General features: G+C 53.6%; 4 protein-coding genes across 13 annotated transcripts; 3 read left to right on the forward strand and 1 right to left on the reverse strand.

The window, feature by feature from the left end:
• Nucleotides 1–306: 306 nt before the first annotated feature.
• On the forward strand, nucleotides 307–38651 carry EPHA10 (EPH receptor A10). Its single transcript, XM_045782546.1, has 17 exons — nucleotides 307–412; nucleotides 2329–2393; nucleotides 3112–3790; nucleotides 10066–10221; nucleotides 10750–11100; nucleotides 23117–23250; nucleotides 25715–25886; nucleotides 29575–29683; nucleotides 33009–33070; nucleotides 33187–33312; nucleotides 33978–34163; nucleotides 34625–34686; nucleotides 34895–35098; nucleotides 35482–35631; nucleotides 35821–36014; nucleotides 38254–38409; nucleotides 38537–38651. Exons 1-17 carry the CDS (start codon nucleotides 307–309, stop codon nucleotides 38649–38651), a joined length of 3027 nt encoding a protein of 1008 aa, XP_045638502.1.
• A 7142-nt stretch (nucleotides 38652–45793) lies between these two features.
• Nucleotides 45794–60374, reverse strand: CDCA8 (cell division cycle associated 8). The gene is made up of 11 exons (XM_045782547.2): nucleotides 60247–60374; nucleotides 59963–60075; nucleotides 59714–59842; nucleotides 57880–57920; nucleotides 54470–54542; nucleotides 52596–52678; nucleotides 51330–51394; nucleotides 50345–50440; nucleotides 49099–49225; nucleotides 48235–48321; nucleotides 45794–47158 (listed from the first exon to the last, which is right to left on the reverse strand). The coding sequence occupies exons 2-11, from the start codon at nucleotides 60057–60059 to the stop codon at nucleotides 47114–47116; spliced, it is 843 nt and encodes a 280-aa protein (XP_045638503.1). The 5' UTR covers nucleotides 60060–60075; nucleotides 60247–60374; the 3' UTR covers nucleotides 45794–47113.
• A 125-nt stretch (nucleotides 60375–60499) lies between these two features.
• Nucleotides 60500–69013, forward strand: AIRIM (AFG2 interacting ribosome maturation factor). 3 transcript variants are annotated; one of them, XM_045782481.2, is made up of 5 exons: nucleotides 60501–60808; nucleotides 60993–61270; nucleotides 63247–63426; nucleotides 64978–65096; nucleotides 68564–69013. In XM_045782481.2, exons 2-5 carry the CDS (start codon nucleotides 60996–60998, stop codon nucleotides 68623–68625), a joined length of 636 nt encoding a protein of 211 aa, XP_045638437.1. In that variant the 5' UTR covers nucleotides 60501–60808; nucleotides 60993–60995; the 3' UTR covers nucleotides 68626–69013. The 3 variants fall into 3 exon arrangements, with proteins under 3 accessions (XP_087714866.1, XP_045638437.1, XP_045638438.1); XM_045782482.2 differs by lacking the exon at nucleotides 68564–69013 and adding an exon at nucleotides 65264–65748 and having other exon boundaries at nucleotides 60503–60808; XM_087858740.1 differs by lacking the exon at nucleotides 68564–69013 and having other exon boundaries at nucleotides 60500–60808; nucleotides 64974–65096.
• Nucleotides 69014–106566: 37553 nt separating this feature from the next.
• On the forward strand, nucleotides 106567–125690 carry RSPO1 (R-spondin 1). Of its 8 annotated transcripts, none has more exons than XM_045782335.2 (11): nucleotides 106567–106861; nucleotides 109356–109521; nucleotides 109621–109920; nucleotides 110101–110206; nucleotides 110371–110429; nucleotides 111152–111239; nucleotides 111378–111759; nucleotides 119965–120156; nucleotides 122218–122367; nucleotides 122631–122819; nucleotides 123596–125690. In XM_045782335.2, exons 7-11 carry the CDS (start codon nucleotides 111666–111668, stop codon nucleotides 123760–123762), a joined length of 792 nt encoding a protein of 263 aa, XP_045638291.1. In that variant the 5' UTR covers nucleotides 106567–106861; nucleotides 109356–109521; nucleotides 109621–109920; nucleotides 110101–110206; nucleotides 110371–110429; nucleotides 111152–111239; nucleotides 111378–111665; the 3' UTR covers nucleotides 123763–125690. The 8 variants fall into 8 exon arrangements, with proteins under 8 accessions (XP_045638291.1, XP_087714434.1, XP_087714435.1 ...); XM_087858308.1 differs by having other exon boundaries at nucleotides 109726–109920; XM_087858309.1 differs by lacking the exon at nucleotides 111152–111239 and having other exon boundaries at nucleotides 109356–109920.
• Nucleotides 125691–138948: the final 13258 nt, after the last annotated feature.

Consider the following 138948-nt stretch of genomic DNA (forward strand, 5'->3'; position numbering starts at 1 on the left):
CCTCCCCAGGAGCCAGGCCAGCGCTCAGCGCTGCCCCACCCCCACGTTTGGAGATTGGCGGGACCCCTTCCTTTCCCCCTCCATTTGGCGGTTCCGCCCCTGGCCTATGAAACTCCACCCCTCCACCTTCTGCTGGTGAGGATTGGTGGAGCTCCCGCGGCGGTGCCTACTGATTGGTCCCCATGGATGATGGTAACCAGCGAGATCCCGCCCCCAGCAGGCGCTGGGGTCTGGGGGCACTGCTCAGCGGTGCTGGGGCTGGCGCGGCTTGAGCCGCCGCCGCACTGACAGCTCGGTCTGTGGACCATGGAGACCGGCGCCGGCCCACATCCGCTGCGCCTGTTCGTCTGCCTGATGCCGCTCTGTCTGGCGTTGCTTTTGGGACCAGGGAGGCCCGGGACCGCCGAGGAAGGTGAGGAAACTGGTGACTGTTCTTGAGCTTGGGATGCCAGAAGATAAGGGGCTGGAGAACTAGGGGTTCTGAGGGAAGGAGTCGTATAGAGAGACTGGAGTCTGTATTGGGGTTTGAAGCAAGAGGGCAGCGGAAAGCAAAGAACTAAAGAGACAGAGAAAAAGGTAGCTAAGCAATGGAAAAGAGAGGGGCATTGAGGAGATCGGGCTGGAGACCTGGGAGGATGGGGAAGAAAGAGCCCAGGAACCGTGGGAGCCAGAGGCGGCGGTTCAGGGGCCGGTGAGACGGACAGGCTGAGCGATTGGAGGTGGGAGGTGTGGGGGCGGGGTAATGAAGAGAGCAGAAGAGACAGGGAGATGTGGAGGTGAGATCGAAGTATGGGACAGCAGGATGGAGCCCGAACAGCGAGGCAGGAGGTGGAGCGCTGGTCGGGAAGGGGTGTCTGGGGCCGAGAGCAGCCGGATGTGCTGGTGAGGGAGCTGTCCGCAGTGCTGAATTTGGAGCGTAGACTACCCGACGCTGTCCGCGTTGCTCGGCTTGGGGCTGCCTGCGGTACCAAGCCCGCGTCTTGCCTCTGAATCTGGATTTGGGGGAGCTGCACAGTCAACTGAATCCAGAGGCGTCATATCCAGGTGCAGAATCCTGAGGAGCTGGATTCTGAAGCGCTGACCGGGGGGTTGGGGCGCCGGATCTCTGACGCTTTCCAGTATGCAATTCCGATGTGCTGTCAGTTGTACCCAAATCAGGAAGCTGTCGGCGGTCCTGCTTACTGTCGCCAGTGCCTCTGGAGCCAACCCTCTTAGAGACCCTCACCTTGGAGCCCCGCCCCTTTGGTTAAGCTCCAGCTTTGTAATCTTCCAAGACTTCGGTGTAGCCTGGGCTCCTGTCTCTGAGCTGCTGCTGTGCCGTCCAGACCAGTCTTTCTTTGGGTTTGATAATGATAGAGGAGAGAAGAGATTTTTATTTCTCCTGCTGCTGGCAGAGTCTCTCCAGTCATTTCCTCCAGAGCCCCTGGGAGTCAAACTGAAAAGGTTCAAGTCTCTTCCATCCCTGGTGACTTCAGACCTCAGAAGAGCCCCTGAGTATGAGTGATTTCAGGATGTATGCAGAAATCCTCTAATACGCTCATGTTCTCCCTCTTTTTGACACTCCCTTATAATTTAGAGAGCCTAGGGAGGCAGGAGGGGGGCTCACTGACACCCCCCCTCTTAGAGCCAATCTTTGAGTACTTCCATGAAGTCTGTGGCAGGCTGAATAATGACTCCCCAAATATGTCCGCATCCTAATCCCTAGAACCTGTGAATGTTATTCTAAATGGCAAAAGACTTTGCAGATGTGGGTAGGGATCCTGAGATGGAGAGATTATCCTGGATTATTTGGATAGCCCCGATGTAATCACAATGGTCCTTATAAGAGGGATTCAGGAGTCAGAGCCAGAGGAGAAGGCAACTTGATCACAGAAGGAAATCGGAGAGGAGCACTTTGAAGATGGAGGAGGCAGCCACAAGCCAAGGAATCTAGGAGGCCACTAGAAGCTGAAAAATTCTAGTGGAAATGGATTCTCCCCTCTGAACCTACAGATGGAGCCAGTCCTGCTGACACCACGACTTTAGACCAATGAAGCTGATTTCCAACTTCTGACCTCCAGAACTGTAAGAGAATGAGTACTGGTATTTGAAGGAACCAAGTTTATGATCATTTATTACAGCAGCTGCAGGAACCGAATACAGGCTCCTTCCCTAATCATTGTAGCTACCTCTTTCTGGACTCAGGCTACTCACACCCCACCCCCTCATGGGAAGGTATGGTGTGGGAAAAATTTATCTCTGTCCCCTCAGCCAATTTACAGTGAACTCACAAAAGGGTCTCTCCCACCTTCCTGGCTTTCTGACATCTCTGTTCTTCCTTCTCCCTAGTCATCCTCCTGGATTCCAAAGCCTCCCAGGCTGAGCTGGGCTGGACCGCCCTGCCAAGTAATGGGGTAAGTGTAACCTTTCCCTCCCTGTCCCAGGAATCTTCTGGTGGTCTGGGACTCAAATCCTTTAGTTCCTTGTGGTTACAGCAGCACAAAATGCTCCTCAGAGCATGTGGTCTCCAGCAGCACTGGCTTCAAGCCAGTGGCCTATTAGAAAACGGTGAGTCTTCAGTCAGTCCAAGAAGCAAAGAAAAGAAAAAAGAAACAAAAAGATAGGGGACACTGGCTGTGTCTAGTAACATAAATGTGTCATCTAGGTAATCCAGTGGTGGACAATGCCTTGCACATAGTACATCCTCCAAGCAGTGTTGTTGATTGATGGATGGACAGAACAACAAGATTTAAAATCCTAAAAGAGGCTTGGAAACTAGGGGTGGGGATGGGGAAATGTGGCTGTGTGGAGCCTGGTCGCTGAGTGGGCACCTGATGGAGAGCCAGGAGACTTCAGGCACCATTCCCAGCTCTGCTGCTAACTCGACGTTCATATCCAGACAAATCCCTCTCTCTGGAGCCTCAGTTTCCCCATCTATAAAATTAAGGATTGGCTCCGTTGTCTCCAACGTCTCTCCCAGCTCTGCATCTTAAAATTTTGGGGGCCGGAGGTAGGGGGAGGGAGAATGCGAGATGATGGGGAAGGGGGTTTTCAGCTTTCGTCACCGCCAGGGCTCGACCTCCTGGGGGCGCCTTGTCTCTGAGCTTCCCACATCTTTGTTCTCCTCCCCAGTGGGAGGAGATCAGCGGCGTGGACGAGCATGACCGTCCCATCCGCACATATCAGGTGTGCAACGTGCTGGAGCCCAACCAGGACAACTGGTTGCAAACTGGCTGGATCAGCCGTGGCCGCGGGCAGCGCATCTTCGTGGAGCTGCAGTTCACGCTGCGGGACTGCAGCAGCATCCCGGGCGCCGCCGGCACCTGCAAGGAGACTTTCAACGTCTACTACCTGGAAACAGAGGCTGACCTGGGCCGCGGGCGTCCCCGCCCAGGTGGCAGCCGGCCCCGCAAAATCGATACAATCGCGGCGGATGAGAGCTTCACGCAGGGCGACTTGGGCGAGCGCAAGATGAAGCTGAACACAGAGGTGCGCGAGATCGGTCCGCTCAGCCGGCGGGGTTTCCACCTGGCCTTTCAGGATGTGGGCGCATGCGTGGCGCTGGTCTCCGTGCGCGTCTACTACAAGCAGTGCCGCGCCACGGTGCGGGGCCTGGCGGCGTTCCCAGCCACCGCAGCCGAGAGCGCCTTCTCCACGCTGGTGGAGGTGACGGGAACGTGCGTGGCGCACTCAGAAGGGGAGCCCGGCAGCCCCCCGCGCATGCACTGTGGCGCCGATGGCGAGTGGCTGGTGCCCGTGGGCCGCTGCAGCTGCAGTGCGGGATTCCAGGAACGTGGTGACATCTGTGAAGGTATTCCGCGGACGAGGGGGTGGGGCGTGAGGGGTGCAGCGCGCAGGTGGCAATGGGGAGAGAGTGTGCTGTAGATGAGAGGCAAGAGGGGGAGTGGAGAAGCTGTGGGCTGTGGAGCCCAGAGTCCTGACCTTCTGTGGAGCTTTCCAGTGGGTCCAGCCAGGACCGTTGAGGGAAGTTACTAGGAGGTGAATTTGACTTCATATACGGGGGCATTAGGGGCTTGTATTTCGGGCACTATGATCAGCACCTCACAAAGGACGTCCCATTTATTCTCGGCAATAAAACAAGTCGCCAGTATCCCTATTTCGCAGATGAGGAAACGGAGGCTCAGAGAGATTAACACCTCACTTGCAAAGTTAGTAAACGGGGAATCAGGCTTCGAATCCAGATTTGCCCGACTGTCGAATTCTTTCTGTTACACCATGCTGCCTCCCTTAGGCATAAGGAAGAGTGAGACAGCAACCCACCTCTACTAGCTAATGGATTGCTTACATTATAAAGAGTGAGCTCCCTTTCACTGACGATATGCAAATCAGAGGCTGGCATGGGGATTCTTGAGCTGGCGAGAGAAAGAGAGATCGGGAGGTGTTACTAGATGACAACTAAGATCCCACCAACTCTCTGAACTCTGAGTCACTGTGGACCCCCGAGGGAGACCCCTCATGTGCGGGTTCTGTTGGGTTCTCAGATCTGTGTGGGCACCAGAATCAGACCTCTCCTTTTCTCCCCCAGTCTCTGGCTCTGAGGACTGAGGGTAAGGATGGGGTATGGACGTGCACCCTTAGTGTGAAAAGATCAAGTGATGCTTCTTCTTAGCTCCATCCTTTTGTGGATGCCAGGACAAGAGAAGTGAGTCAGGCAGAGTCTCAACTCTTCAGAAAATCTACAGATGAAAAATGTACAAATTTAAAAATCACAACAAGGTGATATATGATCTAACAAAGGGATCGATTTAGTGGTGGGAAAACAGAGGAAGAAATGACTAAACTTACTCTCTTCCCTTTGTTCAATTGTCCATTCAATATGAACTGAGAACTTACCAAATGCATTTAGGAAGTTTCATTATATGTATTCAGATGATGTCACCATCTCTTTCCTCAAGGGAACTTGTGGATTAGTAAGGGACTTGGAGGTATGAACCTTCCTGAACTCTCCAAGTAGGGTTAGGATCCACTTCTGCTCTCCAGCACCTATTGCAACCCCTACTTCTTGCTTTTTTTTTTTTTTCTTAATTGAAGTGTAGTTGACTACAACCTCTATTTCGGCACTCACCCCATGGTATGCAGTGACCTACTTATGTGTGTTTCCACCACTGGACTAGAAACTGACCTCAGGCAATGGTTATATCAGTCTCAGCAGCCTCAGTGTCCATAACAGGATATGGTAGGTGCCCAGTGGAAATGAACTGGGTGAAGGAGTGGTTACCATAGGGTATGATACATCAACAGAGAGTTGAGGAAGCCTGGAGAAGGGAGAAGCCAATTCTAAGGGTGGAGAGAGATGGTGAGAAGACCTTTCTTCTAGGCAGCGAAAAGCGTTCTCAGTTAAGAGATTATCTGCAGAAACATGGAGGCAAGAGATAATGTAGCATGATTGGGGCTAGGAGCAGAGGGCATTTGGGGATGTGACAGGTGATGGGGCTGGAGAGGGGCGGGAATAAATCAGGAAGGGTCTTGAACACTAGAATAAAGAGCTTAGACTTTATGCTGTAGACCGATGTGGAGGATTTGAAGCAGGGATCTGATATGTTCAGATTTATATTTTCAGAAGATCACTTGAGCTGTAATTACAAAGAAATGATTGGGGGAGGGGAGGATTAAAGGCCAGAAAAAGATGGTACAGTAGTCCAGGAGAAAGAGCACAAGGTCTGAACTAGGGAGTAGTAGCAGAGATCGTTGAGACATGAGGATGGAAGGGGTAATGAGACACATCCGCAGCCCTTGGTGGCCATGTGACACGGGAAGAGAGAAGAGCCCTAGAGGATTGAATGGACAGAGGATCATTCACTGAGGTAGAGAACATGGGACACTGATGGACATCGAATTTATGGTGTCCATGGTGCATTTAAGTGGAGGTAGCTAGAAAGTGAGTCGGGAGCTCAGCAACAGAGACATAGGTACCACTTGAAGCCGTGGGTACGGTTGGACAGATCAAGGTGAGGCAAGAAGCAAGAGGGCCAGTGATGGAGTCTCATGCAACAGCAGTATTTAAGGCGGCATACGGAGAAGAATTGAAGGCCATAAAAAAGGACTTTGAGGGAGAATCAGAGGTTAGAGGGGATCGAGGAGAGTGTGATTTCATGGCAGCCCAGGGAGATGGAGGGGTCCAGGAAGGAACAGCTTACAGTGTTGGTGAGCACTCGGGGAAGGCAAGGTTCTGACAGTGTCTGCTTGGTGGCCCAGGCAAGAGCAGTGGAGAGAGAGAGTACTGGAGGGAGAGAGAGAGAGAGAGACACAGGCTGCAATAGGCTGGTGGGTGGAGGAAGATGCGGAACTAGAGTCAGGGCATGCACACAATTCCTGGAACGCTGGATTTGAAAGGGGAGGAGAGGGGGTGGTATCTTAAAGAGGAGCTGGGTTGAGAGAAGATGTTGACTGTAGATAGGAGCCTTGTTTATCTGCAGAGGAAGGAGCCAGTGGGGTACCAAGTGGGGTGTGGTGGGAGCAGTCTGCCCAGGGGGATGTATTTTACTACTGACATGGTTTAGAATTGCTGATGCTTGTTACTAATAAAGATCAGAGCAGGTTTTAGTCAGTTTCATTGTTTTTTAAAAATATATATTTCTTTGTATTTGTTTATTTATTATTTATTTGAGAGAGAGAGTGAGCTAGAGAGAGAGAGAGAGAGAGCGTTCACAAGCAGGGGGAGGGGCAGAAGGAGAGGGACAAGCAGACTCCCCGCTGAGCAGGGAGCCCAACACCGGCTTGATCCCAGGACCCTGGGATCATGACCTGAGCCGAAGGCAGATGCTTAACCGACCGAACCACCAGGCACCCCAGTTTTATTGTTTTTTAATACTCTATAGATAGTGCCTTTACTGTCTGCACCCTAAATGGACCACTTTTACTGCTCCACTCCCTTGTTCTGTCACTGGGAAGAACTGGTAGAGAAGGACTATGTAAGAATTAGGAGCCATATGACTAATGGGGAATATCATCTGGGAGGAAGAGAAGAGGCAGGACCCGGAGTGGAGGAGGAGGGGCTGGAGGTCTTCAACAAGAGGTGGCCCCTCCCCTTGTCTCCCCGGGAAGAAAGAAGAGGGAAGGTGGGTGCAGATGGAGGTCTGTGGGTTTGATGGCCAGACCTTGCAGGGATTACCAACTGACAGCCTCTCTTCTCCCTGCGAGGTGGGAGGCAGGCATCTGGGCCGGTGGGCTCCTGTCTGTTTTATGCGCTTTACCTCCAGACCCTCACTCCTGAGAACCTGGCTCAGCGTAGGTGCTAAGAACAAATCATCCAATGAATAGATCAGGGTCTGGACGAGGGGGTTTCAATACACATTGTGGGCAGTCACGCAATCACACACACACACACTCTCAGGAACCCAGTCCCACTTCCGACTTAAGCTGAGACTAGACAAAAGCTACTTGTCATGGCGTCGGCTCTGCCTTGAGGAGTCGGGAGCTGGGAGAACGCCAGGGACAGCTTCACGAGCGAGGTATTATTTTGAACTGGGGTCTGGAGAAACATAGGAGTTTGCCAGGAGAGAAGGGGCGTAAAATGTTGCACGACAGAGGTGTGAAAGGAAGAGTATAGTGTGGCATGGGGGGGGGGGTTGGTACTGGGGAGCTGGTGGAGGGTTTTAAGAAGGGAAGTGAAATGGTCAGATTTGTGTTCAGACCTTCCAGGGCCTTCTGCAGCTGGGTACAGAGCCCTCTCTAAAGTAGATGGATGTGGAGGGGATAGAACAAAGGTGTTCTCCTTTTTGTTTCTCTCTTTTACCCTCTCCCAGCCACTAGAGGAATTGGGAGTTTCCCCGGGGAGGTGGGGTGGGGAATCAGGGTGTATGACGTGTGTCTTCAAACCTCCGTAGGACTGCCCTGGAGCAGAGTGACCCAAGGAGATACGCCAAGTCTCCATGGGCACATGAGGGCCCTGTGATGGGGTGGCATGGGAGATAACAGACAGGGGGCTAATTTGGACTCCACATGAGGAAGCCCTCCCTCCCGGCTAGGGCCGTTCAGCAGAGGCACAGGTGAGGGTGGGCTCCTCATTTCTGAGCAAAGATTGTGGCTCCTGCTGGGGAAGCTGCCGGAGGCCAGTGGAATTGAACTAGGTGGTCTCTGACACTCGACTCTGACCTTGAGGAAGAGAGGGAGGGGCTGGGAGTCAGGAGGCTTCAGGAGTCTTCCCCCTCAACACAAACCTCTTCTTCTTCTTCTTCTTCTTTTTTTTTTTAAGATTTTATTTATTTATTTGACAGAGAGAGAGACAGCCAGCGAGAGAGGGAACACAAGCAGGGGGAGTGGGAGAGGCAGAAGCAGGCTCACAGCAGAGGAGCCTGATGTGGGGCTTGATCCCATAACGCCGGGATCACTCCCTGAGCCGAAGGCAGACGCTTAACGACTGCGCCACCCAGGCGCCCCAACACAAACCTCTTCTAAACAGAGATAACCACTGCTGTCTCTGCTGGGACACACGTCTCTGGGACCACAGATGTCCACAAACTCACAGAAAAAGGGACCCTCTGGTTCTTTGGTCCTACTGCTGTGAGACCCTGCAAACAGATCTCCTCTCTGACTTTACAACGGACGTTGGCAGGCCATGGGTGTTATCCCCACCTGACCGATGAGTTCTTGAGGCCAGAGAGGCATAGGGAGTGGCAGAGTTAACACTGGAACCCAGGCCACCTGAGTCCCAGCCAGCCGCTGCTGCCCACCAGACCACGATGTTAGTGAGTCCTGTGTTCTGTTCTGAAGGCAGGTAGTTGCAAAGCCCCTGGGGCTTGAGAGGCCCTGGCCAAAGCTGTGCTGCGCAAGGACTCAGCAAGATGGACCCTCCCAAGCCTGAAGGCTTCCAGATCATGCAAACCCTCAGCCCACTCCCCTCTTCTCACCCCAACATTCTTCCCGCGGGCTCGTCTGCATCCCCCTCTGTTGTACACTGTGTTCTTGGGGCTGGAGAGCGGCCAGCCTTCCAGAACCAGCTAAACTAGAAAGAAGGCCAGGTGGGTGGGGGCAGGGAACAAGGTGAGAACCACCCAAACTCCCAGAGGCGGGCCCGGAGCCACAGCCTCCCTCCCACCTGGCCCAGCTGGTGAGAGAATTTTTCAAGTGGGTGTTTAGCAGTTTCCACTTCAGGCCCGTGATGGAGGAACAGTAATTACTACCCCTGGTGTGTACATGTTGTCTGTGCTGGGCTAAGCGGCTTAGCTTCATCTCAGCTAATCCCCCACCAACATTTTTGAGGTGGGTATTCTCCGCAAGGCTCAGAGAGGTCAAGCAATCTGCCCAAGCCAACAGCAATGAAGGGGTACAACTCAGCTGCAAACTGAGGTTGTCGAGATACAAAAGCCTGTGCTGTTAACCACCTGTGTTCTGGGTGAGGTGAGAGAAGCAGAGAAGTGAGAGAAGCAAGTCATTGAGGAAGGTGTCAAGACTAGAACCGGGGAAACGTCACCCTCCTTCTCTCTACTCCCCACCACCTGGCTGGCTCCACATCCAAACTGTAACAGGTGTGTCAGCTGAGGATCTGTGATGATGAACCCTAAATGGTAGTGGTGGGAGGATGGGCTCCGACCCCAGTGTGAGTGTGTGTGTATGTGTGTGTGTAACTAGGAGTGTGTGGGCGTCTGTCCCTGGGGAGCTGTGACACACCCCTTGGAGGCACCTCTCTTCTGGCCTCACATCTAGACTGGAGAGTTTGGCTTATTTTCTTCCAATGGGCATTAGGGTAGCATGGTGTCTGCTTGGGTTGGAATACCGCCATTTACTAGCTGTGGGACATTGGGCAAGTTACTGAACCTCTCTGAGCCTTAATTTACTCATTTTAAAAGTGAGGATAAAGTACGTACCTCACAGGCTGTTGTGAGGATTAAATGAATTCCTAAAAGTAAAATACTCTGTGTTGGGCACACAGTAAGCCCTTACTAACGGTTAGGTTGCGGTGGGCTCTTGGGTCAGGAGCCGCCACCCTATGGGGCAGTGCTGGAGTAGCTGAGACGCACTTTCCCGGCACAATTCCAGGCCTTAAACGCACCGTAATGGGGCAGGCAGGAAAGGGGGGGGGGAAGCTGTGGAGGAGACCCCTCCTCACGCGGCTTGGCCCCGCAGCCTGTCCCCCAGGGTTTTACAAGTTGTCCTCTCGCCGGCTGCTCTGCTCCCCGTGCCCAGAGCACAGCTGGGCCCTGGAAAACGCCTCCACGTTCTGCGTGTGCCAGGACAGCTATGCGCGCTCGCCCACCGACCCGCCCTCGGCCTCCTGCACCCGTGAGTGCCCCTCCGGAAAGCGTCTGCGGGGGGGGGGGGCGGGGAGTCAGGCAAGGCCCGGTGGAGGGGTTGCCGAGGCAGGGGGCTCTGCCCTGGGGAGCGTGGGGCATGTGGGGACCAGACACCCAGACGGCGGGGTGGAGGGAGGGGAGCCGGGTGTGGGATGGGGGCGGGGGCCTGGGGTTGGAAGAACCGGGACGAGAGTCCCAAGACGGAGGGGTGACGTCAGGCTTCGTGCCTGGTCGCGGAGCGGACTGTCCCCCTTGCCCTACCTCACCCTGCGCCCCAGCCAGGACGGGGGGACTCCTGCCCTTCACACTCTGTGCTCCGTCCCGCATCCTCCTCCTCTCACCACCCCCTCCCCCCCTCCCTTGCCCCTCCCCCCTCACTGGTCCCCACGCCCCCTCCCCTGTCCCTTCCCGCTCACTGGCCCCACACCGCCCCGTCCCTCCCCGCCACTGCCCCCAAGACCCCTTCTGCCCCGCCCCCCCCGCGCTCGCCCCTCTGACGGCGCCCCTCGCCCCCCAGGGCCGCCGTCGGCGCCGCGGGACCTGCAGTACAGCCTGAGCCGCTCGCCGCTGGCGCTGAGGCTGCGCTGGCTGCCGCCGGCCGACTCGGGCGGCCGCTCGGACGTCACGTACTCGCTGCTGTGCCTGCGCTGCGGCCGCGAGGGCCCGGGGGGCGCGTGCGAGCCGTGCGGGCCGCGTGTGGCCTTCGTGCCGCGCCAGGCCGGGCTGCGGGAGCGCGCCGCCACGCTGCTCCACCTGCGGCCCGGGGCGCGCTACACCGTGCGCGTGGCGGCGCTCAACGGCGTGTCGGGCCCGGCTGCCGCCGCGGGAGCCACCTACGCGCAGGTCACCGTGTCCACGGGGCCCGGGGGTAAGGCCGCCCGCCAGTCCCCGGCCCGCCTCGCCGCCGCCCCGCGCCGGCCGCCCTCGCCCTCCGGGCTTAGAACGCGCGCCCCGCGTCTCTCCGGGCGGCGAGCCCCCCTCTCGCCCCCCCCCAGCAAACATCCCTGAGAGCGGGGACCCCCGCCGACGGCCGGCCCTTCCCGGAGGCCCCGGGGGAGGGACTGAGGACGCGGGTGACTCGGTGCCGCTGGGGCCTCTCGGGGGAGCGTCTGCGGGAGCCCGCGGGCGCCCCAGCTCCCGACCTGGCGGAGAGCCCGGCACCACCCCGGCTCGCAGCCGCCCTGCGTCTCCAGTCGCGGGGGAGAGGCGGACAGCCCCGCAATCTTTTGCCCGCCCTTTTCAAACATTCAGCAGAGAGAGCAGAATCGTCCCTCCTCCTCTCCTGCCTCGGAAAGAGGGGTTCTGTCTTGTGTCCCCCAGCCTCCAGCCCTGCCGCATCGGTCGCCCTGTTCCCTGGTCTTGGAAAAGAACAAGGAGGCACAGCAGGGTCCGACTGTAGGGACGGTAGAAGTCACTGGTCAGCCCGTAGCAGTCACGGTTCTCAGTCTGGAATAGAGATGAGGAAATAAAGACCTACGGTCCTTTCGTGCCCCACCTTCCCCATTCCCGAAGCGGACTTTTCATTTGTCTTTCACCCAGCTGGGGGACACCTGCAAGTAATCCTTCAAGTATCCTTTGCAAGAAAGATAAGTGAGTGGTAGGGTTTCGGGGTCTTTTCCTATGTGAGATGGGATGGGTTTGTGACTCTCCTTCCCTGTATTCGGGCAGCTGGGTTGCGGAGAGGTCTGAGGCCAGGGTAACTTTTCTTCTCACTAAGTACCTTGGGCGTGTGTATTTGTGTAATTCTTTCACGTACTAGTGAAAATAAAACTTAACCCATATCGATCTCTTTGCATTGAGTTTGGCTGGTACCTAGTAAAACTTTTGATCTGCACACAGTTTTTATTCCTGGAAAAGAACTTTTTTTCTGTTATTGCTTTGACTTGAATTTCTGATAGTTCTAGCGTCTCTCTAAGAATCTCTCTAAGCCTTAGATTGCACATCCATTTTCTGATTCTCAAATCTCGTCACAGCCTTTATCATTTTTAGCTCTTAATCCATTTTTCTCTGCCTTTTGGGAGAGATTTCCAATTTGTCTGGTTTTCTGGAATGACAGTTTTGTTCTATTTTTTTTTTGTTTTGTTTTGTTTTACTATCTCTACTGTGACTTAACATTTGCTATTGCATTTACATTGAACAAAATTCAATTTGGAAAAAGAAAAAAGCACCCATAATCTTGTTACCCAGAGCTATACACCTATTAAGGTCTTGGAGTATATCCTTCCACATTTTTTCCTATCTCTATATCCATATCTAGAACCATCTACTATAAAATCCCTTTTGTATAATATATGTGACATGGGATTTTTATCTGGTATTTCATATTAACAATCCTGTTTTGATATAGATGGATTTAAAAATCTTGTTGAGGAGATGCTGTTTCCATTTTACTAATAAAAATGCTAAGCTTCCACTGATTGAGCGCTGCTCTGTGTTTGGCACTGGCCCTGTGCAGTATGACTTTCTACGTTTATTCATTTAAATGGAATGATAATCATCTTTCAAATAATGAAACTGAGGCCTGAGAGCACAAGTGAATTGTCCAAAGTCACCCAGCTAGTAAGTGGACACCCTGTGCTTTTAAGCCGTTTGGCCAAATAATGCTTTCACTTTTTACTGAACTTTAAAAAAAAAAATTAGGAATGGATGTTAATTTTGTAAAATGCTTGTTAAGCATCTTTCAAGATGACCGCATGTTTTTTCTCCTCTGACCTATTGGCACGGTGAATTCTATTCATGGATTTTTCAGTGTGAGCTCTTTTTGCATTCCCAGATTATACCTTACTGGATAGGAGTGTATTATTCTTTTAATATTTTGCTGAATTAATTTGCTTATATTTTACTATTTTTCCATGTACATTTACAAGAGAGATTAATGCTTTATTATTATTATTATTATTATTATTATTATTATTATTATTATTGTGCTCTTTGTCAAGTTTTAGCATTTGTCAAGTTTTTCTGGCTTTGGAAAAGGCATCCGGAAAAATCTCTTCTTTTTCTCTGCTCTGCAACCGTTTAAATACCATAATTATCATTCTTTAAAGGTGTGCAAAACCTCTTTTGGGGGCCTGCACCTTCTTTGGGGGTAAAGTTTGGTGATATTCTCAACCTTTTCCATACTTTCTGAATCCGTTTTGTTAATTTGTGTTTTCACAGCAAGTATTCGGTGATATTTTTCTTATTCAGTAGCCTAGACATGTGCATTTTAAAGCTTTCCTCAGTATCTGTCGTTAACTCTGCCTTTTCATTCTTCATGTTATATGCTTGAGATTTCTTTTTAGTTAATTATCCTTGCCAGAAGTTTATTTTACTGGTTATGATAAAGAATCAGTTCTTGTATTTGTCAATTCCAGTGTTCTGTACTTTTGTCACATATTTTATAGTTTTACCTTTATTAAAAACATCCTCTTGCTTTCCTGAAGTCTTTTTCTAGGTGAGTTCAGTGCTTAGTTTTGTTTTCATATTTTAAGCCTATGAATTTTCCTCTGAGTGTAACTTTGGTCACATCCAGTATGTTTTTATACCTACTATATCACATCCTTAGTATGGTCACTTTTTGGGGGAGATAGTCACATACCCTAAAATTTCACATACCTTTTAAAGTGTACAATTATGTGCTTTTTCGTATATTCATAGTTGTGCAACCCACACTATCTAATTCCAGAACATTCTCATCACCCCCTAAAGAAACCCATTAATAGTTACTCCCCATTCCTCCCACCCCCTCTAGCACGCAGTAACTGCTAATCTACTTCCTGTCTCTATAGAGTCGCCTATTCTGGGCATCTCATATACTAGACTTTTACAACATGTGGACTTTTGTGTCTGCCTTTTTTTTTGTTGCTTAGCCTAATGTTTTCAAGGTTTGTCCATGTTGTAACATGTATTGGTACATCATTCCCTTATGTGGCTGAGTAATAGTCCATTGTATACCGCAGTTTTCTTTATCCATTCATCAGTTTATGGGCAGTTTTTCTACTTTTTGGCTATTACGAATAATGCCGCGATGAATAGTCATGTACGCGGTTTTGTAGAAACATGTTTTCAGTTCTCTTGAGTGCGTACACAGGAGTGGAATTGCTCGGTCCTATGATGTTATAGACTGAATGGTGTCTCCCCCAAATTCATAGGTTGAAGCCCTAACCCCCAGTGTGACTGTATTTGGAAACAGGGCCTTTAGGGAAGTAAGGTTAATGAGCTCGTAAGGGTGGGGCCCTAATCCCATAGGACTGGCGTCCTTACAGAAGGGGAAGAGACACCAGCTCCCTCCTCTGTCTGTGCATACACAAAAGCAAGGCCAAGACAGGACACAGCAAGAAACCATCGTCTGCAAGTCGGGAAGAGAACCCTTCCCAGGATACTCTGGATACGAATCTGTAAACCTCTTGATCTCGGTCTAGGGCTAGAGCTGTGAAAAAAATTCATTTGTGTTGTTTATGCCTCGGAGCGGGTAGTGTTTTGTTACGGCAGCGTGAGCTGGCTAAAACCCACAACTCTTTATCGTTTTGAGGAAACGATGAACTTCCTGCCGAACTGCCAAGATGTCTTCCAAAGCAGCTGCACCGTTTGACGTCCCCGCGGGCAGCCTGCAAGGTGCCAGTCTCTCCACCTGTCACTGAAAGGGGTTTTTGTCTTTGCTGGTTACATACAGGCCATCCTAGGGGGTGTGAAGGGGGACCTCACTGTGGTTTGGTCTCCTTAACGACTGGTGGCCCGGAACATCTTTTCATGGGCTGGGTTTTCTTTTTGTCATTGAGTGATGAGCTCTTTTTTTTTTTTAATATATATATATTCTGGATATTAGGCCCTTGTATTTTTCTAAGTTTTCTAAGGCCTTTCTAGTTTTCTAAGACTGCTGTAACGAAGTACCAAACGTTAGATGGCTTAAAACCAAAGCAGTGTATTGTCTCACACTTGGGGAGGCTGGAAGTCTGGAATCGAGGTGGCAGCAGAGCGGCTCTCTGCCTGCTGGGGGTGGGGGTGGGGGTGCTTCCTTGCTTCCTGCCTCCTGTGTGCGCTGGCAGGCCCTGCTCCTTGGCGTGCAGATGCGTGTTCCAGCCACACGGCCTCTTCTCCTGCGCGTCTTTATATTGTGTCCGCTCTGTGAGCGTCTGTCTCTGTGTCCAGCTTTCCCCTTTTCAGAAGGACATCACTCATGTCGGATGAGGGCCCGCTCGAGTGACCTCAGTGGAACTTGATTATGGTTGTGAAGACCCTATTTCCAAAGGAAGTCACATTGTGAGGAGCTGGGGTGTCAACATTCTTTTGGGGGGACACAAGTCAACACATAACCACCCTAACCTGATATAGGATTTACCAAATTTTTCTCCTACTCTGTGGATTACCAGTCACTTTTTTAAAAAATTGAGATAGAATTGACATATAATATTCATTTGGGGTGCGGCATCACGATGTGATACTTGTATATATTGCACAACGGTCACCACAGGACGTCTAGTTAACGTCCATCACCGCACATAGTCAGACATTTTTTCCTTGTGATGAGAACTTTTAGGGTCGACTCTCTTAGCAACTTGCAAAAATACAACATGGTATTTTTTTTAAAGGTTTTATGTAGGGGACGCCTGGGTGGCTCAGTCAGTGAAGCGTCTGCCTCGGCTCAGGTCATGATCCCAGGGTCCTGGGATCGAGCCCTCCATGGTGGGGGGGCCAGCTCAGCGGGGAGCCTGCTTTTCCCTCTCTTCTCAGCTGTGCTTTCTCTCCCTATCACTGTCTCTCTCTCAAATAAATAAATAAAATCTTTAAAACAAAGACTTTATTTATTTGAGAGGGGGAGAGAAAGACAGCACAAGCTGGAAGGAGAGGGAGAAGCAGGCTCCCCACTGAGCTGGGAGCCCGACCCCGGGGGTGGGGGGCTCGACCCTGGGATCATGACCTGAGCCAAAGGCAGACGCTTCACGGTCAGAGTCACCCAGGCGCCCCCACAACATGGTATTGTTAACTAGAGTCGCCACGTCATACATTGCACTCCAGAACTTATTTTATAACCGGAAGTTTGTACCTTTTGCCCGCCTTCCCCCGTTTTGCTCAGCCCCTAGTCATACTGCCAGCAGACACCTGTCTCTCACTGAGTAGTGGCTTTTGAAGCTCCGAGGTTTACATTTTGGTGAAATCTTGGGTTGCCTGTGCCTTTGGTTTCCTATCTAAGAAACCACTACCTGGTTCAAGGTCATGAAGATTTAGACCTATGGTTTTCTTCTCGTATTGCTGTTTTGCTTGAATTTATTTTAGAGAATGCGTTTCCATTTCTGGGTGATTCGCTTTTATTTTTGTTTCTGATTTTACTGCTCCATGCTTAGAGAAAGAGGTTTGTACAACTTTTCCCTTTTAAAGTCACCGCTGAGGTTTGCTTTGTTGTGAAAGGTACGGTCAACATTTCAATGACTTCACGGCTGCTTGAAAGCAAGGTGTGTTATTTTCGCGCTGCGGTTTTGCTCTCGCGTTCTGTATGTATAAAGCAAACATACTCTTCATTTCTATCGCCTTCTTCTTGTCTGCTTGATGTTCCCATCCTGTGTGTGATTCTGTCAAAATTCCTTATGTTTGCAATGCCTTTTCTTTTAAATGCTCCGGTGCTGCTTAATGCACCTGTGGGTTCCCCCCAGGCCTCGCTCACCCTCTCCACTTGTACCTCCCCCCATCTTCTTTCTCTTCTCCACTTGTTGTCCCTTCATGGCCTTCTGCGCCCGTTTTGGGGAGGCTGTGTTTTCTCTCATTTTCTTGCAGATGCCAGACAATTGCCTCACTTGTCTCTCCGTCACACTGAATCCCTTGGAGGAAGCTGCTTCTCCTGGATCTTCAGAATAATTTTACTGTTCATTTATTCTGGAAGGTTTTTTCCATGAGCCCAATTTCTTGGTGTTTTCTGTCTCCTTGTTCTTGAGCAAGGAGATAGCTAGTGTCTGCCAAAACACCCAATGTGTGAATCGTCCCCTTAGGTTGGTTTGTAAGGCTTTCAGCTGCAAATAACAATAAATCTCCATCCAGCTGGTGTTTAACTAAAAAGGATTTTTAAAAAGATTTTATTTATTTATTGAGAGAGAAAGAACAGGGGGAGAGGCAGCGGGAGAGGGAGAGAATCCCAGGCAGATTCCGTGCTGAGCACGGAGCTCCACACGGGGCTTGATCTCATGACCTGAGCCAAAATCGAGAGTTAGACACTTAACTGACTGAGCCACCCAGGCGCCCCCTAAAAATGCTTTCTTAGCTTACCTAGTGGTGGAGGTAGAGCTCCCTTCAGCAGCTCCTCAGGGTCCTCAAGGACCCAGGTTCTTTCTCTCTTTCTGCTGTGCCATCCTTATCACATTCGAGGGCTGGCTCCCTGGGTGGCCAAGTTGGATGCAACAGCTCCAGACATCACATCCTTACCATCCAGAGCAGAAAAGCACCTCTTTCTTCCTTGTAGGTACCATTTTAAGAGCAAGGAACCTTTCCCAGAATCCATCCTCCCCTTCGCTGATTGCTCCTTATGTTGGCCAGAACTGGCTTACGAGCCCGGCCCCATCATTGGCACAGGAAATGAGCGCGCACCCATATCTCAGAACAATCAGAACAAACGTGAGTCACGTGGCGGGGAGACAGTACACCCTGAATCAAAAGCTGGGCTCCGTAGGCAAGGAAGGGGGACGTGGCCGTTGAACGGTTTTCCAGTAGCGCCTGCTGTGCTCTTGGTCCCGCTTGGGCGCTGGCCGAACTTCATCACTGATCTGCTGTGGGAGAGCAGGTGGGCTCGGTGTCCAGCTCCATTCTCAGGATTTATCAGGCTTTCATCTAACGTATCTCTGTGGGGTTGAAGCTTCTCCTACCTCTGTATCCTGGCCACCTGATGCTTTCAGCAAATGTAGTCCCAAAAATTGACATTCCTAGCCTCTTCCTATCTGTGCTATCTGTATCTGCAAGGGGCTTCTTCTCGGATGCTTCCTCACCCTTCTTCCCCCTGAACCCATGTCTTTTCTGTGAGCTACCATCTCCAAGTGGACGCCCCCCCCCCCTCCCAGGGGATAGGGAAGAACACTTTCCCTCCAGGGCAACAGGCAGGAGACTGATGGCTAAGCACCGTCCACTTGACAAAGACCCTGCCTTTTTTAAGGGTCAGACAGTGGGAGGAGGGATCAAAGATCTTTCAAGTTATTTTTAGGATGGGAGGCAGGGTCACTCTGTGGGCAGCGTAGCCTGGGGGTTCACTACAATTGCACTTTTCAGTCTAGTTCCACCGGTGTTCTCCTAGGTGGAGATATGCCACGGTCCTCCTCCCGCATTCTGGCAATCGGCTGTCAAGACTAGGGCATGGCGATGTTCTGGGTTTTCAACTCTTTCTGTACCTTTATGTTTTAATTAGAATTTGGGAGAGACTGGAGGTGGGGGCTGCTCAATGGTGACCATTTAAAACTAGAAGCCGTATTCATGTGCCATCCACCCTGTCTCCACCTCTTGGCCCGTTGCCACCTGGTATCTGCTTCCCCCAAACCCCTGAAGCCACCAGGACCCTCCACATTGTTAAAGCCAGAGGGCACTGTGAATCGTGGTCTTACCCTGTCTCTTCTCAGCGTGTGACACTGCCAACCATGGGCACCTCTTGTTGGTACGCCTGTGTGGCATGCTTGCTCCTTGTCGGGTAGTGCGCTGAGCTCTTCATATACACGACATCATAGAATTCTCACAGCCAGCTAATGAGGTCATCATTCTTCCCCTTCTACACGCGAGGAAACAGAGGCCATGGACCAAGAGCTCATAACCGAAAGAGTCAAGAAGGAACCCTTAAATGCTCTCTCCCCTGGGCTTCTGTGATCTCATTTGCTCCTGGTTTTCCCACTCCCTCTCTGGCTCCTCATTTTTGAGCTCCTCATCCTTTACCTGCCTCTTAAATGCTGGTTTCCTAAAAGCTTTTCTTTCTCTTTCTCCGCATCCTCTGGGGCAGCTTCATCCCGTCACCCTCCGCTGGCTCTTGGATCTCCAGCTCATTCCCAGATCCTTTTGTGAGCCCCGAAACCAGCTGCCTGTCCGGTGTCTTCTCTTGGAAACCCCTCAGCTCAACACACCTAAAGTGAGGCCTCCCAGTAACTTGGTGGTCCCTGCCTCAGATCAGGCATTGTTACCTTTTTTTAAATTCAGTACTGTTCAGTCAACGTTATCTAGACTAGTGATTCTCAAAGTTGTCTGCACATTGGAATCACCGAGAAGATTAAAAAAAGAAAAAGATACTAATCCCTGAGTCTCTCTCTACAAAGATGATTTAATTGTTTTGGGTTGTGTGACCTGGGCATGCATCTATCTATCTATCTATCTATCTATCTATCTATCTATCTATCTATCATCTATATATATTTTTGGTGCGGAAAGAAATATATAAAATTTACCAACTTAACCATTTTTAAGTGTATAGTATGCAGTGGTGTTAACTATATGCACATCCTTGTACAACAGACCTCTGAACTCTTTCAGAACTCATGCTGTGTGCCCTCTGAACAAAAACTGCTCTTCGCCCTCTTCTCTCCCCCATTCTACCTTCCGTTTCTAAGCTTGATTACTTTAGGTGCCTCATGTAAGTGCATCATGCAGTTTTTGTCTTTTGGTGACTGCCTTATTTCACTTGGCATCACGTCCTCCAAGTTCATTCATGTCATACCTGTGATAGGATTCCCCCCCCTTTTTTTTTCCTGAATGATATTCCATTGTATGTCTATATCACATTTTCTTTTTTTCTCGTTTTATTGAGATATAATTGACACGACGCTTGTGTAAGTTTAAGGCGTACAATGTGATGATTTGTTATATGTATGTATTGTAGAACGATTACCACGATACGGTGAGTTAACACATCCGTCACCTCCGGAGTTACCTTTTGTGTGTGTGTGCGTGCGTGTGTGATGGGAACACTTAAGATCTCCCTTCGCAATTTTCAAGTGTACAAGACAGTGCTGTGGACTAGAGTCACCTGCTCTGCATTAGATCCCTAGAACTTGTTCATCTTCTGACTGGAAGTTTGTGCCCTTTTGACCAACATCTCCCATTTCCCCAGCTCCTAACCCTTGGCAACCAGGATCTGTTCTCTGTTTCTATGAGTTTGGTTTTTTTAGATTCCACATAGAAGTGAAATCATGCACTATTTGTCTTTGTCTTTCTTATCTCACTTAACATCATGCCCTCGAGGTTCACCCACGTTCTTGATGACGGCAGGATTCTTTGCTTTTTATGGCTGAATAGCATTCCTTTGTATATGTATCACTTTCTTTTCTTTATTCATCCGTCAACAGGTACTAAGTAATTTCCACATCTTGGCTATTGTGAATCATGCTGCAATGAACACGAGAGTGCAAATATCTCTTCAAGATAGTGACTTCATTTTCTTGGGATATATACTCAGCAGTGAGGGAGAAGCAGACTCCCACTGAGCAGGGAGCCAGACACAGGGCTCCATCCCAGGACCCTGGGATCATGACCTGAGCCGAAGGCAGACGCTTAATAGACTGAGCCACCCAGGCGCCCCTGTCTCTACCTGTTTTTAAATTGGGTTGTTTGTGGGGTTTTTTTTGTTGAGTTGTAGGAATTCTTTATATATTCTGGATATTAATCCCTTATCAGATAGGTGTTTAGCAAATATTTTCTCCCATTTCATAGGTTGCCTTTCATTTTGTTGATGGTTTCTTTTACTGTGAAGACGTTTTTAAGTTTGATGCGGTCCCATTTGTCTATTTTTGCTTTGTTTCCTGCGCTTTTGGTTTCATATCCAAGAAATCATTGCCAAATCAAGTGTCAGGAAGCTTTCCTCTATACTTTCTTTTCTTTTTTTAAATATATTTTTAGAATTTATTGCTTGAGAGGGGCGAGGGGCAAAGGGTGAGGGAGGGAGAGAGAGAATCTCAAGCAGACCCTATGGAGTGCAGAGCCTGTTGTGGGACTCGATCTCACGACCCCGAGATCAAGACCTGAGCTGAGATCGAAGAGTTGGACACAAGGGCACCTGGGTGGCTCAGTCAGTTGAGTGTCTGACTCTCGATTTCGCCTCAGGTCATGATCTCAGGCTCAGGCTCTGTGCTCAGCAAGGAGTCTGCTTGGGATTCTCTCTCTCTCCCTCCCTCCCCTCTCCCCCTCCCCCTGTGCTCTCTCTCTCACTCTCCCTCTAAAATAAATAAATAAACCTTAAAAAAAAGAGTCAGACATTTAACCGACTGACCCACCTAGGCACCCTCCTCTATATTTTCTTCCAGGAGTTTTATAGTTTCAGGTCTTACGTTTAGGTCTGTAATTTATTTTGTGTTAGACTTTGTATGTGGTAGAAGGTAAGGGTCCAGCTTCATTCTTTTGCACGTGGATAATCAGTTTTCCCAGCACTGTGTGTTGCAAAGTCTGTCCTTTCCCCATTGTGTTGGCTTGGCACCCTTGTCAAAAATCATTCGATGGGGCGCCTGGGTGGCATAGCGGTTAAGCGTCTGCCTTCGGCTCAGAGCGTGATCCCTGCGTTATGGGATCGAGCCCCACATCAGGCTCCTCCGCTATGAGCCTGCTTCTTCCTCTCCCACTCCCCCTGCTTGTGTTCCCTCTCTCGCTGGCTGTCTCTATCTCTGTAGAATAAATAATAAAATAAAATCGTAAAAAAAAAAATCATTCGAATGTATATGTGAGGGTTTATTTCTGGGCTCTCTGTTCTGCTCAGTTGGTCTGTATTTCGGTCTTTATACCAGTACCAGACTGTTCTGACCATGTGGCTTTGTAATGTTTTTCAAGTCAAAAGTTGTGAGGTCTCTATCCTTGTTTTTCTTTTTCAAAATCGTATAGCTGTTCATGGTCCTTTGATTTTCCATATGCATTTTAGAATTTCTTTTCTATTTCTGTAAAAAGTATCTTTGGGATTTTGATGGGACTCGAGTTGAATTCGTAGGTCACTTTGGATAGCATGGACATTGTAACAATATTAAGTGTTCCGCTCCATAAACATGATGTCTTTCCATTTATTCGTGTCGTTTTCAATTTCTTTCAACAGCGTTTTCTCGTTTCTCGTTGACTTTATTGCTAAGTGTTTTGTTCTTTTTGCTGCAGTTGTAAATGGGACTGTTTTCTTCATTTCCTGTTCGGATTGTCCATTGTTAGTGTGTGGAAACACGACTGATTTTTGCATGTTGACTTTGTATCCTGCAACCTTGCTGTTTTCATTTACTAGTTCTAAGGCTGTTTTGTGGAATTTTTAGGATTTTCTACGTATAAGATTATGTCACCTGTGGACTGAAAAAATTTTACTTCTTTCTTTCCAATCTCAATGCCTTGTATTTCTTTCTCTTGCCTAGGCTCTCTGGCTAGGACTTCGGTACTATGTTAGATAGAAGGGGCAAGCGTGGACATCCTTGCTTTGGTCCTGATCTTCAAGGGAAGGCTTTCAGTTTCCCACCTTTGAGCATGTTTGCTGCGGATTTTCATATATGGTCTTTATTATGATGAGGTAGTTTCCTGCGGTCCCTAGTGCGTCCAGCGTATTGCCTCTTGACCAGACCGATAGAATAGCTAAATAGGTTGTTTTCCTGCCTCCTATGCTTTTTAATGTTTCCAAACCACAGAAAGTGTAGGAAGAACCTGGGGAATTAGAACCAGCCACCGCTAAGGCAGCTGGAGTGCAGGGGGTGGGCAAGCAGCAGGTGGTTGGCCCTGCCCCCCCCGCAGAGACGGGGGAAGCTGAGAGCTGTGGGGTGAGAGCGGCATCCCTTCCCGCTGGTCCCTGGACTCCACCTCAGGCCCCGCCCCTCAGGAGGCTCTGCCTCGCCCCCACCTGGCCCCGCCCCCACTCCCTGCATGGCCCGCCCTGCCAGTCCCAACGCCGGCCCTGCCCCACGATGGGATCCGGTGGAGAACCCCGCGTTATTTACTTTCAGCGCCCTGGGAGGAGGATGAGATCCGCAGGGACCGAGTGGAGCCCCAGAGTGTGTCCCTGTCGTGGCGGGAGCCCATCCCCGTCGGAGCTCCGGGGGCTAACGGCACCGAGTATGAGATCCGATACTACGAGAAGGTGAGGGGGCGGGGGTCTCGGCAGGACCTCGGGTGGCGCTGGGGAGCTGTGGTCTGTCTCCACGCAGCTGCTTCCTTTTCTACCTTCTGGCGGCGAAAGTCCTCCTTACTTTCTTTGTGAGCAAATCCACCGGCCTCCTAAGGCCTGAGTTTCTTGCTGTCCCCATCACTCCATGCATGGACCCCACCTCTGTCCCCCGCCCTCGGCTCCTCACCAGTCATCAGCTCCTTTGTCACCATTTCTGCCTGGTGTTTACAGTTGACTAAGGGCTGATCCAGATCTTCCTGGCTAGATCCCGTACATACAATCTGCAACCCTTTTTAAGAAAAAGAATGCAGAAATACCCTATTGTTTCAAAATTTGCAAAACTGTCTGACCCAGGTCAGCTGGTCCCCTGGCACTTGGCCAGGCGCTGGTGAATGTTTAACACCCTGCTCTCCCTACAGCCGGTGAATGGACGTATGAATTATTATTACAGCTCTACTGATAGACACATGTGTAATTCATCATTGACAAGCAAGAAGAAAAGACACAGTCTTTATCGTAAACACCGTCGAGCCGATTGATCCTTACAGGATGCTTTTGCCAACTTTTGCTGACTTCTTGTATCTGTCGTCAATCTATGGTTGCAGCTCAACCTCGACTTGACAGATGGAGATGTATCCCAACCCGCTATCTCTTTTCCCCGTAAATTCATCGTCTTTAAATGTGATACATGATCTACTGTTAAAGTGTTTCTCACCTTGGTGCAAATTTTACTCATTCAAGCGAAACCTTGCTTTCATCTTCAGCACATAATGTGTCCGAACTTCACTCACCCCTTAGTGACTCGAGGGACTTCCTGGCTGAATCAGACACTAGTTTTCGAATACTGGAAGTCTCCTGAGAGCTGTGAGTCAGGGGAATAGGGAGTGAACACCAAGGAGGAGGGACTCCTGAGTCACTGCTGGGCGATCTAGGGGATGGGATGCCACCCACAGGGGATAAGCGATGTTCAGGTCCCTGGTACATCCAGGTGGGCTTGGGGGTCTGCAGCTCAAGGGAGAGGCCTGTTCTGGAAAAAGAGAGGTGGGGCCTTTCAGCATAGGGCTGGGAAGCTGAATGAAGCCAGGGGCCGGAAGAGAAGGCCAAGAAGGACAGTGAGCGTGAGAAGAGCGGCTGAGACAGAGCTCTGAGGAGCTCTGAGGTTTAGGCGACAGCAGAGGAGGACACTGGGAAGGAGCTGGGCATGTCGTCACTGCTCACGGAGGGCTCACTGAACTGACGTCGGGGAATCAGGGCAGAGTAGACAGAGTCCTGAAGAAGTGGAGCTGGGTGGGGGCTCCAGGCCGTAAGGGGTATGAATTTGCAGGGAACCGAAACCCTTGAAAGGAGGAGCCTGTACAAAACGGGCTCCGTTCGTAAGGTTTCAGGGGCATCAGGGAAGCCAGGGGCCACGAGTCCTGGAGGCACGGTGCTCCTCGCCGGCTTCCTCAGGGCACCTGACGGCTGGCCAGGTTGGCAGCCTTGCCTCTTCACCCCACCCCGCCCCTACCCTGCCGGTCTCAGAGGTTCCACCCGGCAGCCGCTGTCCTCAGGGTCTTTCCCTGCGTATCAGATACCTGGAAGGGAGATTCTGATTGGCCAGTTCAGGTCAGAGTCTGCTCCCTTCCTGAATACTGTGAGGAAGACCTGGGCCGCATGATAATGAGGGGCTGTGGGCGTGCAGGGGCTCTAATAAGGTGGAGGGGGTGGGCAGAGACAAACGATGGCCGCATCCCCAGGATACACCATTAACAGACGTGCTGGGGGCAGTATGATACAGAGAAGAAGTGCGGGCCCCGAAGGAATCAAGCTGGTGTCGTTCTGACCCTTCCTTGATGTGACTGTCACCTATGAAAGAAGAGAGAAGTGCTAGCGAGCACTGTAGGCAGCCAGGCCTCCGAAGAGTCCAGCATAGCACCTCACTCCATGACAGCTGCCCCTGTCCCCACCATCCAGTGGGGGCCTCGGGCGAGTCTCTCCACCCCTCTGTGCCCGATTCCTTGGCTGTGATTTCGTGCCTTGCAGGACATTGTGAAAACCAGATGACAAAGAGAAGGAAAAGCTTTGAGAGCCGACAGGGACTGGGTGGGTGTCCGGGCTGTCTCTCATTCCTCTGAGGCATTCCCAGCTCACCCTCTGGACCGCTGCGCCCTGATGTCCATCCCTAAGAAGGGGATCTAGCGTCTTCTCTAACGTTTCTCTTACTGTTCTCAGCCACAAGTTCCGCTGAGTGTAGGTGGGAACTTGGGTGCAGAGAGGGGTTGGAGAGCCTGTGGAAGAAGCCTGCGGAGCCCTCCCTAGACTGTCAGAGTCAGGTTCTCCCACGCGGTCCATGCTCGCCTCAGGACACTTCTCCACCCCCCTACTCCTTGCCCCCGTCATTCTCCAAGGAGCGCGGGTCTGGCCCTGGCTCTGTCCTCACTCCTTGGTCCTTCCTCAGGGTCAGAGTGAGGAGACTTACTCCACGGTGAAGACAGGGGCACCTGCGGTCACTGTCACCAACCTGAAGCCGGCTACCCGCTACGTCTTTCAGATCCGGGCGGCTTCCCCGGGACCCTCCTGGGAGACCCAGAGCTTCAATCCCTCCATTGAAGTACAGACCCCAGGGGAGGGTAAGTGATGCGTGTGTGGGGGGGGGGGGGCTAGGGTGGGGAGACCAACTGGGAAGGGGGTGTTATCCGTGCAATTAAGGGAGCCTGCAGAACAGTTTAATTACAACCTAAATAATTCATGAATTTGGAATCCACCGACGAGGACCTATTCAGTGACATGAATTAAATGGGGGGCCTTGTCCTGGGGGAGCTCACAGGGGAGGGGCTCACGAACAGCTATAAGCCATGTCTCAGCTGGCGTCTCCCAGCCTCCCAGGACCTCCTGTGTCTTGTAGAAACATCCTGTGCCCTCTCCAAGATTCTTGCTATTTTTCTTGGGAAGAGTTTTAATCTCATGGTCACTTCTTGCTCCGGCGGCTAGATTCTTTCCCATTCTGCTTCTTTCTCTCTGCCGTGATACGGACTCAAACGTGGGATGCCGTCCCTTTCCCCACTCGGTCTTAGAATGAGAAGCACACTTCACTGAAGGCTGGGGACACAAAAGGGTCTCACTGCAGCAATAAACTAAACAAAACATAGCGAGAGTTGTGCCCGTTCAGTGGGGGGATTGTATGGTCTGGGAACCATTTCTCCAATATAGCTGTTATCAAGACAGAACAACACAACAAAACAAAAGCCCAACGTCAGATACCTTGATTCTGAACCGGCTCTGGCTTCTCCCCCGTGGTATTATGCTACCCGCTTCCTCCCTTCACCTCCCTCCCCTGGTTCCTCTTCTCCGCACCCACCCCCAAATTCCCTTTCATGATGAGAGATGAGGAGCTTAGCTGTGGCTTTGGTGGTTTTGCCTGCTGCTAACCCTGCCCTCAGGGTCTCACGTCTATCTACCCCGAGCAGTTCACGAAAGTATTTTCCTGGACAAAGGCAATTCCCCCTAAGAGGCATTCTGACACCAGCTGTCAAGATAATAATTCTTTCCAACCTGCTACATGAGTCTAATCCAAGATAGGAAAAGCTCTGAGCCCAAAGGGAGGTGGAGATAAAATGTTGAGGGAGTTTGGGTTCTGGGGAGAGAGACAGCACTTCTTGCTCGAACGCCTGTCTGTGCCAGACCTCGGCCAGGTACTGGCAGGAGGAGATTAGAGCTCTGTCTTGAAAGCTGGGGAGCGTGTGAATGTGTGGAGATGGGCAGGGAAGGCTTTGGGGCTGGACGAATCCATCCGCACAAAGGCTCACAGGTTTGGCCGGAGTGAGTGTGGTGGGGGCGGGAGCTGGGGGCTGTTAGCTGAAATGGGCTGATGATTTCCATTCAGTTGGTGCTCCTCGGTGAGTAGACCCTGCTCGGACCCCCGGCCTCCTTTGCCGTGGCCCAGGCTCTGGGAGAATAGGTCTCCCAGTCTGCAGAGCACTTCTTCCAGTGAGCTGTGACCTTAACTCGGGAGCACGATGAAGGACGCCCCTTTAGCCCCGTATCAGCTACCCACTGCTGTGTAACAAACTACCCCAACGCGAGTAGCTGCAAACAGCCAGCATTTGTTCTCTCATGATTTTTGTGGGTCAGGCATCTGGGTGCAGCTTAACTCGGTGCTGCGGGCTCGGGGTCCCTCACGGCTGTGGTCGTCTCAAGGCTCAGGTTCTCACTGGCTCTTTGTGGAGACATGCAGTTCTCTGCCCCTTGGGCTTCTCCCTAGAGCTCCTCATCACACGGCAACCTGATTCTTGCAGGGACTGCGAGTGAGATAGAGAGAGTGCCAAAGACAAGCCACGGTCCCTTGTCACCTCATCTTGGAGGTGACATCCCATCCCTTTGGCTGTATTATCTTCATTAGAAACAAGTCACTGTGTCAAACCCACTCTCAAGGGGACTGAATACCAGGAGGTGGGGAATCCAGGGGGCACATCTTGGAGGCCACCTGCCACAACCGTCCTATTTCTGTGTCCACACGGACACCTCATTTCAGACAGTTCTTGGCAACTCCACCCACCTCTGCCCCAGCCAGACCCTGGATCCTGTCCCCACCTCTAGAACCATGGGCTCTAAAATCCCCTCATTGACCTTGGCCTTCTTGGCCTCTAACTCTCTCTTCCTCCTCTGTCCCTTGTCACTTGACTGTGACATTCTCCTAACAGCCCTGGGGATCCGACCTCCTCTCACAGGCTGTGAGCCCCTCCTGGGCCCATAGCACCTCAGCCAGGAGAAATGCTCTCAGCCGTGTTGGCCCTCACTTCCTGGACACTGCGCTGCACCTGCCCTGCTTGTCCCAGAGCCTGGAGCCCGGAGCTGGCCTGAGTCATGTGTCCCAACTGAGTCTCCAGGGCTGTGCGGCATCTCCCCCATTCTTTTTTTTTTTTTTTTAAAGATTTTATTTATTTGACAGAGATAGAAACAGCCAGCGAGAGAGGGAACACAAGCAGGGGGAGTGGGAGAGGAAGAAGCAGGCTCATAGCGGAGGAGCCTGATGTGGGGCTTGATCCCATAACGCCGGGATCACGCCCTGAGCCAAAGGCAGACGCTTAATGACTGAGCCACCCAGGCGCCCCATTCTTGATAGTTTTCCCAAACATCTTCCCCTCTCCCAGGCACCTCCTGTCCATCCCCGCTTCCGACCCAGCAGATACCTTCGTCCCTTTCCCCTGAGGCAGGAACTCCGTCCATTGTTGTCTGGCTCCCTGTCACCCTCAGGATGAAGTCCCTCCTCCTTGGCCTGGCTTGCCAGGCCCTTTAGGTGCTGTCTCCTCCCCCCCACCCCCGTTCCCTTTTTCCTCCCACCGTCCAGCTTCACATCTGGCCCCTCTCGGCGCCCACGCGGTCTGTTTCCCCAGCCCCACCAGATGGCTTGCCATTTTCCAGACCCAGCCTGTGTGCCCAAGCACCACCAAAATCTTTCCGATCTCCCAGGCCTGGTGCAGATGCCGCCCCACTCCTGCGAAGCCTTCCTCACTGGCTTTAGGAAGGAATGAGCGTGTCTCTGCTCAGCTCTCTGTTTCTGTTTTCATTCTACACTTGGGAATTTGGTTTCTGTCTCTGCGGCTGGTCGGTACACTCCTCCAGGGCATGGGATTCTGGCTCATTCATCACTGTCTTCTAAGTGCTGGTGCCAGCCGGTCACGAATGTTGGATGGAGGGATGGATGGAGGGATGGATGGAGGGATGGAGGGATGGCTAGATGGGGTTGGGAGCCTGGCGTCCTCTAGACCCCTCTCTTGGGGAAATCGTTCACAGTAGAGACTTTTGGAATCAGGTTCAAATCTTAGGTTCACCATTTATGAGTTGTGGGACCGTGGACAAATTGCACAACTTTTCTCAATGTCAGTCTCCTCGGCTATGAAGTGGAGACACCACCACCTTACTGGCTGGTTGTGACAATGACACAGGGTCATTTAGTGAAGGCACGTGGTACAGGATCTTGAATGGAGTAAGTGTGCATGAAATGTTACCTTCCTGTAATTGCCGGCGGACGGTCTGGACGGGGCCGGGGAGCTCAGGAGAGAGGCCATTCCCCCTGCAGAGCTATGTTAAGTTAGGGCCCATCCGAAAGGTGGAAAGGGAGGCCCAGGCCTGCCTGTCTGGACCCCGGGGGCCTCTCCTGCAGAGGTGGACTGCAGTGGCGGTGCCGGCCCGGGAGAGGAGGGGAAGCTCCGGGCGCCACTGTGGTCCCTCTGCTGTGGGGGCGGGGCAGGAGTCTCCACTGGGGCTGCCCCAGGAGCCTGGCCTTCTGCCTGCCTCAACCTCCTGGTTTACCCCCAGCTGCCTCAGGGTCCAGGGACCACAACCCTGCGGTCGTCGTCACCGTGGTGACCGTCTCAGCCCTCCTCGTCCTGGGCTCTGTGATGAGCGTGCTGGCCATGTGGAGGAGGTAGGTGGCTGGTCCCCGCCTGGCTGACTCCTGGTGGGTCGCGTCCCTGTGCACACTCACGTGTGCTCACGGCCCCTCTCTCTGTACCTGCACGGGCACACATGCGGATTTGCGCAGGCAAGCCCAGTGCTGTGTAGATGCCGGCAGGGCCGGCGCGGCCCCTCCCCCCGCCTGCTGCTCCTGCAGCAGCCAGCCCTGCCGCTTGCTCTGCCGCTCCGGGATGAAGGGGATTTAGCTCCTTAACTCATTAAATGTCAGAAGGCATCACTGAGGATGGAATCAAGCTCCGGCTGCTCCAGTGTGATTAGGATTCTCTGGAGGCGCTCCGAGGCCCCCAGCCCCTTCCCGCAAGGGATCTTGAGGCCCTTGAACACAGGCAAAGGGAAGAAAGGCAGAAATTGTGTGTGGGAAGGGGGAGGACAGGGAGGGGAACTCATTCACCAGAACTCCCCTCCCCTTCTCCCAGCAGGAGGAAGCTTGCGGGAGAGTGGGCAGAGAAAGGGGATGGGAGGAGGAGGAAGGGTGTGGAGCTTGAGTTTGGTTCAGAGAAGATCCCAGTCCTTTTGCACGCAGCAGAAACCTCCCACCATGTGTTTTCGCCTTCTCCCCAGGGCCGCCCTCTGCTGCACGCGGAGGTACCGGTCTGGGGCTGAGGTCAGCAGACTTGAAGGGTGGAAAGTCTGCATGTGATGGGCTGGGGCGGGGGGAGCAGAGGAGAGCGATGGCTGCTGGGGGTGGGGGGCGCATCCCAGCACATCTCCGCATCCTTGAACTGCCTGTCGGCAGGAGGGACCATGAGCATTCGCAGGGCACTGTTTGCTTGGCCTTGAATGAAGCCCTGAAAGTGACTGAGGAGGGGAGAGCCTTGACCTGGGGGTCTGGGAGCCCCTGTGCCTGAGCCAGGACAGTCAGGAGGCAGGACAGGAGTAGTGAGCTCCTTTCTGGGGCTTAGACACCCATGTTGGTCCTGTTGGGAAAGCAGGAATGGACAGAAGCTGAGAGCCTCTTGTCCTGGCTGGGGCTCAGAGAGGCAGGCAGAGGAACCGGGAGAGAGGGGTATGAAGAGCGCCCCTCTGAGCAGGGGCTGTGCAGGACAGGAGTAGCTACCCAGGAGCACCTCGGAGACAGAGGCACTAGGGCAGGCAGAGTAAGTGGGGAGTCGGTCTCAAAACCTGCTCAAAATCCAATGGCATGGAAACGGGGAGAATCTGCCGGTCAGGTGCCGATGGCATGTCCAGCCAGCCTCACAGGCTGGCGTCTCTCTGCGTCTCTGCAGTACTACTGACCTCTGCAGGGTCTCCTCCCCTCCGCTTCCCCTCCCCACCCCATCCTGGCTCATCCCACTTCTCACCAGAGGGTGTTGTCCTGTGGAAGCTTCTCGGTTTCTCTGCCACTCCTCCATCCACTTGGCCTTGTCCTCTTCCTCTCCAGCCACCTTTCCTGGATGTTCCCCTCGTCGATGGAAGTCCTGTCGCCACTCTGGCTGACCTCAGGGGCCCTTGGATAACCTGTCGCACCCCTTGGCTCCTCGGTTCTTTGACTTCCTCATTCCCAAGGACCTTCTCTTCCGTTTCACCTCTGCCTCCCTCTCCCATATCCTGCCATGGACCTGGCCATCACCGCAGACACTCTGTCCAGCTCTTCCACTTACGCCCCACAGGAGCCCTGTCCTTACAGCTTGCCCCCTCGGCCACATCTGTTGCACCTGCTCCTTCACGGCATCATTGCCCCCCCCATGGGTCCTCATCCCCAAGTCTGCACACCTGCCTGTCTCTGCACCCATCCTCTCCCTCCCTCTGCTCTAGATGAGGTGCCTTCCTCCTAGTCCTTCCTGCTGTGTTCCGAACCCCGCCCCTTCTCACCATCTCAGGAACCCTACTAGTTCTAATGTCCCCCTCGGCCCCAGGTAACCGCTGACCTTTAGTGAGTGCGTAGTAAGCTCTGTGCAACCACGCTGTATCGGGCAGGGCTGTCTTTATCCCGATTTCATTAAAGAGAAATCTGAGCCCACCCAGTCCTGCAGCTATGAAGCCAGTCCCTGCGTGAGGTTCCAGAGCCCGTGCTGCTCACCACCATCATGACCACTTCACCCCCTTTCCCATCCGTGGGGAACGTCCCCTTCACTGCTTCCACGCCATCTCTCTCCCCTGCCCCACTCTTTCTTTCCTGCCTTCCTGTGATACGGCCACCCCCGATTTCCCTTCTGTTTCCCTTTGACTTGGCTGGAGGTTCTTTCGTGACCTCCTCCCTGGCCTCTTTCTCCTCTACCCGGTCTCTAAATGTCGGGGTCCTCAGACTTGTCCACAGCCCCACTTCCCAGGCTCTGGCCTCTTCCCCGGACCATGCTCACAGCTCCCGCACTTGTATTTCCAGCGCAGACCTCTCCTCCACCCCCCACCCCCATTCATTTCTAACTCCCCACTCCGCGCCCCTCCCTGCTTACCCCGTGGGCTCTGCAGACTTCCACCGGCTCAGCGCCAGCTTTTCCTCTCCCCGGGCTGCTAAATGGCATCGCCATCAACGGCTGGGCAATGCAGAACCCCGGAAGTTGTTCCCACCTTGTCCCCGCTCCTTCATGCCCTAGCAGTCTCAGAGCCCTGTGGCCCCGTCACCAAAATGTCCCTTGAGTCCTCTCGCTTTTCTCCAGGTCCATGCTCCCCCTGTAGCCCGAGCGGCCACGGAGCCACCGCGCGCTCCCGCGGGGGCAACAACCGGGTTGAGTCCTGACGCTCACCTGCTCAGCAGCCCCGGGGCTCTCCTCTGGGCCAGCAGGGCCCTGCCTCGGGCCCCTAATGCCAGTCGGGGGCTCTGTTGGTAGTGACGCAGTCCTTCGGCCCAGGGCCACCTCTGCCTCAGGAAACGACCCTTGCTGGCCTGGGAAGGCTCAGGCCCATCTGCTATGTGTGCCCTTCTCCTCTGCTTGGACCTGTGAGTGGGCTTGCAATGCACGCTCCGTGCTTGTTTTCCTGGCCAGACCGAGGCTGCCCCTGACAGCAGGGGCCTCCTGATTTGCTCACCTGTAAGGCAGGCGGGCAGCTTGGGTTCGAAGTCAGGGGTATGGATCTGGGTGCCTCTGGAGTTGCAAGAATGTGCATTGTGGCTCAGAGTGAAAATAATTAGTAATGTGGGTGGGGATGAGGGGTTAGGTCTGGGGCTAGGGTTATGTGTCGGCTGTGGGGAGGGGCTTTCAAAGCAGCGCAAGAAGGTCCCTCCCCTAGGGCACAGGTCTTAGTGGTTTTGAAGGGATAAGGAGCTCCGGCGCTGGGTCTAGTGGGAGGGGAGGCCGTGGCTGCCTAGCTCAAAGAATGACTCCACACCTCCCCAGGCCCTGCCCCTATGGCAAAGGAGGTCAGGACGCCCACGACGAGGAGGAGCTGTATTTCCACTGTGAGTTGTCGCCGGGCCCCTCCTTAACCCTCTTCCACGCTGCCCTTCATAACTCCCCCAACCCGGGCCCCGGAACCCCTTCCTCTGGCCCATCTCTGTCTCTCCCTGCATTCCAGTCAAAGTCCCGACACGCCGCACATTCTTAGACCCCCAGAGCTGCGGGGACCCGCTGCAGGCTGTTCATCTGTTTGCCAAGGAGCTGGATGCGAAAACCGTCACACTGGAGAAAAGCCTTGGAGCAGGCAAGCTGGGCACCCAGGAAGCCTTGTCCGTCCCGAGAGCCCCCTACTTCCCCCACCCACCTCTGCCCCCCAGGCCTTCCCCCATTTCTGGAAGCCCTGCCTTCACCCCAGTCCCGGCCTGCCCGGGAGGCCCCAGCTCCACACCAAACGGGACCTCTACCCACCAGGTTCCAGGGAGGGGGATGGCAGAGGGGTCTGTGGTCCTGCCTTCGTACCCTCTCCCCGTCCCCATGGTCACTGAGACCGCCCCACACCAGCCCTTTGCTGGCTGGCCTCTGCAGACTGCCCCTGGCGGCAGTGTCGTCCCAGGCCTTCATGGGGGGTGGGGAGGAGCATTCATAAACTTGGGGACCAGACACACCAGAGTTCTAGTCCTGCCTCTACCGCTGAGCAGCTGTGTACGCAAGGGCATGTGCCTCTTGCTCTGAACTCGTTCCTTGTCTGTAAAATGGGCACGATCGCTGCCTCATGGGGAGTGAGGTGGGGACTGCGAAGCCCACGTCACACTGAGGGTTCTCAGTTTACCGTGATTTGAACTCAGGAGCCCTGAGCCCTAGGCCAGGAACAGCCTGTGACCCAGAAGCTGCTTTCTCCACTGCTCACCCTGCCTGGGTTGGCCAGGGGGTGACCTCCAGGGGACTGTCTGAGGTGCCCTCTCCTCACAGGGCGGTTCGGGGAGCTGTCCTTCGGCTGCCTGCAGCTCCCGGGCCGCCAGGAGCTCCCCGTGGCCGTGCACACACTGAGGGATGGCTGCTCCGACTCTCAGAGGCTCAGCTTCCTGGCTGAGGCCCTCACGCTGGGCCAGTTCGACCACAGCCACGTCGTGAGGCTAGAAGGTGTCGTCACCCGAGGTAGCGCTGCATGCTCCGCAAGTATGGGGGTGGAAACAGGGTGGGAGGTGGGGAGCTCTTAGGCCTCCAGCCCCTTCCTCCAGCCGTGGGAGGGAGCCCCTGAGTGGCCCAGTATGGGGAGAAGGCCTCAGCTTTTCCTTCACTGACTCAGGGAGGCCCTTCCGACCTTGAATGACCTTTTTGACCCGTAGTGACACTGTCAGGGGTGGGTCGCTGGGACCTTGGGTGATCTTTCTTAGCAGACTTATTGCAGCTCCTAGACCTTGGCCTTTGTCCTCCTCCAGATGCCCCCTCTTTTGTTCTTTGGCATGGAGGGTCCTGGGCCTTGCAGGAGGGTGGCTGGGCTGGAAAGTTGTTTCTGGCCGTCCTGGCCCAGGCTGGGGTCCGGGGGGGGGGGGGCATGTGTTCATGCAGAGGGGAGCAAGCAACTTAGCGTGTGTGTCCCCCATCCCCGGGCACAGGCAGCACCTTGATGATTGTCACTGAGTACATGAGCCACGGGGCCCTGGACGGCTTCCTGCGGGTGAGTGGCCTGCGTCCCAGGGGTACCGCTGACCCTGTTAGTCTTTGTCCCTCACTCTTCTCTTTGGTGGGACTTGCACTTGCCATCATTCCCTAAAAAGGAGCCCACTGGCCAGGCCCACCTGGTGGGTCCCGGGGCAAACCCAGAGAGGGCCAGGTGACTTCCCTGGGGTCCCACAGCCCCAGGGAACCGCATGTTCTTCCCACAGCGGCATGAAGGCCAGCTGGCGGCCGGGCAGCTGTTGGGGCTGCTGCCCGGGCTGGCGTCAGCCATGAAGTATCTATCGGAAATGGGCTACGTTCACCGGGGCCTGGCAGCCCGCCGCGTGCTGGTCAGCAGTGGCCTTATCTGCAAGATCTCTGGCTTTGGGCGGGGCCCCCGGGACCGAGCAGAGGCTGTCTACACCACCATGGTGAGGATTCCCTTCTCCCAGGCACGCCGGCCCATCAGACCGCACTTGTCCGTCCCAAGAGCCCCCTACTTCCCCCACCCACCTCTGCCCCCCAGGCCTTCCCCCATTTCTGGAAGCCATGCCTTCACCCCAGTCCCGGGGGTCCCCATCCCCCACTTTCGCCCACTTCCCTGCCGTGTCAGGGCCACACTCCCTACAGCCCCGCCCCTACCCCCCCACTTGGCCCCAAATAAATGCCGGTGTGGGCGTCATTATGTGCCTTCCCCAGACGTGCAGCTGGGAGGATGGCAGGTGGGGCTGGATCTGGGGCTCTGCGGGGTGGGGAACCCTGGGTATACTTGGACCGGTCCCTTCCTGCCCCTGACCTGCTTCCCTGCCCGCAGAGCGGCCGCAGCCCCGCACTGTGGGCCGCGCCTGAGACGCTTCAGTTCGGACACTTCAGCTCGGCCAGTGATGTGTGGAGCTTTGGTGTCGTCATGTGGGAGGTGATGGCCTTTGGGGAGCGGCCCTACTGGGACATGTCTGGCCAAGACGTGAGTGACCCCGAGCCCCGACTCCCTGACCTCTGCCCATTGACCCTTGACCTCTTAGCCCTAGGCCCCTCTTCACTGTCTACTTGCTTCCGGTCCTGCCTGGCCACCCTGAGTCTTCCTGGGCTGGGATGTGTGCATGTGTTGGAGTGACTTAAAGCTTCCCGTCTGCCCCTCACCTCCATGGCCCAGGTAATCAAGGCAGTGGAGGATGGCTTCCGGCTGCCGCCCCCCAGGAACTGCCCCTTCCCCCTACACCGGCTGATGCTTGACTGCTGGCAGAAGGACCCAAGTGAGCGGCCCAGGTTCTCCCAGATTCACAGCATCCTGAGCAAGATGGTGCAGGACCCAGAACCCCCAAAGTGTGCCACGACCACCTCTCCCAGGTACAACTGACGCCTCATTTGTCCCAGGTACACTCCCGTCTATCCCCAACCACCAGATACAGCTGATCTCTCACCTCACCGAGTGGCCTCCCCACATGGCAGAGCCCCACATGGCTGAGCCCCACCTGTCCCACCCCACCTGTCCCATCCCACCTGTCCTACTCCACCTGTCCTATCCCACCTGTCCCATCCTACCTGTCCACCCCACCTGTCCTACTCCACCTGTCCCATCCCACCTGTCCCATCCTACCTGTCCACCCCACCTGTCCCATCCCACCTGTCCTACTCCACCTGTCCCATCCCACCTGTCCCATCCTACCTGTCCACCCCACCTGTCCTACTCCACCTGTCCCATCCCACCTGTCCCATCCTACCTGTCCACCCCACCTGTCCTACTCCACCTGTCCCATCCCACCTGTCCCATCCTACCTGTCCACCCCACCTGTCCTACCCCACCTGTCCCATCCCACCTGTCCCATCCTACCTGTCCACCCCACCTGTCCTACCCACCTGTCCCATCCCACCTGTCCACCCCACCTGTCCTACCCCACCTGTCCCATCCCACCTGTCCCATCCTACCTGTCCACCCCACCTGTCCTCCACCTGTCCCATCCCACCTGTCCCATCCTACCTGTCCACCCCACCTGTCCTACCCCACCTGTCCCATCCCACCTGTCCCATCCTACCTGTCCACCCCACCTGTCCTACCCACCTGTCCCATCCCACCTGTCCACCCCACCTGTCCTACCCCACCTGTCCCATCCCACCTGTCCCATCCTACCTGTCCACCCCACCTGTCCTACTCCACCTGTCCCATCCCACCTGTCCCATCCTACCTGTCCACCCCACCTGTCCTACTCCACCTGTCCCATCCCACCTGTCCCATCCTACCTGTCCACCCCACCTGTCCTACCCCACCTGTCCCATCCCACCTGTCCCATCCTACCTGTCCACCCCACCTGTCCTACCCACCTGTCCCATCCCACCTGTCCACCCCACCTGTCCTACCCCACCTGTCCCATCCCACCTGTCCCATCCTACCTGTCCACCCCACCTGTCCTACTCCACCTGTCCCATCCCACCTGTCCCATCCCACCTGTCCCATCCTACCTGTCCACCCCACCTGTCCCACCCTACCTGTCCCACCCCACCTGTCCCATCCTACCTGTCCCACCCCACCTGTCCCACTCCACCTGTCTACTCCACCTGTCCCATCCTACCTGTCCACCCCACCTGTCCTACCCCACCTGTCCCATCCCACCTGTCCCATCCTACCTGTCCACCCCACCTGTCCTACCCACCTGTCCCATCCCACCTGTCCACCCCACCTGTCCTACCCCACCTGTCCCATCCCACCTGTCCCATCCTACCTGTCCACCCCACCTGTCCTACTCCACCTGTCCCATCCCACCTGTCCCATCCCACCTGTCCCATCCCACCTGTCCCATCCTACCTGTCCACCCCACCTGTCCCACCCTACCTGTCCCACCCCACCTGTCCACCCCACCTGTCCCATCCTACCTGTTCCACCCCACCTGTCCCACCCCACCTGTCCACCCCACCTGTCCCATCCTACCTATCCCACCCCACCTGTCCCACCCCACCTGTCCACCCCACCTGTCCCATCCTACCTATCCCACCCCACCTGTCCACCCCACCTGTCCCACCCCTCCTGTCCCACCCCACCTGTCCCATCCTACCTGTCTACGCTACCAGTCCAGGTAGGACTGCTCACCTGGTTGCTGTAGATAGATCTGGTACTCCGCCTGCCTCAGACACAGGGACATTGTCAGCCATCTTAGTCACTCTCCTTGTCCTGGGTTTTGCCTCACGTGTCCCAGTACAATGACCACTGACTGGGTGAATACATGTGGAAATAGTTCCAACAGCTTTGTAGTTGCAATAATTAAAATAAATGAAATGAGTATGAGTTGTCCCGAATATAACATGGGTCACCTCCCAAACCGTGCTAGGTATGTCCAACCCACAGACTGTTCCAGATACTCCCAGTAGCTGTAGCTGGCTCGGGTGCACCCCACTCTCCACCTACCTGCCTGGGTATCTCAAAACCCACACCCGCTCTGATGATGCCTCGCACGCCGTGGAGCCAGGTCTGCTCTGGGGCTCGGTCGCCGTCCCCTTCTCCTGTCCTTTCTCCGCTGGCCTCTCCTCAGGAGACTGACCGGGTCTGGGCACCAGAACCCTGCTGTCGACTGACCACAGCTCCTTTGCTCCCCAGGCCTCCCACCCCCCTGGCGGACCGTGCCTTCTCCACCTTTCCGTCCTTCGGCTCCGTGGGCGCGTGGCTGGAGGCCCTGGACCTGGGCCGCTACAAGGACAGCTTCACCGCCGGTGGTTACGGGAGCCTGGAGGCCGTGGCCGCCATGGCCGCCCAGTGAGTCAGAGACACCTGTGTGGGAGGCCTGGGCCGGTCCTAGTTCTGGGCCCTCCCCTGTCCCGACGGAGGGAGGGAAAGCAGAAGAGGGTTCGAGCCAGCTGGGTGTGACCAGCCCTTCTTTCAGGGACCTGGTGAGCCTGGGCATCTCGTCGGCGGAACATCGAGAGGCCCTCCTCAGTGGGATCGGCGCCCTGCGGGCACGCGTGCTCCAGCTCCAAGGCCAGGGGGTGCAGGTGTGAGCCGCGCCGTCTTTCCAGGCCAGGACCGCAGGCCTCACAGGGACCCTGGCACGCGGCACCCCTGCGGGGTAGAAGGGAGCGCCCTCTCCCTGTGCTCGGGCCCAGGGCTTGTTTGGGACCACAGTTCCCCTCATCTCACTGCCTACTCCTCCCATTTTTCCCAGTCTGAACACCTTGGCTGACTCAGTCCCCTTGGCCAGAGGGTTTAAATCCCTGGGGAGAACCCCTGCGATAAGAGCAGGAGGCAATGCAGGGTTCCAGAGACCACGGTGGGCAGGACCGAGAGGGAAGACGTAGCTTTAAATCGCCTGGTTCATGTTTTTCTGTCTTCCGCACCCACTGGGGCCTGGGGCCTACCCCAGTGGGTGCCCCCCTTTCCCACAGGCCTATTGGCCAGTTGGCAGCATGGGTCCCTAATAAGCTCCCATGAGACCCGGCAGGGGCCACAGCTGCTTGGCAGCCCACCCTGAAGGGCCTGGAGAGGCAAGGGCCTCAGCTCCCTGCACTTGGGCTCGGCCCCGTCTGCACACTGGTCCTGAGGCCCAGGCAGCGAAGGTGGTGCTGAGCTCCGGTGCTGGACCCCAAGGGCCCCAGACTCAGGAGCCGATTTCAGCTTCCCCTGCCCTTGGGCTGAGAGTTCAGGGTGAGGGTGAGGGCCCTGGCTAGGCCATCAAGGTCCTGGTGCTCCCCTGAGGCCCAGCTAGGCCTCCCCTTTGCATTCCTTTTCTAAGTTCGCTGGCCAGGACGTCTAGAAGAGCATGAGATGAGATGTTTTCTCCCCGGAGGACCCGTGAGCTTTGCTCTCCTGCCTCAGGGGATGGTGAAGAGATCCTCGGGTGTGGACCTTCTCTCTCTGACAGGCTCTGAGCCACACTGTGCAGAGAGGAAAGTCGGAGGCTGGTGGAGGAGTCAGGGCCAGGGCTGGGGTTGGAACCCATGCCCTCAACTCCCAGTCCGAGGAGAGAGAGTCCCTGGTCCTACCTTGTGATACCAACACTCTTCCCCGAGGAAGCCCGAGGGTACTCTGAGGTGACCGCCTCTTGCGAGTGCTGTCTCCTGGGCACCCTTCAGCCTCCTGGGGAGCACCTTCTCCCTCTGGCTTCTGTGGGGCTCTGGCAAGAGTGGCCACACTGAGCTAACTTGAGTCCCTTATCCAGAAGGGCTTCCCAGAGGCGGTGGTGATCGAGAGGCCACGGCAGGAAGGCAGCTGGGTCTGGACAGGATTCCTGGGGCTGCATTCGTCTAGGTCACCCCTGACATAGGCCCACTCTGGGCTTGGCTGTGTGGGGGTGGGGTGGGGTGGGTGGGAAGGAGGAGCCAAGGGGAGAAGAAAGGGGTGAATGGAACATGGAGCTGGCCCGTGGAGGGCTCAGCCTAGGTGGGGAGACAAGCTCAGGCACTGAGAAGTACAACAGAGGTGCCTTCCAAAGGTGCCCTGGGCCCCACAGGAGACCTCGGGGTCTGTGGGCCGGTGGGCCTGAGGGCAGATGGACACTTGTGATTTGCGTCTATGGAGGTGTGTCTGGAAAGGCTTCTTGGCTGAGAGGCTGATGCATAAGTTGAACAAGGCTTTGCAGGTGGGGGTGGGGGGCGTCTGCCCTGGGGGGGATGGAATTTTGCATAGGCCAAGATGGATGGCCTAGGGTAAGAGGCATCCAAGCTGAGGGGCTGTCACAAGAAGGAGCCTGGAGGCTGGAAATGCAGCGCAGTTTTGGGGAGCGCCCATGGTGGGGGACAGTGCCTCACATCAGTGCCTTTGCCTCACCCTGCCAGCAGCAGCTCTTCTCTCCTTGGAGCCCCTAGCTCTGCTCCCCACCTCCTAGGCAGCTGCCCCAGTCAGGGACTTGGAGTGTATGGGGCAGCTTGAGCTACTGCTTCCACCTTGGACAGGCCTGGAGGGTCCCTTGGCAGCCGCCCTACAGACTCGCCCCTCCCCCATCCAAGCTCGGAAAGGACGTGAGGACCCGTGTCCAGTCTTGGGTGGAGGGAGCCTCGTCCCTATCTCCAGCTACATCAGTTATGCTCTAAAGGCCAAACCCCCTCCCCCTCCCCCGGCTGTTCTGCAGAGGGGCCCCCTGGCTGTGTTGGCAGGACTTCGGTGTCCAGGGTAGACCTCCCCTCCACGGAGGAGTGAGGTCCCATAATCCTGAGGGGTCCCAGACCTCTGCCCTGCACGGATGCGGGCTGATGGCTCTCTGGGAGCCCTCTACAGATCTATTTTTATATGGAACTTGTTCACTGGACAGAGGGATGTGGCCTGCAACCCTCCGGCTCCCCCATCTGAGCGCATCCAGGGAGGGAAGGGGCTGGTGGCGGGGGGTGGTTCCTTTGGCTAATTCTGGAGATGTTTTTATATTTCATGGGTTCTATATGCAGGACAAAGTAATAAACACTTGTCTGTGATATGGTATCTCTTTCAGTGACAATTGCTTACCCATCAAGATCGTATGTGGGAGGTTTCCACCATCCCCCACATGCCCTGGGGTGTCTCCCGAGTGTGTGTCTGAGGTCTCTCTGTGTAGACATGAACTGAACAGCCCGTGCCATGAAAGATCTCCCAGTCTAGGGAGGGTGGCCTGGGAGCGGAGAGAAGGAGGTCACCTTCTTAGAAGGTGGTAAACCTTCTACAGAGCAGATGGGTGGGTGCTGGGTCTGGAACGTGGCACAGACACCAGCTAGAGACGCAGCTCTGAGGGCCCTGGCTCTTGGGGCAGGGGGGTACTGAAGCGACAGTGAGAAGGAGGTCGCCCTGGGCTAGCCCGGGGAGCAGAGGGAGCTCTGGGGCAGTCTGCCACTGGGAGACAGAGGGTGAGGAAGAGCAGGAGACAGAGCCCGAGGGGAGCAGTGGAGAGAAGCCAGGAAGCAGTCAGCCATCCAGGCGAAGGAGCAATGAGTGTGGATGTGAAATGCGGAGAAGCCGCGTGAGCAGAGGGGGTGCGAGCGGCTGTCAGGCGCTGTTATCTGCGGCTGTGCTGCTTCCTGGGGCTCGCACCACAGAGCTCTCCATCCCACAGTCCCCGGGGCTAGAAGTCAGAGAGCCAGGTGTTGGGGACTCCCGAGGGCTTAGAGAAGGATCGGGCCCAGGCCTCTCTGCTGGGCTTTCGGCCAGCTTCTCCCTGTGTCTTCGCCCCGTCTTCCACGTCCAGACTTCCCCTTTCAGAAGCACACCAGACTGGCCCACCCGAGGGACCTCCCTTGAACTTGATGACCCCTGTAAAGACCCCTTCCCCAAATAGTCACTTTCTGAGGTACCGGGGTTAGGACTTCTGCACATGAATTTTGAGGGGACGTCATTCAACCCCTAACAGTGGCCTCAATCCAGGGGTGGGGGTTGGAAGCTGGGGGAGAGGAACAAGGGTTGGAGGGTGGGAATCTTTTGGGGTGAGTGGCAAGGGAAGGAGGGTGGGATACGTCAGTGATCAGGGCAGAGCGGGAAGGTGGGCTGAATGCCGGCGCGCCCCCTGACTGCTCACACGTGGGCCTGCACGCGCACATACGCACACACACACACACACACGCACCACAGGAGCCCTCGCCTTTTCCGGCTTGCAGGTGCTTCCGCTCTCCCTGGACCGGGCTGTTCGTGTTCACAGCTTGGAGAAGGTGTCTTCTTTATTTGCTTAGGCCAGGGGGAGTGCTTGGGACTGGGGTGGCGGGGTGGCGACAAATAACACCCCTTTCTTCTGTTCCTGGGCTCAGAACCAACTGAGCACCGTTTCCGGGGACAGACAGGGCACAAGGTACCGGCTCCTTGATGAGGCTGGCTGGAGAACGTTGCTTACCATGTTCCTTGGAGTCTAAGATGCCGTTGAGCGCGAGACGTACTACTGAGAAAACATCACAGCCGATTCAACTGCGTCATGCCATCTGGTTGGAAGACGCGTCCCAACCTCAGAGACGTTCACGTGTGTGAAACGTACAGCTTCGATAAATGAATTGTGCTGTATCAGGACACCGTGGCTTTCCCTGCATTAGACCCTCCCAGTCCCAGGCGGAGCCAGGAGGTGGCATGCCGCCTGTGCACGGGCTGCTTTGCAGATCAATGTCCTGCAGGGTGGGGGAGCAGACCCGTGTGCACCCTGCTTTCCAGCAGGCAGACAACCAGGTGGCGCCTATTCAAGCAGGTTATTCCATTTCAGTAAGTTGCTTCTTCCCCCGGGGCGGGGAGTGAGTAAGTAGGTTGGCGCTGTCAGCAGTGTTGCTCTGCTGAGGTCTGCCTCAGTGGGGGCATGGAGCCGAGGAACGGGGGACCCACACCAACACTTCCCACTGCCCACACACAGTAAGTGCTCCCTGAATGTTAGGATTAGCAACGTGTAAGGCGGCGGGCAGACGCGCCGTCTACGGAGGGGGTTGAAATGAACATCTCCGGGCAGCAGGGCTGCTGAAGGGGTGTGATGCGCTGTTCGGTCGTTCGGTGCCCCCAGCTCCTGCTCTGTAGCAGACACTAGCAAGTTGAGACCTCCCTGCCTGCTGGGGGCGTCCGTGAAGTAAAAAGCATGAAAGGCACAGCCATAGGGATCAATCCTAGGTGTTGGGGGGGTCCGGTGACCTTCGGCCTGCCCTAGTCCCTGGGGAGATGCAGGAGGGCCCTGGCGGGAACCGTGTAGGGCCTTCACTGCCCTTCCTGAGCAGGACTGGCTTCCAGACTCAGCTTCTCCCATCGCCCCCTTCACACCGCTCGGGACTCGAGTGAAACTCCTCACTGTATGGAGCCCTCTCTTTCCATGTCTTGGTGCCCTTTGCCACCTAGGCTCACGCTTCTGGCAGCATCTTGAAAGAACCCAGCTAGTCCCCTCGGGGTTCCTCCCGGACGCCTACCAGCATCTCGTGGGCAGATGATCGTTACCTTAAGCCTCGCTCCAAGCAAGATGCGTTGACTAAGGCTGCTCGTGGAAGTTGAGAAAAACTAGAAAACCAAAACGCAATGTTTCCCTGCGGCCAGCACCTTACACTCCCTCCCAGAGGGGCTGCCTCTTGCCCCTTCTCGTCCCTTGCCCACCGCACTCATCCTCGACTGTCCGCTGGGGCGCGGTGAAGAAAGTTGACACACAGGACCTTCGTGTCTGATTTGAAGGGGTGTAGCCTTGGACAGTGTCCTCTGCCTGCGCCCTGATGGCTCTTGGCACACTGTGGCACATGGCCCTGACAGTCTGCAGATGGGGAGCTGGGCCTTTCCCAGTCTCGGTGCCAAGGGCGTGGTATGGCCTCTACCATAGGCATCGTCTGAGGATCGGAAGATGCCAACTACATAGACCCTAAGATCAACTAAGGGAAAGGTGATGGCGGAGTGTAGAAGGCAAGTGCAGATTGCAGTTGCGGGGGGGGGGTTGTTTAACCGGGGAGGTGATGCAGGTGGGGAGGGGCTGGGGAAATGCCTCATCCTGTGATGGGAGGAGGCGCCAAAGCAAATTGGAGTGCAGAGCCCAACGGGGACCCCAGTTTGGACCGTGAGCTCTCCTAGCATCTCCAGTGCCTCCCACTTCTGAAGCCTCAGGAGTTATCTACTAGCAAAACCTTCGGCACATGTGTCACGTTGTATTTTAGGTGTGGGTCAACAGCTGTCAACGTGTGAAATTAGAAAGGAAAACCCTTCCCAGAAAGTATGCACGTGTGGGCACGGAGACAGTTTTCCATCCCATGTAAACTCATGGGTGGGATTGGGGATCGCAGTTCCTTGGAGCCGCAAAGTGCGTCTGACACTGCAAATGAGCGACGCTTAGGTGAGGTCCTACCATTCACACCCCAAGAACTAGCTCTTCATACAAATAACTGAACCTAACTCTTCGTAAGGCTGTATGTTTGGAATTCTTTCAACAGGAAGCCCCAGGTAGGGCTTCTGGAAAGATCAGGAAGCCTGCAGGGCAAAGAATGCACCTGGTGTTTATTGGAACTCTAGGGCTCTTGGCGACTGCCTCAGGTGCCCTGGTGAAGGGGAGGACTCGGGGCCCCGTGCTCCCTTCAACCCAGAGCAACTCTGCTTTTATTCCCTTCATCCACACAGCAGAGGGTACAAAGTAAATTGTCTACCGGGGCGAGGCGCGTCACGAAGGGAAGTGATCAAGCAGGGGTTGTTCTGAATGCGGGAGGATTCTCTAAGGAAAGCGGCTCTCAGCTCCACCTGAGATCTCATTACCAGATCTTATTTTTTGGAGGCTAGCAATCGTTTTTGTGAAATCTCACAATTTTTAAATTGTAACTAATTTGAAAAAACAAAATCCAGCGAAAGTATGTCTGTTTGGTTTGTGGGCTGGCAGTAATATTTAAATTTTCTTTGCAGCATCCCAACCCTGTGATAGTTCAGCCCATGCTTTAAATCCTGGGATGGGGAACTCACTACCCGCCAAGTCCGCCCCTTGTATGGAATGAAAGTCTGCTCTAATTTCATCACATGACTGGCATCTATTAGGCACCTGTTACGCACTACACATTTCCTAACCTGGGTGCATTTAGGCCGTGGTGCAAGTGGAATGAAATAGGGTGAGGACGGCGCTGGGTCCAGCAGGTTGGGTCCTAAGTGTTTCCTTAATGCCAGGCTCTTCTTGACCCCGCACCAGATGATAAAGGAAGGTATAATAAGCTTCAGGTGTGGTGACTAAATCACTTGAAATGAGTCACCTTTATTCCAAAGCTGTCACTGACCACAAGATCCTTCCCCATCCATCACTGTCAGTGCCAGATGACCGGGCTAGATAATGACCCATTTCTCTCTTCTGCCATTAGGTCCATGTGGATCCTTTTCAGTGCAGGAAGAATTTTAGGCAGGCAGATCTGCAGAGCCCTGGAACTCTCGGACGTGAGAAGCATAACCACGGCATTACCTGTGCCCCTGCTTTGTCCCTGGCTGACAAGGCTTGACTCTACAGGTAAACTGTAGCTAGCCTAGATTTTGTCCTCCCACGTGTCGGTTTCTTGCTCATGAACACAGGTGTTGGGGGAACCGACTTGGGGTGGGTTACTTATGGCCTTCATGGTGGGGCGAGGGCCCCTTCTTCAGATATCACAGAGATTCTGTCTACGGGAGAGGTTTCCATATCTTCTAAGGAAAGCAGCTGCTCAGAGCCCCCCGCCTGGAGAGATTCAGCTCCCGGACGGCCTCTAGTCCAGGTAGCACAGCTTGGAGAGAACAGGCAGGCTGAATATCGATTAAAAACAAACCAACCCACAATTTATTGAAAACAGGTATCTTTCAGTAGCCCTAATTACAACAGCTTCAAAGATGCCATTAATCAGGAACACAATATGCACGAAAGTCTCAGGAAAGGGAGAATAAAACAACTTGAAAAGGAATACAGCTGCAATAGGACTGAACTGCTAGAAGGGTCACAGAGCAAAGTGACATGGAGTAGAACACAGAGCCACACAGGAGAACACGGGGCCCTGGAGCCTGAGCCGGGAACTCCCAGTTCCTGTATTTTTGGACCACATCTCATGATTCATCGGGGCGGAGGCGTGGACTCTGAGTAACTAGCCGATGCCTGGAGCACAGGCCAAACACGTGGAATGAGGCCACGAGGCAATGTACACCTGCCCCCCAATGACCCCATAAGTGGAAGTGCTCTCTGCAGTCTGTGGACCTGGCAGGGACCACTGACCACGGAGAACTCAGAGACAGTTTCCCTGCAGCTGGTCACATAAAACCCTAGACTAAGCTAAACCCTAGAATTCTCTTATCCAAATTCCTACCAACTAGAGAGGTAGAGGTGCCAGACATGGAAGCTGCCTCCAAACCAGTTTTTGGTCTTCGGTAAAGGGATCAATACAAACTGCGGATCCCCACGTCAGCTTGGAAAAAACTACTGGGCACAGCGGGTACAGGATCCCGAAGCCCCATTTAGTATGCACCACAGCGGAAAGCAGGGATGGGGGCTGGGCGGAGATGGCCTCTGCTGCGGCCACAGCTGGGACGCGTCCAGTTCTGCTGTCCTGCCCCCATTTGTATGGTTCCTTCCAGCTTTCTGGTTCTGCCCTCCCATGGCCCAGAGCTCTCCCTTCTCTGAGCCTAAAACTCCCAGCCTCAAGCGACACAGAGCAGAAATGCCAGACGCAGAGGGCTCTCTGATGAGGGGGAGCAGGCAGTCTTCCTGGGAACATGAGGGTCTCTCTCGTCACCTCCACTGGAGTTAAGGGCAGGACAGAGAGGATGCGGGGTTACAGGAGGCAGAAGGCGGCAGCTCTGAGAGCAGGAAGGAGAATTCTGCCAGGAGAACGACAGGAAATTTCGACTGCGTGGATGCAGCAGGCGGTTGGGCTGGGAGGTGTGAACAGCAAAGCTGTATCTAACCGATGGGGGAGCAGTGTGTCTCCCCGCTTTCCAAATTCTCCCAGAGGAACACCACTCCCTGCTCTGGAACTTCACACTCAGACAAACAACAAGCCTGTAGGGAAGAGGTCTCCTCAGGGTCCCGGAAGCGCCCGTTGAAGGTCCATCCTGTCAAGCTTGGCTTCTTGGAACAGCAGCCTCATTTGTGAGTCCGTATGCTGCTGCAGATCTGGGCAAGGCGGCTCTGCAAGGGAAAGAGGCAGGTCCCTGAGAGACGAGGGCGCTGGCCATGCTTGCCCGGTAGCCACTGACGAGTCTCCCCGGCTGACACTGGATTTGGGGTCGGCAGGTCAGAGGGAATCTCAGCCCTCTGTTCTCTGTTTCACAAACTAATGAACTGTTCTGAATCTCCACTTCTCATCTGAGCAAAGGAGTCAGATCAGAGCTCAGATGAGCCAGCAGGGCTATGGGTGCAGCCAGGAGGAAGAACGGCACTGGGTCTGGGTGGCTGGGTGTGTGTGGTCCTCGGCAGTGCGCCGTGTTCCCTGGATGTACCCGACACAGCCCCCCCAGAAGGGGGCGCCCGGGGCAGCCATGTGTGCACAGAGGGCTCCCACCCACCCCTCGAGAGGGTGCTGCTGACAGGACCACAGAGGCCCATCTGACCAAAGCTGAACCAATTTAATTTCCCTCCTGAGAATTTAAGGGGCAACAAGAAGCTGGACAGTCAGTGCTGGGCATGAGAGCAGCGAAGTCAGAGCTGGGACTGTGGCTGCCGGACGCTGTATGCAAGCCGGTATTGAAGGAGAACGAGCCGGACCCAGAGCCCCGTGGAGGAGGTTCTCTGCCGAGAGGGAGGGATGAAGGAGTGGCAGAGAAGTCATGCGTGGGCCTCAAAGCCAGATGCTACAGGAGCCCGCGCACCAGAACGGAGCCCTGTCAACTCCTCTCACGGACGCTCCAGAGGCCTGGCTGTTCCGCGCCTTGGTTCTGTGGGACTCCCCGGAACAAGCCCCGTGCCCCCGGAAGCTGCCCTTCCTGGCAGTCATCACGCCCTCGCACGCTGGCGCCAGGTGCCCAAATGAAGCAGAGTTTTGATTCTGCTGTGGAACTTTTGTGGCAGGCACCCCGGGACAGACTGAAAGGCAACATCAGTTCAGGGACAGAGGGCTGCTAGGGAAGTAGGACAGCTCGAATCCCTTGGGGGAAAGACGACACCACAGTGCTGAGGATGAAGCCCAGGCCGAAAAGACAATCCTAAGTACAGCTGAACTAAGCCAGCTGCGGACGCATCCTGTGGGGGAGGGTTACAAGACTCACGGAGAGTTTCCTGATATTTCCCAAGGCCTCTGGGTCCAGCTGCGCGATGTCCATCCTCTGCAAGTCACTAGCCAGTAATCGCATGCTCTGTGTGGAGAGCACAGTGCGTTCAGCTGCCAAGCCCCCTGGGGCAGGACCCTGCACCCAGGGCCCCAGGGGGCCCCTTGATATCCTGCACTTCGGGCAGAGAGGGGGCGTGAGGGGAGGGTAAGGCAGTTAGGAGAGGTGTTTGCCCGGAGGAGATAACAACATGAGTGGTTCTCACTGGCCCGTGGCTGGCTCACCGGGGGACTAAGGGTGTGGCTGTTAGCTTAGAAATGCCTTGCAGACACATCGGAGATACACCTTCCTTCCCTCCCGGGAGGTGAGGTCCACAACCTGTTCTATCCAGCTCAGGGCAACTGGGCTCAGCTCGCGTCAGAACCCCTCCAAGTTATCCACAGTGGGAGACAGCTCATGCTCCCCTTCCTAGAGCACACACCGTGATGTTGCCTTCCTCCGCGCTCCCTTTAGTGTCTCCCTTACTGCACGTGTCCCGTGACACCAGACTTGACTGTGAACCTATCTCGACTACTGAATGGCTGTCGTCTACACCTGGGGAATCCTGTCGTCTACACCTGGGGCCCGCCACACGGCAGGTGGGCAAATGTCAGCTGATGAACAAACAGAACACAGAGCTGGGCAAGGATCCCAGCCTGGGCCTCCAGCCTGGGCGAGAAAACTGGTTCTGAGTCCTGCAGAAATGTGCACATCAGGATCCATGCAACGCAGAGGACTGTGGGGGTGAGACGTGGGTGGTGGGCCAAGGAAAGACACGCCCAGGGAGCCGTGCATGGTGGCCCGGCCTCCCTGTGAGACGCTCACCTCTCCACCGCCCACGGGCACGGTGAGGAAGATCTCTCTGCTGTCGGCGAGAGGGCTGCCGTTCACGGAGATGTTGTAGATCCGCTCTCTGGCTGCTGGAGTGCGCAGGCCCGGGGTCTTGAAGACCCTGCGAAGTGGGAAGATCTCTGTCAAGAAGGCTTGGCAGAGTGAGTGACGTAAGGCGCCATGAGCTCCTCCAGCCCCCATCTGGCCTCAAGCTGTAGTTTTCAAATCCTGCATTTCTAAGAAGGCGAGTTCTAAATTTAGGGCAAAACGTCTTTTCAAACAGTAATGACTACACACAGCTGGCGAAGGGAGCTTGTAATGATCAAACACGCATCTAGCCAAAGTCAGTTCTTATCCATGGAAATCTTAGGTCCCAGGCTCTGCGTGGACACCAGTCATCCATCCACGGAGCGAGAAAGAAACTATGGTTAATGCACTTCCAAGAGTGGCTGAGTGCTTCCAGCAAGAGGAATTTTCCAGGGTCAAAAAAGGAGGATTCAGAGATTACATCATTATATTAATTCCCAAATGAACTTTCTCAAGACGGTTAAAATCCTGCTACCTGCTTTTCTCTAAATGCCCTTTGCTTTATGCGCATGTGAAAAACCAGTTCAGGAGTGGGAAGAAGTCCTCCTCCCTCTCCTCACCCCAGAGACCCCGACTTTCAATTCCTTATGCCTTCTAGAAACATTCTCTGTACATAAACACAAACAGGATCATTTAGGACACGCTGTTCGGCAGCGTGCTCGGAGACGCCCGCGGTCACGCCGCTCCTCCCCCAGCACATACAGAACCGCTTCTTTATGGCCCCAGAGCATTTCCTACCCAGTTGACCAGCCCGGTGGAAGAGATCAGCTTCCAGCCTGGTCACATTAGTCTTCCCGGTGCAACATGGTGCCTGTTCTCACTCTTACCAAGGGTACAGGACTGTACCTACCCATTTTTAAAAAATATTTTTATTGGTCAGAAACAGAAAAGGCCAAGGAAGAGTCACTAGAGGCCTACTAGTCCTCAGAGGCAGAATGGTCTCCTCTCATCAAATAAAGACTCATTTCGTCTCTGAAAACAGGTGAGCCCGCTCTCAGGGGAGAGGCAGACACTCGGAAGCCCGGACAGTTACCCTCTCCTCAGAGGGCTTCCCGGGCCAAGAAGTCGAGTGTTTTCCCACACGCCCTTCTTTGCTGACTGAGGTGAACTGGGGGGCTCCCACCCAGAGGCAGGCGCTGCCCCCTTTACTCACCTCGAGTCAAACCTGGGGGTCAGGCCTGGAGTTGGTTTCACCATAGACAACTCCAGCCGGCCCACAGCTGGGGTGACAGTGTTACAATGGCTTGACCTGCAGGTGAGAAGTGGCCATTAGGTCACACGTGGAGGGCAGGTGAGAAGTGGCCATTGGGTCACACGTGGAGGGCACTGACCATGTGGGTATGGCCCGAGCGCCTCACGTACACGAGTCATGCAGCCCTCCCAACAACCCGGACGCATGGCTGTGATACTCATTGACGGCTGCGGAGACTCGAGTAGACGGAGCATACCGAGTCACACAGCTTGGCCCAGGTCACACGGCCAGTCAGGGTGGAGCCAGAACGCTACCGGTAGGCAGTCAGCCTCCAGGGTCCGGCCTCTCGGTCAGGCTAACGGAACAGGAGGAAGGAGACAGCCTCTCCACCGCCTGCAGGGCCCTCAGCCGGAGCTCCTGTCCTCTTGCTAGACACCCGCCACTGCTCAAGGACAGTCTCCTTCACAGACACACATCCCGGCCACTACGTTCTCAGCTTCTTGAGATGCGGCCCCCATGCCCCATCCCAAATGGTTTAGCAGGGCCCAGCATAATTAGTTCAAGTCCATGGTGATTCTTTACTGACTAGGACCAGGAGGAACACTTCCAGAAACAACTACGGGTAGGTGACAGCCACTTTGTGACTGGCCATGGGGGAGCGCTGCACGTGGGCTGTCGGGCGAATGAACAAAATCTGCAGTACTTATGATAGGTGTCTGGTCCTCACTCTCCCTGGTGGCATTAAAACAAACAAAAGTGGGGGAGGACAGAGGACGTGGGCAGAACTGGAGCACGTTGTTGGGTCGGATCATTTCCAGAGGCCCCTCCAGCTTGGAGACTCCAGTTTTACTCGAGCACAAGCCACAAGAGCCCTTTCACCCGTCTCTGCCATGATGGACGGGGCTCTTCAATAACAAACACGCACGGATGCTGGGAAACCCGTCACCTTTTGCTTTTGCCTTTTCCTTGTATGGACTGGGTTCTCTTCTTGGATGGAGGACACCTTTTGACCTGGATTCACAATCAAATGACACTGTGGTTATAAAAAGCCCCAAAAATAAGGAAGTGAGGGAGGGTAAAGGGTAAGGAAAGGAGGGGAGGGGGATTAACTCCGGAAATACGAGTGGACGAATATGAGCTCTATCCCCCAGAAGAGGTGGCTTTTAAGTAATACGGAACGTGACCGACTGATCAAGGACGGACTTCCACCGCCTGGGTCCTCAAAGTAGAGGGTTTTGGCCAAGATTAAAGATAAATCTCTTTTAAACTGACTGCAGCCTGGCTGCCCCCCCCATTGCTCCCCCATGAAATGCTGCTGTGAAGGTCACTCAGGCTGTCCCTGCACAGGCTGCCCCATGAACTCCTCTTTCTAGCTTCCCTCCAGGCGCCTGTCCTCAGCCTTCCCCTGCACGCCCTCCCTGCACAACCTCATCGATGCCCACGCTGGGTCAGTGTGCCTCTCGATCTCCTACTCCTCCCCGAGCTCCAGGCTGAAATTTCAGAAAAGGATGGATCCCTCGACGCGTCAATTGGCACCCCGGCTGCTCGCCTTCACCCGAACCCAGCACCGCTCTCCCTCCTGTGGGCCGCCTTCCACGGATGAGGGCCGCCTAAGCTAGACAGCGTTCAGTCATCCTTGCTTCCTCCTCTTCTCTACCGGTCCTGCTCACATTTGTCAAAACCATCCCTCCTCTGTGTATAGGGTCAGGGCCTCAGTTTAAGAATTACAACAGCCTCCCAACTGATTTCTTTGTCTTCCCCTCTGCCATGTGTCATCACCATGCCCAACTTGATGAAATGGAAACTTCGGAGCTCGGCACACAAGGCCATTCATCGTCGGGCCCTCCTGTACGCAGATCGCCCACAGCTTACAGCCCTGTCATCCGCAACTGCTTCCTCTTCCTTAAATGGAACTTGAAGAACTTTCCTATCTCCTCCTGGGCTTCCCTTCCCTTTCTTCTCTAGCTAGTGAAATCTCCCTTGCTTTTAAAGGCCTGGGTGTACCCTAAGTGGGGGGGTAAAATTTGATAGCTTCTTCTTCTGCATTCTATGTGCTTTATACACACTTCCATGATAGCTTTTGTTACCAACCATTTAAGTGGGATCTTCTCTACTAAACAGTGCATTCCGGCGGGGGCGGGGGGCAAGAGGAGGTTAGGTATTTTTGTATTTCCCTGTCAGCCCCCAGCCCCAAACCTGAGTGCCTGCTTACTCTTGCAGTTTGAAGATTCTTGTTCTTATTTTCTTCTTCTTCTTCTTCCACTATCATTTCATCCACTTTCATTATCTTTCGTGCTGTAAGAAACAGTTTTAACAAAGCAATCTTTCTCGTAGAAATAAACTTTCATGCATTTCCGTTTCTTAGAGGAAAGAAAACGTATGCAATCTTAGGCTGTAATCAAGAAACAGACTCTGAATATAAACAAGAGGACTTTTTTTTTTTTTTTTTAAAGAGGGTTTAGGCAGAGAAAACTAACCAGACTGGTTAACAAAACCCACGTGATGCCCAGAGTTCTGGTGAGAGCGCGGACACTGGACTCAGCTAGACTTGAGCGTGAGGCCCGGTCCTGGCACTGCCCAGGTCATGGGGCTTTCATTGTGTTGCCTCAGTTTCCTCATCTGTAAGAGGGAGCAGTCACTTCATAGGGGTATTACGACACCTGGGATGTGTTCCACAAGAGCAGGGGCTTTGTTACTTTTGTTCCTGTTCCCAGACCCTAGAATTGTGCCCGTGTTTATTAAGTGTCTGTGGGATGAATGAACATAAAGCCCTTTGGACAGTACCGGACACATGTCATAAGATGTATTCTCTATTACAATAAAATATTATTTACATAGATTAGAACAAACTTGCTAAGCACTGCAGCTTTTAGTGATGAAACTTAGTGCCTCACTGCTAAAAATGTACAACCACGAGCCAGACCATCTTGAGCAGGGATTCCAGAGAAAATTCAGGCCTCTGATCACGGGGCAGGGGATCAGACCAGACAGCTTTTTACCTTCTGACAACTTAGTAAGTATATTTATCTTTTTTCTTTTTTTTTTGAAGTAGCTTACAATGTAGTGAAGGCCAGTGGTCAGGGGGGCACAAAAACAATCTTTACTATTGGTTGACCTGGGTCCTGGTATGTCCGTTCCCAAGGGTGAAATCAGAAGACCCCTCCCCCACCACCTAAGCAAAACTTGTGGAACCCAGAAGAGAAACCAGTCTTACCTAAATGTGTAGCTAACTCAAAGTGAACTAACAGACTATAAATATGCAGCGGGGATCCCAGGAACACCTGAGTCCAATTATGTCATAATCTCCCCAAGGCGGCACTGGAACATGACCCCGGCAAAGGGCAAACCTCACGCTGTCCTCATGCCACAGGGCCATTCCGATGGGAAGCAAGATGGAATAAGAACTGGATAGTGTTTCTGGCCTTACCCAGTGGAGAAAGTGCCCTGGTTTGACCAGGGCAGCCCCAAAATCCAGGCCCTGGGTCAGCCTGTCCTCACAAGATGCGGGCACACTGAGCTATGAAAGCTTAATGACAGTGACATAAGAGTCTGTAACAGAGCTCGCCCTGTCCTGATTCCACGCTCATTGGTGACAGCCGGGCTTCCCAAACATGTGCCCTCTAGGACAGCAATTCTCCAAGGGTGGGGCGTGCGTGAGGATTTTTCGCAGCAGGTCACTGAATCCAGGAACGTGGGATGGTGTTATGAAGATACCAGCCCTTTCACAATTCTCTCTCAACCCTTCTGATCACATGGGGGTGCCTCGCGGGTCTTACCAGGTCCCATAATGCCTCTCGGTCCTGTCAACCTCTTTCACTGGGGGAGCCAGCGGCAGTCATGGTTCCCACACAGCTTTCCCTCTCCTTCCACTCTCACTCTTGCTCCCACATTGGCCAGGAGTTTGCTCACTATTAGTCCCCCATACAATGAACTCAATGCAATGGCCAAAATCACATTATTGGGTTTGCAAGACCAAGGACCAGGCGTGAGAGGGAAGAGGCTCCACCACGGAGGCCTCTCTGAGCACCCAGCCAACCACCCGGCCTCCACTCTCCCAGTTTCAGAAGGGGTTTGGAAAGTACTCACTTTTGGCAGATTTCAAGGGTGTCTGAATAGCTTCTGCTGTTAGTCTGTTTATTTCTGTGATATCCAGGTCAGCCTGTGACAAACACAGCCAGAAAACACCAGGCACATCCCATCAAATATGGGGAATACATTAAGACTCAAAACAATTAATTTCAAAAACATTATTTAGTACAAAAGACTGTTACGTGATAGTTGTAACATGATATAGTGAACGCCTATAAATGCACCATACAACCCAAGAGCTAAAACATTGCTGATTACTTGCTTCTAGCTCTGTATTCCTCCCTGTTCTACTTCCTGTCATCCCCCAGAGGTGACCACTGTCATTCCATTTGCTTAAAAAAAAGCGTGCACGCACTCGCGTTTGTTTTGACAAATGTGTCTGTGCTTAGATACTATTTTCTTTGGTTTCGTTTCTGACCACTGTCTGTCGCTGTCCGTCTGTTCTCACTGCTGTGTAGCATCCCGCTGTGTGACTCTATCATGAGGAATTTCTCCAATCTCCTGTCAACAGTCTTGTGCTACTCTAACCATCTACATGTGTCTGATGCGCGGAGCCAAGCTCTCTCTTGGCTGCGTACTCAGGGACGGAGCACTGGGGCGTTGTTCCGCCTTGCTATTATGCCAAATCATTTTCCAAAGTGGTTGCACTTGATTATGTCCCATTGGCAAACAATACAAATTGCTAATGACTCACGTTCTCTACACTTGGGCTGTACTAGATTTTTCTCTCTCTTTTTTCAAGTCTAGAGAGTCAATAAGGTTTTCTGTGGCACTCAGCAGGCCCTTCAAAAAGGCTTCTAGTCACCGCCATTCTAATCGAATGTGTTCCCAGTGGTGACTACCTATGTGAATGAGAATAGCCATGAGCAGGTAGGATTCTATGCCCTTCCTTGCAGGGCATGTGTAGATACCAGAAGAGTTGTTACAGACTAGGGATGACAGCTTTCATCTCCAGACTGGTACGGACTCCGTGGAGTGCTCAGAGGAGCATTCTGAGGCTGTCCAATCTCAGCAAGAAACAGCACTGTAGGAGATTAGTGAGGTCTGAAATGGTGGATGGAATAGTGGCCAACACTCTCTAGAAACAACTGGCATGTTGTGAAGGTATCTGTGCTGGCAGGCCACTGATTACCTCCATCCAGAAGAGTTAACAGGCCTAAGACTGATGTCCATAGAAGGGCCTGTTTGCAAGGCTGGGCTGGTGGCTTGCATGAGAACTTGGATTGCAGGGTTCCCACCATTCCCTGGTTAGAATGGCGCTCCGGGCCTAAGCTTTGTACAAACAACACGGCTTATGCTGCATACCTGCTTTCCTCCTGCAAGTCTGGCATTTCAGTAATGCTAGGCAGAAGATGCCTATGTGACCAGCCCGCAATAAAAGTCCTGGACATTGAGTCTCTAACAAGGTTTTCTGATAGACAACATTTCACATGTTTTGAATTAAGGTGTCCCATGTGACTTCGCTGGGAGAGGACTCTTGGGAGCTTGCGCCTGGTTTCCTCGGAACTTTGGCCCAAGCACCTTTTCCCTTTGTTTACTTTGCTTTATATCCTTCCACCCTAATAAATCATAGCCATGAATATGACTATATGCTAAACCCTGTGAGTCTTCCTGGAAGTAGTCTCGGGAGACCCCCACATACCTAATCATTATGAACTTTTGTACCAAAGTATCATTCCTTTCCTGAGTTCTAAATCATATTAGTTAAGGCTACAATTCTCTTGACTTCGTGGGATGACACTGGCTATTTCATATTACATTAGAAGCTCTGATTTGTAGTTCTGTATGTCTGATTAATTAAAAAGAGGGTGACTCATTAGCTAATAAGTATAATTCATCTCAGAGGTAAGTCTTTTGTTTTTTTTTGTTTTCAAAGATTATATTTATTTATTTGAGAGAGAGAGAAGACAGAAGTAGTGAGAGAGAGCATGAGCAGGGAGGAGAAGGAGAAGTAGGCTCCCTGCTGAGCTGGGAGCCCGACATGGAGTTCCATCCCAAGACCCCGGGATCATGACCTGAGCCGAAGGCAGACACTTAACCAACTGAGGCACCCAGGCGCCCCTAGGTAAGTCTTTTGAAACATTAGATCTGGGTGTGTGGAGGCAGGAACATATTACAAAGAAAGAGAAAGCCAGAACTAAGAATGTTTTACTAGCTCTTGATTTTATTTTTCAGTGATCCCCACTTCTCTCCTACAATATTCACCCCCAAACTCTCTCTTTTTCCTGATTGAACAACTGGCTCTGAAACACCTTTAACTTCTGAGGCCGGTGGAGATCTGCTATACAATGCTACTATGAACCCTTTGTAGTCAGGTCCCTTCAAACCCTGAGATTCCAAGAGATCCTAATGGCGCATAGAAAGATGTCGATTTTTGGGTTCACTCTGTAAATCTGATGAAGGTTATAATAAACATTCTCCCCAGAAAGATAACAAATGCACGCATGTACACACGTTGTTTATGTATGATTTTAGTGCCTAGGGTCTCTGTGAAGACCATTTCAGGACTAATTCCCAACACTGAACAACAGAACTTTCTGCAAGGTTAGAAATGCTCTAGTTCTGAGCTACCAATACGTAGCCACTAGTCACGTGTGGCTACTGACCATTTGAAATGTGGCTAGTGTCCCGGAGGGACGGAAGTTTCAATTTTATTAATCTTAATTGATTAAAATAGCTACATGTGGCTGGTGGCTATTGTACTGGACGGCACAGATCTAAGATCCAAACTCTTTATTTTGCTTCCCCATCTTACTATCTTCAGTCCTGATACTGATGCTGGGATGAAGGCGATGACAGAGGGTGAGGAATCCTCAGAGTCCCAAATAAGAGTGTAGCTTCTACAGGGTGACATAATAAAACAACAGTCTCGGGGCACCTGGGTGGTGCTGTCGGGTGAGCGTCCAACTCTGATTTTGTCTCAGGTGGTGATCTTGGAGTTGTGAGTTTGAGCCCCGTGTCAGGCCCTGTGCTCAGTGTGGAGTCTGCTGGAGTTTTTCTTTCCCTCTGCCCCTCCATCCTTCTCTGTCTCTCTCACTCAAATAAATAAATCTTTATAATAAAATAAAATAGAAATAAAACAACAGTCTCTGACACCTAGCAGGCCAGGCCATTAGGTAATGACCCGGGGGTTTAGAGGGACTTGGGCTTGAGGCTTCTGCTTTGCTGGAGACGTCAGGGCAGAGAGCTACAAGGAACCTGCCAAAAATAGAACGGCCTCCCTCTGTAGAACCTGACAATATTTGGGCTTCACGGACTCAGCGCTGACAACCATAATTTTTCAGTTGGCGCAAACAGGGTATGTCCCCTACGAAACCTCTTCCATAGTAAGCACCTACTGGTTGGATTTTGTGACAGGACTGAACTTAAAAACTAACCACAGTTCCAAAGTAGGACAGGTCACTTACTGTTGCTGCCTCTTCCAGCGCCTGTTTGTTTCCTCCAAGGGCTTTAAAAAGAACATTTTATTTAGTTACTATCAGATCTTCATGTTAAACCATCTTCCCTGATATAACCCGTTATCTGCCTAAAACTGGACCAGATTAAGCCCTGGCTTCAACCTTCAATGACCTTTACAACCTCGTTTAATTTTTCTCCACCCCTGACTGGCCGCCTTATCACACATTCTAGGGCCCACCACACCCAAGTCATTCCCCAAATGTGCCGCCGTCTCTCGTGACCCCGAGCCTCGGCACCTATTATTTCCTCTACCGGAAACGCCCCTCTGCGCCCCACAAATTTCTAATTCATCTTTCAAAACTCAGTTCAGATCCAAAAGTCTTTTTCTATCACAGCAGATTGTGGCGAAGTGCTGCTCTGGCTGCCCACCCCCACCCTACCCGACAACTACTCAGAGCTGCCGAAGTGTCCGTGTCACCCCCCCGCCTTGAACTGAATTCCTCGAAGACAGTTCCGGGCCAAAACATGGCAGAGGGTAGCGTGTAGCCAATGTGTGTTGAACGAAGAGGTCTGTGCAAGTTGTAGATGCAGAATAAAGTTAGGTTAAGCCTCCTTCAGAAACTCCCATAACGTCCCGTAGAACTGTTAAGGATTCACGCTTTGCACCAGAATGCCTGGGTTTACATACGCTCTGTTACTAACTAGCTTATGAGACCTGGAGCAAAGTAACCAACCTTAATTGGTGCCTTAATTCTGTCATCTATAAAAAGGGGAGCAACGTTAACAATGAATACATTTGTTATGAAGATAAAAGTAGTTAACATATGAAATACGCGAAGCACAATACTTGTCTGGCTCAGGAACCGCTATATAAATGTACCTACTGACTACTACTCTTTCCCTTCTCTGGGACTTATGATTTTGACTATATAATAACGTGTGTATTTTTAAAACGACCCTCCTCTACTAACTTGTAAGCTCCCGAGGGTAGGCAACGTCTGTGTCATTTCCCAAAGTATTTTCAGCCCCGAGCATTTAGACTGAGATATGCTCAATGAATATTTGTAGAAACGTGCCAATAAAAGGGCAAGTCAAAGAATCGTTAAATATCTACTATTTGAAGAGAATGTGCATTTCTATTTGGGAAGGAGCCTACGTAATGTGTAACAATAAGGAAAACAGGAAAAGTAAGCATAACCCAGCAGAAAGGAAAGCCTCTTGCATGTCCTTGGACATTTAACAAGGGAGTGGAGAATAGGCTGCAATTTTTCTCTGGCCAGAAAAACTCTAGTCCTTGCACCTCACGGTTTCATTTTCTCATTTTTTAAATAGCCAGTTTCCATAAGATACCAAAAGCACTGCTTGGGGGTTATCCTCCCATCTGAGCTCTGGTAACAAACCAAGGTATTCATTTATTTGTTTTTAAATGACTGGGTAAAATATTAAAAGAGAGAGGAGAGAGGTTTTGTGACACATGAAATACACATGAAATTCACACAAAATTCACATTTCAGTGTGTCCATAAGTACATTTTAGGGGAACACAAACATGCCGGTTCATTACAGTTGTTTTGGACCTGTAACAGCTTGAGTTGAGTAGCTGCACCAGAGAACCCTCTGGCCCAGAAAGCCTAAAGTATTTACTATCTGCTCCTTTAGAGAAGACCTTCGCCTACCTGCGGACGTGGATGGTGTTAAGTACTATGCAGAGAGGTAAATCTGGGAAGTGAGATGAGGAGCGAGGGAAGCCGGAAGGCTGCAATTTCCTAAAGTGATCATGCATACCTCACTCAGGTGACCACAGAGGCGCCCCAGAGCCTGGGGAAACGGGAGCAGCTCTTACCAAAGTAGTCAAGCCAGTTCATCTCACGCAGTGCCTTGGGGAGCCGCAAGATCTCGATGTTGTACAGATTATCCATCTCCTTGAGGAGGTTCTGCCTGTCCGACTGAATTTGCTTGGATCGTATTTGCACTGCGAGAGGGCAGAGCCGACAGAACACGGGTCACCGGCGGGTGAATGGGGCCTGGAACCCGCGCTGCCCGCATCCCAACCCGCCGGCACCCCGCGATCGCGCCGGGCTCCGCCCCCTACCTTCACGGTCGAAGTCCCGAAGAAAGGAAGCGAGCTTCCGGCTCCGTAACGAGTTGGTCTTGGCCACCCGACTGCCGCCCTTCCTAGCCGGAGCCATGGCGCTTGGGTGGAGGCTGCGGGGAGCGGGGGATGCGGCTACTGGGGGCGGGGTCAGCAGCCGAGGTCGCGGAGGGAGAGTAAGGGGGCCGCGGAGGAGAGGGAGAGGGCGGACGGGCGCCCCACGGGGCTAGTGGGGGGGCCGTGCCCTTGGAGACCCGACCATAAAGGAGGTGCGAGGCACGTACCTGCGGGTCACGCGACGAGTTGAGAAAACCCTCGCCGCTCCAGCTGAGGGGAGGGAGCAGCTCCGTGCCTAACCGGACGTGCGACCGCCGCCACCAAATTCAAACTGCCACAGGCTGACGAATGAGAAGTCGCCGTCTTAGGAGGGTCCCACAACATCCAATCACAAGGAAGCTCCGCGGCCAGGCCGCCCGTGCACACGTAGGACTACAGCACCCAGAAGGCACTGCGGTGGACGACATAGGTTCGCGATTCGGTAGCCGCGCCGGGGCATGCGCAGAGAGACCGCGGGCGCTTGCTGGCGGCCCTGGGTGGTCCTCAGAGTTTGATGGCGTTAGCTTCAGGTTTTCCGGCTGGTTTAGGGAAAGCGACCGGCAGTTTCCAGGACAGGAGACAAGATTCCGGCTCTGGAAGCACGGGTTCGGAGACAGCGCTTCGGCCCGGGGAATCCGCAGTCTGAAACCGGAGACTGCCCGAGCTGCGGGCGAACCTCCTCCAAGTGCTGGTCAGGAAACCCTTCCCGAGGTGGGAGACCAGGGCCCTGCCTCCGGAGCCCCTCTGAAGGTAAGATAACGCCTCGCGCCAGGACGTCTTGTCGGAAGGGATACACAGTGAGGAGACCCTGGTTTAGCGGGACTCACCTGCGCACGGAAATCACTGGGACCCGCTACTTCCCCTGCCGACTTGAGACCCTAATGCTTTTTTTTTTTTTTTTTCTCCTCCTTTCTGTTTTTGTTCATCTCGGCAGAAGATGACTCAAGACCAACCTTTGCTTGCTGTGCAGGAGGCCCTGAGGAAGTGCTTTCCCGTGGTGGAGGAGCAGCAGGGCCTGTGGCAGAGCAGTCTGAGGGACTGCCAGCCCCTCCTGGCCTCCCTCAGCAACCTGGCAGAGCAGCTGCAGGCGGCGCAGAATCTGCGGTTTGAGGATGTGCCTCCACTTCGGGCCTTCCCCGACTTGAAGGAGAGACTGAGGCGCAAGCAGCTGGCGGCTGGCGACACTGTCTTGGACAAGTTAGGGGAGAGGCTGTAAGAGTTCAGTGCCGTTCCTTCTTGGCAGAAAGATTGAAAAACTTGGTGTTTCATAAGTAGCTAGGATCGGTCAGAAGAGTGTTTTACCCTTTACTCGACAACATGGTATTTGGAGGTGTCTCAACCTTGCCTCCTTTCCATTTGTTGCAATGGGACCTCTCTTGTCAAGAAGTCATTTTATGGGGTACCTGGGTGGTGCAGTCAGTTGGGCTTCCGGTTCTTGGTTTTGGCTCAAGTCGTGATCTCAGGTTGTGAGATCAAGCCCCGTGTTGGGCTCTGCACTCAGTGCGGAGTCTGCTTGAGACTCTCCCTCTCTCAAATAAATAAATAAATAAATAAATCTTTTTTTTTTTTTTTTTAAGTCATTTTATGGCATTTCCCTTGTCGATTAAGGCATGGCAGTGTGGTCTCGGTAGAAGTTACAAAAGTGGAAAAGAAAAGCAATCAAAGTTTATTAGCCCTTCTCTATAGTCTTCTTTTGTCAAAAGCAGTGAGGAATTGTACTTTAAACTCAACAGGTGCTAGAGCTAAGGGTTTTACATACATTCTCACATAAAATGTTTTCAATATCTCCGACTTAACCTCACTTAGTCCCACTTTGCTGGTGAGAAAAACAGAGGCTCAGATGGCCTGTGGTCGCACAGCTAGTAAATGGTAAAGCGGGGATTCTAACTCAAGTTTGCCTGACACCAAGGCCAGAGTCTTCATCCACCACTCTGTTCTGTACATTGGTGTTTCTGTGCCAGGCATAGTACATCTCTAAATCTTAGTGTGCCTATCATGAGACCTTCTATCTTAGAGTTGTAAGTATTGAGGATAGACAAGAGACACATAGACTCGTCTGTCTGTCTTTCTTTCTTTCTCTCTGACTTCTTTCTTTATTTATTTTAGAGAAAGAACACAAGTGGAGAAAGGGGCAGAGGGAGAGGGAGAGAGAATCTCAAGCAGACTCCTTGCTGAGCACAGAGCCCCATATGGGGCTCCATCTCATGACCCATGAGATCATGACCTGAGCCAAAATCGCGGGTCGAATGCTTAACCAACTGAGCCACCCAGGCGCCCCTCACATAGGCCTTTTCTTGACTAGAACAAAAGAAGTTTCTGGTGTATACAGTCTGTGCTGTAGACGAATGGGAAATGGTCAAATATGGGGATCTTCTGTGTAGTCATTTGTACAAAATAACTAACCACCTATGGGATGCCAAGTGCAAGGTGCTGGGAATATAAAAATGAACCAAACTTAGTGTTTTAGTTGATTAGAAGAGAGACAGTCGATTAAATTATGTTGCGGTGTGGTCTGACGTAGTGAACTTTTATTTCAGTTGATGACATACTTGTGTGTGAGTATTGGGCTGTTATTTTAAGTCTATTTTTTAATTGTAAATCAAAGCCGCACATTTTCAAAGCCACAGTTCTAGGTTAGGGAATGCTTTGCCCTTTGGAAGGTTGTGGCCTTCTCGGTGGCCGGTTCCCTTGGAGTCACCGGTGGAATAATACCATCTTGACCGTGAGCTAGGCACTTCCTAAGCACCTTATAAGCATTATTGCATTTAATCTTCACAAGAACCCTTTCACTCATTCGTTCATCGGATGGGTGTTTGTCGTTCTATGTGCCAGTCTGAGTGTTCTCTGTTCTTAGGGTGTGCAGTGAGCATAACAGACCATTTTTATACACAATTGAGAGTAAGTAACTTTCCTAAGATCCGCAGGTAGTCTGTGTGCACCCAGAGCGGTTTTTCCCATTGGGGCATTTGGCAATATCCGGAGACATTACTGATCGTCACACCCTGGGGAGGATGGGGGCGTGGCTTGCTTCTGTCATCTAGTGCGTAGAGGCCAAGGACGCTGCTCCGCGCCCTAAAATGCGCAGGGCAACCCCCCACCACAGAGAACCATCCAGAGTGTGTGAGGTTAAGGAACCCTGCCTCAGGCCTTTCTCATGATGTTGTCTAAGAGGAGCCGTTTTCCCGCAGAGCCGCCCTCCTCCAGGTGCGCGACACCGTCAGCAGGCACGTGGAGCAGGTGCTTGAGGTCTACGACCAGCGTGCGGGCTCGATTGGCGTCGATGCTGTCCTGCAGGCTTCAGCGGTGAGCCCCTCTGTGGCTGACATGTTGGAATGGTTGCAGGATATTGAGAGACATTATCGAGATTCGTATCCTTTGCGTACGTTTCAGACAAGCGTCCAGAGCTGCTTTGGGAAGTCTTTTTAGTTTCAGTTTTCACGAGATTACACGACTGTATAGTACGGGTCAGTCTCTGAACTTAGAGAAAAATAAAGGCGGGCAAGTGAGGGGTGAGGGTGGAGTTGTGATTTTAAATAGGGTGGTCGGGAGAGGCCTCCAGATAGTGACGTTTAAGAAAAGACCTGAAGGCGAGGGAGAGAACTAGGTGTTATGTGGGGGAAGCGTGTCCCAGGTAGAAGAAACATCATGTGTAAAGGCCCTGAGGTGAGAGCATGCCTGATGTGTTCCGAAAATCGTGTGGATGCCAATGGGGCTAGACTAGAGTGAGGGGGGGGAGCCTAAAAGGAGACATGGTCAGAGAGACAGGGCCAGACCTTGTAGGGCCTTGGAGGTCTTTGAAAGGATTTTGACTTTCGCTCTGAGTGAGATGGAAAGCTATTCAGAGGTTTTGAGAAGAGGAGTAACAGAATCAGCCTGTGTTTTTCACAGAGCTGTGGCCAACAGTACTGAGCGCTGATTACGTGCCAGGTACTGTTCTAGAATGTCCACGCGGCCACTTGTCAGGTGCTTTGATTCTGTTTCCTGAGCACTTCTTGGAGTTTCTTTCTCTGTCCGCGCTGCCTCTTCCGTAGTTTCTTGCCTCTCACGTGGGCCCTTGGTCTGGCAGCCTCTTGACAGGTTTCTCTGTCTCCGGCCTCTTTGCATCTAAGCCATCTCCAGCTGGCGACCTCACTGCATCCTGAAGGCGTCTTCGTTCTGCCCATTGCGTACATCAGAGTTGCCAGCAGCTTCCATGGCTCACAGGCCAGAATCCCTACGTTGGTCTTCAGTGCTCTTTCTGTTCTGGTTCAACCTACCTTCTCAGCCACCTTTCCTACTGCTCTGCACGTGTTTCTTGGCGGCCAGATTGGAGGATTTACTTGGCCCTGAAACCAATCCATGCTTCCCCACTTCTGTGCCTTTGCCTGTGCTCTTCCAGCCGGCCGGAATCCCTCCTGCCCGCTCAGTGGGAGGTGTGCATCCTCTGAACCGCCCTGCAGTGTCCTCTTTGATGTCACTGAAACTCTCTTTTCAGTCCCTGGTTCTTTCCTCACCATGGTGAGATCCTAGGTTGTTGGGGCGGTGTTTCATCCTCCCACCCCGTAGCGCTGTGAGTGAAGAGGTGCTTGGTAAAGATGGGTGGCGCAGGTGAGTCCTGCCACCGGTAAATGGAATGATAGCCCCCCTTTCCCTCTTTGAGCTTCCCATAGCTCTCTCCAGGGCATTTTCCCCCTTCAGCGTATTTCATTTGCCTTTTTTTTTTTTCTTTCAAGATTTTATTTATTTATCTGAGAGAGCTCAATCACGAGCAGGCGGGAGGGGTAGCGGGAGAGGCAGACTTCCTACTGAGCAGAGAGCCTGATGCGGGACTGGATCCCAGAACCCCGGGATCATGACCTGAGCCGAAGGCAGACGCTTGGCCCACTCAGCCAGCCGGGCGCCCTCATCGGCTTTTTGAGCAGTCCTTAACTTCCAGGAAGTTACCTGAAGAGAAAGTACCTCCTGTCTTCCATCCAGTGGGGAGACTTGGCAAACATCCAAGCTTTGCCCAAGGCCTGGGACCAAATTTCAGAAGATGAACACCAAAGCCTCGTACAAGGTACTGGTTTTCATTTATTCCTTCATGTCTGCGTTCTCTCTGTGTGTCTCACTTTTTTGGAAGGATTACAGAGATGCCCTTGCAGTGCCCTGTATTTTTTATAAATCGGATATTTTGTGTTCTCTGGAGAGGTGATACGCCACAGTTTTTCTCTCTTCCTATTCCAGATACCTTGTTGAATGTTTCCTTCTTCCTGGAAGAGTAAGGAAGCCATGTGTTTACCAGCAAACTAGGGGGACACGGTTGAAGACTGACATTGGTGCTTTCTGGTGTCGTACCCTGCCACACTTGAAAAATCAGTGCTTAGAGCCTGAGGAGTGGCTTCTGATGCTGGTGCCTCTCCCTGTGACGTCACAGCTGAGGGCACAGGGGCCACCCCTTGCCCTTTCCTAAGCTCGGGAGTGGATGGAGGCGGAAAGAATGCAGGAAAGGCAGTGCAGGAGAACACTGGGGCAGGAGCCACCGCCACAGAAGTGGTAGGGAAGGAGAGGGCAGGGGAGGGAGTGTGGCACCAACCTCGGCATCATCCAATGCCCAGAACTTGTTTGACACCCAGCCCTGTTCTGTGTATTTGTGTCAGTACCTGATTCCTTGATGGAAGATGATTTTTCTTGATGATTTAAAGAAATAAAGGTGATGATAGAAAACAGTACAGATCTTCTTCAGCTTATAGTGGGGTTACATCCCGATAATCCCATCATAAATTGAAAATATCGTAAGTCAAAAAGGCATTAATACACCTGACCTACCAAACATTAGTCTAGCCTACCTTAGTGTGCCCAGAACACTCACATTAGCCTGCAGTCGGGCAAAATCATCTAGCACAAGGCGTGTTTTACAGTGAAGTGTTGACTATCTCATGGCATTGATTGCTTGAAACACAGAAGGGCTGTGTGAGTTGTTCACCCTCGTGATCTGGGGGCTGACTGAGCCATGGTGCCTTTGCTGCCGCCGCCCAGCATCTCCGCGTGTTGCCAGCCCAGGGAGAGACCCACGTTCCAAATGTGAAGTACGGTTTCTGGTGGACACGTATTGCTTTTTGCACCGTGGGAAGAGCTGAGAAATCCCAAGTGGAACCATCAGAGGTGAGGGCCTGCGTCACTGTCTTCCAACTGCGGTGGCGCCAAACCGTCAAGAACGTCCGTTTCCAGAGCCCACCACGAGGGGGCGGTGATGCAGCATGTATACGCGCGAGCTTTGTCTCGGGGGAGTGTTCCCTCTTCCCCCTCCGTCTGGGAGTAAGTGCCTGGAGATAGCGAGAAGGCGGAAATGACAGCGGTTTTGACCAAAGCTGGTGCCTGGTTTGCCACGTTCCTCTGATCTGGGAGTAGCTGCCGGGTGGGGGAAGACCGCCCCGAATCAGGCCTTCATCTGTGAAATGGTCGGGCGCTTCCAGACTTGTCAGCTTTGGGGACCGTGGAAAAAACTGGGTCACTGGATGTAAAGAGGCTTAATACAACGTACAGGTATTTTTAAAATGAAGATGACTTTTTTCTTACTATAAAAGTGATATATATGCTTTTTAAAAAGTCCTAGGAAATTTGTAGACAAAAATGTAGGTGTGGAAGAGCGTGAAGCAAGCTCTGTCAGATCCTTTGGTATCTGCCCTCTCAGTGTCCACAGTCACAAATTAAACCCAACTATATAGTATCATCGGTACATACTGTTAATCTTTTCAAGAATACATAGTTTGGCCATCTTTTCATATCTGTAAACATAGCTTAATGCAATTATAGTAGATACCGTTACACACATATCCCATTTTATGAATGTATTAGAGCTTTTATTTTTCTAGACTTTCATGTGTTTCTACCTATAAAGATCATACATGGTGATTGTGAGAAACCGACGTATTACGAAAAGTGAGAATGCACAGTGTCTACTGTCTTTAACAGTATGGTAGATATTCTTCCGGGAATTTAAAAAAATGTATCACATACATAATAATTGTAAATGAAACTTAAAAACGTTTGGGTATCAGGCCTTATGATGTGCTCTGGGGCAGAGGAAGGAGATCCCTAGAAAGGTTTATGGCTCAACCAGGGAAAGATTTAAGTCAGTATCTCTTAAGTTTTAATGTGTATAGAAATCACTGGGCTCTTGTTAAATTTTAGATTCTGACTCTATAGGCCTGGGGTGGCAGCGCCCTAGATTCCGGATTTCTCACAAGGTCTCAGGTACTCTTGATGCTGATGATCCAGGGACCAGACTGAATTGAAGAGACTTAAATTGTAAAACAATAATAAAAGTGTTTTGGGTTGGAGGATGGACAAAATAGGTGAAAGGGAGTTAAGGGTACAAACCTCCAGTTACAAAATAAGTTATGGGGAGGTAAAAAAATAAAGTGTTATATTTGACATTAAACAGAAGAGGGGCACCTGGGTGGCTCAGTTGGTTAAGCAACTGCCTTCGGCTCAGGTCATGATCCTGTGGTCATGGGATCGAGTCCTGCATCCAGCTCTTTGCTTAGCAGGGAGCCTTCTTCTCCCTCTCCCTCTGTTGCGCCCCCTGCTTGTGCTCTCTCACTCTCTGACAAATAAATAAATAAAATCTTTTTTAAAAAAAGAAAGAGGCGATAATTAACTGCTTGTCGGAATACTTCATAGTGATTGACATGTGAATTAGGACTTGGGAATGGAGAGGAGCACAGGGCGTTCCGTGCCGAGGGGACTAATAAGCAAAGGCAGTGTTTGAGAAAGATTGGAATCCAGCATGGATCAAAAGTTTGCTGTGTACCAGGCATTGTGCTTGTTGCTTTTATCTCCTGGAACTGGCAAATAGTAGTAGTTCCACTGAGCAAGTCACTAGGGGGATGGAGGAACGGCTCCATAGGGTGCACTGGAGCCCAATTGTGAAGAGCCCGGAATGCCTGGCTTGAGAGTCTGCAAGTGGGAGTCGCTTCTGTGTGTGTGTGTGTGTGTGTGTGTGTGTGTATGGTACAGAGGTCTTTAAATCCTGACCATAGATACAAGTATTTTACAGTGCTTCATAATAACTATGTATTACTTAAGTATCACTGTTTTTATTTTGTTCCTTATCTTTTTTACTATTAAAATGCTATCTTTTTCATTGTCCTTTATAAATTTAAAATAAATTTATCTTTTGAATAAGTCACACATTCACATTGTGCAAAATTCAAAGAGTACAAGAGCATTCAGTGAAAAGTTCTCCTCTCCCAGTTACTCACTTCCTTCCCTGGAGGCAACCAGCGTGAAATGTCTGATGCATTCTTCCAAAAATATTCTTTGCCCATATCCGCACAGTGGTTGGTAGCCTCTGAAATAGCCCCCAAGGGGTCCACCTCTGGTATTCATGTCCTTATGTACTCTCCTCCCCTTCAGTGTGGGCTGGGCTTACAGATTTGCTTCTATGAACAGAACACTGCAGAAGTAGTGGGGTGCTACTTCTGAAACTAACTGATAAAAAAACCCTGCAGCTTCCAACTTGGGTCCATCGTTCACTCTCAGGTCTCTCGCCCTCGGAGAGGTCAGCTGGTGCTTCAAGGCAGCCCCATGGTGTGCTCATGTGAAAGACAGAAGCCAGCCGGCAACCACGTGACTGAGCTTGGAAGAAGATCCCCAACGGCCCCCCTCCTGCCCAGTTGAGCCTTCAGTTGAGACCACAGCCCCAGCTAACGGCTCAACTACAACTTCATGTGGACCTCAGACAAAGGCAACCAGCTAAGCTGTGTGCGGATTCCTGACCCATGGAAACATTAATATTGGTTTTAAATCATTAAGTTTTGGGGTAATTTGTCCCACAGCAATAGATAACTAATACAACAAGCAAACGGGTTTTTGTGTTTTCTCCCTAATTTTGTACAAATAGCATGCTACAGACTCAGCTTTGCACCTTTTTTTCTTATTACTGTATCTTAGAGATCATTCTACGTGAATACGTAAAGAGCTTCCTTAACTTTTTCTAAAACAGTTGCATATTTTTCTGTTGTTTGGGTATACCATGGTTTATTTAATGAGCCCCTTACTGATGGACGTTAGGTTTCCAAAGGCTTAGTGTCTTACAGGTTTCCACAACCTTCCTGTACTCCCACCGCCATTCATTATACCTGTTTTCCCTGGAATTTTTCAGTTAGCTAATCATCCCCTACCTGTTCACCCATTGAAGAAAGAACTCTTGGTATTTTTACTGGATTCATGTTTATAAAGTAAGGAGAATCCTCATAGTGGGAATAATTCCAGTGCTCCTTTTTCGTTAAAGATTTTATGTATTTATTAGAGAGCAAGCGAGCTCACAACCCTGAGGTCATGACGTGAACCGAAATCAAGAGTCAGACGCTCAGCCAGCTGAGCCGCCCAGGCGCCCCCACCAAGCTCCTTCATAAGCATATCGTAGCTTATGGGCTGAGATGTTAGATATGAGCTCTTTTCTGTTCTCCTCAGTTGGGTAAATAGACTCTTGGTTGTCAGAACCCCTTTCCTGCCAATGAGACAATCTGTTGGGATGAAATGAAGAATTTAGGTTTCTTTTGTTCCTGTTTCTACCCCAACCACGTTTACAAATTGACCTCAAAATTCTCTTGGCAGAGTAGTGGTTTTTCAAAGCTGGTGGGATCCTAGGCTCCGAAGAGGAGGACTTCTGCCTGCCCACGGAGAGTCCAGATTGTGTGGTGACTGTATTATGTCTGACTTCAATCTGGATGACGGGGGCCAGGTACCTTCTCCAACTGTTCGAGTGCTCCGTTGTTTACAATGCCTCCTCTCTGCACATTTGCGTGGGAGGGTGTGCATTTGGAGGAGGTTCAGGGAGGAGGGGAAGGAGCTCGTGCATGATCAACTTGGGAAAGCTTGCTGAGTTGCAAGTGACCCAGACCCGGGCTCAAGTCTCAGCTCAGCCTCCTACCAGCTAAGTGACCTTGGGTAAGCCATCTTCCCTCTCCATTTCGATTTCTTCTTCTGTGTCGATGGAGAGGATGATCTAGCCTTACAGGATTGTAAGGTTTAAGTGAGAAGAGGTATGTGAAGGGTTTTGGTAAGTTGAGCAACATGGAAGGGGTTGACATTCACGCCAGACTTACTAGTCACCTACTAAGTGGGCAGCGCTGCGGCACTTTTGAGCATCCTCAACACCTAGCAAGCAGTGTAGCAAGTGCGCTCCGAGAGACAGAGGGTTTCCTAAGCGCCCACAGCTCATCAGCGACAACGCCACACTTTGCCGCAGGGCTTGCTTGGTTCTGGTGGAAGGAGTCTTTCCCTTTCGCTGATTCCCTCTCTGCATCCCTGACGCCCACTCACCCAGCCCCGCACAGGACAGGGCTCCTCCAAACGAGGCGAGTGCAGCATGGCCCCATCTGGCTGGGCAGTGGCACATGCAGGGCTCTCTCAGGGCAGCTGCAGCCTTGCCAACCAGCCTCCCCTCGGGTCCCAGAGCCTCGAGGGCTGGAGTGAGTCCTGAGGCTGTCTGCCAGAGTCTCTCACTTTTGCCCTTAATGCCTGGGCTGGGAGGAGATAGCTGGTCGTTCTTAAGGAATGACAGGGGTGCCCCTTCCAGGCACTCTCCCTCCCCATCATTCCTAGAACGCTCCTCGGTTTCTATAAAATGCAACGGAAAGTCATTTTTTTGAGACTGGGACCTGGTACGGCATTTCAGGGACCCAGCCCGAGATTCTGATCGGGCATGTGCAAGGAGGGGCAGGATAGCTGCGTTCTTATCAAGGACCCTCATTCTGTTGCAGGGTCATTCTTTCAGAAAGAGCCTTAATCCTAAGAAAAAGCAGCAGAGAGGGAGCTGAGTAGATGAGCCTCAAAGCTCGCCCTTCTCCGGGGAAGAACCTCGCCACAATCGCTTCCTGACTGCACCGCTCCTTCCCTCATTCTTTCACAGCACCTGTTCTGTCCTCAATCCCGAGGGCACCTCAGGCCTCTTCCCCCAACACCTTCCTACTGTTTGGAGAGGGGTCGTAGTAACTTCTGTATAGGGCACCTTACAGTCTGCCACATCCATATTCATTCGTTCAGAGGCCTCCCTGCGTGCCCCACACAGAACTGATTACTGAGGATCCAAAGATACCTAAGGAAAGTACGCGGTCTAGCAGGCCAGACAGACACGAAAGCCCAGGTTAGAACTGCTGGCATAGAGGACGTGTGGGGAAGGCAGTGGATGGAGAGGGAGGGATTCCTTCTGTGGGTTTTTGTGGGAGGCAAGGAAGCGGAATGTAAGAGGAGATCCCCAGCAACTGAATTTCAGGGAGAATCTTCCCTCTGGTCTCTCCTGGGGAAAGGAACAGGGAAGGGTGAGCGTGGCTCACTTGCCATCCTGTGAGCAGGGAGCAGCCCTGGGTACTTGCTCGGGCCCTTCCCTCCGCGAGTCAGATGTGCACACTTGTTCTTAATTTGCACAAAGAGCCCAGACTAATAAATCCACCACTCAATTGCAATCCCCGCAGCGCGTTTATAGGCTGCAGCTGACTTTTATCAGCTAGTTTGTTCTTTCCTATAAGCAGAGTTTTACGAGGGTCTCCTGAGCCGGCTCATAACGTGGTGAAACGTCTACAAAACTCGGCCGTAAATTCCCAGCACCTGCCGTGCTGAGGACGCTATTCTCCAGACACAGTTTGTCCAGCTGAGGGCTCTGTCCCCTTGCCCGGTTTGCATTTTTGCACTTGTCTCTTTAAACTTGGATTTGTTTTTCAGCTCTCTGCGGCCTCTTTAAAGGCAACTGAAAAATGAGGGGTAGGGAAAAGGAACTAGAAAGTTACGTCTGTGCTAAAAATTACCCCTGGCTTACGTTGCTCTGAAAGCTGGTTCTGAGCCCACTGCTGAAACAGAGACATCAGGCTTCCCGGCCACACGAAGCCCGGGGCGGGGGACGGGAGGCCAGCGCCGACCAAGCCCGTTATTAATACTTCGCCTCTTTTCTGGGCCGTCACCCTTTGTCCTTGCCATTCTCGGGTGTCCGTTCCGTAAACTAACGGGACAGCTCCAGATGCCTTTTTCCCAGACGGGCTCCAAGCATGACATCTTTTCCCAGCACTTCGAACTCCCCCAAGACAGGGATGAAAGTTGAATGCCCTCCCTCCTCCAAATAAGGCAGGAGCTGGACTCTGCGGGTGCTGGTTGGCTGAGGTGGACTGGGTACTTGGGGGGGCTACAGATGGAACACGCTGTCCGTCTAGGGACTGTTGAATGCGGCCCCCAAATTGTTCACCTCTTCGTTTTGGTCAAGAGATCACGAGGGCCAGGAGAAGACCCCGTGGCTGCCCTTCACGGGGCCTCATCCTTCTCCTACTTTCCCTAGATCCCACTGGAGGGCGGCTTCTCGCGCCTGCGACCTGTGCTTAGAAGAGCGGCCCAGCTTCACTTAATGCTCTGCGGTCGCCCTCTTGACATTCTTGATAGTTTGGGAACAAGAGGGAGGATTTTCATTTTACACGGGGCCCTGCAACATGTGTCACAGGCCCTGCCCCGCTTCCTTCTGGACCTACTGCAAACGTCTACCCCAGAGCTGGGGACAGACGCCCTCTCCTCCCAGGTCCGAGCCTGCACAGAGCCGATGTCGGGCCTGTCGGTGACGAACCTGGCCTCGCTCCCCTCCCAAAGGCTCCTGTTACCCAGTCTTCAGGTCACAGGCAATCCCCATCATGCAACCATGTCTCCGAAAGCCCCAAAGAGGTGCTTCCCAGTCCTGACCCAGTAAGTGTTGTCAGCCGCTCCTGACCCATTATCACCTTCCAGGAAAGACTTCTGGTTCATGCACACCACCAGGAGGAGGCTGGGGTCCAGGAGCTGGGCTGGGTGGTGGAAGCCAGGCACGGCAAGAGCGGACCCCCACCCCAACAAAGAGCCTCAGACCAGGCCAGGCAAAGCATCCTCCCTTCCCCAGCCCCGCCTGGCGTGGGTTTCCAGATCCACCCGGCATTGCCACACCAGCGGAAATGGCGGTTACTGTCCCAGCCAAACCCTAGGACTGTGGCGACAACCCCGAATGGGCCCAGCCACCACATCAAGGACACAGCTCCACCCTCCTCTCTGCACCCCCTCCCACCTCGGGCTTCCCCGCCTCTCTCCTTCCCAAGAACCCAGGGCGTAACCTCTGCTCGGGGCCAGGGTCGGTCATGGGCCTTTGCAGCTGCTGCTGTGTTGGGGGAGAAGGTTCTGGACTGGGAGTCAGGATGTCCGCCACCCCCCCTGCGGGACCTGAGCGGGTGACTTGACCTCTCCGGACCCCACTGTCTTCATCAAGAAAGCAGAAATAAAGTGCGGCGGACAAAAGTTTCAAGTTCGTAGGGCCACTGCCACAAGTAAATGTGTTGATAACATGCGCCTGGGAAGCGCCAGGGCGTGATGGAAAGACGGATTTGGGAGCCACCAAGAGTAATAATCTAATGACTATTTATTGAGCAACTTCTCTGCTTCGTGATTATATCTAGAGCTTTTCTATCCATTACAGCCACCCTGTGAGGTGCCCGTAGTTCCCTGGTTTTGCCGATGAGGAGCCGGAGTTAGGAGGGTCACGTGACTTCGCCAAGGTCACACAGCTGATCCTCGATTTTAATCCGCCACGAGCTCCACATCCCAATCTACACACAGTCGTCTGGGACAGACCTGGCGATGTGTCCCCAGTCAAGTCCTCGAGGGGCGCCTGGGTGGCTCAGTCGTTAAGCGTCTGCCTTCGGCCCAGGGCGTGATCCCGGTGTCTGGGATCGAGCCCCACATCAGGCTCCTCCACTATGAGCCTGCTTCTTCCTCTCCCACTCCCCCTGCTTATGTTCCCTCTCTCGCGGGCTGTCTCTTTCTGTCAAATAAATAAATAAATCTTTAAAAAAAAAAAAGTCCTCGAAACGTCTCTGTGCCTCGTTTCCTCCCCAGTGCAATGGAGACCACGATCTCCCTTTGACGACCCCGAGCTGAAACCAGCCCATGTGTGGAGCATATCCCATGCGGTGCCGGGTGCATTTTCCCTCACTAGCAGCTCTAGCCTCGAGGGCTGCTTTGGGCCGGATGGTGGCGGACTCCATCCCTGAGCAGAGGTCCCAGCCCAGGCCCGAGAGCCCCCGAAGCAGGCCGGGGCTCTGGTGACAGCGCAGGGATGGAAGCATCGCTCACGAAGGAGGTAGGGGCGTAAGGTGTGGCATTTCCTGGCTGTACTTGGCCGCACTTCAGAGGCAAGGGCGGTGGCTGTGAGACGTCCCCGGGCCCCAGGCAATCTGGGAAACTGCCCCGTTTCTATGTCTACCCACTGAAGTCACCATCATTCTCCAGGAGTCACCAAAGCACCAAAATCCCACGCCGCTGCACGGGGGCAAACACCCCCGGGCCGGGAGCCCTGCAGACATTGGGGAGAGTAAGCAGCACCCCGGGGGGCAAGCTGCGGACCCCGTCACTTTGATCCAAGACCCCGGATGCGAGGAGGGCTCTCCTCCCCCACGGAGGACTCTGGCCTAAGAGCTCCCTCCAACCCATCGCCCCTACGCCCGGCGGCCGGGTCATCACCTCTACCCTGTGTAACTGACCGAGTGAAGAAGAAACAGTGTCTCCGAGGATTTCAGAATTCAGACCAGTGGTTCTTATTCGTGGCCGCATGTAGGAGTCACTGGGGGAGCCTTATGAAGCACCAATGTCTGCATCTACCCCACGATGCTGATCTAAGTGTTGGGATGCAGGTGTTTTAAGAGCACCCCCCCCCCTCCGCCACCGTGACTTCAGAATGCAGCAAAGTCTTAGAAACAGCTCATTCTTTTAAAAATCTTTTTTTTTTTTTTTTTTTTGAGTGTCTACTGTGTGTCGGCACTGTGCTGGGCTCTGAGCTGAACAAGAGTCTGGACCTCGACCTGCATGGGGCTTGCGTTCTAGTGGGGAGCATCGAGGGAAGCAAGAAAATGGGTAACAATGGTCACAGGACCGGGATAGACTGACCTGGGGAGGGAATAAAAGGGGCAGAGAAGGCTTTCAGAGGAGGTGACGTGTGCACTAAGACCTAAATGAAGTGAAAGGGACAGATGTGTATTATCTGGTGCAGAAGCTCTCGGAGTGTTGTCTGGGGACCGAGACCCTCTCGGGGGATCTGCGGGTGGAAACATTGCATCACAGGAAGACACTATGTGTTACTTCTACTGCTGTTCTCTCATGAGTGTACGAGGGTTTCTGCCCCGCCCTGCGCTAGGTGATGACGTCATTGCTCTGACAGCTGGTAGGACAGGTGCTTGTGTCCGCTAATGTTTCAAAACATTCTTAGATTTCATTTCCCTATTGGCAAATATTGATAGATACAACCCTCGTAAACACAAACAGAAGCTCTTTTGAGTCCTCAATTTTAAGAATGTAACAGGGTCATGAGACCAAAGAGTTTGAGAACTGCTGATCTGGTGGAAAAGCCTTCCAGAGGTTCCCGAGGTGAGAACAGGAGCAGGAAGGCGGGGGGACCAGAATGAGGAGAGAAAGGTGTCAGTGGCTGATGAGGCGGCGGGGGGGGGGGGGAGTTCAATGCTAGGCAAACAGGGACCTGAAGAGAGGACTACCCCAGGCAGAGGAGGACAGAGAGGCTGTCGCGTGTGAGATAAAAGACCAAACCAGGGCTCCAACTGGGGAGATGGAGAGAAACGCATTCCAGAAGGATTTGGAAGGTGGGGTCAACAAAACCTGGTAATAAATGTAGGGAGTAAGGGAGAGAATGGCCTCAAGTTGCTAGCCATACACCAAGTAGGGGCCGCAGGAGCTGGAAGAATTTTGGGGTGGGTGACGGGAGACAGAATATGAGTAGTGTCGGGGTGGGGGGCATCCGGCCAGATGGGTTTGGATGTCACCACAGGGGGATAAAGATTTGGGAGAATGGGTGCAGAGGGAAGAAGAGGCATCTGAGGGGTGCCGCTAGAGCTTCTCATCCCGCATGACACAGCCCAAGCTGACGTCAGAGAGGGTCCGAGCAGATCCAGAGGGTCCTGGGGGCCAGGAGCCAAGGAAGGAGAGTTCCAAGAAGAGGGGCGGGTCTGGGCTGGCGAGGGTGCAGCGGGGTGCTGTAGGGTGAGGACAGGACCATGCCAGCTGTGACCTCTGTAAGAGCTTCCTGGGTTGTGGGCTTGCACGGGCTGAGGGGTGACAAGGGACAAGGGCGTGGAGTGATGAGTACAGGCTTTCAGGAGGGGAAGGAAGAAAAGAGCTTGAAGGAGATGAAGAGGGTCTTTTAGCATGGGGGACAAAGGAACCATTTGTGTAGGCGGAGAGGGGAGCCCCAGAGCACAGGTGGAGAGGTTGGCTCAGGACCGGGGTTTGGGGGGAGCATGGGAAGTGGAAGGAGCGTCATTTGGGTGGCAGGTAGGAGGCAAGACGGTTTGCTGTGGGGGATCAGCCAGTCAGGGCTTGAAGAGAGAGGAAAGGTGTGGACGGCCACCAACAAGGCTGGGTGAGGAAGCTGCGGGGCTCGCGGGGCTCACGGGGCTCACGGGGCTCACGGCAAGTCTGGCTCAGGACTTCTCTCCCTCCCCCCACCCCTGCACCCAGAGTGGCCCGGGAGGCTCAGAAAACACCACAGACTGGCTTGAAGAAGTGCTTTCCTTCAAAGAGGTTCTGGTATCTTTCCTGAATGTTTCCCAGTTATCTTCTCCATATTGGGAGGAAACGGATGGGATAGGGAATTGGAGTGAGAATTAACATCTCACTCGATGTGGGGAAACGGATGCTGAGTGAGGGAAGTCCTCACAGAACTTCTGAAAGCAGCCAGAACTGTAGAGCCGCCGTCCAGGTTCCCCGAGTGGGGATCACTTGTGGGGGTGCCTTCAGCAGAATCCTCCTCCTTCCCCCAGGGCCCCCTCCTGGGCTCCTCCTCTTTCCTGCCTCCTCATTCCCCACCCCCATCCCCCTCCAGCACTTGGTCCCAGGGTGGTGGCACTGTCCACCCCGTTCACAAATCTGTCCTTTCCTTTCCTGCTTCCTTTGTCCCCACCCGTCTCCCTCCTTCCAGTCCACCCTCTGCCGAGAGGGTCGCCCTAAAATAGATCTCTAACCACGTGGTCCTCTTGCCCCTGAAGTCTTTCAAAGATTCCCAGAGTGTGAGGTAGAGACTCAAACTCTTCCTGAAACCAGCATGATGTTCACGACCCCTCATTAGCCTGCCGACCCCTGTTCATCTCCCAGCACACTCCTCAGGTCTCCCCTGCCCCCAGGCCCCTGTTCACAGGAGGTCTGCTGGGAAGTCTTTCTCCCTGTTCCCCCCCCCCCCCGGGGGGGGGAGGTTCTATTCGATTTCATGGCTCAGTTGAAACATCACCTCCTCCTTGAAGTCTGCCTTGACCACCCAGGCCACGTCACCTCCCTCATCTGAGTCCTAGTACCACGCACTCTGGGAGAACAGCCCATCCCACCCCGTGGTAACTGGCAATTTATATCCATCTCCTCTCCTTGGACTGTGAACTCCTCCAGAACAGGGGCCGGGTGTGATCCTCTGTTACGTCCCAGCAAGAGGAACCGAGTCGGGAGCCTCCTGGGTGCTGAAACGAACGAATGAATGAACGGTTCAGTGTTCTCATAGATCTTGTGTCATCAGTGTGGGAAGCACGGCTATAGCTTGTCTTTATATTAAAAGAACCCAACATGTTATCTGGTTTTCTACAATCCAAAAATGCCTAGGGATCCAAAGACCCAGGGAAGGGGCTCTGCAGGACGCGCGGAGGAGGCCTCGGACCAGGGGGAGCGGGAGCATGTACAGAGGACCGTGGCCCCCTGCCCCCAGGTGCCCCCGCGGAAACCCTCCATGAGGCCATTAGCCAGCACCACTGACGAGTCACACCCTGCCGGTCGGGCCTCTGGACAGCACGGGCCCAAGGAGCGCCGATGGCCAGGGGGCCCTAAAGAGCTAGCAGTCACTTCTCAGCGCCGACTGGCACAACTCTGCCCGGCCCAGAGGCGGGGGGGCTGCTCGGAAGGAACCCTGCCCCGAGAGGCCCTGGCTCCCCAGCCTGCGTGACAGCCCAGACAGTTCAAATGGTTGTACGTAGTCACATCTGCAGGTAATTTCTCCATCCATCTGCATTGGAATGGATTGCAGTCAATTAATTAGAACAACACCCTCTGTCCCAGCGCCATCTCTCGGGAGGGGGGGCCCCGTGTCCCCCGGAGAGCACATTGCTCAGGCTCTGCGTCGGAACCCCCTGTCTCCTAGTGGGCTCTGATTGCGTTAGGAGGAACCGTGAGGTCAGCGGGCAAGCTCGTTCCGGGAGGCCTGGCCTCCAGCCGCCCGGGTGCGTGCGCAAGGAGCTCCCCGGCCGTGCTGCCTGACATTTGCAATCGTTTAATCAGAACAAGTTCCATCTTTGAGCTCTGCTCAGTCTTTCATACAGCAGCCAAACTGTCCGCCCTGGACGGGACATAAATCCTGCTGGCGAGTCCCTGGGCCAGTTCCCCTCCTGGAGCTGCTTCATTCCCAGGGCTCGCCAGGGGCAGCTATTTGCACCCCAGTTTGGGAAAGGCCCCAGGCAACAGATGGGGTGCAGAGGAGAGAGCACTGTATTGCGAGCCAAGGAGCAGCACGCCGGGCTGGGGAAGCTGCTTCTCTCTCGAGCTTTGGTTTTCTCAGGTGTAAAAGGGGATGATAACCTGCTTCTCTTCATTGTTGTAAGAACGAGAGGCCCCCACTCCGCCTGCCGCCCTGCAGAACACAGAAAGGACTTCTTTCCGTACGTGCTAGCTGTGTGACCTTGGCTGAGACACGTCACCGCCCTGCCCTTCAAGTACGTCATTTGCAAGATGAGGCCACGCTGGGGTCCAGCTCATAGGGCGGTTGCGAGGCTATAGCTGCGGAGGGCAAACGGGGTGTGATTCGAACGGTGCCTGGCGCGTGGCGCTCAGAACACGTCACTGTAACGCTTGGCACCGCTGTCGCTGTCTTTGCTCCTTTGTAGCCCACAGGGCCAGGAGAAAGACCTGGTAAACACATTTCTGGGGATGCCTTAGAGGTTAATCCTCTCCTGGTGGGGTTCTGAGCTGAGACAAGTTGCAGTTTTGGAGGAGAAAGTGGGAGGGCTGAGTTCCAGACTGACCAAATGTCTTATTCGTTTAACAGATGTTGATTGAGGTCCTACTGTGTGTGAAGCACTTGGCTAAGAATGTACAGTGGAGAGGGATGTCTATCCAGGTTACTGCCGCTCAGGTGATCCGGTGATTTTATTTTTCACTTCACTGGGCTATCCATTTTTTAAAAAATCACCCATGAAAGGGAAAGTTTCCCTGACACCAGCCCAGCTGAGATTCTGGGTATATCTCTGTGGGTAACAGGCCCCAGGCCACAGCATTCTAGGATCTTCCTCTGTTTGGGGCCTTCCCTCTTTTTTCTACTCTCCCTTCCTCCAGGAAGTCCACCCAGTTCTCCTCTCAACTGGCTCAGGTGTCCTGTCATTAGCTACTGATTCTCTTTCACTTATGCCGTACGTCTTGAAGTTGCCCCCTTCCTTGTCCATGACGTGGGGTGGGTCGGCTCCATGTCTCTCGTTCTCCGCTCTTCTGCAGAACCTGGTAGACACCCAGCGCAGAGTGGGTGCTCCACAAATATATCAAAGGGGTGAAACGCAGCCTTTGGGCCCATGGCCAGGGGTAGGACTGGGGCCCCCGAGAAGTAACCTACCTCCACCGTGGACAGCCCCTCAGCCTCCCCCACACCCAGCCCGCACGGAATGTCTCCAGGGCCAATGATTTCACCATCTTCCCTTGGCTCCCGTTCCAGCTTTGAAGCCCGGGTTGGTCAGGAAGTTCTTCCCGATGTCTGCCTAAATCTCCAGGAATAACTTCAGCCTGTTGTCCCAGAGCCAGGCAGCATGGAGGCAGATGGGTGTCCCCCCCCAAACACCTCTCCTTGCTCCCCCAAGGAAAAGACTGCACCAGAGACCAGAACAGGAAAACCAGTGGGGTGGGGGGGGTGGGTTGGAAATGGAATTGATGAATGTCAAGCACATGTTTCCGAGGAAATAGAATGTAGTTGTGGTAAGTGGGGCTTGGCAAAGCAGGGCTGCGTCTGACCAGAATCTTAAGAGCTTCCCTGGTGGAGAGGCATTGGCAGCGGAGCTGGGCGAGCTCTTGAGCCAGGGGCAGCCAGGCCTCCCTGAGCATGGCAGGTGCTTGCTGGGGGCACCGTGTGAGGCAGCGGGGATCGGGACCGCCTGCTGGGGCGGGGTGAGGGAAACGGCGGGGTAAGAGTTTCCAGAACCTTAGCCTTCCCAGGCTGGCGCTGAAATGAGAAATGCAGGCTGGCCGGGACAGAAGACCCCAGAACCTGGGCCAGGACTACTCACCACCTGGCAGGCCAGCACAAAGGGGCCTCAGGCAGGAGCGGCCCCATCTCCAGCCGGGTGCAGACGGGCCACGGCTATGCTCCCCGCCCTCGCCCCAGTGCCCACTCTCACCTCTTCTGGGCAGGCCTTGTGCCGGCCCAGAGAGAAGAAACAGCTTCACAGGGGCCGGGGTGGGGTTGGCGGGGGGACTGCAACCCACACTCGCCTTCCCACCTCCTCACTTCTGAACAAAAGGTTTGTGGCTTCTCTGGTTTTCCTGAAGTCATGGCGGTTACTCCTGCAGAGGGTGGGGGGACAGCTCTGGACCAGAAGGTAAGTCACTTGCAGTCAGCTTCCGGTCTGTGTGACCTTGGGCAAGTCTCTTCTCTCCGGGCCCTGGGTTGTTTCGGCTGCATGGAGTGGGTGAGGACCTGGAAGTGCTTTTTGGGTCTTACGGTAGTGGACACTTGAGTATTTGGAAGGACATCCGAGGCACAATGTCCACAAGCAAAACCAATACAAGCGGAGCGGCTCTGGTGGGGTTGGGGGGAGGGCCTGGGGTCCCACCGTGTCCCTGCGCGTCTTCCCCAAATCCGTGGCTGGAAGCCACAGGACTGCGTGGTCTCTAAGGCACTTGTTCTCAAGGTCAATGGGGCTTCTGAGCAGCTTAGGACGGGAGGCCCAAGGGCAATGCTATGGGCTGGTTCAGGAGTGGGGACGGAGGCTGCCAGGCCCCTTGTGGCATGCTCAGGAAGAGGACATTCTCACACAGAACCAGGTCCCCGGGGTGGGTCCTGGCTCCGGCGAAGGAGCAATACGATCGGCCTCGCTCCTGAAGCTGTGCGTGGAGGGAGACCGACTCTCCTTAGGAGGCTACTTGGGGCGGGCAGGACACACTGCCTAGGGCAGGAGGCCGATCCGATGACCCCTGGGGGCCTGCACCTGGAAACGGGTGTGGAGGAAAGCTTGGAGTGTGAACCCCCCCCCCCATCTAGAAGTGCCTTGAGTCCTTGTGTCCAGCCTTGCTCTCTCCTGGGGGAGCCAACTTTGAGAGCACCAGGCCAGCCCCTGCCTCCAGCCTCTGCCCCGGAAACCCCCTCATTCCGCGCTATCTGCTTAATCCCTGTTAACAGCAGGCTGACCTCCCAGCTCAATGTGGCCTCACAATGAGCCTGCCCCACTCTTCACAGGCCTCCTTCGAAAAATAAATAAATACTTTCTCCATTATCCCATTAGCAGCTTCACAGGTTTTTCTGCTATTTGTTCCCAACTCCAGTGAAAGTGGAAACACGTGTCCTGAAGAGCCTCTGCTCGCCCACCAGCCTCCGTGAGGCAGGCGCTAAACTCCAGGTGGGAGCTGTGCCTGTCCACCTGCAGCTGCCCCCTTGGGAGAGAGGGGTTCCCAACCAGCTCGGCTCCCCACAAGTTCTGCTGACGCCGGTATACACACGGGGGCCACCACACCCCAGACAAGGAGCTGGGAGACGCTCCTTCTGCACTCGGCTCCTTAGTGGCTGTGTGCCTTCAGGCAAAGCTCTTTCCCTCTCTGGGCCTGAGGCTCTTTCTTCAAGTGGAGATTGTAATTTCTATCGGGAAGGATTGGAGGACCAAAACAATCTGAGAGAACAAGGAAGGGGCTTAAAAGGCACAAAGTGCTTTGCCAGTGGGGGCGGGGTATTTGGGAAATAGTTTACTTTTCTGGCTTTGGCTCCTGCAGATTTTTAAAAAGATTTTATTTGTGTGAGAGAGAGCACGAGCAGGGTGGGGGCAGAGGGAGAGGGACACGCACCCTCCGTGCTGAGCACAGAGCCCCTCGATCCCAGGACCCCGAGATCATGACCTGAGCCAAAGTCTGACGCTTAAACAACTGAACCACCAAGGCGCCCCTGCTCCTACAGATTTAGAAAAGGAATCAGCCAGGCCTTCCCTCACCATGCTGACAGCCCAAGAGAGGGGCCTGTGGAAGCTCACGTACTCTGTGAGGTGGCCTGTCTGCCTTCCACTCAGTGCCTACCTCCACTTATCATGGCCACAGCTCTCTGAGAAGGTTCTAGAATGCCAGACTGTTGGCTCCTCAAGGTGGAGCAGGGGGCTGCCTGCGGCCTCACTGATACCCATCGCAGGCTCTGGCATAGAGCAGAATCAGGCTGGGAGCCGGGGGTGTGTTTGTCTCTCCATCTCTTCCATCTCTTGGCTGTTTCTCCCTTCCTCTGCCCATGGCCGCAGGCGAGGGGCCCAGGGAAAGCCAAGGCCAGTCCTTTGGCCCAGGTGTGCGGCCCGTGGGCTGTTTCCGGCTGCCCGCTGGGCACCAGGGATGAGAGCAGGCAGGCAGGCGGGCGGGCAGCCGGGCAGGCAGCTCTATTAGTCTGAGCAGAGCCTGTCAGCAGCTGGGATCTGTCGACAGTGTCGGTGAGGTCACCGCCCTGCCTTTCTGGTCCTCACGAAGCAGGACTGAGTTCCAGCAGAAGCCGTTTCTGAAACCCTCTTGTACTATCTTGGCTCCCACCCTTGTGCCCCTCCCAGCCTCTCCCAGAAGCCAGTCCTACCTCGCTTCTTCTCTGGCCTGTGAGCTCCTTGAGGCAGCACGGGTGTCCCCGGGCAAGCAGCGTGCCCGCCCTTGGAGTCAGCCATGCTCCCATCAATGCCAAGTTTGAATTGTGACTCTTCTTTTTTTTTTTTTTTAAGATTTTACTTATTTGAGAGAGAGAGTGTGTGTGTGAGTGAGAGGAAAAGAGAATCTGAAGCCGACTCTGCCCTGAGCACAGAGCCCAATGTGGGGCTCGACCCCACAACTGCGAGACCATGACCTGAGCCGAAACCAAGAGTCGGTCCATCACTGACTGTGCCACCCAGGTGCCCCGAGCTGTGACTCTTCTTGATTGGCTGTGTGACCTTAGACAAGCGACCTACTGTCTCTGTACCTCTGATTGCCTCATCTTTGAAGTGCTGACAGCATGTCGCATTGCTGCGAGCATCTAGTGAGACCGGGCTTAAGTGCCTGCCACTTCGCAAGCCCTCCAGAGCAGAAGCCGTCGTTAGGATTCTCCCTCCATCCCTGGGGCTCGGCAGCAGGAATGGTAGAGTGAGCCAATGAGTGAGTGAATGCATGCTCAGTCCTGGGCCCCAGGCCCCAGCCCCCAGCCCCTCTTTCCAGTTCCTGGCCAGGTGGGAGACACTGTCAGCTTTGTCAAAATGTGGTTTCCTGCTGGACGGAAGGCTCTCCAGACACCTGGGAGCGGCAGGATGACTGCGCCCGGGTAGCCTCAGGGTCCTCAGCCTCCCTGGGCAGGCAGGACCCCGGAGCGCACTCCTGGCTGGCCAGCTGGATTTGCCCACCTGTACCATTGCGCTTGGCCTCGGTGCTCTGTCTGCTGAGCTGGCCTCATCTTACTAACCCCACGGCTCCTTGCTGGGGGTCCGTGTGAGGGGCATGGCAGCACCTGGCCTTCCTTTCCCTGACATTGAACCAGGCTGTTCTTCCACCTCTGACCTGCTAAGCCCCTTTCCCAATCACCCTTGGAGGGTGAGATGAGGCTAGGGGAGGCCTCTACCCTATCTTGGCCCATGCTGGTCCTCAAGGGGGCAGAGGGGAGGGCTGAGGCTTCTCCCTCCCAGGATCCTGGGCTCTCTCCTGTGGGGGCTGGGGCATTTGGGGAGGGTCTTGGAGTCAGCTGAGTGCTTGGGCATCGGTTCCTCACAGGCTGGGGTGGGGGTGGGCTGGCCCAACCCCTCTTGCCAGACACTGGTGGGGGGCTGGGCACAGCCTTGTGGGGAGCTGGCCTGGACACGGCAGGGGGCTGGACTGCCTGACCTCCTGTGAGTCCAGAGGCTACAATTCATGAGTGACTCTCCCCTCTGAGCGGCTCTCCTGGGAAAGCAGGCAGGTCTGGGTCAAGGGGAGGGAGTCTGGTATGGACCATATTCAGGGGAGGATTAGCTGGGGGAACTGCTCCCACCAGCAGGGAGGGGAGAGATAAAGCCTGTGAGCTGGAGAAGGGGGCCCAGCACGGAGACATTCCCTCCCCTGACCCCAGGCCCGTGCAGAGCCGGTGTCTGTGGTGGGGGAGGGGGCCGCCCCCTTTCCCAGGGTACTGGCCGGGGGAGCCCAGCACTTTCTCAGGCCCTTTATTAAATTTCTCAGGAGCAAGAGGGGAGGTTATCCCTCCCCCTCTTCCCTGAACTCCCCTCCTTTTGTCTCCCTCCCCAGGAGGGTCGGAAAGGAGCTTTTCTCATTATTGTGGTTATTAAAAAATAAATGAGCCAGAGACACACACACAGAGACAGAGACAGAGACAGAGGCAAGCAAAGAGAGACAAAGAAAGGCAGATAGAAGAGGGAGCTGGGAAGACAGAGACCAAAGGAGGTAGACGTAAAGACTTGGAGAGACAGCGAGAAATAGCTGGTGAGCCATTGGAGGCAGCTTGGCAAACTGGGAAGAACGGAGGAAGCTTTGGACTTTCACCTGCTTCTAAAGGCCCACCTGGTGCTCAGGTGTGTGGCCTCGGCCAAGCTCCTTCATCCACCTGAGTCTCTGTTTCCTCATCTGCGAACTGGAAATAATAATTCGTACTTTGTAGTATCACTGTGAAATGCGGAAATACGTCCGTGTGACGCTGTGTGCAAAGCCTGGAATTTAATAGGCGCTCAGAACACAGCTTTAAATGGACAGTATATTGGGTGAAAAATAAATAAATGGATGTCTATGCTACCTGTGGGGGGGGGCAGCAGCGGGCGTGGGCGGTGCCCGGGGACACCTCCACTGCGCCCCCCCCCCCCAGGCAGCAGCCCTTCGCTGGGGAAGAACAGTTTCTGGGGCCCGTTCCCCCCTCCTTGTTCCTCACCTCACTTCTGTGAGACAGTTCTTGGTACGGAGTGGAGAGCCAACTGGACTCAGAACGTCCACCTCAGGTGGTCTGTCTGTTTTTTATCTCCCAAACGAAAGGACTTGAGTACTAGGCTTTGGAAGCAAACAGACCTGGCATTGAATTCCAGAAATTTCCTGTGACTGGTTTTGAGCACAAAAGGGATAATAATGTTCATCTTATAGGTTGTTTTTTAAATAGCTTTTTTGAGGCATAAAACTCACTCGTAAAACCCACTGGCTTTAAGGATACAATCCAATGATCCTTACCGCATGTAGGGAGCGGTGCGACCAGCCCCACAGTCCAATTTCAGAACGCTTCCATCAGCCCCAAAATATCCCTTGTGCCCATTTGTCGTCCCTCCCTGTCCCCACCCTGAACCCCTGAACTACTCGGCTATGTTCGGTCTCTATAGATTTGCCTTTTCGGGACATCTCCTGTAAGTGGAATCCTATGATGTGTGGTTTTGTGTCTGACTTCCATCAGCGGGCGTTGTGCGTGGGGGTCCGTGCACATCCCCCCCCCCCCAGTTTTCTAGAGCTCAGGACCACTCCGCTACAGGGCGCAGCATGTCTGTCCGTTCACCAGCTCACGGACATTTGGCTTGTTCCTCTGGCGTTTTAAGGGTTAAATACCATACCGCATATAAAGTGATTCGATCAGGGGCACTTGGGTGGCTCAGTTAGTTAAGCGGCTGCCTTCAGCTCAGGTCATGATCCCAGGGTCCTGGGATGGAGCCCCTGCTTAGCGGTGAGTCTGCCCCTCCCTTCCCGCTCATTCTCTCTCCCTCAAAAAAAAAAAAAAGTGATCAGTAACTATAAGATGGTTTTGAATAGCTTGAGAGAGAGAGAGAGAGAGAGAGAGAGTAATTTCTTTGCGGGCTCACCCAACACCAGGCACCTTCGGGAGCCCTTTATGGTACTTTTACTTCTGAGGTCAGTACCCTGGGGTATGTAGGACTGGCGTCCTCTGCTTTACAGAGGAGGAACTCCTGGTGTGGACGGGGTCACACCTGGGTGACCACGGGCAGGGACGGAGCCTGGCAGTTTCTCCTCCACGCTCCACGGTGGAGGAGCCAGGACCTGCCCATCGCCCTGAAGGAGCCCGGGTCGGGGGCAGCTGGATGGCCCACAGGCCTCCTTGTCTGAACACCCAGCACTGGCCTCTACCCAAGGGCCTGTAGCCTCCTGAGCAACCCCCCTACACGCCGCACAGCATCCTTCCCCTCCTCTGCAGCCCCAGGAGTCTCCTAGCAGGAAGCACCTACTGCCTCAGGCACTGCTTCGTAGGGTTGAGTTAATGATCTACTTTAATCCTTGGGCAACCCCTGGGCATGGCGGTGTTGGCACAAAGGCTCAGAGAGGTGCGGAAACGCGCCCAGGATCGCACAGCTTATGTGCAAGTGGTGGAGCCCGGATTCCAGCGTATCCAACTGTTTGATTCCAAAGGCCATTCTGGGTCTCTCTCCCTCGGCTCCCCCACCCCCAGAGGCTGGAGCTCCACATCTGGCTCCCAAATGACCCCCCAGGAGGGAAGGCGAAGGCCTGGGGACCCAGTTGGGGGGGGAGGAAAGGGGGCTGGAGGGGATGGGCAGAGGGACTGGCTGGCTTCCTTCCCTCGGGCTTGCAGGCCCTCCCCAGGGCGCCAGGGTGCTGAGCTGCCCTCTCCTCTCCTAGCTTCTTCTGGGAGAGAATGTGCTTCTCATTAGGCTGGCGTTGGGTTTTGCAAACCGCACGTCTAATTGTGAAGGTTTGGGGGTGTGAGTAACTGTGCCTCTCGTGTGAGGGGAGAGCCGGCAGGCCTCTCCCATTTCCCAGAGTGAGTCTGAGCTGTGCCCCCAGCCCTTGCCGCCCTTGCCTGCCCAGAGGGACAGGGAACACACGGGTTTTAGAGGGGAGTCCTTTAAAGCCTGGGGCTGGAGGGAGCTGAGACCAGTCCACACCACCTTCATCCTCGTCCTTTAGGGGAATGGAAAAAATATCCAGCCATAGGCCTCTCTAGTACCCTCCCTCTGATTAGGGCTCCCTGAAGCCTGGGGCCCCTCATTCCTTTCCAGGGCTCCCTTCCTCGGCCTTTCCCCACAGCCTGAAGGAGGACATGGCAGGGGGGGCAGGGACAGTGGCGGCCGAGCTGGTAGGGGTGGGGGCCACAGGGCATCCTGCCCACCCCCACAGTGTTGGGTTCACAGTGGAGAAGCTGCGTAATGAGCGTGTAACTGAGTTAGGCCCACGGGAGCCTCCAAAGGCTCGGGTTTCTTCCCCACCCAGCGGGTCTGTTTGGGTGACTACAAGGGGCCGGGATGCCGCCTTCTCAAAGGTCCAAAATCCTCTGAGTCCAAGCCAAGCTTCCAGCAAGGCAGAGGCCACCACAACGGGGCAGGGTGTGAGTGTCACGCGGCTGGAGCTTCTATCCCTTCCCACTGGACACCATCCCGCCCTATCACAGCCGCGTGGGCGCACGGAGACCCACGTGAGACCCTCACTCCTGCTTACAAACACGTGCGTGCAGACGCACATACACGTGCACTCACAGATGGCCGTACGTCCTGCCACACACACACGCAACGCCGTGTACTCACACACATGGACACACACAGCCAGCCACCCTACGGAGACAGAGTCACTTACACACGCACGCTCTTGGAGTCACATGCTCAGGCGTGCAGAAATAGGCACACTCAAAGACGCACGCGCTGACGCCCGTTGCAGACACACTCAGACGTGTCCTCATTCTTAGGCAGGGCTACATGCAAGGAACCCTAGGTCCCAGCGCTGGAAAGGACCTTGCAAGTGTATCACCCAGCCCCTGCCTGGCTCTCCCCAGCCCTCCCCAGCTGCTGCCGCACCACCCAGGGAGAGACCAGGTCTTGGTCCTGGCTCCAGGGTCAAGGAGTTCTCATGACATGAGAACTTTGGTCAGATGGGTCTTATTGCTCTGGTCCTTTGGGAACCACCTCCAGTGACTCAGAACCTCAGGTGCTAGAGCCTGGGGGGGCTTTCAAAGAGATGGGGGTCTGGGGAGGGGTGGGCGGGCAGGAGGATTTGCAGGGAGCCCTTGCCAAAGGGAAGCATTGGTTTGGATTAGGGAGGACACCTTGTCCGGTCCAAGCTGAGAACATTCGGCTTATTTGTTTGCTTAAACAAAGGAGGAGGAGACAGAGGCTCAGGCCTTTGTCCCTAGGATGACCGTGGCCAACAGCAGAGGCCCTCCGAAGACAGGGAAGATGTGGGGGTGGGACCAAGGCAGGGTGGGTCAGGAAAGCCGAGCAGGATAGCTGATGTGGCCCCCCAAGTCTGGGTAGGGACTTAGCAGGGAGGGGTGGGGGCCTGGGCCTTGAGGTAGGAGAGAGGCAAGGGACGAGGGCCATGTGAAGGAAGAGGCACCTCACCCCATCTGGGGCCGAAGGAACCAGAATGAACACTTTGAGAGAGAGCTATAACAAGACTGGCCTCTCCTGGGCCTGAAGCCTGAGCTCCAGGTCACCCCGGCTCTGTTAATATATTCCCCTCATGTATTCCTGGGTTAGGGCCTTCCTCCCAGGGTGGGAGCGTGCGGGGCACGGCTTCTGGCGGTCCTTCATTTATTGACTCGTCATTCTTACTAGCTGCCTAAACTGGGGCCATTAATTATCTTCTCTAAAAGATAGTAAGAGTCCCCTCCTCAAGGATTAAGATTGAATGAGTTATTGCATGTAAACTCCCAGCACACCAAAGGGCATACAGCCAGTGCCAAGTAAATTTTAGCTTAAAAAAATTGACAACTGCAGGCCACACCCTGATAGGGGCTGGGGATACAGAAATGAGGAAGGTGGACGCGGGGCCTGCCCTCAAGGAGATCAAAGCCTCGGGGGCTGGAGGATAGAAGGGGGTGTCATCCTTGAGCTCGTAGTCACGGCAAGGCAATGGCTGTTGCAGTGGGTGAAGGCAGGGTTTGGGGGGCACCAGGCACGGGGTCCTAACCTAGGCACTGGATCGAGGGAGGATCTCCTGAGGCAGGGACGTTCAAGGTGCATGGGAGCAGCCGGGGGAAGACTGGGAAGAAAGGTGTTCCAGGCAGAAGGAACGGCAGGTGCAAAGGCCCGGAGGACAGGATGTCTAGGTCATTGTTCTAAATTCCAGAGTCTAGCCCAGAGCCTGGCCCAGAGGAAAGCCTGTGGAATGGAGCATTGCTCTTTGCCCAGCTCCTGTAGTGCGCGCTCAGATATCATCCCATAGAATCTTCGTAGCATCCTCGCGAGGTCGGGGCTGATGCACCCCTATCGTACAGAGCTACACTGAGGCCCAGCAGCTTACAAATGTGGTCAAGGCCACACAGCTGGTGGGTGACTGGTGGAGTCAGGACCCTCTACCTTCTCTTTTATTGGGCCTTGATGGACCAGGGGAATGTTTCTCTGCTGCTACCGTAGAGGCCCCTAAACAAAGACCCAAGCATGAACTGGGGACCGGGCCCTGAGGCCCTTTCCTTGGAGATGCAGCCCCTGGGGTTTCTGAGACAAATTCCCCAGAGCCTCAATTTCTCAGAAGCCTTTGTCCATCCTAAGTTCGTGGTCTGACCTCCTCCCACACCTAGGCTCTCGATGGCCTGGACCGGAGTCTCCCACTCACCGGGCCCACCTCTGCCCATCTCTCCTTCCCTGGACTTCCTGGTTGCCGCATCCAGTTCCTGTCAGGTGGAGACCTCTGGGCCTCCATTCCTGGACCAGTTTTCAGGAATGCATGTCTGCCCCTGTGGCACATGGGGGCCTGGGGTGAGACCTGCCAGGACACCCCATGTTGGACACCCATCTCCAGGCCCCTGCCTGCCCTCACCAGTGCCAGCCCCTGTAGTTTTCTTAGCGGATCCTTCAAACGCAAACATCTGGGGGAAGGAAGGACAACGCACCTTCCTTTGGAAACCTGAAGTCCAGGAGGAGGTCTTGGTGTGGATCGTGGGGGGTGCGGAAGTCAGACCCGAGGAGCTCAGGGCCGGAGGGTGAGGGCATCGACGTGTCTGCGGGGTTGCTCGGGCCCGGCTTATAGCCTTCAGCGTCACGAGTGCTCAATTGTCACCCTGTCTCCAGGCGAACAGTGTTTCTTCCTCAGGGTGCCAGGTTTCAGACCCCGGAACTGGCACCAAGCCCATGGTGCGGATAGAAAAACCAGCCTTGTGCTTGCTAGGAGGGGCTGGGGGCAGGTCTGCCTGCCCACTCCTCCCAGGGCAACCGTTCCTTCCCGGGAGAGGGGAGGCCAGTCTGTCTGTCCTTCCACCCAGCCATTCTCTGGCCACTCTCAATTCCCAGCCCCTCTGGGTACTCCCTGGAGCCTGTCCCCAGCGACCCCCTTCCAGGGAACGTGATGAAAGGTCTATTTATTATACTTCAGCTCGGACAGTTGTTTCAGATGTTTCCAATTCGTTAGCCTCTCAGACATCTGTTCCTGGTTGAAGTCAGTGAAGAGAGAGAAGAAAGGAAAACTGGAGCTTCACACACCCTCACTCAAAAGCACATGGACTCGCACATTCCCCCCCTTCCTCTCCCCCCTCCCTCCTCCCTCCCTCCCCTCCTTTCCCCCTCCTCCTCCTCACCAACCCAGACCTTCCGGGTCCACTCCCTGACCCTCCCTGCACACACTCAGGTCACGTTCACCTCCACTCCACCATGCGTGGGTGTGCTCACCATGGTCATGCCTCGGCTGTCACAGATGTGCACGAGTCCACACACACCGCCGGGTGTGCACAGCCCCACGCCTGTGCACCTGTCCCCTCCGGTGTGACTGCCCCCCCCCAAGGTCCTCCACTATCTGAACAGCTCACGAGTCACAGGTGAGCCTCGCACGCCAGAGGGGGGCCTGGATGGAGTCTTGGGTTCCAGTCTAGATGCTGACCCTCTGAGTCGCGTGACGTGGCCCTCGTCCTCCGAGCCTCTCAGTTCCCTTGCTTATCAAATGGAGTCATCAAACCTTCCTTACCTCACGGGACTATTGTGCCGGCTCAAGTCCTGGGTGGGAGCACCTAGCCTGGCTGTTTCCTCCTTCCCCTCCCAGCAGGCACCCCCACGTGCCTATTTGCTCCTGCACTAAATGCAGGGGCACAGGGTGGGATAGAAAGTTCTCCAGGGTCCCTGGGAACATGAGGTTCCACGACCCCTGACTCCACCCCCCACTGACACAGCTACTCACGCATGCGTGCTCAGCAATCCAGGCTCCCCGCAACACACGCACGCGGAAACGAGGGTTCATACCCTCGGAAGTGAAACCTCCCACATCCACACTCAACACACGCACACTTTTCTACACACTCATGCATATCATAGTGCTCACTTGCACGCTCAGCTCACTCCCACATTCCCACCCAGCTCCACTTGCTGGGAGGCCTGGGAGAGGGGTGGGGATTAGATGGGCGGGGGGGGGTTGCTGGGTTCCTAGCACCAGAGGTGGACTTGCTGGGATGGGGGCTGAGGGAGGAAGTCAACCGTTCCCCTGCTTCCGGGTAGGCTGGGAACATTACTGTAGGGGCCCAGCCCCACCTGACCCTGGGGGCCCGGGGTGGGTAGTGTAGGAGAGGATAAACACCTCTCCTAATGCCTGGCAGGGCTCAGCCCAGTCACTCACACCCCAGGAGAACTCTCCAGAAGCTCCAGGTGAAAGGGAGGCTCTATGGGGACAGGGACAAATCAGTAGGGTGAAGGGTCAGCGTGATGACTCCCCTGCCCCAATAGCCCATGGGTTGGCACTTCCTGTCCACCAATCCTAGTTCCCAGATCTGAGCCATGAACTTGGAAACAAGAGTCCGTCCTCTCTGCCCTCTCACCTACCCCAGTGCCTGCCGACCACAGGTGGCTTCCATCATGGCTCAGACCAAACCAGACAGCTCCCGCCTGGGGCGCTCTAGGCAGGCTCACCGACCCTCCACCAGGCTCCCCAAGCCCCTAGGAGGGGGAATCATGGTTGGCTTCTGTGGGGCCAAGGAGCTCTGAGAACTGGAGGGTAAGGAGCCGGGATCTCCAGGGCTCACCCTACCTCCCTCTGCTTCCCCCGCGCTGAGCCTCCAACCTATGACTCACAGCCACTGCTCTCCCAGCGCAGACCTCCAAAGCCGGTGGGAGGATAAACCTTGTTAGATCTCCACGAGCCCAGAGCAGCTGGGGCGCTTGGCACACGTGTTCGTTGGGGGCCCAAGTCAGAGGCCTGCTGTCAGAGCCCCCCCTCCCCCAGTGCCCCAGTGCCCCTCCCTTCCCTGTTCATACACTGGGCTCTTAGGCAAACCAGGGCCGCCTCCTTCTCTCCTCTGATCTCGGAGTCAGAACAGACCCAAGTTCAGGGGCGCCTGGGTGGCGCAGTCGTTAAAGCCTCTGCCTTCGGCTCAGAGTGTGATCCCGGCTGGCGTACCGGGATCGAGTCCCACATCGGGCTCCTCCGCTATGAGCCTGCTTCTTCCTCTCCCACTCCCCCTGCTGTGTTCCCTCTCTCGCTGGCTGTCTCTCTGTCACATAAATAAATAAAATCTTAAAAAAAAAAAAAAACAGACCCAAGTTCAGATCCTCTCAGCCATTGACTTGTTCTGTGATTTGGGGCAAAACATTTTACCTCTTTGAGCTTTGGTTTGCTTCCCTGCAAGATGGGCACCATATAAGCTTTGCAGTGAGGACGCTCTGGAGTCGTGGCCACCCAAACCCCCGACCCTAAGTAGGTGCTCAGTAACAGCTTGTCGACTCAGTCCTGAAGCCAGGTGATCGGTCCCCACTCCAGGGTAGGTGCACCCTTGGGGATTCTCTCCTTCGGCAAACACTCCCATTCGGGCCCCCACCTCGGTAGGACAGCATCCTGCCTGGATGCGGGGGGGCTGCTGCCTTTTCTGGCTCTTACCGTTTTCTTGTCGATCCCCTGAATCCTCAGGACCATCTGCCACAGGGAAAGGAGGGGTGCGTGGGGTGGCAGGCGGTGCGGGTGATAGTTGGAGCTGCCCAGCGACCCCTGAAGGGGACCTCTTCTCCCAGCCGCAAGGTGGGCAGTCAGGACAGAAGCCCTTCTTCTCCAGCCTGCCCCAAGGCCAAGGGCAGCACCGGCTGCTGCTGTGCTTTTAACTATCGCACACCCGTAAGGTTCACAGCATTTCCCACCCCATTCCTGCCCTTGAAGGAGGCTTCTGCAGGAATCTGGGCTGGAGTTGAGAACGGCAAAGGGAGGAGAGGGTGTGAGAGGGGCTCCTGCCTTGCTCCTACCTGGGAAATAATCCCAGGTAGGAGGAAAGGGCAAGAAGTACGCATTTATTGAGCACCTACTGTGTGCCGGGCATTGCTTCAGGACAATGCACGTAGCAGTATGTACATATCAGAATGTACTCCATGACGGCTGAGATTTTTCTCAGCTTTGGTCAGGGCCTAACACCGTGCCTGGCACATGGTAGGCACTCGTAAATACATGTTGAAGAAATGAATTTGTACCTGTCATTCTCTCATAACTCTTGGAGGTAGGTACAATTATTCTCTTTGCCTGAAGCCCAGAGAGGATAAGTGACTCTCTCAAGGTCACACAGCCAAGTAAATAGCAGAGCTGGGCCTGTCTGGCTCTAGAGCCCTTGCTCTGTCCACTTCCCTGCTAAGCAGGCCCAGATGATACAGCTATTCTGTGTGGGTAGGTGCCCTAGCATGAAAGTATATGATGGGGTATGTTGTCCCCCCCCCCCCCAGTCTCGTGGACACACACAGAAATCCTTACATGTTCTCAGGATGCCTTTGAGGGCTTCCAGGTACGCTCTGCATTCAGAAACCTGGGCCTCCACCAACCCCAGCTCTAGTTGACCCACTGAATACGGACTGGATGTGGGACATTGGGTGCAGGACGCAGGCCAGGGCACCCAGGCCTCTTCGCGGCACACTGACCTGCTGGGTTCATTCTTCTCTTTGACCAGTGTCTAGACGATGTGAGTGTGTGTGCATATTTGCACTCATACTCGGCATGCGTGTGTGTGTGTGTTGGGTATGTGCGTGTAGGTGTGTAAGCCCGAGTCGCTTCAGCCTCAGGGCAGACGAAGCCGGGGGTGGGGGGGAGGCTGCGAGAAGGAGCTGGAAGAAGTCAGCCTTTGGCCTGGTGCCACGGGGCAGGAGTGCTTCACAAAGCGGGCAGCTGCGGTGGGCGCCAGGGCTGGAGAGTAATGCCGGGGCCGGGAGAGCAAATCCTAACCCTTCTCCCCACTACCAGAAGAAGAGCGACACGTCGGATCTAGAGCTCGGTGTGAGCCCGTGCACACTCACATACACACAGTCCCACAAACACACAGGCTGGTGCAAGCACGTGCCGTAACCATTGATTCCCACACAGCCAAACACACACGCGTGGACACACACACTGACATGGGCTCACATCCCCACAGATGCGGATTCATACCACACACACACACACACACACACACACACACACACACACACGGACGAACTTGCTCATCCACAGACGTTCGCGTTACTCCTCGAAGGGGCTCCTGCCTGACTCCTGCACCTGCCCCGGCCACCCCGTCCCTCCCCCAGTACCCGTTGTCCCCACACCTGAGCTCGCCCAGGCCCTGAACCACACTGGAGGGTTTGCTCTGCAGGATGGCGAGGGGCCGTCCATCGTCCCCTCCCTCCAGAGTCCGGGGGCCGCAGTGCCTGACCCTGACAAGCTGTGTGGCCTGCTCTGGGTGACTCCTGTCTGGGGCAGGCTGGCAGGGGGAGGGGCCGGCACGTGCACTCAGACTCAGACCGCCCCCACCAGCCTGTGTATGCAGTGTCAACCCTCGGTGCTTCCCCTTCACAGGTGCGCTTGGTCGTCTTCTGCTTCCTGTGGGTCTCTGATGATAACTCACCTTCAGCCTCCGGGACTGCCCCCGAGCTCTTGCCCTCGATATAGACCTTTCCCTCCCACTCTTGGCCTAACCAGCTTGTGCTCTTGGCCCAGCTGAGAGTCACTTTCTTTAGGACCCTTTGGGGCTTGTCCACCTTGCCCAGGGGTCCCACTACCTCCAATTCATCCCAAGGGGAGCACCATTCCCCTGAATCGTCATTGCTACGTTCCTTGTCCCTCTCCTCCTCTGGGCTGCCCTCAAGGGCAGGGACCAAGTCTGTTTTGTTTGCCATTGTTGTCTAATTTTGTTTGGTTTCAGTTTAGAAGTTGGTAGGTAGTAAATTGCTTCATACATACGAGTCGAGTAAATAAAATGAGCAAGAGAGTGAATGAGAGCTTCTGCCCCGTCTCCTTATAGACACCCTGGTGTTGGAGATGCTGGGTGATTAGGAGAGGGGGGCTTCAGCTGGGAGTGAGGACACCTGGCTTCCAGCCTCTAAACTGTAGTGTGACCTTGGGCAAGTCACCTCCCCTCCCTGGGCCTGCTTCCCTCCTCTGCCAGGTGAAGGAGCGCTGACGGTTAGGCATTCCTGAGGTTCTCCCAGCTCTGCCACTTCCCGTGGCCAAGGTCTCGGGCTTCCCGACTGACCGTGGGCCCTGCAGTCGGGGCAGGGCTGGCCCTTGTTTTCTGGGAGGCGCAGAGATGTGGGTGGGGAATCGGAGTGTCCTTTACTCTGTAGAATACAGTCTGACTCTCTGGTTTGGCATTCAAGGCCTTCCACAATCCATTCTCAGCCCCATTCTCTTCCTTTTTTTTTTTTTTAAGATTTTATTTATTTATTTGACAGAGAGAGACAGCCAGAGAGAGAGGGAACACAAGCAGGGGGAGTAGGAGAGGAAGAAGCAGGCTCCCATCAGAGGAGCCTGATGTGGGGCTTGATCCCATAACGCCGGGATCACGCCCTGAGCCGAAGGCAGACACTTAACCGCTGTGCCACCCAGGCGCCCCCCCCCATTCTCTTCCTTATGTCATTCCCTCCCCTCCTCCCCCCCCCCCCCCACACACGGAGTCATGGACACCGGGCAAAACAAGAGCTCAGCTGAAGCTGTGAGTCCGGCCTGCAGGAAAAAGCAGTTTGGGGCCTAGACCAGCTGCCCGAGGTTGAGGCTGCTGACTCGGGTTCTGCCCCGATCTCGGCGTGCCGGAGGAAGCGTGGACATAGGGCCACACAGCTTGAATTCAGACCCAGGCTCGGCCGCTTACAATTGGTACAGCTCAGGGGCAGGTCCCTTAGCCTCTCTGTGTCTCATCAGCAAAATGGAAATGGTAATCCCTTCCCTGTGGGGGAGCCTTGGATCAAAAGAAGCGAGAGTGTCCGCAAAGCTCACGACACGTCACGTGACCCCGAAGCATGATTTATTAGAAACCTGCTTTGTGTTCAGGCTCCTGGCAAGGATCTAAGAGATACAAGAGAAGTTGGAGGCGCCGTTGCCGCCTGCTTTTTGAGACTCCTGGTCTACCCAAGCGAATGGATGCCCACTCAGGAGCCTGTGGGACGAAGTAACGTGATCTGGGCTGAAGGGCCAACAGGAGGCGGAGGGGGATAGCTGCAATGAGTACAATAAGCACATACTTCATATTCCTGCCATGCAACAATCTTACACACCTTGAGGGGGAAGAACCCCCCACAAAGACCCCAGCAGATTAATGGGCAAATGATATAATACAGAATTCACAGGAGAGAAACTAGAGACATTTGTAAAATATATTCCACCATATCAGTCATCAAAGAAATGCAAGTTAAAGCAACGAGAACATTTCTGTCTGTCAAATTAGCAGTTTTTTTCTTGAGAGAGACTAGCCGGTGTCAGACGATGACAAAGACTAACGCTGTCACCTTTTTCATTGTCTGTGCCGTATTTCACAGGCATCTACCATGTGCCATGCGGCGTCTGGAGCTGGAAAGCACGTTGGTGATACGCACGGAGAATCCTCGAAGCGTTCACACCAGCAACGCAGGAAGAAGTGTCTATGGCCTTAACTGACGGGGTGGAGATGGCTGGCCATTCACGCAGGTGTAGATCCAGACCCAGAGTGCGTCGTTCGTGGCTGGGGCACCCCAGGGGGAGCTGCCTGAGTGGGCAAGCCCTGTTTCCTTGTCCTGTATGATGAGGATAATACCCGCTCCCAGCATTGTCGTGCGCACTAAGGCAGCCGCAGGCGTAAACACCAGGCCTCCGGGGGCAGAGCCCGGGAGGGATGCTGTGCCTTGTGCCTTATTTGTCGTGGGGGAAAAACCCACCCAAGTGCCCAACAATGGAAGGGGGAAAATATGTGTTGTCACATTCACTGCTTTGCCTACAGAAGCTGTTCAAAATGATTTCAAAGGACCTTTAATGGCCTCGCCCAATACTTGCAAAATGACCCTTGATAGAAACCCTACGTGATGAGTGACGTAATTGTTGCAAAACAGCAAACCTGGAAAGAATGAATTCTACCACTGAGGGGGGATTAAGGGCCCTTCTAATCCTCCTATATGTTTCTAAGTAATCGTCACTGCTCTTATAACTGGGAGCTACTTAAGGATAATTAATGTTATACAATGTAACCAGTGGTTCCTGTATTGCCAGAAGGGCCTCCTCAGGCAGGAAGTCAAAAAGCTATTGTCGTGAGTGACGCTGACCTGTCAGGAAACCTCAGGCCCTAGAAGGCTGAAACTCTACTTGTTATCATTTTACGCAGGAGGAAGCTGAACTTGTCAAGTTCAAGAGACGAAATGAGCGAGCAGAGCTGGCATGTGAGCCCAGGTTTGTCTGGCCCCAGAGCACGGGGCTTTGCCACTGTGCCCTGCCCTGCCGTGGGCGAGCGTGGACCCTCGCTCTCAGGGGATGAAGACCAGGGGTCGGGAGAAGACAGCGACGTGCCTGGGGGTGGGGGCAGGAAGGCAGGCGCTCCTTCCGAGGCCCTGCGATGTGTGAAGGCAGAGGCAGGGTTCGGAGTTAGGCTGGGTCAGAGACAGAACTGGGCACATGAGCCAGATTTGGGGGGAAGAGGAATCTGGCTTTTTCTAAGCTGAATTTGAAGACATGGCAGGCAGCTTGAAGTATTGACTTCACGGTGTGAAGATACGAGAACGAGGCTGGAGGCAGCTGTATCAGGAAGCCGGAGAGCTACGGGCCTGTAAAACGGAAGGGAGGTGGGAAGGGAAGAATGTTTGATGAGGACGCGCTACGTGTCAGAGTGCGACGAGTGCTCCGTGTCATGGCAGATGTGTTTTGGGGGTGCCTGCCTGGTCACGACTTTCCTTTCTTCGGAATTGTTCCCCGTCCGCAATCCCTCCTGAAGGCACGTGGCCAGGCAGCCACATGTGTCTCATGACCTCACTGTCTTGCCTACAGGTGATGGCATAAGCGGTTGATAATGGACTCTCTTCAGGGCAACTGGATGCTCTCTTTCTGGAAGGGTTGGGGACCCTGGGAGACAGAAGTAGGTCCTGGGCAGCTACGCTGTAAGGTAGCAAAGAGTTGAGGCTGTGTTGGGCCGTGAGTGGCCACGTGGAAGTGGAGGAAGCTGGTCTTCAGAGAGACGGCACCCTTGCCCGGACAGATTGGTGATGAAGGACCAAGTGGCCTCATAGAGGGAGGGATGGGGAATGATGACCGTCACCTCCCTGTTCCCCAGGAAGCAGCCCATCTCTCCTGTTTTTGTTTCCTCTCCTTGGATGCTTGTAGATCGTGGGTTGCAGGTTTCCAATAAACCTCCTTTCCTTTGAGCTGGCTTGCCACCGATGACCTTGAACTAAGAGAGGCCACCGATGACCTTGAACTAAGAGAGGAGCATTCTATGTTAAGCGTAAAGTTCCTAGTGCAGGGCTTGACTCATTATTGACAACAAAAGGCGGTAGCTAGCGTTACCTCGTTTATTCCTCGAAAGAAGCTTAACAATGGGGCGCCTGGGTGGCTCAGTCAGTTAAGTGCCCAACTCTTGGTTTCAGCTCAGGTCGTGATCTCAGGGTCGTGGGATCGAGCCCCGTGTCAGGCTCTGTGCTTGGCAGGGAGCCTGCCTGAGGATTCTCTCTCTCCCTCTCCCCTCGCCCCCTCTCTCTTTCTCAAAAAAATAAATTAATTAATAAATACAATCTTAAAAAAAAAGAAGCTGATGAGACAGAAGTATAATTATTGGAAAAATGAGGAGATCAAGGCTCGTTGACGCATTCAGTGAATACTAGTTGAGTTGAAGGGTGGGTGACACTGGTGTGACGGGATCCTAGCTTTGAAGATGTCTGTTTTCTCGTGGGGGAGATGAACAACCAACAAATAAACAATCTACAAGAGAACATGAGGCAGAGATTAAGGGCAATGAGGAAGATAATTCACAATGGCCCAGGAGTGCTCCTTGGGACTAGAGAAAGCCTCTCTGAGGAGGTGACGTCTGAGCAGAGGCCTAAATGACCAGAAGGAGCAGAAGGACATTGAAGGAAGAAGGGAAAGCGTGTTTGGTGCACACAGGGGACAGGGACGTGGCTGCCACGGCAGAGTAGGTGAGCAGGGGCAGGCCCTGGGGGTTTTTGAAGTGGGGGGGGATGTTTGCCTCTAATTCTAAGTGCAGTGGGGGACCCATGGGGAGGATTTAAGAGCTATGCTAGACACCCCCCAAAGATGTCTGTATCTGAATCCCCAAAACCTGTGATGTTAAGGATCTTGAGATGGGGACAGTATCCTGGGTCACCCAGATGGGCCCGTATAATCACAAGGGACCTTATAAATGGGAGGTGGGGGGATCGGCGTCAGAGGAGAGGTGATGACAGGAGCGAAGGTCAAAGTGATGCAAGGAGGGGCCGTGAACCCCGCACGTGGGCGGCCTCTGGAAGGTGGAAAAGGCACGCAGCCCCAGCAACCCATCTCAGACTTCCGACCTCTAGAACTGTAAGGTGATGCGTTTGTGTGTTTGAACCCACTGAGCTGGTGGTAATTTTTACAGCAGCCATAGGACACTAATACACATGCTGTGATAGGATTTATGTCTTTTAAAAATCAGAGTGATTTCAAAAATCGCTCTGGCTGCTGTGGGTTGTGGGGTAGGAGGGAAGGTGGGGGACAGCACCAGCAGGCAGGGGATGGCGGTGCCTGGAGCCGGGTGCTGGCAGAGCAGACAGAGCCTAATGTGTGCGTCCAGAAGACCCTCTGGAGGTGGAAGGGAAAGAGCGTGCTGGTGGATCAGACGTGGGGAGTAAAGGAGACGCCAACCCAATCTCTTGGGTGTTACCCCGAGCAGCTGGGTAGCTGGCATCACTGTTGATGGATCTGAGCAAGACTGGGACTTGGATAAGGTCATCCACCCAGCCAGTGGGAGACCCGGGACTAAGACCTGGGCATCCGGACACTCAGGCCCAACAGGCTTGGATCTGTGAGAGTGGTCTCATTAAGGAAAAGAGTTTGGGAGGGTTTTAGTTAACATTTAGTTATCACTTAGTGTATTAGAGCTCCCAGAGAAAGAGAACCAAGACTGTGTGTGTGTGTGTGTGTGTGTGTGTGTGTGTGTGTGTGTGTGTGTATTTTAAGGAATTGTCTCACATGATTGTGGAGGCTTAGCAAGTCCCAAATCTGCAGGGTAGGCTGGCAGGCTGGAAACCTGGGGAAGACTTGGTGTTGCAGTTTGAGTCCAAATGACATCGGCTGGCAGAATTCTTTCTTGCTCAGTGGACGTCAATCTTGGCTCTATGGAGGCCTTCAACTGATTGGGTGAGGCCCACCCACACCATGGAGGGTCATCTGCTTTACTCAGAGTCCACTGACTTAAATGTTAGTCTCACTTAAAAACTACCTCCACAGAAACATCTAGAATGATGTTTGTACCATGGCCTACCCAAGTTGACATAAAATTAACCATCACATTTACTTCTCTTACTACTGGATATTGTGCTTTTTATCTGTATTAGTACATGGTTGAAGGGTAGGGCAGAGGGCCAGAAATAATCTTGCACCTGCCTACAGTTAGGGTCTGGAGGAGAGGTGGGCAGAAGGACAAGATACTGGAACCAGGATTGTGGAGAGAAGCATTCCAAGAAGGAGGGGGTAACAAGTGTTGCAGAGAGCTAGATAGAGAGGGAGGAAGACAAAGGAGTTGCAGAATATGGCTTTTCGGAGCTTGTTGGTGAATTTAGCAATGGGTCCTTCAGGGCGAGAGGGCTGTGAGAGAGAGGAGGGATCTCTCACACACAGGCACAGGGACCTCGAGGCTGGGAGGGGAGCAAATGGGGAAATGATTACCAAACATGTACCCCATAGAACGAAAAGGAGAAGGAGGCAGTGATTGGGAAGGATGGGGGAGTTACCAAGACAGAAAGGTCAGGTGGCCCTTCCGACAAAGGGATGTTGAAGCTGCCCGTCTGAAGAGCTGTGCAAAGGCCCTGAGCCCAGGAAGTGGTCAAAGACTTGAAAGAAGCCGAGTGAGGCTGAAGCCAAGAGAGAGGAGACAGATGAAGCCAGAGGGATGCGGCCTTATAAGGGATGGTGCTTGGATTTGGTTCCAAGTACAATGGAAAATCACTGGAAGGTTTAAGCAGGGCTGTGAGTGATGGGATCTGCCTTATAATTTTTAAGATTTTTCTCTGGCTACTGTGTGAAGCCTGCGCTGGTGGTGGGGGGGAGGGAGCGGAAGCAGAGGGGACAGTCAGGGACGCTTTCCATCGGCCAGGTAAGTAGCAGCAGTGAGGTGAGCCATCCCTGGGTTTGGGGATGGTCCACGGGTCGATCCAACAGGATTTCCCGAAGATGGAGTGGGTGTGGGAGAGGAGAGGGGTGAGAATGAGAACGAAGCCCAGTTTCCTGTTTATCAGGTTCACTGCTGTTTACCAAGAAGGGGGAATGTGGGGAGAAGGTGGTTCTGGGTAGGGATCGTGAGTTCAGTGTTAGGGAGGGAAATGAAAGGAGTGCCCTGGCTGTCCCAGCTGTTTTGACCAGGGTGGGGCTCCAGGTGGCTTGAGGGGTCAACACAGGCAGCCGAGGGCCCAGGGGAGCCTGGCTGTGGATGGGCGGTGACACCATCCCAGGTAGCTTGGGGAATGCTTCTGTGGAGTTCGGCAAGAGGAGACAGACGGTTTGCCGTGCCGTTGAGGTGCGGGGGCCAGGCCAGCACCGAAATCGTGACCGAGTGGTCAAAATGTCAAGAACCTGAATGAGGCGGAAGGGAGCAAGAGGTCTGGAGTAGAAAGAGGTTATGGTGGAGATTTGGGGGTCTGGGGGTCTTACAGTCTGTGGTCTCAGTGACGGAGCAGCTGGAGGTCGAGAGAGAGAGGCTGAGTGGGAGGCTGAAGGGACGTGGATAAGACCAGCACTGTCCCGGAGGTCCCGGGGCTGAGAGCGGCTCGGACATGGACAAGGAGGTCCCGGGGAGGATGCTTGAACTGCTATGGAGAAGAGGACCTGGAGACTGTTGTCAGAGTCCTGCGTGAGCACAGCAGGGAGCCCAGGCTGTGTGGCAGGGACCTTAGGTGAGGAGAAGAGGGAGGTAAAGAGCAGGAAAGATGGGGGCATTTGGGGGATGGTGGAGGGAGGGCCACGAAGGGAGGGTGGGAGGGGAAGGAGGCAGTGGCACAGTCCCCTCACTCCTCCTGGGGAAGAATGAGTGGTTTTCCCAGACCCCGCAGGATGAGGGCTGCAAGTCCCAGGTGTGTGTCCGGGGAGCCCCGTCTCCATTTCGAAGAGGTGGAGAATCTGGGAGGGTGTGTTTCCGGTGTACCGGGCTCCCAGAGGACGCAGCCGGCCCTCTGAAGGGGATCTTGAGGAGGGAAAGGGGAAAAGCTGAGCTGCGCTCTTCGGAATGACCCTGGCCCATCTCTCCCCTGCAAACTCAGCTTCACAAGAGCTGCCAGGCAGCCCAAACCTGCCGCTCACGCACCTCCTAAACTCTAGGGGTCGCCCACTGCCCTCAAGGTAAAGTCCCTGCTCTTCAGACTGGTACACAAGGCCCTTCTGGAAAGATCTCATCTCCTGCCCTCCGCCCACGTCTCTCATCCTAAATCACCCCAGAGCAGAACCACTCAGGTCTCTGGGCCCTCGCGCTCGCCGTCTCGGTCTAGGATGCCCTCTTCATCTCCCGTGCCTAGAAAGTGCCAACAAGCCTTTCAAGCATCTCCTCCTTGGAGAAGCTTCTCCGAGTCCCTCAAGGAGTCGCAATCACCCTGTCCTTTGTGCTGTCACTCTAGCTCGGATTCCTTGTCTTATACGTCTGTCCCTCCCACTAGACCTTGAGCTCCTCAGGAAGACAGACAGCGGGACGTTCATTTCTCCATTCCCAGCCCCGTATCGCAGATACAACCACACTCAGTCAATATCTAATGAAGGAAAGGACAAATTTATAGCTAATTATAAGAGCCAGCATGTACTAAGTACTATCATTACTATCATTACTAAGTACTATTACTATCATTCCCAGCATTATGTTAAGCTCTTTGAATGCATCACCGTATGTTATCCCATAAGAAGGCTGGTGTAGATATTGTTCCTATACCCATTTTACAGACGAAGGAACTCAGCCACAGGGAGGTAAAGTGACTTGCCCAAGGGCATTGAGCTGGTTGGTGGTAGAAATGGGCTTCGAACTCAGGGCTAATTCCAGCGCCCATGCAATTGGCCATTATCCTATATTGCCTTTATGAAAGAGAGAGTAACAAGACCTCAGAGAGTAACAGGATCAAGGAGACTAAGGGTGCAGGGGACTCTGGCAAATTGACAACAAGGTCAACTTTTTTTTTTTTTTTTGAGTAACAGTGATGGTCAAAACACTGTTGGTTGCCTGCCCCAAAGCCCATTTTCCCTTCTTCAGTGCAACAGAGTTCTGCTTTAATCTGTGAACACTCTTCCCCACGTAATCGGGACTAGCGTGTGCTAATCCGAGCCGCAGCATCCTTCTTGTCTGCGATGGGTTCATTGGCGGGCACGTGATGCGGTTAACTTCAAATATTTTTTTAAAAATTGTGATAAATATACATAACACAGAATTTATCATTTTAACCATTTTTAAATGGCAGTGAGCTCTTTCAAAAGAGACTGCTGGACTTGTTGCTGGACTTAGTCGGTGAAGCTGTGGAGCCTGGAGCGGCTGCAGCCATCTTGTGATCAGGAGGCAGGAGCTGATGCGCTGAGGAGGGTAGAACGAGCATATAGGAAGGAATCGGATTCTTGATGTGGGTGCTGAGCTGCTGGGTCTTTCCTACCTCTGCCCTGCTGGATGCATGAGATACTAAATCACCCTGCTGTCTAAGCGATTTTGAGCCGGTCTTCTACTACTCGTAGCTGAAAGTATACTGGTCAAGGGACAACCCAAGTGGGAGAAGAGTTCTCCCCTGGTAAAGGATGACATAAACTATAAGGAATTTTGCTAATCTCCAGGAGCTCCTGCCCAGGTCTGGATCCACTGACCTTTGGTCTTCTAATAAGCATGGTGATCTTGGTTTGGGGGAGGAATGATAATGACCTGAGACGTCATCTGAATAAGCGGTCAGGATCTACAAAAGATACAATCCTAGCCATCTGGAGGTTCAGGTCAGCAAACAGCAGTTAGGCATGTCCATGGTGCTGGGATCCTAAGGATGAATCGGACACAGTTTTTGCCCATAAGGGGCTCACAGTGCAGTTGGAGAGATAATCGCAGGCCAGGGATGAGTGACGGACAGGTCCACACAAGGTCCAGAGCCTGAAGTGCAAGGTGTCCGGGTGAAACTTCGTATAGGCATTTTGAAGGATGATAAGAGAAGGGTCAGAGAAAAAGGCATTTCTTGGCAGAATGAACAACATATGCAAACTCAGGGCAACAGGGCTCTCTCAGGGAAATTACCAGTCATTTAGCATAATGGGAACCGGGCTGCCCACTTACAGGTCATATGTCTCTGAGCAAATTGCTTGATGTTTCTGAAGCTCAGAATTTACATTTATAAGAAAAGGAAAAAAGGAGGAAAGTAAAGTGGTTGCGAAATTAGCCAATAGATTATATGTGCCAAGCCCAGGGTTTGGCATATAGTAGGTGCCCAAGAAATGCCCTTTATCATTGTCACATGGTTCTAATTCATTATCTTCCCTGACCCAGGTGGCTTTCTTCTCTTACTCATTCCTGAGCCTACTAGTGAGGCCCCCCAACTCCCGCAGACTTTTCCTCAGGCAGGAAACCCGAGCCCACAGTCTGGCCTAAGACATCTTCTAGGGCCGGGTGGTTTGTATGATTCCTTCTCTCTCTCTCTCTTTTTTCCCTAAATGCAACAAAATAAAACCAAACAAAAAAGCCCAACGCCTGGCGTGGCTTGTCAGGGAGTTATGCAAGTGTGTAAAAAAATAAAATAAAATAAACATTGAGTTTTCGGCATTTGGGGCTTGTTTGATTAGGCGGGGAGCAGAGCCAAGGGCCGGTGAGACACAGGGAAATCTCAGGGCAGAGGGGAGAGGGGAGTCGCTTGAGAGGGAGTTGGGGGTGGGGGCAGGAGCAACTTGGAAGTGGCTGTTATCCTCCCCGCATACTTGGCAATGCTGTGGCTGAATGAACCCAGACACTGGGCATTGGGGACCCAACTGCTCCACATTCTCTGGCCATCCACCATCCCTGTTCCCTGGTCATCAGGACACCCCAAGGGTCATTCCATCTATTCCCCGTTTGCTGTAAAACACTCTGCACCCTTGTCTCAAGAGTTAGGGCTCCCACCTCCCCTCCTAAGTAGATTCCACAGCCTGTCTTGATTACTCACCACCCCAATCCGCCCCCCCCCCGCATCAGTATAGCTTTTCTGCTCTAACTTAACTCCTGCTAACTACAGTTTTAGCCCATTTCCCTTTACCCAATCTGAAATGCAGCTAGAGAACAGCTGTTTGCTGCCCCAAGAAGTGTCTCCCTCCCTTCTGCAGGCTTGACTTCAACATCATTTGGGTCACCGTTCCACATGCATTCATAGAGCCCCTGCCATTTACGAGGCTGTTGGATCTTTCATTTCACTAAACAGATGAGGCTCAGAGAGGTTAAGTAACTTAGGTATGGCCGCACAGCTGGTAAGTGATACAGCAGGGTTTATTTCAAATTTTCCCTCACTCTTCTGCAGCAGCTCACCTGTATTCCTGGTTTTACAGCCTCACGTTTCCGTTGAACTGGGAAGGTGCTTTAAAGACTAGACTCTGAGAGGAGGAGGGCGTGGCCAGGACCACAGGCCCTGTTGATTCCGTTCCTTGTCACTTTCTGGATACTTGATAGGGAAACTGAGGTTTCTCGAGGCTCTCAGACCCTGTTCTGACCCCCACAATGTCTGGAGCTGCGGCGGGTGCTCTGGCTGCGTGGAATCCCCAGGGTGAGGGGCGTGGGGAGGGGAGGAGGCAGGGGCAGAGGGTCTGCGCCGGGGTCCAGAGGACGTGTGCGGCTGCGTTCCCCGCTCTCCAAGCGCAGCGCCCCAGCTGTGGGCAAGGGCTTGCGGGAGGGGGCTAGGGACTCCCGGGCCTGGCACTCCAGTCCGTTTTTTGCTGCGGATCCCGGCAAGGGGGGCCGGCTCGGGGGGTGGGACTGCAAAGGGGGGGGATTCCCTCCCTCGTGCGAGCGGAGGACTGGCCCCTCTCCGGGCTGGGAACTCGGGCAGAGCGGAGGCGCGACGGAGAGCACCAGCCCTGGGCGGAGAGCGGGGAGCGGACCGCCGGAGTGGGGCATTGCGGAGAGCGAGGGCCGGACCGAGCCGCCCCAAAGGACCGATGCGCCGGGTGGGGCGCTGGCCCCGGAGGGCGTGAGCCGCCCGCAGATTGAGCAATTTAGGAACGCGCGGGCGGAGCGCGGGCGAGCTGGGCGCCCAGGACAGTCCTGCGGCAGGCGGGTGAGCCGGCCGCGCCCTCGCCCCTCCCGGGCCTGCCCCCGCCACGGCTGGCAGCGCGGAGGTGAGTCCCTCCTCAGCTGCTCCGTCCTCCTCCCTCCTCCCTAGCGCCCCGTTTCCTGGGACCTGGGGTGCCGGGGCCCTCCCGTCGGGGCTCGGCCGAGCTGAATGCCGGGGGCGGGGGGAGGGGGCGACAGCGAGGGGAAGGGGACTTCTGGTTACTGTCGGGTCAGAGGGCGGGAGAGGGCACCTCCTGGAGCCTCCCCTGCTAGTCCTTGCCGCCTCCACCCCCGTCATCCTTCAAGCCAATGGGCAGCCCCCTCCCGGTTGCTGCCTCGGGTTCCCCTCAATCCCGCAGTCCCCGGTGATCGGTCACTCTGAATCTGATCTCATCTGACTCTGAATCTGAAACTGATCGAAACTGAGCGTTCTGGATTCACCAAGCCCATCAGTCCTATTCACCCCTCCTCCCCAGTCCAGAAGCTCCCGATCCCTGATGCCATCGCCTCGGATTCCCCTGAGTGCCATGGCTCCTGGTTCCTCCCATCTCAGTCCCGCAGCCCGGGTCCGGGTCCGACGTGGCAGGCTGAGAGCATGACCGCCCCCAGTGCGCTGCGAGGTGGCGCGAGTCACTGGCCCTTGGGTCGGGCGCAGAGGGACGGATGGTACTGCTTGGTTGGGGAGAGGTGGGGGCTGTGGTTCACCCGGGGTTCAGAGGAGGCCAACGACGGATTCTGGGTGCGGGTGCTTGGGGCAGGGGCTTTCTTGTGAAACTGGCCTCTTGGAGAATTCTCTTGGATTGGGGGGGGGGGGGTACAGTGAGAGGGACTTCAGATCCGCCTCCCCTCCCCCTGCACCTGCTGGGCCTCCCCGGGATAGTGGAGAGGGAAGAAGAATTTGCGCGCATGGGGTTAGAGATGGAGGGACGTGAAGGAGCCTCTCCCGGCTGCCCTCGGTGTTGGAGGGGTGGGGGGCGGCCCCAGCACCTGGCTTGGCTCTGGCCGACACGCTAATCCCCACAGGTCGGGCAGGCAAGTACTTGGTCCCGCCCCCCGCCCAGCAATACTTTTGCCCCCGCCCGCCAGCCCGCTTGGCGGCCGCAACTCCCCACCCGTAGCCGGTCCCGGGGAGGGTTAATGAGAAATTATCGGGATGGTTTACATTTTTGGGTCTGTATCCGGCTCCGGACGGAGTACCCATTTATCCTGATAGTGTTACAGGCAAGAAGGTGAAAGTTACTGCAACCTTGTGGGGGCACCGAGTCCCGTCCTCAGCTCCACCCCCAGCTGTGTTCCTCTCCGCAGCCCGCGGCCTCCCCTCCCCAGACCACCTAGCCTGTGCACGGCCTCTCTCCTCGGTCTCCCGCCCCAGCTCTGCCTCTGCCGCCAGTTCCTTTCCCACCTCGGTTGTCAGCTCCCAGTCCCTTGCCCCGCCCTGCAGACATCCAGTCCTAAGCAACAAACCCCACTCGCTGGTCTCTGGACGAGGTTTGTCAGCCCGAGACCCTTAGCTTCCCAGTGCCAATAAAATGGGACTAATTCTTCTTCCTTCCCAGAGTTATGCTGAGTAAATGAGGGCCTAACACATGGCATGTGGTGCAGGCAGCTCATGAATGCAAGCCCGTCACCCTGACCCTGGCAGAGACAAAATGCCCTTCCTTTCCCGTTCAGATGCCGCAGACCTTGATGATTGCCAGCAGTCCCCCTTGCTGGCTCTGCCTGTCCAGAGTAGTCTGTGTGTGTGCCCACCGTGCTTGTGTGGGGTGGGCATGGGGAGGGCGGGGGCCAGCTGGAGGGTGATGGATGCAGGGACCTGTGATTTTCTGGGGCTCGGTACTGCAGCATTCTTAGTCTGAGAACTGCCCAGCTTTTAACGTTGGATTTCACATAAAATTCTGAATTTTCAACTTTTTAAAAAAAAATCAGAAGATCTGCCAATATTAAATTATTATTTCTGCCTAGTGACAATCCCCTGGAGTGGAATAGCACGTGCTCCCTTTAGATGAGACATCGGCCCTCCAGTGTACCCCCTCCACAACCAGCTAGCTGCCCTCCTGTTTGTTGCTTATACTCCGGCATAATGAAGACTTAGCTCCTTTTCAGGGTTGGCTATAGGCATATACTCTTTAAAGTGCTTGACTCTCTTCCCATCCAGCGCTAGGTGAGCGAGACCAGATTCAGTTGCTCCGGTGATATTCAGATCTGGATCCTCCTGTCCATTTCCCCGCTGAGATCATGGTTCCATAGTGGTTCATGGGGGAGTGGGCCAGAAGATCCTCACGGGCAAGGACCTGGATGAGCATAGCAGGAGGAAGCCTGCAAGCGAAGACGTAGGAGGATTGAGGGGAATAGAGGCAAAGGAAAGGGAGGGCGAGGAAGGGAGCTATTTGTGGAGTGCCCAGCCTGGTGTGCCAGGCACGGAGCTGGGCAGGCACAGGACACACAAAGGAGACCATTTCTGCTCCTGGGATGCCATTGCTACTGAGCACACGGTGAGACCAGATTCTCACAGACCCCCGATTTAACTCCAGGTTTGTCTGATGTGGCCTTCTCTTCCAGTGTTTGTCCAGCGCAAGGACTCGTGGCATCCTGGGAATGTATCTGCCAGGAGTCCTCCAACCTCAGTTTCACAAATGCTTCCATTAAATGTTAACCTGCCATAGTGAGTGACCACACTGGGAATAAATGCAAATATGGAAATCGCATCACAGTGCTCAGGATTAAGGTCCGTATCCAGATGATACCAAAACAAAACAAAAGCCCTGTATTGCTTTTGAGATGACCCTTGGCATGTAGACACAGAACTGTGTCCTCTTGGTTCCAGAATACAACAATCATTAGTGAGTCCTCATGATGTGCCTGTGCTGTTCTAAGCAGTTGCATGTATTAGCTCGTTTAAACTACGAAAACCCCTCCCACCCCGTCGCAGATCAGGAAACCGAGGCTCGGCTGGGACCCGCTAAGCAGCGAGCCTGAGGTAACCGCTAATACGTAGCATTGCCAACACTGGAAGCCAAGCTGCCTGCTTCCTCCCTTAGCCTTCCCGCTCTACAGCCTACAGCCAGCCTCTGGCTAAAGACCCCAGTTTGATAAGCTCAGCTGGAGGACAGACCGCAGTTTGCAGGTGAGGGAAGTGCGTGGTGGGGGCTGGGGAGGAGGAAGGATCCCGCAGTTCACGCGGGGAGTACTGGAGGGGCGTGCAGAGGCTGGCGTTTGGGGGTGGCTGGGGGCATCCCCGCCCCAGCTCGGCTCCTGCCGCAGAGCCAGGTGGGACCCGTCAGCCTCGTGTAAACACTTCTCACAGGGGCAGCTTAACCACTTGAGTGTGACTGGCCTTCAAAGCTGGTGGGAGAGGCCGAGGAGGGGAGTGCCGAACTCCCTCAAGGGATAATGATTTATCTCCCATGCAGGTGGGCTCCCTGGGGCCTCCCCCAGAGGCCAAGGGGAAAGGGATTGGGACAGGGTGGGAGGGGCACTGCCACTCCAGCATTTCAGATTTCTCCTTAGTAAGCCAAAACTCAGCCAACTCTCAGAGCAAGCCTGGGAAACAGGCATCTTTAACCCCACTTTATAGATGAAGAAACCGACACGCAGAGAGGCCGAGTGACTTGTCCAGAGGCATGTAACTAGCGGGTAAGAGGGCGATGCTTCCCTGGCATCTGCGAAGCTTCCTGAAGGCTGGCTGGCTCCTTCTGTCCCTGGGCGAGCATGGGTGGGTCTGCCTGCAAGCATGCGGGGCAATGCTCTTGAGCAGGCCTCGGCTGGGAGAATGTGCGGGAGTGTGTGATCCCAAGGGTGAAGCTCCGGGTTTGGCCCAGACTCCCAGGTTGGGCTCCAGACACATTGCACCGGGGAGGGACCAGCTCCCCCTGCCCCCATCACCCGGCCAGCGGGTCCAGAGACCTGGCTCTCGCTGGGCCGGGGGATTATCCCCATTCTCTGTGTCTCTGGCCAGGGCGGGCACCGCTGCCTCTTTTATCCTCTCACAAAGGCCAGGCCCGCAGGGCCTGCTGTGTCAGAGTTTCTGTGGCCGGGGGAAGCCTTACTTCCTTTTCTCCCGCCAAGCCCAGAGGGCCACGCAGAGTCTGCCAGCTTGTCGGGGGGCCACTGCTCTAGCTCCACAGGTGAAAGGCACAGGGGTGACTCAGCACTGGGAAGAGAGGGCTGGAGGGATCACTCACAGAAGGACAGAGAGAGCTCCTCTTCAAGACGCAGGCTGTTTACTGCAGCATGAGGTCTGGAGGGCAGACCTAAAGAAGCACCTCCAGTTAGAGCTGGCCAATATTGGGCAGGGGTGGGGCCGGCTGGTTCCCAGCGGTCCGCAGATTGGATGTGAGTGTCTACCATTATTCCAGCTGCTTCGGTGGCCGGCTCCAGTCCCAGGTTAGGGGATTCTGCAAAATTCCTGGGAAAAGGAGCAGATTTCTTCTACAGGGGGGCCAGGTGGGTAACTTGTCATATTCAACCATTCTGCGTTCTCACAGTCTTCTGGATAGGAGACCACATGGGAGGGTAGGAGGCACAAGTCGGGGGGACCCCATGGTTCCCCAGAATTAACCTTTCTTTCTCCTCCCCCAACAGGTTGGTTTTTGGAGGTGTCCCTGCTGAAGTGACAAAGAGTTCTCCCATGTGACACACCCCGAGGTGCCTTTGGGGAAAGCTCTCTGGACCTCCCAATGGGCTAATGAGGAAGTGGGCTCCCCACACCCTCTCTGTCCCCAACTAAGATTATGGTGGATTTGGGATACGGCCCAGGCCTGGGCCTCCTGCTGCTGACCCAGCCCCGCAGGCGTTAGCAAGAGCCCTGCGCTGTCCACCCCCCTCCAGAGACCACCCCCCCTACCAGGGGCCTGGAGCTGGCAAGTGACTATGCGGCTTGGGCTGTGTGTGGTGGCCCTGGTTCTGAGCTGGATGCATCTCGCTGCCGGCAGCCGGGGGATCAAGGGGAAGAGGCAGAGGCGGAGTGAGTAATGGAGCGGGGCTGGACCACCGCTGGCCTTGGGAGCGGGAGGGGGTCGCCTGGGGACTGGAGGGCCATCGGTGGTTTCATTCTGTGATGACCATTGCGGATTCTACTTTGTCTATTACAGCTGTGTAGATTACTCAGTAGATTATCCTGTTTGTGGATTAACTTGTTGAGATTACCCACTCTGTAGATTACCCGCTTTGTCTATTTTCCCCTTGGTGGATTCTGCTTTCTAGATTAACCCCTCTCTTGTGAGGATCCAGTGCATGGATTATGCCCTCTGACATAACACCAGCTTTGTGTGGTATCCGTGGAGATGTGTCCCCCTGCTGCTGTGGCCCCAGCCCCAGGGTGCTTGTCCCCCGCCTCACTGATAGGAGTTCACGGCTCTTTTCCTTGGGTCTTGGCTGAAGTGCAGCCCCCAAACCCTTGGGGCCAGGAACTCTGCTCAGCCTGGGCAACAGCTTTCCCTGCCAAGACCACGGGGGCAGATACAGCAGAGTGGGGAGGCTTGGGAGACTGTCCACTCCTGTGGTTTTTAACTCTGCACAGTGGGATTCAGGGAGCTGCACTGGGGCTGAAGGGGAGGCAGTGGGAACAAGTCTGGCCCCACCGCCCATCTAACCAGAGTCCCTCACTCTTTCTTGTTTATGGCAACATTCCATGTAAGATGTCACTGGAAGGAGGGGTTCTCACAGTTCTAAAAAAAATAATAAATTCTCTTATTGTACAGATAGGCCAAGGACATGGGTCAATACTGGAATTCAATTCCCGTGAGCCCTGTCTTCCTAAAAACAGAGCTTGATGGAGTTCACGATTAACCTGTCCCCACAGAATCCCATCCCAGGGAGCCCTGAGAGCCCTGGGGCCTCAGCCTGGCTCCTGGCTCCTGGGATGGAGATGGGCGATCCGTACCTGCCCAGCACGTGATGGGAGTGGCCCCAGCCTGGGACCCGGCTAGGGAGTAGGAGGAGGCCTCTAGTACAGACCCCAAGGCCCCTCTCCCCTATAAGGGTTGTCACACCCACAGGCGGGAGGCTCTCCAGCATAGCACAACCAGCTCTTGCTTCACTCTGAGGCCTTCAAACCCAGGCCCAACAGGAAAGGTCGAAAGACAGCGGAATTTTGTCTGGTCTCCACCGGCGCGGCCAAGGCCAGAACCCAGCCCAGGGAGAGAAGCGCAGAGAATTGATGAAGCTGAAAATCCCTGGCTTAACAAACAATTAGAGCCGGTTAGGTTTAATCAGCAGCGGGGCCTTGATTTTCCTCCCGGCTCCTCTGCTGTGGCCAGTATGTTGGACACCATGGGCCAGATGCGGTTCCGTGGTTTATAACCAGTCTCCTCTGTTTCTGAGAGGAGAGAGAGAGAGCGAGAGCGGACGAGAGGGGCCACTCATGCTCGTGCGACACACACTAGCGGTCACACTTCCATGCACAGACAGAGCCACACCCCGCCCCTCCCCAAGCCCAGGGTGGAAGACCTGGGTTCAAGTCTGTTGTACTGAAAACAACCAGCACAACAAAGCCCCGGCCTGAGCGTCAGAAAGTCCCAGTCCCCGCGCCGGCCAGGCCAAGGCAGCAACTGGATGGGTCCACTTAGGACGCAAGCCCTGGCCGCAGCCCCGGCAGTTGTAACCCTGTTCTTACTACCAAGGGGCGTGAGTGACAGACGTCCTTGGTGGTGACATGGGAGGGTGGGGAGAGACTTGGGGTGCAGTGAGGACCCAGAGAAGGATGAGGGTAAATGTTGCTAGACAACACTTTTGACTAGAAGCCATAAAGCTGCAAGGGTAATTGCAGAGGGAGATAGCGAAGCCTATGGGAGATCTTATTTATGTGTGTGTGTTTGTTGGGAACCCTTTATAAAATCCCAAGCTCCGTCTAGACTTCGGGGTGCATGTCGTTGTTATATGAACAATGTGTGGACCATGTGGCCCTAGGGTTTCCGGGGAGTGGGGGGGGAGGGAGAAAGAGGACCACTATGCGCTGTGTGGCCGAACTTGCAGCCCCGGGGGGGGGGGGGGCGTGGGGAGCCAGCATGCGGAGATAGGCTGGCTGTGCGGATAGCCTCAGGTCTGTGGACTCTACCCGACTCTGTCTGCCAGCTGTAACCGCGTGTCAGTGGGGCTGGCAGAAGACACCCTATAGAGCTCTGATCGGGAGGCACACACCAGTTTTGAGTCCAGAAATGGCTGAGCTCAGGCCTGGGTGATGGTCTCCCTGCACAGAGCGGGTGACATTGAGCAAAGCGCTCTTTAGCTGTGAGTTAGGAACCCTGGCGGGGCGACTTCCTCCTCGCCCATTCATTAGGGACCCATCCCCTCCTCGAGCCCCCTCTTCACTCACTCAGCCTCTTGTCTCCTCACTGGCCCTCACCCTCTCCTGAATGCTTTCCTGCCTGGATTTCCTGCTCCTCAGGGTGCCCACCTTTCCTCACTACTCCTTGTATTGAGTACTCCTTCCCCTTACTGAGGCCCTTCTCCTTTCTGATTCCTGGGCCCCATACTCAGGCCTGCCCCCATGAAGCCCTCATTACTTCACTGAAGCCTGACTCCCCCATCCAACCCCATCCAGACTTTGTGGGGAATTGAGATCAGGGGAGACTTCCTGGAGGAGGTGACTTTAGTTCTGAGGCTTGAAGGCGTTCATCAGGCTCAGGAGGTGGCAGAGAATGTTCCAGGCAGAAGGGCCAACTTGAGCAAAGGCACAGAGGTGTGCAATAGTGTGATGTATCTAGACAAACAAAAATAGTTCTATATAGCTGAGGGGTAGCGTTGTGCAATGAGGTGGGTAGGATCAGCTCATGCAGGCTTTTTAGGCCAGGTGGAGAAGTTCATAAGACCAGATGGGTCTCAATCCTGCTGGTGATAGGGAGCCATCGATGGATTTTAGGCAAAGGTGTTTGGTTTAGGAACTCAGTTTGCAAGGGGTTTATGATAGAATGGATGAAGGAGCCTAAGAAGCCCCAGGGAATGGAGGGCGGAGGCACAGCCTTGCCTTCCTGGCCTGGGGAAGTGGGCTTCACTGAGAACTTCTGGTGTGGGGGGCACAGAGCTGTGTGAGGGGGTTTTGTGAAGAGGTTGGGAAGCAGGCTCCATCCCCTCTCTGAGCGCCCTCCACTTCCCCCAGCCCACCCAGCCTCCACAGTGAGGCTACGGCCCTACAAGGCTGCCTCCCCTGTGCACCTCCCTGCATCACAGGCATAGGAACCTTGCGTGTGATGAATCTGGCCATGCCCTTCCGAGGTCCCCTTCCCTGCCAGTAGACTAAAGCCCTATTTTGCATTCTCTGAATGTACTAGGATGGTCGGTGCCACAGAGCCTTTGCACAGGCTGTTCCTCTGTGTGCCACACCCTCTTCACCCAGCCGGCTGGGTAAGGGAGTGCTTTCCATTACTCATCCACTTACACAGTGCTAGCCAGCCCTGCTTGCCGCATGCCTGGGTGGGCCTTTGTTTATACCTCAGCTCTAGCTCTAGGTCCCCAGCTCCTAGCACTCTGGGGCACGTGTTAGGTGTGCAGTAAATGTCTATGGAATAAATGAACCTCAGTTTTTCCCTTTGAATCACTGTGTACCCCCTAATGTCCACCATCTTCCTTGGACCCCGTTTCCCCCACACAGAGCCCCCCCCCTGCCATGGCTGTCTAGCGCCCCACTGCCCATGCATCTGTCTCACTAAGCTGAGAACACCCTTGGGTTCCTATCCTTCTTGACCAGCATCCCTTTCTTCATTGAACTGACCCCTGTCCATCATTGAACTCCTCTCCTTCTTGATAAGCTCTCCTTCCCCTTCCTGAGCCCCCAAACATCATGGAGCTCAATTCCCTTCGTCCTTGTCTCAAGCCCCAGTCTTACCACCTGAGCTCTGCATTGACACTCTCCTGTATCCTTGGGTCTTCACTCCATCAGTTCACCCAGCCTTGGGGTCTCAGAGTCTCGTGATCACAGCCTCTGCTCCCAGCTGCTCTGCCCTCTCTGTTCCTATGTCCTCTGATGCTTTCTGGCCCTCGCCTCCCTTTACTTCCACCTTCACCCCTTCCACTCACTTCCCATCCCCCATTCCACCAGAACTGCTCCTCTTGGGGTCAGCCAGTTGGTCACCTCCCTGTGCAAGTCTGTGGCCATGGTCTCCTCCCAGCTGTCCCTGCACATCTCCCCCTTTGGAACTTGGTTCCTTTGCCCACTCTCCCTCAGTGACCCCACCCCCACCCCAGGATTCCTTCTCAGTTCTCTCTGAGCCCCTCCTCCTCAGCTGGCATGTTGAGTGAGTATTGCCCCGCTGCTTAGCCTCTGCCTCAGGATGACTCCCACTCCCACGATTTAACCACTGATGACCACGGCTTCCACGGATGGATCCCTGTGTTCTCTCCCCCACTCCACAGCTGATTTCTTGAATGAGATGGCTCTCCTTCCTCTACTCCTGGATCACTGTCCTCTGCCCTCTGCCCCCATCAGGGGCGCTATTGCTGCCTTCTTTCCTGACACCTCAGTGGCGTTTGGCACAGCGACACCTCCCTGCCCTGACCAGTGCGCTCTGCTCTTGGCTTCCATATTTACTGTGCTTTTGAGTGGCCTTTCTTTTTTCTGCACTTCCCTCAAATTCCTAGTTCCTTTGCTCACCCTCTCGACCCACTGTCTTGTGGACCCCCATGACTTATGACTGTTTTCATGTTAAGGACTCCACATTGCAGTCTCCAGCCAAAATGTTTTTCTTGAGTTCCAGACCCACAGGTTCAACTGCCTAATAGACACCTTCCCTGGATGTCCCACAGGAACCACAACCTCAACACATCTAACACCTGACTACTCATCATCCCCCACCCAAACCTGCTCCTCCTCCTGTGGTCCCCTCTCGGTGAAGGGCCAAGGGCCACCCTGTCACACAAGCCCAACACCTTGGAGTCACCCTTGGCTTGCGCTTTCCCCAGGCCCTTAGCCCCATGTCCAGCCCATCACCTGGTCTTGTTGATTCTCCCACCTGAGTATCTCACCTGTGTCCTCTCCTCTGCATCTTCTCAGTTCAGCTCTGTCTCTTCGAGCTGGAGGCATCTTCCTGCCTCCAGACTTGCTGTCCCTACAACCCATTCTCCATGTCACAGAGTGATCCTGACCATGTCTCTGATTTTAAAGCCCCAGTAATTCTCCACTGTCTTTAGGACAATGTCCGATCTCCTTTGCACAGATGCAAGACCCTTCCTCATCTGGGCCTACCTCCCTTTCCAGCTTCACATCTAACCACTCCCTCCACGCTCTCACCATGCTGATTTCAGACCCCAAGTGTTCCACGCTTTCTCCTCCTGTGTCACTGAGAGATCCGAAGAGAAATGCACACAGAGATGTGTCGTTGGTTGAATGAGAGGTGGGCAGCAGGATTCTGAGAAGGCCTTTTGCAAATCTGTCCTTAACAAAAGTGACAAGGATGGAATAAATGAGCAGGGAACATCGCTATATGGCCGGCAAATGGGATGCTGGGATCAGTTCAGTTATTGAGGCAAGAATGGAGGGAACATTCATTTCAACAATGAATTCAGTAGAAACCTTGAATAATAGAGGATATAGTGCCTTCGAAGTAGGAGCAGTACCTGGAATCTACAGTAATTTATTAATTTGTAACACAGCCAAATAAAGGCCCAAAGTGGAAAAATAAACCCCAGGGCTCCCTCATAACACCAATGCAACATTTGAGTATTTTTGCTCTTAGAAGAACTCAACCAAGAACGATATTAATTTTTAAATGTATTGATTAACATCAACTCTATACAAATCAGTCCTGTATTTAAACAATCATCCATCTACCTGTACTTCCAGTCTCCACATCTCCTCATGTGGTCCTGCCCTTGGCCTTCCTAAACTTTGTTCCTTCTGCCTGGGACACATGCTGGCTGCGAAGCCTCGTTCAAGTCATTGAACTTCTCCACGTTCTCCTCTGTAAAAAAAGAGGCTAAAAACTAATAATTGCACCTGCTTCGTGGCTTGTAAGGATTAAGGAAGTGAATGGGTGCTGAGCCGTGAGAACAGAGTAAGCGCACCACGTTTAGACTTCGCGGCCCTTACTATGGTCATGGAAGTTGTTATATGGCTGTGTTTGTTCCTGCCCCTTCCCCTTCTGCTCACCTTCTTAACTCTTGCTCATTCTCCTGTTCTGAAATCAGGGATCACTCCTGCATCAGGTGCTCCTCCCAGCAGCCCTCCAGAGTGGACATTCTTACGTCCGTTTCCAGTGGTGGGAAAGGAGGCACACAGGACACTGTGCTTTGCCCTGGGGCACAGGCTGGGGATTTGCCTCCAGGTCCAGCCGACTCAGAAGCCTGAACTCAGGGTCCACTATGCTGCATGATCTCCTGCCATCTGTTCCGATCTCCCCCGCCCCCGGCGCTCTGCCCCCAGCCTGCGTCTCCAGCTCCTCTCTTCATGCTTGCTCCTAAGTGGCTCTAACCTCTCTTGTGTTACTTTCTGCACTTGCTTCTCTTTCCGCGGGGTGGATCTCATTTAGTGACCTGCCCTAGTGTTCCACCACCTACCCTAGCACTCACCCCAGACTCCTCCCTCCTGTTGGTCTCCTCTGCCAAATTCTCGCAAATCTTCTTCTGTCCATCTCCAACTGAGCAGAATCTTGTTTAAGACATTCTCATCTTTCTCACCTGGATGATCTGTTCAGCTTCCTTCCAAATGGTCCTTCAGCCTCTGGTCTCCACCCAGGCTGCCAAAGGAACCTTCCAACGTGTCAATCAGCCTGGGTCCTGCACCTTGCCGATAGTTTCCTACTGCCTAATCAGTTATGAGAGAGGTCTCAAGAAAAACTCTGCAAAACAAGGGTTCTTTTGCCAAAGTGTTTGGGAAATAAAACTTCCTCTGTCTCCCTCTTAGGGAATCACTGTGGACCAGGGGCATAATAAAGTTTGAAGAATCCCTGCGGTAAATAATCCCGTTTAGACCTGTCGGACCCAGTGGTTCTGTTTTCCCTGGCGTTGTGGCCTTTCCTCCACAGCCTCTGATGAACATCTAGGGGAAAGCGTGTTCCAGGGATGCTCTTTGGGAAACGCTGCCTGGCATGATCAAGTACAAGTCCCTTAGCATGCTTACCTTTCACCATTCCCCTTCCCACCCCGCTGGCATCCTAAATCATCTGCAATTCCCTTTGGCTTCTTTTCTACCTCTGTGGGCCTGTCCCTAGAAGGACCCTCATCTCTACTTCCTGATGGACAAATCTCTACGAATTCTTTAAGAGTTGGCCCAAAGGGCACTTCCTTTGTGACTCTTTCCCTCTCTTCTTTTTGGGTTCACTGTCGCTAGGCCTTGCGGCTGTCAGCATTTGCCTGTTTGCAGGTCTGTCTGCACCCCTGCAAGATCAGTTTGGAGTGGTCAGGAGAGCCTCCCTCCATGTCCCCAGCGCTCACATGGCACAGGGTACTCGGGAAGGGCGCGGGGAGTGTTGGTTAAACAAGTGACATCAAAGGTTTGAGACCCTGTGCTGGGAGCTGGAAGTCACACTGCCTCATTGGAGGCATCAGCATCACTGACGTTTTGAACCAGACAACTTGTGGGCCCCCCATACCCCATGCATTGTAGGATATTAGTGGCATCCCCGGCCTGTCTCCCCTAGATGCTAGCAGCAACCCCCCCTCCCCAGTGTGACGATCAGAAATGTCTCTAGACGGTGCCAGATATCCCCTGGGGAGCAAAATTGTCTCTGGTTGAGACCACTGTTCTAGACCTAAGTTTTTCCAGTTGTTTTCCTGTCTCTGAGCAGATGATCTGTTTCTCAGATAGTTTAACCCATTGTCCTTCTTGACCTTAAAACTTTCTCAAGGATAAAAAATCCCCTCCTTCCACACCTGAGGCTGAGCTTTCCTTCCTCTGGGGAGGGATGGGGTGGTTCCAGGAAGGGTGCAGCTTCAGTAGCTCCTTGGGGAATGGCCAAGCAAGCCTGGAGAGTGAGCCTGTGTTGTGCCTGGAGCTGGGGAGACGTTTAGGATGGAGGGGGGCTCTTGCTTCGGGCATCAGTGCCAGTTCCCTGGAACGATGATGCTGGGAGGTTTGTCAAGCAGCCTTGCACGGAGCTGCCATCCTGGCCTGTACTTTCTGAAAAGCACATTTGTAGTGTAGGAAGAAACTCCAGTCTACTCCCTTCCCACCCTCGTGGGAGCCTGGGAAAGATGGAGGTCTCTCCTACACCTTCTTACCCCTGTTCCACCCTTGCAGTCAGTGCTGAGGGGAGCCAGGCCTGTGCCAAAGGTTGTGAGCTCTGCTCCGAGGTCAACGGCTGCCTCAAGTGCTCGCCCAAGCTGTTCATTCTGCTGGAAAGAAACGACATTCGCCAGGTGGGCATCTGCTTGCCTTCCTGCCCGCCTGGATACTTCGATGCCCGCAACCCCGACATGAACAAGTGCATCAGTGAGTGCAGGGAGGGCTGGGGAAGGCTCTGGACACGGCGCGGGGGGGTGCTTTGAACTGTGATGGCAGGCAGGTGTAGCAGAGGGCACGCGGAGGAGTGGAGGGGAGGCTCCTGGTTCAAGTACCCAGCTGCCAGCGCAACATCTCAGAGAGTCTGTCCACCTTTCTAGCTCCTGTGTGTCCATATAGGAACCGTATCTCCTTCCTCCAAAGCTGTACCCGTCTGCATTCCCGCAGTGTCCTGGGCCACTCACGCCATGGACCTGAGAGCCAGCCTGTCATTCCTGTCATCTCCCATCCATCTAATGACCAGATTGTGCCTGCTGCCTCTCCTTTCCATCCTCACTGCTGTAGTCTCGCCCGGGCTCCTGGCTCCTCTCTCCTGCATGCTCCCAGTTGCCCGCTTTTCTGTCCTCCAGTGCTCATCCAGTTCCTTTCAACCCTCCCTCCGCACTGCAGCCAGGAAGTTGCTTCTGAGCCATGTGTCCTGTCCCATCACACTTCTGCTTGAAAACCACCCCAGCTCCACTGACCGCAGGGAAATTCGAGCCCCTGTCAGCCTGTCCACTCCCCCCCACCTCCACACCCCTGTGCCCAGGTCTTCTTGCTGGCTGGGCTTGGCCCTCCCACAGCAGCCGCAGTTCACTGTGCTCTAAAACACGTGCTGTCCTACCTCTGTTCAGGCTCACTGTGACACACTGTGACATACTGGGGGACAGGCAGGGAACACACTCCCTGAATAATGCCAGTACCCCTCCCGTTGCTCAGTGCCTCAGAGATTAGAATGCATTTCCAGATCACATATCAGTTGAGCCTCACAACAGCCTTTGGAAGGAGAAGGGACCTAAAGGACACGTGCCGTTTTGGGGGGCTGATAAGAGTGAGGTCTGCAGGGGAAATGGCTGACCCGAGATTGGCCTTGGGTTCTAATCTCAACTCTGCTTCTTATTCGTTGTCTAACTTCGAGCCTGTTGCAGTCTCTCGAAACCTCGTCCGTAAAATGAGACTGCTAGTTTTCACCCCGTAGGGCTGTCGCCAGAGGCACATGGAAAGCCTTTAGTGCCCAGCCCAGCTCCACTGTCCTTACCGTATGTCACCTGCAACCAGACCCAGGGATCCGAGCAAGAGAGGAGGGAGGGGAGGAGACGAAGAAGCCACAGAGGCACAGAGGAGGGGTGGGGTGCGGTGGGGTGGGAAGCTTTTGAGGATGGAGGGGGGGACCCTGGGGCTGCCCTCTTGGTCCTCGGGGCATTTGGGCAGGGCAGCCCTCCCTGCACTCACTTGACACAATCAAGCTGGCTGTGTCAGCTCCTGCGAAACTGGCAGCCCAAGCTTCAGGTGCCAGACACTGGGAGGAAGTCAGCCCAGCCCACGGTCTGGGAAGGGAGAGGTTGTGAAAGACTCTGCCTGCTTCCAGCCGGGGCCCTGTGACCCTCCTTCCCCCAACTTCCCCAGAGGAGGGAGAGCTGGCAGGAGGGGATCAGGGAGGGACCCAGGAGTCCAACCAAGGTGGTTCCTGGAACTGGGCCTTGCGGAGAGAGAGGAATTTGCCCTGGGACCTCTCCCCCCACCGCCCAAGCAGATTCCTTTCTCAGGGCAGGAGGAGAACCAGGGCTTGGGGTGTTGTGGGTCCCCAGCAATGGGGAGAGGAAACCACACAGCCATGACTGGGGGCCACTGTATCCCTCAGTTCAACTCTGATTAGGTGGTGCTCTGGGGTGCCATGACACGCTGGGACCCTTCTCTCCCAACCCCATGAATCCTGGAGGGTCCCGTCCTCCTCCTCTGAAAGCAGCTCTCTTGGGCCTCACCGTGGTTCCAGAGCCTGGGATAGGGTTTGGGGTGGCGTTAGCTGACGGGCCCAGCCAATCCTGCAGAGTGGCCACTTTGGCCTCCTCTGCCCACCCTGTGCTCGCCTTCCCTCCCTCCGAGGACTCTCCTGCAGTCATGGCAGCTCCAGGCCAGGGTCCTGACCTCAGGGAGGGGGGGAGCTGCCTTCAGGCTGGGGGGCATTGGGACCAGGCGGTGAGCCAGAGGCCCCCAATCTGGCCCTCTCCTCAGAGTGCAAGATTGAGCACTGTGAGGCCTGCTTCAGCCACAACTTCTGCACCAAGTGTAAGGAGAGCTTGTACCTGCACAAGGGCCGCTGCTATCCGGCCTGTCCCGAGGGCTCGGCGGCCGCCAACGGCACCATGGAGTGCAGCAGTCCTGGTGAGTTTGCAGGGAGGGCCGGTGGGCCCAGAGGGCTGGGCCCCTGGGGAAGAGCAGGGAGAGCCTACTTACCTCCCCACGCACCCCTCCCCCCACCGTCCTGGGGTTCCCGGGCTTTTTTGCCCTCTGGATCCAACGTGCCTCCAGCCTCAGGCTCAGGCAGAAAGAGCAGGTGGGAGGGGCTCCCCTGGGGCATTCTGGAGTACCCAGGGGTGATCCCCTCCTCCCCTTCTTTCTCTCCCTCTTCTCTCCCTTCGTGCCAGCACAATGTGAAATGAGCGAGTGGTCCCTGTGGGGGCCGTGCTCCAAGAAGAAGAGGCTCTGTGGCTTCCGGAGGGGCTCCGAGGAGCGGACTAGGAGGGTACTCCATGCCCCTGGTGGGGACCATGCTGTCTGCTCCGACACCAAGGAGACCCGCAGGTGCACAGTGCGGAGGACGCCCTGTCCCGAGGGTGAGCTGCGGCCTCTCCCTCCTGGGGGCTGGGAGTCAGGGACAGCCATGGAGGTCTGACCACTTCTGCCTCCTGCCTGTCACCCGGAAAGGGACACAGGCCAGGGCCAGATGGAAACCCCCAACTCAAGATGCCATGCTGGGGGAACCAGTGCCAGGTGCTGGCAGAGAGCAGTCCCTAGAACTGTGTGGTGGGAGCTGGAAGCTTCAGTGTCCACGTCCTCCAGTTTCCCAATTTCCTCTGAACCAGAAGATGTTGGCATTGGAAGGATCCTCAGAGGTCAGATGGGTCTACAGAAGGGGATGCTGAGAACCAGAGAGGTGTAGCGATGTGACCAAGGTCACACAGCCTATAGCTGGCAGTGATGTGGCAGTTACCCCCAGAGGGAGTGGAGTGGGCCAGAGGAGCTGGGGGCTGTCCTGCTTGTCCTGAGAGTTGCACCAAACATCTTGGCCCATTGGGGTCCAAGGTCTGAGGAAGGCACAAGGAAGAGGAGGGTGTCTGGTTCATTGAGGGATGGAGGGTGAAAGGCTCCTGGGACCCCATCTCTGTACCCAGGTTGCGGGGTCCTCTGAAGTGGCCGCTAGTCCGAGGAGGCCTTGAGGGGGACCCCGACTGCCTAAAGGCAGTGACTCCAACCTCCCCCCCCCCGCCACACCCTCCACCCAGCTTCCTCCCCACTCCCCTCCTAGAGCCCTGGGTCATGCCCGGGGTCTCCTCACTGGCGCTGGCCGCAGGACATTCTTTGTTGACTCTTCCTGCCCTTGGGCTTGCAGGGCAGAAGAGGAGGAAAGGGGGCCAGGGCCGGCGGGAGAACGCCAACAGGAACCCGAGCAGGAAGGAGAGCAAGGAGGCGGGCGCCGGCTCTCGGAGACGCAAGGGCCAGCAGCAGCCGCAGCACCAAGGGACTGTGGGGCCGGTCACATCTGCGGGGCCCACCTAGGGACATTCGTCACCTCCAGGCCCGCATGGGAAGAGTCCAGCGCTGCTCTGTGTGATGAAAGCTTTACCGAACTGGAGCGCTGGGGGCAAAGCGTGCACTCACTGTCCATACATATACGGACACACAGACACACACATGAAGGGCCTGTGTCCAAACATGCAACCAACAACATGTGCGCGCATGTGCGTGCACACACACACACACACACACACACACACACACAATCAAGGCTACTGGAAGACACCTCTATCTCTCGGACATCACCGCATGAACAGGGTGGGGAGGTGGAGGGGTCACCTTTGCCTAGCAGAGGGCCCAGTGACACAGACTCGGTTTGCAATGCTCCCAAGGGACATGTCAGAGGGAACATTTCCCAGCGTCCAAGCCCAAACAGAGTGGAGCCTTCTGGAGGAGCTGATAGGATCGGCCCGCGTGGCAGACAGGAACCAAAGCTTGAGGACTGTTCAGCATTTCCAGCTGTGTGACTTTATCATTGGAGAGTATTGTTACACACCCATGATCCGTATCAGGGCTGCCCCGACTCTGAGAACTGCTTACAGGTTTATTTCAAATTAAAAACAAAACCAAATGACAACAGTAGCCAAAGGCACCACATTCCTTCACGGGGTACAGCGATTGGTGGGGTACATGGGAGCAGGACAGGACAGGGCTGAATGTCGAGAGACCCTCCCCCCACATCGCCTCCTGGACAGAGAGTGTCCAGAGCAGGAAGAAAACTTCGGGGATACTCTGAGGGTGATAACCGGCTTCTAATTACAGCCTTGCTGCTCAGAGTGTGGTCTGTGGACAGGCATCCACATTATCACCTGGCAGCTTGTTAGAAGGGAGAGTCTCAGGTCCCATCCCAGACCCGATGAACCAGAGTCTGCATTCTAACAAGGTCCCGGGGGACGGGCACGCACATTCGAGCTTCAGAAGCTCTGCTCTGACCACCTCTACGGATGGCACAAAGGTCCTGGCCAGCCTGCCGCAGGAGTGATTCTGGTCCGCTATAAAGGAAGACTTCCCATCTGGGCGACATAGAATCTGAGTCCTAGAGCACATAGGGGCACCTGGGGGGAGGGGGTGCTCAGGCTCTCCGGGACAGTCAGGGACCTTCAGATCCAAAGGCAGGACAGCAGACAGCATGACCTCCTGTGGCATTCTGAGGTGTCTACTGGCAGCCACATATGCGCCAGGCCCTGGACTAAGTGGTTTCTAGGGGGAGCCAGGCATGGGCCTTGCTCTCCTGGAATTAGAAATCGGTAGGGGTGACAGGCATGAACCAAGGGATCATTCCAAAAAGTGTGTAATTACAAATGGGTGGGATTGAGGCCAGGCAACCGCTGGCACACACACAGGGATACGAAGGTGAATAACAGTGAATACAAATGAGACTTTATCTCAGGGAAGCTTTTCAGAGGAGTGGTATTTGAGCCAAGCTCTGAAGGATGAGTAGGAGTAAAGACGACGAGAAGGAATGGCATTCTAGACCAGTGCTGTCTGATACGAATACCAGATGAGCCACTTACGTAATTTACAATTTTTCTAGTAGCCACATTTAATGAGTAAAAAGCAACAGGTGAAGTTAACTTTAATTATAGCTTTTATTACACCAAATATATGCTAAAATGTTATCTTTTTAACATGTAATCAATGTAAAAATTATTAACATCTTTTACATTCTTTTTTTTTTTTCCAAACTAAGTCTTCAACGTTCTGTGTGGTTTTACACTTCACAGCATATCTTAATTTGGACACTAAATTTTCACCAGAAATACTTGACTTATATTTGGAGTTCATAAAAATTGAAAAGTAGACTCACGTACTGAATTCCTGCTTCAGGAATAGTTAACAGTTTTCCAACGATTGAATGGACTATGCTTTGAATTTTAAGTTGAATAATTAAAATTAGGTAACATTCACGATTCAGTTCTTCAGTTGTACCAGCCGTGTTTCAAGTGCTCACTAGCTACTCGTGGCTGGTGGCTACTGTGCTGGACAGCAGAGTTCTGCATAGACGGCACTGCATATGCAAATGTCCTGTGGCAGAAAGGAGCATGGTGTTCAAGGAACTGAAAGAAGGCCAATCTAGCTGGAAGGCCTGGAGGGCGAGTGAGGTGAGATGATTCTAGAAAGGTCTCCTGGACTTGGGTCTTTATTCTCAGAGCCAGAGGAAGCTGCTAAAGGGTTTTAAGCAGCAGGCCAAGATGACCAGATTTGTATTTTGCAAAGATCCTGGTGGCTGTGGTGTACAAGACAGATTGGAGGCAAGCTGCATTGGGGGCTATTGCTGTCATCCACGTAAGACGTGTTGGAGACACGGACTAGGGTGGAAATGGAGAGAAGCTGATAAAGTCAAAGGCATTTGGAGAATAAAATTGGCAGAGTTTGGTGATAAACTGGATGTGGAAGACGGAAGACAGGGAGAAGAGGTGTCAAGGACAAAGTCCCCGTTTCTGGCTTGAACACCCCCAGAGTGATGGTGCAGTGTTCTGAGATGGGGGACTGATCAGGAAGACCAGTTTGGGAGGACAAGATTTTGATCATGTTGAGTGCGAGGTGCCTTTGAAACATCCTGGTGACCATGGTGAGTAGATGGTGTGTAGACGTAAGTGGTCTAGCGTGCACAGGGCAAGTCGGAGCTGGAGCATGAACTGGTGTAGAGAAGGTAATTGAGGGTTTGGAAGAAGTTGCGTAAAAAGAGAGCTGGGGGAAGAGAGGGCAGGGGACTCAGCTGTGTGGCCCTCCAGGTACAAGGATCAGATAATGGGGATCAAACGTCAGAGAAGGCAGAGCAGGAGCGGAGGAGAGGGAACGAGGGAGTCCGCAAGCAGGAGAGAGATCACGAGGAGCCAAGGTGCTCAGGGACCAAGTAAATGAGGACTGGAAATTGACCGTCGGACTAAAAACACGTGTGCCGATGGTAACTTCAGCAGGTGCCTTTCGGAGCAGGCATGGGGGCAGAAATCAGTACACACGATTCCTTCAGGAAGTTTAGCTGAATAAAGGGCGAAGTCAAACAGGAGCTGGAAAGAGAGATGGGGTGGAGAGAGTCCTTTTTTTTTTCTTTTCTTTTCTTTTTTTCTTTTTTCTTTACTTTTCTTTCTTCTTCTTCTTTTTTTTATTTTAAGGTGGGAGAGCCTTGCAAAAGTTTAAAACCCCCTGGGAAGTGTCCAGTTTAGAGAAAGAGGTTGAATGCACAGGAGAGCAAAGGAGAAATCAGAAGTGGACGGCTCCCAGCGGAGGGATGGCTAGAAGGGAGCCAGGAGAGGCTGGTGCAGGTGAGGGAAGGCTGGAGGTTTAGAAGGTGGGGGATCTCAGGTGTGTGTACCTGACGCTCTGGGGGGCTCTTCCCACCCATACCACTGGCCAGGATTCGGAGCCTGAGCTGCAGCCTGGGGGTCTGGCTGCCCACGGCCTCCTCTCCCTGACCCTGGTGCTATCTTTGCCATCTCACTACTCACTGCCATCTCACTGCTCATCTCATTGTCTTCCCTCTCTGGGTTTGGTCTCTGCCTCTGCCCCCTCCCTGTTTCTCTGACTCTGTCCTCCTCTGTCCCTCTTTTTGTCACCGCATCTTTCTCTTTTCCCACCTCAGCCTCTGAATCTAGTCTCTCTGCTCTTCTGCCTCTCTTCTGGGCACCAACCCTCAGCCCCTCCATGTCTTGGCTGCCTCTGACTCTGATGTGTCCTAATCTCCCAGATCCCTGAGGTCCTCGATTCTCAAAAGCACAGGGACCTCAGAGCCTAAAAGTGCAAAATCTCACTCCCCTGGACGACCTAAGCGCTCTAAACCTGCCTTAGACCCCCAAGTCATTCACATGCATGTGAAACATTTGAGAAGCATTGCCTTAAGCTCTCCTCTGAAACAACATCAAAGCAAAACGCAGAATCTTAGAGCTTGGCATGATCCGAATCCTCCTCTGTCTCCTGCTCTTACTCTAAGGCATTCAGCTGCTCTGCGTCACCTCCTCAAGCCTCCTAAAGCTGCTCCAGAAGCTCTAGCCCTACTAAGGAAGGGAACATAACGTGGGCTTCCGTGGGCCCTGAGCTACCCCGCCTGCAGAATTACTGGTGGGAGGGAAGTCTCCTGACACCAATACGCCGGGTGCTTCCTGATGGAACCCTAGTCCCTCCCGGAAAAGTTAGCCCACCTGGACCTGTCTCACCCCTGTCTGTCTCACTCTTATCCCTTCAAGACATTAGAATGTTTTTTGAGCCGGTGGTGGGGTGTGGGTTTCACGATGGCATTCGGTTACCTGCGCGTAGCCCCAGAAGGAATGCACGGTAAGGACTGAAGTGGTGAGTTTCAGCAGGTGCTGGAGAGAGGGAGTCCGTCGAGATTCCTAACCCTACTCCCAGGTTTAGGCAAACACAGCCCATGATTCATATGTGGCTGTTATGTGCCCGCGTTGTCATTTGGGAAGTGTTAGCTTTTCCCTCGATGGGTCGTGGATCTGCCCAGACTAAGGCAATTCTGGCCCCCTCACCCACTGCCAGCTCTGGCATGTTTCAGAGCAAGTCTCTAGAGAATGGATTTGTTTTCCACTTCAGCATTTTGGTGATGGAGTTATTTTCTGAATTTTTTTTAAGTGGATTTTCCCCTCTCCGGTATGTTTGGTTTGGTTTGCTTTGGTTTAGAAGGACTGAGAGAGAATTTAGGAAAAGGGTCAGCTTCCTGGGCCCCGATTCAAGCCTTTGACCCAGGGCCAGTCGCTGAAGTGCTGGCCTTGTGCCCCGACTCCTCCAGCTGTGGTCCAGCCCAGACTTCAGCGGACAACAGGTGAAAAGCCCGGGGAAGGTGGTAAGGAAGGGGAAAAGCAACCAGAGAGCACAAGTTCCATTTCGGAGGATTAAAGAGATTCCCTGCAAAGGGGTTGGAGTACTGTCTGGCTAGTAAAAGTGAGCGGGAACAAAAGCCTTGTTCTAGGGGAATAGAGGAGATCTAAAGATTAGATGCCCCCAGGGTTGCTGAGGCCAAGCATACCAGAGCTGGGTGCACCTGCTTTGGTGTGGTATATCTCCTGGCTCTCCCGAGGGAAAGAACCGACGCGGGGTGAAGAATAAACAGGTTTTGGCTGGAGGCTGGGCTGAGGCTCCTTCAACATCAGAGAGACCGTGGATGAGCAGCCATGGGTGGAGATAGTGGGAGAGCAACAAAACTGGGACCCCCTTTCTCTGGTGTCTCCAGCCTGCCAGGTCAGTGGTGAGGACAAGAGACCCAGGCCAGTGGCTAGAGAAGGTGGCTTGGGTCCTACCCTAGAGCCTTCCAGAACTTAAGTAGGAAATTGCGAAACAGAGCTACATTTTGAAAGAGAAAGTATGTGAAATATGGCTCCTCCCTCGCCTGTTCGCTCTCCCGGAGCTTGGTGTAGGGAGGTGGGTGAGATGGATTCCTGGCTAGACTCAGGCTGGTGTGGGAAAGAGGGCAGAGCCAAGCCCCCAGGGTCCCCTCGGGCCAGGCCACACCAGCTGCCAGCCTTTGATTATTGATTATTGTGATTGGGATGTACTTTCACCATCTGTTGAGCATCAGCCTGGCCCATGGAGAAGGCCAGCTCCTTCCTCTGGCCGAAAAGGCTGGCTTCTGAGGGCTCCCTCTGCAACCCAATATGTACCATGGGCTGCTGATTAAATACTTGGAATGTCTTCAGGTCGAGCCAGGCCTATCCATAAAATGGGAGGCATTTTGGCAGTTCCAAGGCCCCTGGCACCCAGTCTTGGCACTAGCCCGGCTGTCTTCTTCAAGGAGCTGGGGTGGGCTTCCCGCCAGCATGCTTCCCTGGGAAACATCGAAGTGAGTTAAAGTCAACAATGAGTTCATCTCCAAAAGGAATAAGCCGGCAGCCTTCAGGGCAGGGGAACAGGAGGAGGGGGGGAGCGGGGATTTGGGGGCAGCGGAGGGGGTTAAGTGATGCTGGAACAGCCAGACCAGATCCAAGCCTGTCAAACAAGCTGGCAGCTCCAGGAACAAAGAAAAGTGCTTTCACCAGCCAGCCCTGGAAAGCTCCCTTGGCAAAGGTGGTCACAATAAGGATGTCACAATCCCAGGGACCATGGGAAGTGTCCTCTCAAGGACTGGGAGCTGGAGCAAGACACCAACATGGAGACAGGCTCGGGTGGTGGGACAAGTTCAACCGTGAGCTCTGGCTCTGCTGGTCCCAGGCCTGTCTCATGGGCACATGAGGATGGACACTTGGGCCGTTGAACTCCACCGCCTCACGCTGGAGCATGGAAGCAGGAGGACCTTAGGTGTGAAGGCCACCTGAAGAGCCGGCTCACGATCTCAGAACCCGGCATTTTAATCTGAACATCTCTATTACTACATTTATTTATCTCTGAGGGCTTTGCATTTGGATAATGTTTCCTGAGCTGAGCCAGCGGCTCCCTTCTGTGCTCTTGACCTCCAGGGGCATGAGGAAACCACACCCTTAATGGCATCGGGCTGCTCTGGTCTCACTTGATCCAAGGCGCTGTGGGACTGGGGAGCCAGGGGCAGAGCGAAGTCTAAAGTGAGCCATAAGACTGGGACTGGCCTGAAGCCGGGGCCACCTCCCTTTGGGCACTGAGTGACGTCATGGCCTGCCGGGGCCACCTCAAGGGCTGGGCTCCCAGTGGAGGGTGGGGAGTAGCGGCTCCTTGGTTTGGACACAAAAGCCTGATGATGGCCCAGTGGCTACTTGTGCCCCCTGAGATACAGAGAACCCACCCCCTTCAGATCTTCTCGGATCCACCCCCGGGGCTGGGAGCCTGGCAACAACCGCCTCAAATCTATACTCGGTTTTTCTCCCAGGGGCAGGACCGTGGCCGATAGACTGTGTTTGATTTCTCTCCTGCCCTCTCACTCACTCTCACAAGGTACTTTATTGTACGAGGTATTTGCCTACCACGCATATTTATAATTCTTTCCCTGCCACCAAACCAACAAAATCTCCATAGACATTGCATCTCGATTTCTCACAAGCACATTCTCATCACATTCTCGTGGCTTGCCCTTCTCCTAGTTCCCTCTTGAAAAAAACAAAATACAAAACAAAACAAAACAAAACAAAAAAACCCGCAAACAACCTTCTTGTCCTTCTGGTCCTACTGATGGCTCTCCATGTTGGCCTAGTGGGCATTTCCACTCCCGCAAGAGCTTTTTTGGGCCCTTCCCACCTTTTCGTTTGATGTGCAGACACAGGTCCTTCCCAGCCCTGGCTCGCCCAGTCCCTACTTCCCCTGCATTTTTGACCCATTGCATTTGACCTTTGGGATGACAGCCTAGATGTTTGTTGAATGAATGAAAAAAAGTGAATGAATGGAACGGTCCCCCTTGAGTGGGTTTGTTTTTGTATTATCCCCGGAGAGCATAATTATTGATCGTGACTACTCTTTTTTCCTTCTGGGAGGAAAAGTAAGGCCAGCATCAAAGTTCATTAGGGCCCTGAACCAAAGGCAACCTGACCTGGATCTTTTTGTCATTTGGCTGCCACCAGTGGGGACAGCCCAGCCTTCCAGTCCTTTCTAGCCACTCCCATCCCCACTTCTGTCTACTCATCTACTCAGAACAACTCAGTGGTGCTGTACAAATGAACTTTCGGAGTTCAATGACTTTGCCTGCACTCTTCCCTGCCCCTAAAATGTGCTTCCCCCGTGCTCTTATCTGTGGCTCTTCTACTTACAGCTCACACCCAGACTGAATAACCGCGTGAAGAAGCTCCCTGTACTGCTATCTACTCCCCTCTCTCTATTTCTGTGTCTGCACACCTTTGTCACGCCCACGTCTATGTCCCCAGCCATATGCCACCTCCTGAGAGCGGGGACTGTGGGATTCATTGTTGCATTCCCTGCTCTTACCCACGTCCAACGGAGGTGTGGGCGCCGTTGCAAGCAAAGTATAAGCCCTGACACTACTCTCAGCCTTTTACTTGCACTGCTTCACCTAATCCTCAACCCAGCCCTGCCAGGTGAATTCTGTTATCATGCCCATTTTGCCGATGAGGACACCGAGACACGAATTGGTGAAGGCATGTGACCAAGGGCGCACAGCTCATGAATGGTGGAGCCAGGACTGGAACTCAGGAAGTTTGGCTTCACACCGCCCAGCTGTGTGAAAACTCATACTTTCACACGTGCTTTTCCTCACCATGGGGCCGTGATTCCCAGCCTGTTCACGTCTCACTTGTTTATTGGGAAGAGGAATGGGATCCAGGAGATGGATCCCATGAGCTCACCAATAATGCCCGAGGGTCCTCACGGCCATCCTGCCAGGCCCTGCGTCTCCCCTCCAGCCCCTCACCAGTGTCCATTGCTCGTGAAGCTGCTCAAGATAGCCTTAGCCCCGGGGGTGCCAGTGTTGCTTGAATCTCCCAGGCGGAAAAAAAAAACCCTAAAAGTACCTCTGTGTTGGGACAGATAGGGTTCACTGTCAGAGGACAGTGGCAACTGACAGCCCGCTAGAGTCAGGCACATGCCGGCTCAATGCACAGAACATACAGCAGAGCCCTAGCACAGGGTGCGGGCAAAGCTTTTTCTGTAGGGAGCCGCAGAGCTACTCATCTCTGTCATTACAGTGCAAAAAAAGCAGGTGTAGGGGTGCCTGGGTGGCTCAGTTGTTAAGCGCCTGCCTTCAGCTCAGGGCGTGATCCCGGCGTTCTGGGATCGAGCCCCACATCAGGCTCCTCTACTGGGAGCCTTCTTCTTCCTCTCCCACTCCCCCTGCTTGTCTCTCTCTCACTGGCTGTCTCTGTCACTGGCTGTCTCTGTGTCAAATAAATAAATAAAATCTTTAAAAAAAAAAAGCAGGTGTACATTACATATAAACAAATGGTGTGGCTGTGTTCCAATAACATTTTATGAACACTGAAACTTGCATTTCATGTCATCTTCGAGTATCACAAAACATTATTATTTTTTTTAAGTAGGCTCCACACCCAGCGTGGAGCCCAACATGGGGCTTGAACTCATGACCCTGAGATGGAGACCTGAGCTGATATCAAGGGGCAGATGCTTAACGGACTGAGCCACCCCGTTGCCCCAACAAAACAATATTCTTACTTTGATTCTTTCAACCATTTAAAAATGTAAAGATCCTTCCTAGCCACAGAAAAACAGGCAGCTGGGAGGATTTGGGAGGCAGGCTGTAGTTGCCTACTCCTGCCCTTGGAGATGAGATGCTCGGTTTATGCCTGGTGCACCAGTGAGGTGGGACGGGATGGAGGGTACACAGCAGTAACCTGAGTCCCCAGGTCCTGGGCACCACGTCCAGGCATCCTGGGTATTTGCCCCGCTCTGGATGGAAGCAAAACGATCCACTCTGAAGTCTCTCAAAGGGACCCTTAAGGCATTTAGAAGATTCCTCCAACCTGGTTGCACACTGAGTCAGAAGGATTGCTTCCCGCGCCCCCCCCCCCCACGAGGGAGTGGCAGACTTGACATTTTCTAATGAAGCCTCTAGAAAGTTACATAAATCAAGATTTTGATCTGTTCTTCCTCCGCTGCTTGAAAAGGTATTCATCCTAACTTTCTTCCACACCTCAGCCTTCATCTCTACTTTGGGAGGCAGATTTTGTTTCCAGTCTAGACTAGACCAGAAATGGGGGCAAGAGGGTTGCAGGAGGCCAAGGAAAACCTGAGTGTCTTGCTGGGCAGAAGCCGCCTCTAGGGCAAGAATGACCTTCTGACAGACAGAGGCCCTCTGACACACGGGTTTCGGGAGTTGACTTTTCAGATTCTTTGACGTGACATTTTTCTTCTGGAAACAATCCAAGGGACCTGGTTAACATTTTTAAAAGTGTTTTCCTAAGGAAAAGGGGGGAGGTAGGCAGGAGAAGAGGGGGGTAAAGAATTACACACAGATTTAGTCTAACGGCTTAAAAATCAAAAGGATCATTGGACAGATAGATATCAAGTGTAATAGGAAACACACTGATCCTGGGGAGATGACTTAATATGGGCCCTTCGGTCTCTCTGGAGCTTAAACAATTACGTACGACTTGGAATTATACTTTAAATTCCCACATCGGTGTGTGTTCTGGATCTGTTTTTCAGGACGCAGCCAGCAATCTTGAGTTATCTAAACGAGGCTGAAAATTAGAAGCCATTAATAGCCTCTCATAAAATTGCTTCTCAGATTTTCATAAGTGAAACCCGCTGAGGGCTACAGGGATTCAGTGATAGAAAGGAGCAAAATGCTGCTAGTTATTTTTCTGAAGCTTCATCTAGAGATCTTTTTGAAGAGCTCCTTGCCCAGCAAGACGATGAATGCCAAGACCAATACAGACCATGTTTTTCCCACTTAGAAGGTGACCAGATACATTGCTCACGTGGAGAGGTTTCCTGAGGTTCCCAGAGTTGAGCCTCTCGGCCACTTTTCATAGCCACTCGGCCCATCAGCTTGCTACACCCTTGTCCCCAATCTTCCCAGGCATCCTAGACTGAAAACGGTGGGCAATCTAGCCCATAAAACTCCAAGCGAGCACACCTTATCGTTCTTGTATTCCCTTATGAACTGTTGAGGTTATCCGACCGAGGACTCTGTCTTTTTTGTTTTGTACAAATGACACAAAAGAACAAAACCCTGAAAAATCTCTTCCGAGGGCTTCTCTGTTCTTCCAGGGTCCCAGCGCCTCTGCTTGGGGGCCAGTCACCGTCTCCCATTGAGCGGCAGCCAGCCAGGGGCCCAACTCTTGGCCCCAGCCGGCGGGGGTCAATTCATCACGCACTTGCCAGAGAGGAGAGACACAGGAGACCGAATAGAGAAGCCTCCTCTCTCAGTTCAACTGGGAAGGATAAACCAACAAGCTGGCACTAATTAAGAGCTAATGGCCTTACGATGGAGCTTTGCCAAAGGATAACGACCCTCAGGCTACGGCATAAATATCAAGGCATTTGGGGCAGAGCCAAGACATATATTTTCGGAGTACATTAGACACTGCTGCAGCCTTCCTCACCCCGGCTCTGCAAGAAAAAGGAGGATTTAAGGTAGGTGGCGAGGGAGCGGGTTGTGCTAGGGCTGCCTTCTGGTCCGCTGGTCAGAAAGCCTCAGGGTGACTTTGGGGAACTGCTCTTCAGATCCACAACTTTTGTGTGCACCAGAAATACCTGAGGGGCGCGTTAAAACGCATATCCACCTCCCCTCCCCTTCCCAGTCCAGAGGGTTTGATTTCCGGAGCTCTGGGGCAAAGCCCAGGAGTGTGCATGTGTAATCAGTTCCCCCCCTGTGGTTCTGATGCTGGTGGTCTTCAGACCACACTTTGAAAAATGCTACTGAGGAAGCCGTTACTTGCCCGTTAGATCCCAAAGAAAACGTTTTTACAGCATGAAGTCTTAAGAACGCGAAGGCAAGAAAGATTCCCCGCATCCTGTGAAAATGACAGCCCCATCTTTCCTATCAGAACTTGGCACGAGGCTGTTTCAGAAAGGTGACATCTGCAGCCGGTTCCTGTTGCGATCTTCTCCTTCAGACCAACCTGTGGTTACTGGGAGCAAGATTCCCGGGAAGGAGGATCTAACCATAGATCTGGAGGAAAAGAGCAAAGAGCCCATCTGCACGGTGTGTAGCATGTCTGCAATGCTTTCATAGACCGTAATTCACATGACCATACTGTAACCTTTCGGGGTAGTTAAATAAATACATCTGTTTAAAAGCTGAGGAGTCATAGGCCTGGAGGTGCGTCTTTGCCTCCTCTGGTCACCATGACACGAAGAAGGAGGGTGAAAGATCGTCAATGTATTACAATTGAGGTGAGCAGGGCAGGCAAACCAATCCAACAACTTTGGCCTGACCTTCGTACATCAAACGTATTATCGGCTGGTTGAACTGAGGTTGGTTGCTGGGATCGGCAAATACTTGTACAAGGATTGATGGATCAGATTATAAAAATAGATGGAAAGTTCGTACGATGAATGCAGCTGAGTATGAGAACAGGAGAGAAACAACCCACCATATCATCTGGGAAAATGAAACTCCTTGGCAAGACTTCACAACAGCCTGATTCAAAATTTCATAATGAAATTATGTCTCTGATCAAAGCCTGAATGAGCTCATGGGCTGATTTTTGCCATTCGTGTTTACTCTGGTTCGAACCAAACTGAGGCATCAGAAACACATTATCCTAGTCTTTTCTCCTGGAGTGGGCTATTACACCCGCGTTTGGGGGGCCAAAGGGACAGTGTGAGGAAGAAGGGGCCATCTCTGGATCCTCACTGGGCATGGAGTTGTTTCTGACTGGCTCTCAGAGACTCCCTTGGGACACCACGTCCGGGTCAGGGCCTTTGTAGCAAAGTTTAATCTCATGATACTTGTCCTTGGGGCAACAAAAAGGAACATCAAGGAAGAGAAGGTCCTTCCCGCAGTTGTCCAGGACGTGACCTGCTTTTGCCCTTGGAATTTTTTGGTTTGTTTGTTTCAGACTCAGAAAATAAAGACGCAATCATCCCCCCACCCCCCGCCCCTGCCAGAATATTCACTTTATACCAAGTTATTTGTTTTTAGGGACGGAGCTACATGGCAGGTGGGAATCCACCTTCCTCCTGCCTAATCACCTCTTCTCTCGCCTAGCGTCAAGGCCCAGTGATGGACACTTCCTGACAACTTGAAGTGTGAAAAACAGGCATCTAGAGACTTCCCATAGTTTGGCTATAGAAATAGCAAGGGCTGTGTTTACCTTATTCACCCTCAGGGCATGAAGCATTCCCATCTGCTATTGACTAAGTGTTTGTTCCCCTAAAATTCATCCACTAAAGCTCTAATTCCTAATGCGATGGTGTTTGGCCTGTGGGAGGTAATTAGGTTTAGATGAAGTTGTAGGGGTGGAGCCCCTGTGATGGGATTAGTGCCCTTGTAAGAAGAGGAAGAGACTAGAGTCCTCTTTCTCACTCCACACTGTGAGGACACAGTGAGAAGACAGCTGTATGCAAGCTAGCGGAGAGAGTTCTAGGAATGCAACTATGAGGGCACTCTGACTTTGGACTTCTTAGCCTCCAGAACTGGGACAAGAAAGTATTTGTTGCTTAAGGCACTCAGTCCATGGTATTTTGTTACAACAGGCTGAGCTAAAAACACCATCTATTCATTCCTTCATTCAGTGAATATTTATTGAGTCCTTACTGTGTGTCAAGTGCTCCTCTAAGTCTTGGAGTTACAGTGAACAAACTTACAAGGTCCCTGCTCTTAGGAAACTTATATTCTAGTTTTGGGGAAGCTCAGATCAACCTGTAAATAACGTAATTTCAGCTGGTGATAAATGCCATTAAATAAAACAAATGCAGAAGGGCAGGAGATGCCAAAGGCAAGAGAAACAAAAGATAAAATGAGCTTATGGGACTTCATCAAGATAAAAAGCTTCTGCACAGCCAAGGAAACAGTCAAAAAAACCTAAGAGGCAGCCCACAGAATGGGAGAATATATTTGCAAATGACACTACAGATAAAAGACTGGTATCCAAGATCTACAAAGAACTTCTCAAACTCAATACACGAGAAACAAATAAATCAAAAAATGGGCAGAAGATATGAACAGACACTTTTCCAATGAAGACATACAAATGGCTAACAGACACATGAAAAAATGTTCAAAATCATTAGCCATCAGGGAAATTCAAATAAAAACCACACTGAGATACCACCTTACGCCAGTTAGAATGGCAAAAATAGACAAGGCAAGAAACAACAATTGTTGGAGAGGATGTGGAGAAAGGGGATCCCTCCTACATTGTTGGCGGGAATGCAAGTTGGTACAGCCACTCTGGAAAACAGTGTGGAGGTCCCTTAAAAAGTTAAAAATTGAGCTACCCTATGACCCAGCCATTGCACTACTGGGTGTTTACCCCAAAGACACAGACGTAGTGAAGAGAAGGGCCATATACACCCCAATGTTCATAGCAGCATTGTCCACAATAGCTAAATCGTGGAAGGAGCTGAGATGCCCTTCAACAGATGACTGGATTAAGAAGTTGTGGTCCATATATACAATGGAATATTACTCAGCTATCAGAAAGAACGAATTCTCAACATTTGCTGCAACATGGATGGCACTGGAGGAGATAATGCTAAGTGAAATAAGTCAAGCAGAGAAAGACAAATGTCATATGATTTCTCTCATCTATGGAAAATAAGAACTAGGATGATCGGTAGGGGAAGAAAGGGATAAAAAAAGGGGGGGTAATCAGAAGGGGGAATGAAACATGAGAGACTATGGACTATGAGAAACAAACTGCGGGCTTCAGAGGGGAGGGGGGTGGGGGAATGGGGTAGGCTGGTGATGGGTAGTAAGGAGGGCATGTATTGCATGGTGCACTGGGTGTTACACGCAACTAATGAATCATCGAACTTTACATCGGAAACCGGGGTGTACTGTATGGTGACTAACATAAAAACATAAAAAATCATTAAAAAAAAAAGAAGGGCAGGAGATGGCTGATTTGGGCAGATCAGACTGGAAAATCTCCTCCCAGTAGAAGGGATTGCCAGGTAAAATCCTGGATGCCCAGTTAAATTTGAATTTCAGATAAACTATTACTTTTTTTAGGTAAAATTATGTCCCAAATATTGCATAGGACATACTTACACTAAAAATTATTGTTTATCTGAAATTCAAATTTAACTGGGGATCCTGTATTTTTATTTGTGGAATCTTGCAACCCCACCAGTAGGTGACAGAACAGAATGACCAGAAGGAACTAGCTATGCAAAGGTTCAAGGAAGAGAGACGCAGGCGGACGCATCCAGTGTAAATGTCAGAATAATCAGGGGGAGGGAGGTACAAATGAGGTCAGCTAAATCGGCAGGGGCCAGATCATGCAGAATTCTGTAGGGATGGCTATGAGTTTCTTTCTGTCTCTTTAAGTGTGATGATGCGCGACTGGAGTTTTTAGAAGGTTGACAAGGTCTGACTGGTATTTGGCTGCTGTATGGTCAGCCACTTTTGGAAGGGTTGGAGGACAACCTCAGGAGATAATTGAACTTAAGCTTGTGCCATTGACCAGGGAAGTGGGGGTGAACCCACTAGGAGCTCGGGGCCGCGCGTGCCCGGTACCTAGGCGGCCGCTGGGGAGGGGCAGCTTGGCGGTTGCTAGGCAGCGAAAGGGGCGGGGGCTCCACGCGGGGCGAAGACTAAGCGGCCAGGACGGGGGCGGAGTCAGGAGTGCGGCGGCGCGCGCCGCGCGTTCGCAGGAAGTCGCGCAGGGGAAGCAAGGGGCG

The sequence above is a fragment of the Ursus americanus genome, chromosome 33, assembly GCF_024610735.1.
Source record: "Ursus americanus isolate L20-20 chromosome 33, mUrsAme1.1.p, whole genome shotgun sequence".
NCBI lineage: Eukaryota > Metazoa > Chordata > Mammalia > Carnivora > Ursidae > Ursus > Ursus americanus.

Coding starts and splice junctions, on each gene's coding strand:
- CDCA8 (XM_045782547.2), bottom strand. CDS start 60,059: ATGGCTCCGGCTAGGAAGGGCGGCAGTCGGGTGGCCAAGACCAACTCG. Junction 50,441..51,329: donor GGAAAAGGCAAAAGCAAAAG/GTGACGGGTTTC, acceptor TCTCACCTGCAG/GTCAAGCCATTGTAACACTG. Junction 49,226..50,344: donor ACCCCCAGGTTTGACTCGAG/GTGAGTAAAGGG, acceptor CCCACTTCGCAG/GGTCTTCAAGACCCCGGGCC.
- AIRIM (XM_045782481.2), top strand. CDS start 60,996: ATGACTCAAGACCAACCTTTGCTTGCTGTGCAGGAGGCCCTGAGGAAG. Junction 61,271..63,246: donor GACAAGTTAGGGGAGAGGCT/GTAAGAGTTCAG, acceptor GTTTTCCCGCAG/AGCCGCCCTCCTCCAGGTGC. Junction 63,427..64,977: donor GAGAGACATTATCGAGATTC/GTATCCTTTGCG, acceptor ACTTCCAGGAAG/TTACCTGAAGAGAAAGTACC.
- RSPO1 (XM_087858309.1), top strand. CDS start 111,666: ATGCGGCTTGGGCTGTGTGTGGTGGCCCTGGTTCTGAGCTGGATGCAT. Junction 120,157..122,217: donor CGACATGAACAAGTGCATCA/GTGAGTGCAGGG, acceptor CCCTCTCCTCAG/AGTGCAAGATTGAGCACTGT. Junction 122,820..123,595: donor GAGGACGCCCTGTCCCGAGG/GTGAGCTGCGGC, acceptor TTGGGCTTGCAG/GGCAGAAGAGGAGGAAAGGG.
- EPHA10 (XM_045782546.1), top strand. CDS start 307: ATGGAGACCGGCGCCGGCCCACATCCGCTGCGCCTGTTCGTCTGCCTG. Junction 23,251..25,714: donor AGATCCGATACTACGAGAAG/GTGAGGGGGCGG, acceptor GTCCTTCCTCAG/GGTCAGAGTGAGGAGACTTA. Junction 33,071..33,186: donor GGAGGAGCTGTATTTCCACT/GTGAGTTGTCGC, acceptor CCTGCATTCCAG/TCAAAGTCCCGACACGCCGC.